The sequence below is a fragment of the Lissotriton helveticus genome, chromosome 1_2, assembly GCF_964261635.1.
Source record: "Lissotriton helveticus chromosome 1_2, aLisHel1.1, whole genome shotgun sequence".
NCBI lineage: Eukaryota > Metazoa > Chordata > Amphibia > Caudata > Salamandridae > Lissotriton > Lissotriton helveticus.
Genome location: NC_136058.1, coordinates 317,535,426 through 317,651,195, shown reverse-complemented (window position 1 = coordinate 317,651,195; position 115,770 = coordinate 317,535,426). Strand labels below are relative to the sequence as shown.

The 115,770-nt window shown below is 45.8% G+C and overlaps 1 protein-coding gene across 1 annotated transcript; it reads left to right on the top strand.

The window, feature by feature from the left end:
• Window positions 1-7,573: 7,573 nt before the first annotated feature.
• Window positions 7,574-103,285, top strand: LOC144802527 (uncharacterized). The gene is made up of 5 exons (XM_078671814.1): window positions 7,574-7,652; window positions 59,552-61,382; window positions 69,194-69,243; window positions 70,615-70,666; window positions 97,146-103,285. The coding sequence occupies exons 2-5, from the start codon at window positions 59,576-59,578 to the stop codon at window positions 97,952-97,954; spliced, it is 2,718 nt and encodes a 905-aa protein (XP_078527940.1). The 5' UTR covers window positions 7,574-7,652; window positions 59,552-59,575; the 3' UTR covers window positions 97,955-103,285.
• Window positions 103,286-115,770: the final 12,485 nt, after the last annotated feature.

The window sequence follows — 115,770 nt, the reverse complement described above, 5'->3', positions numbered from 1 at the left end:
GTCTCTCCTCTGTCGAGGAGGGAGCGGATGTCATCTGTCACGGCAAGAAGGGTGGTTTCAGTGCTGTCGTTTTTCCTGAAACCAAATTGGGAGGAGTTGAAGATGTTTTCTTCTATGAAGGAGGCAAGCAACCTGTTTACACTATTTGATGGCTTTCGCCGGGTAAGGGAGTAAAGAGAACGGTCTGACGTTTTTAAGGTTGGCGGGGCTCTGCTGAGGGTTGTTTCAGGAGAGGGTTGATCTTGGCGTGTTTCCAGTCATTGGGGAAGAAGGCGGTCTTGAAGGATACGTTGATGATTCATTGAAGCTCTGGGCGATGATGTTGGAAGCTCTGTGATAGATGTGGTACGGTCAAGGGTCTGTGGGAGCCCCGGAGTTGGCTGACTTCATAGCCTTCAGGGTGTCATTGATGGAGAGGGCAGTACAGCTGTTGAGTGATGGCTGCGTAGAGTAGGGAGTGGTGATTATAGGTTCCGTGTGTAGATGGTCTTGATCTTGTGGTGGAAAAAGGTGCTGAGTCTGCTGCAGAGGTACAGGTGAGGTGAGGGGGGGGGGGGGGGGGGTATTGGTCGTCTCTCTGTTGGGTTGGGCAAACTCTGTTGATGCCGGAGAGTTCCTTGCTGTTGTGTGCGTGGGTGCAGAGTGTGTCCTGGAGTGCTTTCTTCCTTGTGTATCTGATGAGCTTGTGGCGAACAGCAGTGGCTGCTTTGAAGTTGTCAAATTTTGCTGTGGTTTTGGAGTTCATCTCTTTTTGAGGCGTCTGCAAGTTACTCTCAATTCTAGGAGTTAGGCGGAGAACCAGCGAGCTCTCTTGGCTTGTGGGTTGATAGTTTTCTTGAAGGGGTTGGTGATGTTGGCGCAGTCGGTGAGCTAACTGTGCAGGGTTCAGGCAGCGTTGGCTGGGTCGTCATCCGTGTAGGTGGGAGTGGAACTTCTGAGGGAGGCAGTGAGCTGGTCACTGGTGTTCCAACTCCTGCGTTGGAGCTGGTGTGGACATTTGCGGTTGATGTTGGTTTTGAGTGTGTGGGTTCTGGTAGGATCTGTTGGAGTCCAATGTTAAGGGGGTAGGAGGAGTTGGGGTCTTGGAGGTTGTTGAGGTGGGAGTGGAGTTCTCCAAGCAAGGTGTAATACGTGGAGGTGATGGCTTGCGGGATGATGTTGGTGATTGAGTTGGAAAAAGGTGCGTGGGGTCTATAGATGAGGGCGCCTCGAAGGGTGATAATCTGGTTGGTCTGCATGTTGAAGTGAAGGTGTTCCATCAGGTCTGTGGGCCTGTCTGTGTGGGTGCTCTGTCGTATGTTGGATTTGTGAGCGATGGTGATGCCTCCTCTGGGGAGGTCCTTCTGAGTGATGTTGCAGCCTTTGGGGATGGCGATTGCAACACCAGTTCCAGGAGTCGTTTATCAAGGTTTCTGTGAGGATGGCGACATCGTAGGAGGTGCGGTCGAGGAGGTCCCAGATTTCCTCCATGTGTATGTGGAGGGAACGGACACTGAGGAGGATACATTGCAGGATTTGGGGTGCAGTGAAATTGTGGCAGTGAGTTGAGGTGGGTCCTGGGTCTAGGCGAAGGCGTGGCGACAGTGGCAGCAGATAAAAGGTCCGGGGGTGTGAATAGATTAAGAACCCTTGCAGTTGTCCTGGCCTGTGTTGAGTGCCTATAGGGCAGAGTAGATGCTGCACTGGCGGCCGGAGGTCCAGGGTCCCTGGTGATGGCCGTGGTTGGAACGCGCATATATGCCACAAATTATTATTATTAAATAGAGGGTAGCAGGGAGAGGGCGGGACCATGCTGGAGGAGGGCGGGACCATGCTGGAGGAGCCGCAGCGGAGAAAAACATGGGGAAGAGGCGAGAAATATGAAAGGAACAGAAAAACAAAAAACAAAAAAAACAAAACGGTAAAGGCAAGGAAATGGGAAGCAAAAAATGAAAACTTAAAGGGCAGAATTAGGAAAGAATAAGGCACAGAAGGGGAGACTAGCGGGAGGCACAGAAGCCTCAAACACATTTCTTGCAGCGTTGGGGGTAGGCAGTTAACGGTGGAGCTGCCTGAGGGGAATAGCAGTATTCTGACCAGAAGGTCAGAGGTCTAGGCGGATTAATTCAGCAGTCAGAGCCTAGGAGGATCAAGAGTGGCAATAACACATGGAGCAAGGTCAGGTTCTCTTCCACAAATGGGGATAACCTTCGCTCTGTTTGCCACCGTCAAGTACAAGCAACGTCAGCACTTCTGCAGAATGGTGTTTCAAAGGCATCTGTCACTCAGACATGCGTTCCGCCTTAGGTGGATTGTGGGACTCCTGTATGCCTTCTTGTGGATACCACTCCTGTCTCACGTTCTCAAGAATATTAGGACCAACTGGTTCAAATTTTCCAAGAGAACCCAAATTGAACACAGAAGGTAATGCTGGAGTATCTGTCCTCTGATGAGGCTACGTCAACGGGAGGACCTGCTATTGCAGTAGCAGAGCTGGGTTCTCAGGCCAGGCATTCGCAAAATCCATGTCCATGCATAGAGAATGAGCGGCGACAGCTGAACATGTTTGATCTTACTCCAGAGGTGATGGACATTCTCTTGGCTGCGAGGCATCCCTCAACAATAACTAAACTATATATGTAAGTTGCTGTGAACAAAGTGTTGACTGGTGCAGTACTTGGAACCCAAAAGTGTGGATCCTCGATACAGATTTGCCCCAAAGACCTCCAGGTGGGTGATCAGCTCTTTGTGGAGTTCACTGTAGTGAACAAGCATCAGCATAGCCAATAGGTCTCGCTTTTGGGACTTTACATGTTTTTTGCCATGAAGCACATTATCCTGGAAGCTGTGCCACCGGGGATTGAAGAGCTATACAATTATTACACACTGGATCATGCAGCCTGATTCAGGAATACATGCTTGCCTCAGGAAACAATAATGGACATATTCCAACGCTTTATAACGCACAGACAGAAAGACAAGTGCATTGATGCAATTCAACCGCTCAAAATATTCGGTGTGCAACTGAAATACTAGAGCAGTGAACAGCCTATGAAAAAAAAAAATGAAAAACATTCCAATGGCGGAAAAGTCATAGCCCTCCTCCCCCAGGTCTCTATTCACCAGGCGCCCTTCTCCAGAGTTTTCCACAATGCATGCACCATCTGTTTACCAGCAGGGCATGGTCCCGAACTGTGTCCCAACCCCCTGGGTACAGGAGCACTAAACATGGCAACAGCATCCAAATATCCCATTTGTCAGGCACGGAACAAATAATAAATAAACAAACAAGGGTGGCAATGGCTGGGAGTCCTAAACAATCTAAAGGAAAAGTGGAGAATTTAGAGCAATGACAAAGGTGGCTTAAAATGACGGACAATCTACAAACATTGCAAGTACCAAGAAATTAGTGAAGCAATTAATCATATCAGAACACCACATAACTACAAGGGGGAGGTCTATGTGATCAGTCCCACAGTAGTAGGACCAGTATCTGCAGTTTTACTGCAGCCAGTACACACCAGACTGTTGCAGGTGAGTGTTGCCTATAAAATCTGATTTCCTGGCCTACTTTTTCCAATGTCATCACAAGTAGCAAAGCCAACTACCTCTTTGGCAGTATCCACATTCCCGCTGAGTGCAAGTAATGTGAGATTAAACTAAAAAGTGTGCAGGCCAATAAGGCTTGGCCCAGATGCCTAGCTCTGGTGCCGCATGGGAGCCCCTTGAGAAAAAAAAGAATCCAAGCTTTCATGTGGCTCCTGGTTGTCGCCCACACTAAACTAAAGCACCACAAATTAAACACATTATTAACATTAACCTTTGATGTAAACTATGAGAGGGCACACGATGCTCATCCAGTGGCTGAATGAGCAATGTAAAATCAGAAAACCTATAATTTCTTCCAAGCTTCTCCGCTTAACCAATTAGTTAAGAATGCCAGTGTCTGAAACGTGAAGCTTGAAAATTTAGTTTGGTGTGTGTGCAAATCCTGCATTGCCAATCCCTGGCGAGTTGCCCTCCTACTGCTGAAACAATGACAATGGCGGTACCAATGGGTGGGGCGGACTGGCCTCAATGGTCCTGTGACCGCAGTGACAGTCAATGTTGCTCTAGGGAGTGCTGCTTCGTGAGATTACCCACAAGGCTGGAGATGAACTTCAGTATGGAATGTAGTGGACAGGCCTTCAAGCTTAACCCACACTTCCACTGCTAGGGTCCACCTGCTAGTGCTAGGAGAGCAGGGCTTCAAAGGTCCAGTGAAGCAATCTAAATTCTAGTATGGAAATGTGCTCCCTCCAGAGAATGGTCTGGTCATTAAGGCTTAACCATGGTTCCTCAGTTCCAAATTGAACAGCTCTGGCCGTAGTGCCACATCCTCTCTCTCTCTTACTGAACACCATAATGCCCCGCTGAGAGAAACATGCAGTTCTTTCAGCTACAACCCAATTGGGCCCCGCTATAAACACCTGGTTGCGACTCAATTCAAATTATGCACTAGAAAAAAGTAATATGCAGCCTGAAAAAAAGTAACATCCTAGAAAAAGCAAACACTCGTAGTGAAAGCAAGATTTTGTAAAGCGTGTCAAATATAAGCAGGAACAACATGGTAAACTTAACTTTTACATTTTTCAGAAATCAATAAGTATTTTTGCCTGATAAGTTAAGTACATGACAGCAGTATGGTTTATAAAGACCACATTCCTGAAAACAGAGCAACGGTATACATTTTATAAGCTAAAGTAAGCAAAAAAGTAGACATCATATTAAAAGTTTAACACTCCACGCATCACAGAGTATTGAGTACCTACATGAATAGTGCACTTACCCACCCGGGGAAAACAATACTTTTCAAACAAAAAGAGCAGAAAACAACAGTAGCGCGTAACTGGCAAACTCTGTAAAGTGGCCCTAATGTGTTGGGGTGTGAATAAAACCCAATCAGGCCACTTTGCGATCACTCTGGCTTGTTTCATTTAATTATTTATATTTCGAACCTTTTTTCCCCTCTCCATCTCGAGGCTGAACTTTGGAATTCAAAAACGTTATAAAGACATTTCCAGCAAAAATGTTGCTTTGTTTATCCATTTCACAGGGGGGAAAAATGAAGGAATGGAAAAAATAGAGGGTAAGAGTCGGTGTTCTCACTAAGTGAGGAGGGAGACAAAGAGGGAATAAGGGGGGGGGGTTGCAGCGGCAGCGCATAAGTGGAGAATGTGCTTGTCTGATTTGGGTAAGAAGGAAAAGACAGTCAAGTCCTTGTCCTGCTCTGCCCACCCGTCCTCGAACGGCCAGGGAGGGCTGAGTCTTATCTACAGGCCTTAGTTATTACTGACTTTCTAGGGCGCATTTTTAAAATAAAAATGAGGGGGTGAAAGAGTGATATATCCATTTGAAGGAGGATTAGCATTGGCGCGTTGTGGGCGTGATGGCTGGCTCTACTAAGGAGCACTAGGGGAGACATCAGTTTGACCTGTTCGCACCAGGCCGCGTTATGGCCAGAGCTACGTAAGATTTGTGAATAAAAAGACCCCGCAGCTGAGCATAGCAGGGATTAAACAGCACACCTGGGTACTGCTATCATTTGGTTCACCCACATGATCCTTTCAAAACTACAAAGGCGACATGCAGGCCTCGACGAGCCCCTCTCTCCTGCGCACTTAGACCTCACATGCCTTCCCCACAGCGGCAACCACGGAGAGCCCTGCGGCGGCCACGGAGAGCCCCGTGGGGGCCACGGAGGCCCTCGGAGACGCCTTCCATGAGGCTGCCATGTGTGCTCTCCGGGCCGAGGGGAGTGCCATCACACACTCTGACACCTTCGGGTAAAGTCCGCGCTTTATAAGAATGCATGAAATAAATAAACTCGGAGGGGCTTGACCGCTTCTGGGTTGCCTGCCTAGCCCCAGGGGCCTTCAGCTACGCGGCCCACTGACAAGAAAGTGGTGAGCACAGTTAGATGCGTTTATAACAAAGCCTCTTAATGACCGATAAATTACACAACGCGCAGTACCTGAAGCAGCCTCTCCTGTCCTCTAGCTGGGCTTCTCAAGGGATGAAAGTCCGGTCCTCGTCCAGCAACGCGCCGCGGTCACAAGCTGGTTAACTACCACTATCACTGCCCCGGGAGTTTCAAATGGAATAACAAGGACTTACTGCGCATGCGTGAAATGACACGCATGCGCACTAAAAAAGACTGCAGCTGGGGAGCACAACTGGCAATGGTGGTAACGCTGCCGCGGGAGCTTCAAACGGAATGAAAAATTACTTCGTGCGCAAGCGTGAAATGACACGCATGCGCACTAAAAAAGGCAGAACGGGGGGAGATCGAAAATACCTGTACTTACAAAAAGGGCTTCCTGCGCATGCGCCTACTGATACGCATGCGCACAAACGAGGGGGAAGATCAGCCCGATAGGAAGATTGAAACTACGGTACACCTGTATATAACAAAGGCAGTGAGTGCATATTGTTACAGCCAGAGAATTCGTCAAGTACTTAGGCTGTTATTTTATCTCGGTTGTAATTTTAATGGCATAAACACTTCAAGAGTTTTGAGCAACTATTAGAACTAGGTAATGAAGTGGGTTGTGATAGAGATCCAATTAGTAAAATTAATATTTGAATAAAGATATTATCACTGATTAGGCAATCAGCATGGGTGAATTATTCCATTGTTGATATTTGTTGTGTAGCAATGAGCAATTTGTTGAACATAAAATTAAGAAAAACATACAAAAATGAATGAATACGTATGTGTCCAGTTTAAACATTATTTAAAATTCACTGCTTATGCGAATTGGAAAAAGGTATATAGGCTGAGAGTGTAATGGAGTCCGTTTTCTATTTCAACTATACGTGTTGAAAAGTCTCTACTGCTGCAGTCTTAAGCACTAGTTTTTGTCAACTCTATTGCCACAAATTATATGCCACCCAATGCATCCATAACTCAGCCTAACCTGGACGTGTGTGGGTGAGGGGGGGTGGAGCAGGGAGAAGGTCTCATCTGTTGTGAAGTCCTGTAGTAGATTGAGATTGCTTCCCAGACCGTGAATTAAAGGCACATTTTTTAAAATGTATATGATGCATGCTGGGCAATTAGTTGTGTGGAGTGGAACATCAGTGGCATTAGTAGAAGACGAGTCGTGAGTGTGTTTAGGCCAGCTGCAGAGCAGTCAAATATGACATCATCCGGGGATCAGTTCTCATCCAGAGTAAGATTGGTATTATGGTGTCTGAAGTGAAGTGTGTGGCTGCGACTCGAGGGCAGGTGTGTCATGCGTGCGTGTAAGGAGGAAAGCAAGACAAACTGAGGCACATCATTTGGAGCTTTAATTACCGCAATTTTCACTCAATGCTTTTCATTAATGCCCCTGACTCCAGAGGGCTACTACTCTCTGGCACATATCTGAGGAGAGCTCATCTGCGCACATGCTGACTCTGCCCCCTGTGACCTGGACATTATTAGTCTCACAGGCCAGAGAGAAGCTCAGCAGTGTCTGCTGCTGGTGCTGTCGCTGCCGCTGCCGCTTACCCGGAAGTGGAAGCGTTTACAATTTGCTACAGTGAGTTTGGAGGGAGAGTCTGAGAAGGACCCAGAGGTAGGGTGACCAGGAGTCCCGGATTTGCCTGGACGGTCCCTGCTTTTCACTTGCTGTCCGGGCAAATTTCAGGTAATTTAGTTCCTGTCCCAGTTTTTAGAGAGGGGCGACTGAAAACTGTAGGAGGTGCTTTTTTAATGTTTTGCAGAGCAGGGATAGTTTGCACATGTTTCAAGAAAGCAATCTGATTAACAGGGAAGCTTTTGGGTTTAAAAATTGCATTTTATGTATGTTCTAGCTGCCTGTTCTGTAATTCTGGTCACCCTACCGAGAGGGCAGAGGAGGGAGGAGGACGAGGAAGGGGGGGGGCAGAGGAGGGGCCTGGGGGGGGCAGAGGAGGGGCCTGGGGGGGGGCAGAGGGGGGGCAGAGGAGGAGGCAGAGGAGGAGGGGGCAAAGGAGGAGGAGGCAGAGGAGGAAGGGGGCGAGGGGGGCAGAGAAGGAAGGGAGCGAGGGGGGCAGAGGAGGGGGAGGATGGGGCAGAGGATGGGGAGGGTGAGATTTAGGTGGGCCGGGCAGAGGTGGGGGAAGAGGAGGGAGGAGGGGCCGGGGCAGAGGGGGAGGAGGGGCCCAGGGCAGAGGGGGGATGGAGGGGCCCAGGGCAGAGGGGCAGAGGGGGGAGGAGGGGCCCAGGGCAGGGGGTGTGTAATAAAGAATGATGCGCACACACGTTGTGAAGTGAATCAAACTTCCTTTATTCCGGAGCGCCGGGAGAATACTGGTGCTTCTGACGGTCGGCGCCAAGTAACCAATATGGCCGCCTTCCGTTTCCTGTCCGCCCATTTCCTGCTCAGAGAGTGGAACACTAGAACGCTACCACATATCTCCCCCCTTTATGCTATAACCAAATAATGTACAAAAGTCTTACTTCCAGTCCATATCATAGTCCTTGAATCTCCCCGGTACCTTTACTCTTCTTCCAGCTCGGGTCTCCACTCCTTCTCTGATTCTCTCTCCTCCTGTCGACTTGTTCTCCGTCCGCTCACTCGCTTCTTCTTCTTCTCTGTCCACCGCTACCATTTCACTTCCTTCTTTGCTTCTACCTCTTTCCTCCATTCTCTCTCTCTCCTCTCTTTCTCCACTTGCTGTTTGGTTCCCTGCTCTATCGACGTTCTCTCCTTGCTTTCCTTCACCTTCACTTTCTCCTTCCTCGAATACATGCTCTGCTCCTTCTGCCATTTCTTCTTCCCACTTCAGTATCTTGCTGCACTTCGCCATCCTGTCCATAGACCATACTTTTCTGTCGCTCAGAAGGGCTGATCGGCCATAGGGCTCTACTACCTTGAGGGGTGGTGAAAATTTGCTTTCTCCCTTTCTCTTCATGATGGCCAGCTTTACTCTAACCCAATCACCTTTGTCTAGCTCTGCATATTGGGTGTTTCGTCTCTTGTTGTAATGGGCAGTGTAGACTTTTTGTGCTCTCTCCAGATTCCGCCTGACCACTGACGGTGACCACTTGCTCTGTACCACCAGCTTCCTCCACGCCGTGTTGTCTTTCGTGAAGGCTTCCCTACCTCTCAAAATTTTGAAGGGACTGTAGCCTGTGCTCCCAGGCGTGATTCGGTAGGCCCAAATCATCTTCTCCAACTCTTTCTCCCAGTCTAGGCCATCCTCAATGGCTGCCTGTATAGTGCCCATTATCACACGATTGAAACGCTCCACTTGGCCATTTCCCGCCGGGTGATAGATTGGCGTGTGCTTCACCTCGATGCCATTTCTGTTGGTAAAGGCAATCCACTTCGCCGAGGTGAATTGGGGGCCATTGTCGCATGTGATGACCTTCGGGATGCCTTCTCTGACAAACGCGGCACGCAAAAAACGGATCACTGCTTCAGTGTCTGCATGTTCCAAGATTTCTAATTCTGGCCATTTAGAATACTTGTCAATGATTACTATTGCGTACTTCTGAGTTCCCTCTTTATCCAGGACTGGACCCATTATGTCCACTGATATCATCTCCCAAGGTCCATCCGGAATAGGGAATTTCCCCAATGGAGGTCTCAACATGCTCTGAGACTTATCTGCTTTCGCACATGACTCGCACAAACGCACATGCCGCTCCACCTGTGCATCTATGGCTGGCCACCAGTACGCTTGTCTGGCCAGGGCTTTCGTTTTCGTAATCCCTTTGTGTCCTTCATGGAGTATGGACATCAGATGATCCAGGATGCTCTGTGGTGGGACCACTTTGTCTCCTCGGAGTAGGAACACAGGGTTCTCCGCCAATGACAGTTCATCTCTGACCTCCCAGTACCTCTTCAATTATTATTATTATTATTATTAACCGGATTTTGTAGAGCGCAAACAACCCGAAGGCCTCGTAGCGCTAAGTACCGTCATACTAAAAGAAAAGAAGGGATCAGATGAACAGGTGGGTTTTTAAATTCTTCCTTCAGGTGTTTCTTCTCCGGCCATCCATGGACGACATACCCTTTCACCGCCTCCAGATCCATGTCTTCCTCGTAGGTCTTTTTCCAGTCCTGGGCGCCTATCACACCTTCTGTGTCCTGGATGGTGGCTACGACGTAGCCTTCCCAGTCCTGCCTCCTTTCGCTCTCTGCTTCATCCATGGCCGCTGCCCTACTCAGGAAGTCCGCCACTTTGTTCTGCGGTCCTGGAATGTGCTCAACTTCATAGACGAAATCCAACGGCCTGAGCGTCATCTTGGCGATTCTGGGTGTCGCGTGATCATGACCGCTTGATGTCAGGACACGGACTAGGGGTTTGTGGTCTGTCTTCACAAGGAACTTGGCTCCCCACAAGTATTGTCTAAATTTCTCCATCGCCCAGACCACGGCCAGCATTTCTTTCTCCACCACGCTGAACTTCTCTTCATTAGGGGCCAACGAGCGGGAAGCGAAACTGATGGTTGACAACTCCCCTGATTCCGCCTTCTGCATCAGTACTGCCCCTAGACCGCGGTCACTGGCGTCAGTGGTGAGGATGGACTCAGCTTTCGGGTCGAATCCTTTGAGGGGAATGGCCATGCTCATCTCCTGTTTGAGCGCTTCGAATTCCATTTGTTCTTCCTTTCCCCACTGGAATCGGTTCCTTTCCTTGAGCAGTTGCCGAATAAAGTGTGTTTTCGTGGCAAAATGGGGAATGAATTTGCTGTAATACTCGGCCATTCCTAGGAATGACCGAACATCTTCCTTCTTTACTGGAGTGGGTGCCTCCAAGATGGCTTTCATGTTTGTCTTCTTGGGCGTAATTCCTTATCCGCTCACCTCATGACCAAGGTACGTGACAGATTGTACTCCCAAATTGCATTTGGACCACTCAGCGGTCAGCCCATTGTCTTGCAGCCTCTGTAATACCTTGTGGAGCTTCGCGTTGTGATCTTGCTTCGACTTCCCCATTATCAGGATATCGTCCTGAAAGAAAAGGACATCTTTCAAGTCTTTCAAGAGTTTGTGCATGATCTTTTGGAAAACTGCTGCGTCTGAAGCCAGGCCAAAGGGCATCCTCACGAACTCATAGCACCCAAATGGCGTGATAAATGACGTGAGGTGACTGCATGACGGATGAAGCTTCACTTGATGATAGGCCGACGACAAGTCGACCGTGGAGAACCATTTGACATCTTTCGTCTTTGCTAACATCTCATTGATGCGCGGCAGAGGGAATTTGTCTATGATGATGTTTTTGTTTAATTCTCTGAGGTCCACACAGAGGCGTACCTTGCCGTTGGGTTTTTTGGCTACGACCAGAGGCGATAGCCACTCCGCACTCTCAATCGCTTTGATGACGCCTTCCCTTTCCAGTCTGTCTAGTTCTGTTTGCACTGCTTCTCTACTGCGGAATGGGATATTTCTCACTTTGTGCACTACTGGCACCGCTCCCTCTTTCAGCTTAATGAGGTGTGTGTACTTGCCCAGTTCACCAATCTGGCCGTTGAATACCTTGGGATACGCCGCCCGCCACAATGCCTCATCTTCCTTGATCTCCATGTCCATGAGCAAGATTTTTTCGATACCACCCGGGTTGAGTTGGATTCCCAATGCTCCTTGGTCCTTCCAACTCAGGACGGAAGGGCCTCTCTCCGCGACATATAGTTTGCAATGTGCGTGGCGGCCTCTGAATTCGAACATGAGGGGACAGTACCCCAACATGGGAATCTTTTGCCCGGTGTATGTGACTGGCCTCACGTCCATGGGTAGGAGAGTCTCTTTGACACGTGACGCGAAATTGTCCTCCCAGACTTGTCTTTGAACAATGGAAATGGGTGCCCCACTGTCTGCGATCATCTCCAACGGTATTCCTCCAATGTGCATGTCTAACCGGGGTCTATCTCAGCTTGAACCATCCATTTCCAGTATTTGGACGTCGATGTACAGGAATTCCTCTTCTTCCGCCGTGTCTGCTTGGTCACTGGTATCTTCCCGCTGTTCTTGGTCTACTAAGCGTACCATGGCGTTCTTGGGTTTTCTGCGACACACCTTTTCGTAGTGTCCGAAGATGTTGCAGTAAGAGCATTTAGCCCTAAAGGCGGGGCATGCCTTGTCGTTCCCTAGATGGGCATTGCTACCACACCTGTAACATTGGGATTGTCCTCCTTTGTTGGGCCTGCTGTCCATCTGGCGTCTGGTGGTGTTGTCTGATCTACCACCTCCTTGGTTTCTCCGCGTCTCGTTCTGCCTCGAACGGTCATTCCTATTTGGTGCCATTACCTTGCATACAGTTTGCGACTCCTGGACCTCCTTCTTCGCTGCTTGAGCGCACCTTCGTGATAACTCCGCCTTCTTGACCATCGCCCATATTTCTTTGAGTGGGGCGTCACCATTCACCCACAACTTCTCCTGTATGTGAGAACTTGAGGTGTGCATGATAATCTGGTCCCTGATGAGTTCATCAAGCAGTCCCCCAAACTTGCACGTGAGGGCCAACTTCCTCAACGCTACGACGTACTCGTCCACAGTCTCGCCGCTTTTCTGCTTCCTTTGAAAAAAGTTGAATCTGTCGATGGCGACGCACACTACCGGCCGGTAGTGCGCATCTAGGTCCTCGATGGCGTGATCAAACACCTCTGCGTCACCAGCATCTCTCTCCCCTTTGACTATGGTGTCATACACCCTGAGCCCTTCTGGGCCTAAATTATGTAGTAATATCTTCTTTTTTCTTTTGCTGGAGAACTGTGTGTCACCTTCTTCTTCTAGTGCCTCCAGATAGTTAAGGAAGTACCTCTTCTAGTCTTCCCACTTTCTTTCCGGTTCGCCACTTCTCGTTAGGAATGGTACCAGTTGGGTGAGGGACGTGCTCTGGGCTGCCATCACTGGAGCGTTCCTTCTGTTCCTTGCTGTGATGACTATCCGCCTGGTCGGACTCCCCGGAGCGTCCTGCCCCCCTCCGTCTTCCTCCCTGCTCTCCTCGTCACTTTCTTCCCCTTGTCCTTTCTTTGAGGGTTTTGGTACTGCTTGTGGGCTGCTTCCTGTACCTGCGTGCGAGGAGCCTGCTTCTTCCGCCAGTGCCTGCTGATCTGCCAGGGTGCCTGTGGCTCTCTAGGGACCTCAGTGGTCTGCTGGTCAGGGTACCTTGTTGCTCCAAGTCTGGGCGCCCTCGGCTGCTGTGTAGTGCACTCTGTCCACTTTGGCAGGTGCTTGTTGAAGTGGTGACCACCCCCACTGCACTGGCTGTGGACTTGGGGGCTGTGGTGGCCTCAGGGTCTGCTGGCTGTTTTGCGCGCCAATTCCTGCTACAAAGCGGCTCCTCTGCCGCGCTCCGGGTGTAAGTGCCGATCTCACGCAAGATGCGTGCGCTAGCGGTGACGTCGCGTGTGTTATCGGGATTAAATCCCCCAACTCGTCGCCATTGTAATAAAGAATGATGCGCACACACGTTGTGAAGTGAATCAAACTTCCTTTATTCCGGAGCGCCGGGAGAATACTGGTGCTTCTGACGGTCGGCGCCAAGTAACCAATATGGCCGCCTTCCGTTTCCTGTCCGCCCACTTCCTGCTCAGAGAGTGGAACACTAGAACGCTACCACAGGGTGGAAGAGGGCCTGGGGAGGAGGGGCCCGGGTCAGAGGGGGAAAGAGGGCCCGGGGCAGAGGGGGGAGGAGTAGCCTGGGGCAGAGGGGGGAGAAGGGCCCGAGCCAGAGGGGGGAGGAGGGGCCCGGGCACAGGGAGGAGGACGTGCCCGGGCAGAGGGGGAAGGAGGAGCCTGGGCAGAGGAAGGGGCGGGGAAAGGAGGGGCCTGGGTAGAGGAGGGGGGCGGGGGCGAGGAGGGAGGAGGTGCCCGGGCAGAGGTGGGAGGAGGAGGTGCCCGGGCAGAGGGGGGAGGAGGGCCCGGGCAGAGCGATGAGGAGGGCCCGGGGCAGAGGTGGGGGAGGGTGCGGCCTGAGGCAGAGGAAGGAGGAGGGGGAGAGCCTAGTTGGCGTGAAATAAAACAAAAAAACAAAAAAACAGTGGGTGCAGAGAGTTCAGCAGCAATGCAGGGGGCAGCACCTGGCCTCCTGCAGTCCTTGTTTGCAGCAGCGGTAACACTGCATGGTGCAGCACATGGGCTCATACAGATGTGAAGTGCATATGACTTGAGGTCAGATGCAGGGGGCAGCACATAATGCTCACACAGTCGTAGGACACACAGCGGGGTAAGTTGGACGTTAGATGTAGTGTGCATGCCCTGAGCCTCTCACACTCATTGTGCAATCTATGAAGTGTGAATGCAGTACATGTTCTGCGAGCTCTCATAATATCCCTTTCTGAAGGGGTATTTACTGAGGGGTTATTGGTCCTTGGAGTATCTTGGGAGTCAAAGGCTCTCTGCCCCCTCCTGCTGCCCCTCCCTCCGTTCATTTGGGGCTCTCACCCAAGGCTCATTGGCAGAGGCAGAACATGCATCAGGGGGGCCACAGGTCTTATCCAGCCCAGCCCTGTGAACCGTCGCGTCGACCAGCTCTCTACAGTTTTCCCACATCAGGCAAGGGCTAGCCAGCTCAATACTCCAGGCACTTCCCTCCCACCTTCGCAGTCTTGTCTGCTCTTGTCATAGCTCATCAGCTCCACCCGCGTCTACCTCCACTGCTCCAGGATGTGGCTTGGAGGATCCATCTTGGTCCCAGTAGGTTCCCCCACCTCTGTTAGCGGAAGGCCTGCACTACCATGATACGGTTGGGGGCTGGCATGCTTCTCTTTCAGTTTCCCTGGGTGCTTCTCTTTCGGTTCCCCTTGGTGCTTCTATTTTGGTTCCCCTGGGTGCTTCTCTTTCGGTACCCCCGGTGACTTTTCTTATGGTTCCCCTGGGTGCTTCTGTTTCGGTTCGCCTGGGTGCTTCTCTTTTGGTTCACCCAGCTGCTTCTCTTTCCGTGCCCCCAGGTGCTTCTCTTTCTGTTCCCCCGGGTGCTTCTCTTTCTGTTCCCCCGGGTGCTTCTCTTTCGGTTCCCCGGGGTGCTTCTGTTTCGGTTCGCCTGGGTGCTTCTCTTTTGGTTCACCCAGATGCTTCTCTTTCCGTGCCCCCAGGTGCTTCTCTTTCTGTTCCCCCGGGTGCTTCTCTTTCTGTTCCCCCAGGTGCTTCTCTTTCGGTTCCCCGTGGTGCTTCTCTTTCAGTATCCCCTAAGTGCTTCTCTTTCAGTATCCCCTAAGTGCTTCTCTTTCTGTTCTCCCGGGTACTTCTCTTTCGGTTCCACTGGGTGCTTCTCTTTCGGTTCCCCCGGGTGGTTCTCTTTCGGTTCCCCCGGGTGGTTCTCTTTCGGTTCCCCCGGGTGCTTCTCTTCAGGTTCCCCTGGGTGCTTCTCTTTCGGTTCCCCTGGGTGCTTCTCTTTCGGTTCCCCTGGGTGCTTATCTTTCAGTTCCCCTGGGAGCTTACCTTTCTGTTCCCCTGGGTGCTTCTCTTTTGGTTCACCTGGGTGCTTCTCTTTCGGTTTCCCTGGGTGCTTATCTTTCGGTTCCCCTGGGTGCTTCTCTTTCAGTTCCCCCGGGGTGCTTCTCTTTCGGTTTCCCTGGGTGCTTATCTTTCGGTTCCCCCTGGGTGCTTATCTTTCGGTTCCCCTGGGAGCTTATCTTTCTGTTCCCCTGGGTGCTTCTCTTTTGGTTCACCTGGGTGTTTCTCTTTAGGTTCCCCAGGGTGCTTTTCTTAAGGTTCCCCGGGTGCTTCTCTTAAGGTTCCCTGGGGTGCTTCTCTTTCTGTTCCCCCGGGTGCTTCTCTTTTGGTTCCCCTGGGTGCTTCTCTCTCGGGTCCCCTTGTCTTGTAACTAGATGTACCTAAATGTACCTATCATGTATGTAGGTGTTAAGCCAAGAATCCCTGTAGGATAAAGTCAGTCTCATTACCTGAAGCGAGAGACTGTGGGACCCCTTCTTGATCTTGAGCTGTACACCCCGCAAAGGATGTTAGACCACTGCGAGTTGGAGTATCTGCATGCAGGAACCACAGCTTCAATCAATCAATCAATCAATCAATCAATCACAGCATTTATATAGCGCTCCAGGTGCTTCTCTTTCTGTTCCCCCGGGTGCTTCTCTTTCTGTTCCCCCAGGTGCTTCTCTTTCGGTTCCCCGTGGTGCTTCTCTTTCAGTATCCCCTAAGTGCTTCTCTTTCAGTATCCCCTAAGTGCTTCTCTTTCTGTTCTCCCGGGTACTTCTCTTTCGGTTCCACTGGGTGCTTCTCTTTCGGTTCCCCCGGGTGGTTCTCTTTCGGTTCCCCCGGGTGGTTCTCTTTCGGTTCCCCCGGGTGCTTCTCTTTCGGTTCCCCCGGGTGCTTCTCTTCAGGTTCCCCTGGGTGCTTCTCTTTCGGTTCCCCTGGGTGCTTATCTTTCAGTTCCCCTGGGAGCTTACCTTTCTGTTCCCCTGGGTGCTTCTCTTTTGGTTCACTTGGGTGCTTCTCTTTCGGTTTCCCTGGGTGCTTATCTTTCGGTTCCCCTGGGTGCTTCTCTTTCAGTTCCCCCGGGGTGCTTCTCTTTCGGTTTCCCTGGGTGCTTATCTTTCGGTTCCCCCTGGGTGCTTATCTTTCGGTTCCCCTGGGAGCTTATCTTTCTGTTCCCCTGGGTGCTTCTCTTTTGGTTCACCTGGGTGTTTCTCTTTAGGTTCCCCAGGGTGCTTTTCTTAAGGTTCCCGGGTGCTTCTCTTAAGGTTCCCTGGGGTGCTTCTCCTTCTGTTCCCCCGGGTGCTTCTCTTTTGGTTCCCCTGGGTGCTTCTCTCTCGGGTCCCCTTGTCTTGTAACTAGATGTACCTAAATGTACCTATCATGTATGTAGGTGTTAAGCCAAGAATCCCTGTAGGATAAAGTCAGTCTCATTACCTGAAGCGAGAGACTGTGGGACCCCTTCTTGATCTTGAGCTGTACACCCCGCAAAGGATGTTAGACCACTGCGAGTTGGAGTATCTGCATGCAGGAACCACAGCTTCAATCAATCAATCAATCAATCACAGCATTTATATAGCGCACTACTCACCCAAAGGGTCCCAAGGCGCTAGGGAGGGGGGGTCCGCTACTGCTCGAACAGCCAGGTCTTGAGTTGCTTCCTGAAGGCGAGGTGGTCCTGGGTCAGGCGGAGGTGAGTCGGGAGGGAGTTTCATGTCTTGGCGGCGAGGTAGGAGAAGGACCGTCCTCCTGTGGTGGCTCTTCGGATGCGGGGGACGGCGGCGAGGGCATGGCCGGTTGATCGAAGCTGGCGTTTGGGAGCGTAGAAGTTGAGGCGGCTGTTGAGGTATCCCGGGCCTTGGTTGTGTAGGGCTTTGTGTGCGTGGGTGAGGAGTCGGAAGGTGATTCTCTTGTTGACCGGGAGCCAGTGCAGGTCTCTCAGGTGTCCGGAGATGTGACTGCGACGGGGGATGTCCAGGATGAGACGTGCAGATGCGTTCTGGATCCGCTGAAGTCTCTTCTGGAGCTTGGCGGTGGCACCGGCGTAGAGGGAGTTGCCGTAGTCCAGACGGCTGGTGACGAGGGCCTGGGTGACCGTCTTCCTGGTCTCGGTGGGGATCCACCGGAAGATCTTGCGTAGCATGTGCAGGATGTTGAAGCACGACGCTTCTCGTGTCATTGTGTCGGCAGGGAAAGATGTTTATTTACCCAAAGCTCTTCCCGGGGGTTCTGCTTTGATGTGCCACTTGTCGGACTTAGGATGACGTCGGGAATGAACTTTATACATAGTTATTGTACAGGAGATGGTAGTCCTTCTGAGTTTCCAAGAATCCTCATGCATACTGTATGAGGCTTTTACCAGGGAAAATCCTGCTTTCTGTGTATAGTGTCGTATCTAGGTGAAAGGTCAGTCCCTAAGAAATGTTATGTGTGTAATGTAGGGAAGAATATAGGTGAACAGTTAGGATGTTACCTGAGCCTATATTGGGGTACCTATATGGAATATAACACCCTGGGTGCTTCTCTTTTGGTTCCCCTTGTTACTTCTCTTTCGGTTCCCCTTGTTGCTTCTCTTTCGGTTCACCTTGGTGCTTCTCTTTCGGTTCACCTTGGTGCTTCTCTTTCGGTTCACCTTGGTGCTTCTCTTTCGGTTCCCCTTTTGTGCTTCTCTTTTGGTTACCCTGGGTACTTCTATTTCGGTTCCCCGGGGTGCTTCTCTTTTGGTTCCCCGGGGTGCTTCTCTTTTGGTTCCCTTGGGTGCATATCTTTCGGTTCCCTGGGGGGCATCTCTTTCGGGTTCCCGGGGGGCATCTCTTTCGATTCCTCGGGGTGCTTCCCTTTAGGTTACCCAGGGTGCTTCTCTTTCAGTTCCCCCGGGTGCTTCTCTTTCGGTCCCCGTGGGTGCTTCCCTTTCGGTTCCCCTGGGTGCTTCTCTTTCTGTCCCCCTGGGTGTTTCTCTTTCGGTTTCCCCGGGGGGCTTCGCTTTCGGTTTCCCGGGGGGCTTCTCTTTTGGCTCCCCGGGTGATTCTCTTTCGGTTCCCCTGGGGGCTTCTTTTTCTATTCCCCCGTGCTTCTCTTTGAGTTGCCCCAGGTGCTTCTATTTTGGTTTCCCCGGTTGCTTCTCTTTCGGTTTCCAGAGAAGCTTCTCTTTCTGTTCCCCTGGGTACTTCCCTTTCGGTTCCCCCGTGTGCTTCTCTTTCTGTTCCCCGGGGTGCTTTTCTTTCTGTTCTCGTGGGTGCTTCTCTTTTGGTTCCCCTGGGTGCTCCAGTCCACACACACCAGTTAGTCTTTAAAAACCTCTCTCTTGCCGCTGTGCTAGGGGTCATCAAGAGGCAGGATCATAGAGGACTTGTGGGTGGGACACTGAGCCTTGCCACTGTCTGCCGATGTCTAATGCCATGGGTCATCTATCCTGCAGTCCTGGTTGGACGGACTTCTAACTCCAGACTATGCTTCACTCCTTAGGCTTTGCTCAGTACCGTGGACGTGGCTCCAAGGATCTGGGCCCCGGGCTGCCCAGCACTGCCTAGTATTTGGCGATTCTGGGGTGCTTACACCACCCCCTTCGTTAATGTTGGTCCAGATTTTACTAGGTTTCGCTGCACGTTCTGGTTCTGCTAATTGAAATATTCTCAGTAAATCATCACCGTTTCATCTGCTCTCTCATGCAGGATTGTTCACTCTTTAACCTTGCGCACACACACCCTCTGCATCTGTTTTGTTTGGGGCGGAAATGAAATGGGCAATCTGCAGCATTTTGGGCTTGATTAAATTAATTGCTGTCCTTACTCAGAGCCCAAGGGAGCAGCAGACAGAGCCCTATTGTGAGTGGAGGACTTTTGTTGTTTTGTGCCCAACTCACTTGGTTGTGTGATGTTTAATAATTGTTATATATGTTATATATGACTCCGATCAGTTAGCCATGGGTCATTAACAGCACATTGCATTATGATATTTTTGCACCCATACTAACAGTGCTTAAACCCAAATTACATGTCCAGAATGCTATGTATCCTTGCTAAAATTTAGGACTTTACGGTGCACTGTGCAATGGTGTTTCTTTGTACCTTTTTATAGTACATCAAAGATTCAATCTAGTCTCCGTGTGGTTTTAAACTGCTTTATGTTGGGAAAGGGTCCAGAATGGGCCCATTTGGGATTCTTACTCATTTTCACCAATACATCCTTGTTTTTTTATTTGGGGGAGATTATCACTCTAATGGATTAACAGTTGTGCTAGAAGGAAACTAAAGCGTATTTGTACTAAAAAATATTAGTTTCATCTTTTTAAATACATTTCTACGCGCTTTTGCCCACAGTTCTATACATTGAAATCTTTGATATCCAAACTTTGTTCCCTAGAGTATTTTGAGTGTTTTATCAAAGCAGATTTATAAAGCCCTGCTAATTACCCAGTAGGGTATCCAGGCACTGGTAGCCATGCTGCTCGGGTGAATCAGTTCAACAACCAGGTCTTGAGTCCCTCCCTGAATAGAGGTTGAGGCTGGAGGTGGAGGGGGAGGCTGTTCCAGGACTTCGCTGTGAGGTAGCAGAAGGAGCGCCCTCTACGGTTGATTCGGCAGATGCGGAGCGGTGTGAGACAGGGAGGTGGAGTGCAGATGTCTGAAGGGTTGATGGAACCTTAGGTGGTGGTTGATGTATGCTGGTCCTTGGTTTTGCAGGGCTTTGTAGTGGTGGGTCAGCGTCCTGGATTGACACCTTTTGTGGAAGGGGAGCCAGTGGAGTTTCTTGAGGTGTGGTAATCGTATCATCAGTATCTAGCAACAAATCTAGCCATACCCAGGCTCAAAACACTTCCCCCATCCCACCCTTCCAGCTCCCTGGTTATTCCCTCCAACCAGGAATAAGGAACTCACCAGCTTCATTCAAGGTCCCAATGAACTCCCAAACTGTCCTGTCTCCAAGACCACTTTCTCAACTGTACAATCCATGCTACATAATTGTCGATCTCCAGTAGCTTTCAAACACAGTTTTAGACCTCAATCTTGATATCCTAATCCTCACAGAAACTTGGCTGAATGACACTTCAAACAATGTCCTAGACTACTTTCTCCCTTCACATTATTCCATTCTCTGTTGTGACCGTGAAATCAGACAAGGTAGCGGTAGAGTAATTTATAGGAGCATGCTGAGCTGCAAATTACTTGCAAATGATAATTTACCTTTCTTCCAATGCCTATCTTTTTTTAAATCGGTGCCCACAAAGCCTCCAATCTCGGAATGAACATTATGTAATATAAAAAAATGAGTAAAGTATTTAAAAGTACCAAAAATGTTAAAAAGTCAAATATACAACACAATAAAAATACCACACTAATTTATAAAAGTAGAGACAAAGGTAATGAACAAATTGACACCAAAAAACTAAACTTTAAATAGTGCAACCGGAGATATGCATTTTTAAAGATTTAAATAAAAATAGCACCAAAAAGCATTATGCACCAACGAAGGCTAACTGGCTGTGGAGACCAGGACGTAGGTGTGATTTGAGACCCGTGATGGAGCACTGGTCGGATACTCCAGCGTGGTTTGACCCAGTCAGATGTTTTACTTTGGAACTCTGGGTCATCAAGGGGGACTGAATGAGGCTTGCTGCATCTGCCGACTGCTATGCTCCCTACCACTGATGAGGTTACTGACAAGCAGATAGCTGTGATAAATGACTCCTCATGTATGTGCATCCTATTCATTGACTGATCAAGGATGTCTTGGTTAGTTTAGGTCACAATAAAAATGGGTTAGCCTTTATGACAACTTGGACTCTTGTCCCCATAGCTGTCAAGGACTAGACCTTTGGACCACTTGTTCAGTCCCCTTATAGCTTGCCTGAAGTAAGGGCACCTCATTTGGCAAGTGAAGAAGGTAGTTCAAAGTTGACATCTTTCACCTAGCACTACATTCCATGATCTAGATAATGCCGTTCTCTGAGATATTTCAGACAGCTCAGGGAACACCCATCCAGGTGGCTACAAACGTAGGAGCTCTTAGACCAACGCGTAGCCTCCAACAAACTCTCAATTTTATTCTCAGCACAGATATAGCAATAGATCCCTGAAAATCAAAGAATTAGTGACTGATTCCTGTTCTGGGCTGACTTGTGGGTGTGTTGGCAAGCTGATTGTCGGAAAAACCTAGCTAATCTATTGCAGTCATCAAAGCATTACACTCTGAACCAAATGTGCATCTTATTTGGAATTCATTTCTGGAACACTTTTTATCTTCCCTCCAAGGAGCATTTTCAGGGTGGCTCAGAGATCACAGTCAGGTTGTGTTATACATCTTGAATTCAACCTGTGCTCCTGGGAATAATATTACAAGGGATTGGTGCTTGGAAGTGACATGTAGATCTGGTGAAAGTACAATTTTTGGCTCACGATTGCAAGAACATGAGACACAAAACATTTAATGGAAAAATACACTTTAAAACCTCCGCAGATCTAAGTTCATGTGCAGTTTGCTGCAGGTGGCACCATTACAGCTTGTTCATTAACACTGCACCTCTGATCCTGTCCATTGAATCCTTTTCATAGGAGCATTGCTAAACACTGCAGGAGGAAAGATGTCTTGAAATGGTGGTGTCAATGGAGAACGTGGTAATTCATTTCAGGCTTCTTTCCTCTCCTTGGTGGTGGTGAAGAGATCTGGGATCATACCGAGGTGGATCAGAGTGGGAGGAGAGAACCACAGACGGCGTACCGGAGCACCAGTGGCGCACCAGCACTGAAGCGGCTCGAGGCGCCATAGAGGAGCCCCAGGATCTTGTGGACACCGAGGAAGGAGACGGACGGCTTGAGCGGTGGCCTCTGACAGAGGGACGGTGAGAGGAGCGCCTGGGTTTGGGGCCCTTCCCTGGTGGTGGTGATTTGAGCGGTCAGCGCTGCCATTCCCCGCCCGGGTGACCCCCCTCCAAGGTGCCCTGTGACCCTGAAGAGTGTCCACTCAACCACTTGTCTCGCGCCTAGAGGGATTTTTGGCGCTACTCCACAGCCCACATACTCGTTAGGTAACACGTGGGGCAGCCCAAAACAAATACCCCTCCCGGGAAGGCGGAATAATTGCCACTCAAAAACAAGGAAATGGCTTTTAAGAAACTGAGGTCGCGAACCATTTTTATGAAATGAATGGGAACTGAAGAGGCAATAAGGAAGTCCACCAATAAAGCGGTGAAATGTGGACGGATAATAAGGACCCCAGCAATAACCAACTATTTTTCCACACTTACCATCAACGACCAAATAGAAAGTCAACCGCTAATCGAAGGAATCAAACCGGAGATAAATGAGGGTGGAGAAAACATATCGGGAGCCTCACAGGACCAAACAGGTGAACAAAAACTAATAAACCGAGAATTCGATCCTGAACAAAAAATCATTCCATCAATCATAGAGGAATCGCCCACGGAGTCTGACTTATTCGGCCTAATTACCTCTAGTCCACTAAACATTCAACGCAGTACTGACTGTAATTACTCATGTATAGAAATAATTGTCAAGGAGGACGATAAGAAGCTCGAACCGCAAATTAGGTCTGAGGAGATACTCACCAGTACATTACAAAAATCCCTGGCTGATCTCGATTATTCACCAGACCTTCACTTGTTTAAATCTTCCAGCTTAATTAATCACAATACACCAGTGTCTAAGTCACTACTCATCCTGCAAGAAATTTTAGAGTCAGTTCTTTCATTCTTAGGTCACATCCTGGAGAATTCAGACCAAACCCTTGATGTTCAAATAGGAATCTTAAAAGAAGAAAAAAGAAAAAAAGACTACACCGAGTCCATAAAAACACAAGAAACCCCAGTAACTATTCAAGAGGGAACAAGCAATAATAACATCAACAATATGCTACCAGACCAGGGAAAAAGCGACATCGGTACTCAAACGAAAGGAACATCAAAGAAGGGATCTCGGAATAACCACCAGGAGCCAATCACATATTCCCTAAAGAAACTTTTCAGTGAAGATACAATTAACGTTCACAACCTATATCCCATCTTTGCAAACACCAAATACAACCCAACAATATCCAATTCGGTATCTGATCTACAAAAGAAGGTTAACAGCACTTTCGACGGAAAACAAGCGAGGGACACACAAAAAAAACAAGAAGAATCAAGAAGGAGCTGGGAAAAAAAGAGGAAAACCGCAAAGAAGAATCAAAAAGAAAAACGCGCGCAGGCTCAAATTTCAAAAAGCGATAACTCCCCCCATATCCCAGCACGAGCATGAAGAAAGCACGAAAGCATTGACTCCCATCAAGGGAACAAATCAAAATGCGGCAGCAAACGAAGACAAAAAAATGCCTCAACATAATACTATTTTAAATCCAAGAGCTGAAAAATTCCACCCCAATCGAACAACCCCAGGGACAAGGAAACCCTTCAAAGGGCCAGATGATTATGACAAAAAAGCCCCATCTGGGGAAGAAACATTGACAAAATATCTACAAATAACTGAGCTTTTTCCCACAGATAGTGTCCCACTAAATCGTGGTAGAATGGTCAATTTATTCCAACGTATTACTCCGTTACACACTTTAACAAGTAAAGAAATTGACTTAGTAATATTCCCAGATAAAGAAAACACCAAAACCGCGATGGTAGTATTCTGGTCACCGGTGTACCAGGGATCATCCTAAGAGAACAGGAAATCTTACACAAATTTGGCTATGATCTGATCCCAACACAGGAAATCACATTCACAATCCGAAAAAATGGATTAAAGGAGCCATATGGGAAAACCCCCATACTTACACCAAAAGTATTAATAGTACTGATGACCCAATAACTAACTCAAATCCAAATCAGAAACTAAGGATTTCAGTGAAGAACGGGGAAAGAGAAGTTTGGAGCCAAGACGCTGAAGCAAATGAAGCTGCAAAAATATTCCAGTCATGGTCATGTATTTCTGAGTCACTGAACTGAGGGAAAAGTGCGAAGTATTCGACTCAATCCGTTTAGCAACGGCCTTTCGATAACATCTTGGAATATGGCAGGGAAAACCACAGATATGACGGAAGTCACAAAAAATCGACCGGACATACTAGCATTACAGGAAACGTGGGCTATACAAACTTTTAACCAGGATGGTTATTTTGTTTACGACACCCCTGCGTAGGAAGCAAAACGGGGACACGCAAAGGGTGGGATAGCTATCCTACTAAGGAATGAGTATCTCTGGGCCCAAGAGATCCTTGACACCGATTCCAAGCAATTTCAGTGTATAAAGATCAGGACGAAGACTCACTCCTCAGACCCTCAGAAAGGTCTACTACTTTTTAACGTATATGTCCCCCCCGGATCAAAGAACGATATCCAATTTGAGGAAACCCTTGATGCCATCCAGCAAATAATCGAAGATCAATCTTACCCGCCATACCTTATCATGGGTGATCTCAACGGAAAAATATCAAACATCGAAATTTCCAACTGGGCGAACTGGTATAAAGATGTAGCTCTAGAAATACTGGTGCCGACATTCCCGATCAGAAGCAGGTCCGATAAAAGGGGGAAAATGCTACTAGGGTCACTTCCAATACTAAATGGAATTATATTTAATGGGAACGTGGAAGGAGACATCCCTGCATCCCACACAAGACGGGGAAATGGCACCCTCTCAATCCTAGATTACATGATCAGTAGCATGGAGTTGTTTGAGACCGCTTCACATCTTCGCACCTACTTCTCTGAAGAGAGTGACCATGCAATCCTGTTATTACATACGCAATGGAAAATAAGTACCTGCTTACCTCGTCAAATCATGTTTAAACATAGCACAGTAGAGACAAAAATAAATCAAAGACGGATCTACTGGAACTCAACTATGTTAGACAAAATAACAGATTTAATTGATACAAACCATCTTCTATCCATGGAATACTCTGCTGACTTAATAACGAACTTTGAATCCCTTATCGAGAATCTAATGCAAGTCTTTCAAAACAAATTACAACAAGTAGCACCGGTAAAAAATAAAAACAGAAATAAAATCTTGAACTCTGCAACTGCAAAAAAACTAAACAAACTTATTAGAGCCCAATATGTGGACCCGTCAATTCCAAGGCAGGCAGAAATTAATAAATTGAAAAACCAACTCAAGCGGGAAAGGAATCGACTGAAAAGAATAACGCAGGACAAAAATTGGATCGATGTACAAATTGCGGCTAAAAAGCGCGACCAACGACCATACTGGTCACTAATCGCAAAGGAAACCGGGTCAAAAAAGGCCCTGCATTCCATCCCAGTCCCACCCCAAAACTGGGAAATCTACTTGACAGCTTGGTACAAAGAAAACACGAGTAACGAAGCGGCCGAATACGCAGGGAACAATAGTGGAGGAAACAACGTTCCGATCGGACACGTTTCTCCGTTCTCAATAGAAACGCATATTCGAAAGGCGAGATCTACAGGAGCCTCCGGCCCAGACCAAATACCAATCAAGGTCCTACAGACAGATCCCAAGGGTTGAAGTAAATTGCTTTCTCCCCTCTTCAACTATATCCTCAAAACTGGAATAGTGCCAAAATCTTGGAAGGGGAGTATTATAATACCGATCTTTAAAAAAGGATCAAGACTTCAGGCTGGCAACTATCGCCAAATAGCATTACAAGATGCTACGGGGAAAATCTTCGCCGCTGAAGTGTTGGACCAACTTAAAAACTGGGCTTTTTCACAGGATCTAATTCCCTTATATCAGGCCGGTTTCAGACCAAAGCACTCTGTTATTGATAACATCGCGATACTACAAACAATACTCGACAAATATGTTGTAGGAAAATCCCAACCGGTATAGGCAGCTTTTATCGATTTTTCTACCGCATTTGATCGAGTAGACAGACCATCTCTCTGGAAAAAACTGAGGAAGCTAAGAATACCTGAACAATTATTACAAATCATAATCACACTACATTCGCACACCTGGTGCAAAGTGCAAATGGGGTGTGATAAGGGTCTGACCAACACAATTCCAACAGCAAATGGACTAAAACAAGGGTGTCTCCTAGCCCCCTTGTTATTCTCACTATACCTTAGTGATTTGCCTCAGCATCTACAACAAGTGCCTAGTCTGCCACCAAAGATCGCTGCTCAAAACGTTCACGTCCTCTTATACGCAGACGATATTGTAGTGTTAGATCTTACGCCCTTTGGTCTGCAAAGACTTTTAGACACTTTGAATAAATACACTCAGGAAAACTTTTTAATTCCAAATCTTTCAAAAACAAAAATAGTTTCCTTATCAGGAAGAAAAAGAAGTACTACATTTTGCTGGAGACTCGGCGCCGGAACAATAGAAGAGACAGACGAATATACTTACTTGGGCAGGATTTTTACTAAGACATTAAAAAACAATTCACATGTTAACAACCTGACAAAGAAATCCGAGGTGCATGCTGGAGCCCTCCAAAGACTATACACGGCTTCAGGTAATAGACATTTCTCATCCCTTCTCAAAGTATATAGTACAAAGATACCTCCAGTTCTATCATTTGCTTTGGAATACATCCCAATAAAACAGTGGTCATTCCTGGACCAAAAAGAAGGGAAGATATTGAGGAAAATGCTGAAGGTATCACAATCCATTCCGGTGCAAGCTCTCCGCCTCGAATTCTCAATCACCAGTTCATTTTCAAGAGCCATTGCTAATGTCATCAGGTGGGCATATAATCTGCTACACGCAAAGGATGGAACCCTCCGTTCACTACTCAAAGCCGAAACCTTCGACCGTGATGCTTCGAAGCAAGTATTCTTCAGCAACATGTCCACCGCATTTAAACTAGCTGAGATCAACGTTAACCTGTTGTTTACGTGGACACCATCACAATTGAAACTTTTTTTAAAATGTCTAACACCCAGACTCAATTACGATCTTGATTTTTCACACTGCGCCAAATTGTCTCTGTATAAAAACTTTGCTGAAACAACTGCACCTAAGCAAGTGCAAAAATACATAGACTTTAATCTTTCGCACGGCGCTAGGAGAACAATCACCCTGTTACGACTAGGCATTCTACCAACACTAACTCTAACATCAAGATGGAACACAAATGGTTCACCATTATGTAACCTCTGCCACGGAGGGGGGCAGGACATAGAACATCTTTTATTCACATGCCCAAATCCAAAACTAGTGGCAGCGAGGACAAAACATCTGAAACCTATATACATTAACTGCCGTATCACTACTGTAAAGGACTTGATCAAAGTATGTAAATCTCCCCCTAACGAATTAGTTTGTTTTAACTTTTATAAATTTTTTATACCTTTTTTAGCTCTGTATTAATATGAACTCTAAAAGTATTTGTAATTGAATTTTATCGTATAAAATTTGTGGTCCTCAGTAGAGTACCAAAACAAATAAAATAAACTTGAGTAAACTTGAGTGGTGGTGAAGTGTGCTAAGCCTTGTGGCTCTCATTTCTTGCTCAAAATATGCAACGATTTCAGCTTGCACTGCACAGGCACCAAGAGATGGATACTCCAAGCCCAATGAGTGTCCGTTTTGGAAGAAGGGATAATAGGTAAGGAGTAATGGCAATCTCTAGAAAACGTGGTTAGTGTTCCCTTCCTTTCCAGAAACCTAGATTCATATTAGTATGTTTGAGGGCCATGATTCTCCATCTGCGTTTCTATGACACATCGCCTGCAGAAGACATGTCTCTGCATAGCATTATTCTGTAACTAAGTTTAGCTGCCTCCCTCCAAGTCAGCGGCGTAACATTAGCCCCCCCAGCTTCCACTGTGCGGGGGTCCCTGAACTCCTGGGGGCCCCTCGGAGCACAGTGCACAGACTGGGTCTGAGAGAGGGCCCCCCTCCATGTACTCTGCAGGGGGGCCCCCTCAAGTTTTGTTACGCCACTGAGAAGAATGTGAGGGTTGAGGCTGGGCCCACAAGCATGCACAAGAGAATGTGAGGGTTAAGACCTGACAGACCACGCATGCACAGGAGAATATTACGGTTGAGGCTGGGCAGACCAGCCATGCACAAGAGAATGTGAGGGTTGGGGCTGGGCAGACCACGCATGCACCCTACGGAGCAGATTTATTATTTTTTAGTACACCGCAGTGCAGCAGTTCGGTGCAGCGCTGTGATGTTCGAGAAAGCATCGCCGAGCCAGATTTATGAAATACAGCACGCTGCTGCCCACTGCCCCGGCACAAGTACGCAGTATACCTAGTGCCATGCAAAACCTTTACACCATAGGGCAGAGGAGTGTGTGCTGTCAAGCATAGGATTCATACTGGGAACACGCCCTTCCAGTCCAAAATCCTATACATCAAGTAATCCTTAAACAACCCAGAGGTTGTGTTTGTGCTGTAAAGTGCTGCACAGGTTGTGTTTGTGCTGTGGAGTGCAGCGCACTTGCAATGTTTGGAGTGTTTGAAGAAGTGACAACGTTTTTCCATGTTATCACCTGATTCAGTGGCTTTTTGAACAGAAAATTCACAGATCCCCCGTACTCTCACAATGCGGTATTGAAGCGCTGTACAATTTACCCTATTTTTGTGTCGCTAATATATGAAGTATCGCGTGTCCATGGTGGTGATAGAAAGGAGGAGTTTATTTCCCTACAGAATGCTCCACCCACAGATCTGCTTCCTCCTCAGATACTGACACCTTTTAACTCCCTGAACAGTATTCGACATTGGGATTTGCCTCAGAGACTCTGAGATGTCACAGCTCTGTTGAAGAGACTGCAAGACATTTGTGTGAAGAGTGAGCCATGATTATTTGGGGTGTTACATGTGATTGTGCAGATCTGTGCCCACCTTGTGCCTGCCCTTTGTGTAGGTCTCTGGGAGTAGGTGATGCCTGTGAATGGCTGAAACAAGCCCTGATCTTCCAAAACTAAATGTATGGAGGTGATATGTGTGTGAGAGACAGTGTGTATGTGCTTGTTTGTGATTGGGCCTCTTGAGTGAATTGAATCTATATGAGTGTGTATGCGACTGATTACTTATTTCCACTGCGTAGGTTTTTGTGCCTTGGGATGAATTGTTTTTCACCTGTGTGTATGCACGGCAGAGCACAATACCTGCGTAATTGCATGTCTGTGTGCAGCATTAAAGATTTTTGATGTGGTTGAGAGATATCTCGCTTATTACGTTAATCCATTTATAAATGAGGTGTGAGTCTATACAAGTGACAGTTGGAGTTTGTGTCATGTCTGTGATATAAAATTGTATGGAGTTTTTAAAGAGCAATGTGTTTTTTTGTGCAGATGTGTTGCAAACATTTTGCATGAGACAAGCCTGTCTGCTCCTAGGCACACCTGGCCACCTCCCCTGGGACCAGGAGTCGGGTAGTATACTCAGTATTTCTCATCTTCAGCACGCGATCTATTGTCTTTCAGGTACACAGATTTTAGTATGTCCCCCATGCTTACCTCGACTTTAGAAGGAAATTGTGTGTATGCTAGCCACATATATCGAGTAATCTGGTACTCAACAGCCCTCACTCCGGACCATCAAACAATAAACCTCATCTACATCCTCAGATTGAGGAGTCGTTAAAAGCGGCTTTACTAAACCCACCCTCCCTAGGCAAAGATAAGGTGGCCATACTCAAATTATTAGAACTCCTAAGCCGGATATACTGTTCTTAACTGAATCCTGGTTGTCAGAGTAATCTACTCCAGATCTCCAGAAGCCATACCCAAAGATAACCCAAAGAGGACGAGCTCAGAGAAAGGAGGTGGGATAGCAGCAATCATTCACTAGTGGATTCACACTTCTCTTTTACAAATTACTGAAACTGAAGGTGTAGATCTGCTTCCCTTTTCAGTTTTGGAATTCATGACCTGAACTCAGCCCCATAAAGATAATGAATTTGCTGAGTTAATGATGTTGAATTTACACCAGCACATTACCAACTCTGGTCACTTAAAATGAAATCCCTTAGATCTGATCTGGCTGTATAATTTGAATTGACTGAATATAATCATCCCTTCTTGCATATGGTCCAATCATTATTTGATCAATGTTTGTATTACGGTAGATTTTTCTAACTTGATCCACACGCAGAAAATTAAAACCATATGCAAATGGCGAAAAATTAATACAGAGCCAGTGTTATCAACTCTTTCAAACACCTCCCCCCTCTTTCCATAAATTGAAGACATTCTCTCCAAAGAAATATAATTCACTCTGTGGCTCAGACAGGCTAGTAACCCCCACCCCAGAGGATCCTGTGGTAAATAAATAATTAATTACCGGTACTATTTTTGACTAGATATATATATTAACAGATAGCTCAATAAATAAGAGTCAAGATTCGAGGTAGCTGGAGTTTGCAGGTTTTAATACAGGCATAAAGGACAGGAACAGGACAACCTGCACGGGAATGGGGTGGCAGCTGCCGGGGGCAGGATCTGGGAGCATAAGGGGTAACTTTTAATAACAGTGCACAATATTTATAGTTAAACAAAATACATTACATGCAATACAGTAGGCGTAGCAGTGGGCGGAGTTTGTAGCAGTCGCGAAAGATAAGGCATAAAGTGGGTGTAACAAGAGGCGTGTACATAGACATGTGATGCAAACGTAACAGAATATGTCATAAACGGGGCGGAAACATGGAGGGGGCTACCTGAGGAGCCGGGACCTCTGACCTAGTGGTGCGCGCAAACTGGCAATGACGTGTTACTAGGAGGAACTGGGGGCTATGACTTCTGCACTAGAAGAGGAGACTAAAGTCTGCGGAGTCAGAGCGACATGTACCTAAAGACTATCTAGTATCTGATGTTTAGAGAACATGTTGATAGAATCCAAAAGTTATCAGGGCAAAGGCTAACAGACTCTAAGACTGGTGCATGCATTATTCTACATGTAGTGCGTGTCGAGGAATATTAAATGAACATTAATACAGTATTTCTCTTACATGGAGACATAAAGGCTAGACTATGACTGAAACTATTGATGCGATTCAGTAGCTTAGGAATGCAGAGAAGGAGGGCTGGACTGATAACTAGAATCATAACATACTCTTGGCAGACTGGCAGGCAGAGCCAGGCCGAGCCGGGCACTGTGAGGCAGGAAGTAAGTGAAGGGTCAGGGATGCAGGTGGGGGCTGTATCGCTCCTCAGCGAGGGTTCAGGAGACAGGAGCTGAGTCTGAGTCCGGGCCCTTTTGAGGCCTAGAAACGGGGACTTTTCAATGAATTAACGTGCACACTGTGAAACGTGGCAACATAGCTTTACATAGGCCTAATACTCGTAGCTTTCACGAGAACTGGAAATTGGCATACTAGAGTTGGACACAACTGGAATTGCGTCTTTAATCGATCATAAGGGAATACATATGCATATTAATCATGCACATATAACATAAGATGGGGAACACGTAGGGACACAGAACATGGCAAAATTTACTTTTCCACATTCCCTCCTTGTCACTACGTTTCCATCAGGAAACATCAATATTCATGATACCATCTATCATTTCATACAGTATCATTTGCTCGTCTCGAATTGGCTTGGAACGGGACTTAGGACTAGGAATACAAGAGGTAGCACAAATGCCGCACATCGCAGGGCCACATTGTAAACAGAGGCAGCAACTGAAAATGATCATTACTGCTATACCTAGGAATGACAATACTTTCCATCCCCAGGCAGAAATTATACTCCAGAGCCAACCGGACCATGTCCAGGTGCCTGGATTCTGGTGTAACTGATGGGCAATTTTATGAAGTCTGGTTATAGCTGAATAAACAGACGGCGCGTTATTAGGAATGAAAATGCAGCAACTAGATCCGATGACTCTACATGCTCCTCCTCTATCGGCCAGTATGACGTCAAGAACGAGACGATTTTGGAGCACGACAAATCGCATAGCAGATTGCTCTTCGGTTAAGTTACCTAGAGCAGAAGTAGTCTCATTCACTACTGCTTCAAGGGTTCTTGTTAACCTACGGATTAACTTACTATTCTGGACAGGTCCTATAAAGAAGAAGAAGCCTTTATTAAAGTCTTGATACAGTTCTAGAGCAGTTTCAGTTTGATCGACAATTGGGGACTCGATCTCCCTTCTATGTCTAATGTGTACTAGATGTGTGTTTCTATGATAATCAGATGGAGCTAGGAAAACTGGTGGCAGTAGGAAGGCAATGTAACAGGTTCCATCCCAATCGAGGGGCAGACGAACATATGCGGTCTGACCACAAACAAAATAAGAATGACGTGAGGCTTTGAAAATAGATTTCCCACTGTCACTATACTTGACAATAGTAGTACAATCACTATGTCCTACATGTGTGGAACCATTCTTTCGGACACATAATTCGCCTTTGACTGGTAGTACTGAAATAGCAGGCAAATCTGGAGTAGTATCAGACTGAACATTCAGGACCATAAAATTCGATGAATAGTTACCTAAATCATAAACTTCATTTTCTAGATCTAACCCTGTTCTATGGGAGAGACCTTGCTTGTCTGGAAAACATGTACTGTTCAGAAGGGACATATCTGTTGAGGATGACGTTAACGTAGACCATGCTCCACACGAACCATTATGTGAAAACGGATAAGGAAAGAGTGGCAGAACTCCCTTCGGTGTCTGGAAAGGGGGGAGTCGACCACACACCCAACAATTAGTGGCATTGCTGGTCTGGTGTGAATAGTGTAGCATTCTAATAAACGTGTTATTTCTCATAGCAAGACGATAGGATAGCTCGTGAGGAGGCAGATCACTAAATGTGTGCTCTACTGTAGCATTAGAAAACTTATTTACAGGAGAAATTGGAAAACATAAATGCAATGCATAACTTGTGCAGGTAACCATCAAACTCAAAAACAGAAGAAAACATAGAATAATGATACATCTGATAGAGTTTTGACTAACTCTCTCACTATGGGGGTCTATCTCATACATGTCAGAAACCTGTCTAACCGCTTCACCCGAGGGGGACTTAGACAATTAAACTGGCTGACTTATTGTACTAGACCGGAGCTTACTTTTATACTCCTGCTGCGGAGTTTCCTCTAACAGGGGAAGTTTGGAATCAAAGTTTGTAGCGGGACAGTCCTTGAGAATAGGGCAGTCTTTAAAATTCTGGCAGTCCTTAAAAATGGAACAGTCCAATGTTTTTATGCGACATCCATGGAATTTCTTGACGTGGGACAGGTGCACCCAGCCCTTGCGGCCTTCCAGCTTCACGGCCGTGCGGGTGGTCAGAAGGACAAGTTGAGGTTGTTTCCAGCGGGGCTCCAGCGGACTTGAACGATCAAAGTTCCGGACAAGTACAAGACTTCCTGGAACGATTTCATGCGGTTTCACCTCGGTATTGTCTGGAAATGCAGCGGCAACCTGTGAACGACAAGAGTGTAGGGCAGACATCAAGGAAGCTAGGTAATCTGTCAGCATATTACTGGAAACATCTGTAATACTTCGGGGTCTAGGTGTACCCCACATGTTCGGGGGGCGGCCGAATACGACCTCATAAGGGGACAGACCTGATCTGGAATGTGCGACCATGCGCATATAAAATAAGGCGACTGGCAGAGCTACTAGCCAGTCTACACCTTTCTCTTTACAAACTTTGGCGATGCGGATTTTTAATGTCTGGTTATGTCTCTCTACGAGACCTGCTGCTTCAGGATGGCGTACACAATGAAACTTCCACTGGTACCCTAACAGAAGGGACACATGCTTCATGAGTTCGGATGAGAATGGCTGGCCGTTGTCTGAATACACGACCCTAGGGAGTCCATAACGGGGGAAAAATTCACGAACCAACTGCTTGGCAGTGGTCGCGGCTGTGTAATCTGGAACTGGATATGCCTCTGTCCACCTGGACAAAGCGCATACAACTACAAGGACATACTTGAAACCTCGACATCGCTCCATCTGAATATAATCCATTTGGAGGACTTCAAAAGGGTGGTCAGGAGGCTGGAATCCCCCTTGTTCCACCGGGACACTTTTACCTGGATTGAACTGACAACATATCATACAGGTACGGACTTTCTGCTTGGCTGCAGCTCGTAAATGCTTGTTGAACCAAATGTTCTGGATACTGTCTAACATAGCTTTTTCTCCTAAATGTGCAGGACTATGTGCGGTATTAATAATGACTTGAACCATTGAGTCGGGGAGAAACCATGTGGCTTTTCCCTTCGTCAACCATCCCTGATCTGTCTGGACCCCTCCTTGTTCGGACCATTTCTTGATTTCATCGGGAGTAGCATGTGACTGGATATCTATGACATCTTGTGTGGGGTCCTTAACTGTCATACATGTAGTCGGATCTGGAGTGGATGTCTGTGTCGTGTTAACTGGAATGTCTGGAGTCTGGGCTGTAAGCTTGGCTGTTCGATCTGCTAGATCGTTACCTTGGGAAATAATGTCAGTGACTTTCGTATGTGCTTTGCACTTCATGATAGCGATAGCTGTTGGTAAATGTATTGCATCTAACAGAGCTTGAATGAGGAGACCATGCTGAATCTTGGTTCCATGAGAAGTCATAAAACCTCTTTCTTGCCAGAGCACTCCAAAGTCGTGTACGACTCCGAATGCATAACGTGAGTCTGTGTAAATATTAACTTTCAGGTTCTTGGCACGTATGCAGGCTTGGGTCAGAGCGACTAGCTCTGCTGCTTGAGCGGACAGGGTGTCAATACGATGTGTTTCTAGAACTTAAGTGTCAGTAGTCACTGCATACGCGGCTACTAGTTCTCCTGTACTTGTTCTCATACATGAACCATCCACATAAAGTGTCAGGTCGGGATTAGGTAATGGAATATCTGTCAAGTCTTGTCTTGGCTTGGTCATGGTGTTAACAACTTCCACACAGTCGTGTGTGGCAGGATTTGAGGTAACTGACGGTAACAGTGTAGCGGGATTTAGAACGTTGCAGCGTCTGATTTCTATGTGTGGCTGGAACAGTGTCAATTCATAACCTGTTAAACGTGCAATAGTCAAGTGCTGAGTCTGTGTTCGGTTTAAAAGAACTTCCACAGAGTGTGGAACTTGTACTGTCAGGGGGTGTCCTAATACTATGGAATCACTTTGTCTGATAGCTAGAGCTGTGGCTGCAACTGACTTGAGGCACGCAGGCAGAGCCTGGGCTACTGGATCTAATGTGCTCGAAAAATAAGCACAGGGCTTGTATTGTCCTGCTTGATCTTGTGTGAGAACAGATAATGCTGTACCATTACGTTCTATGACAAAAAGTGTAAAAGGCTTACTGTAGTTCGGTGTAGCTAGAACAGGAGCTTGGCATAAAGCTTTCTTTAATTCATTAAAAGCAAGTGTATGTTCAGATGTCCAAGGGAGGACAGTCGATACGGCTGCCTCCTGTGTCGTTAACTGTATCAGTGGCTTGGCTAGAAATGCATACTGAGGAATCCATTGTCTGCAATAAGAAGTGAGGCCGATAAAAGCTCGTACCTCCTTCTGCGTCTTGGGCTGAGGGAGACTCGCTATTAACTGGATACGGTCAGGTGTCAACTGCCTACCCCTCTTGGACAGTAAGTGGCCTAAATAGATCACTTGCTGGACACAGAATTGAAGCTTCGAAGGGGACACCTTGTGCCCCATCTCGGCTAGGAAATACAGAACTGTAAGTGACGCACGCTCGCAGTCACGTTCAGAACGGGCTGTGATCAGTAGATCATCGACATACTGGAGCAGGGCAGTGTCAGTTGGCATGTGAATATTGTCTAGTTGTCTCTTAAGTGCTTGACTGTAAATACTAGGACTTTCTGTGAAACCTTGAGGAGCTCGTGTGAATTTATAGCTCCTTCCATTTAAACAGAATCCGAAAAGGAACTGGCTGTCTGGATGAATGGGGACACTGAAAAATGCGTTCTTGAGGTCTATGACAGTGAAAAACGTGGCCTCGGAATCAATGGCTGTCAATAGGGAAGAAATATCTGGAACAACTGGGTACTGGGGAATGATACATTTATTAAGTTCTCGAAGGTCAATCACTAATCGATATACTGGAGGTGCATTTGGATCAGTACGTTTCATGACTGGAATGATAGGAGAATTACATACATTGGAGTCAGTTTCTACAACCACTCCTTGAACAATGAGCTCGTCAATAATTTTGGATAAGGCCGCTACAGCCTCAGGTGGCAATCTGTACTGTCTGATTCGTGGTAACACTACACCTGGTTTCAGAGTCACACGATGGGGTGTGATTTGCATAAAACCAACATCAGTTGGACCTTGTGCCCATAGATGCTGCGGGACATTCAGTAATCTTGGATCAAAATCACGTAATACATAGTGACCCTTGAAGTCACGTAAAAACAAACGTATTCCTTCTGGAGAGCAGCAAATTACTGCACCTAATTCTTTCAATGTCTTAATGCCTAACAAATTTTCTGGACATGATTTCGTAAGTAACAAATCAGTAGTTCGGGACAATGGACCTACTTCTAGAGTAACTGGTTTGGAAATCTCGTTAACTATTGGCTTTCCTGAAAATCCAAGGGAAACATTTCTAGAGCCTGAGAGCGGAGCCCCTGGAACCTCGTCATGACTGATAGTAGTCCTACTTGCCCCTGTATCAATCAGAAACTTTCTGTCTTTCCCTAATACTTGACTGTGAACATAGGGACCCTCTTGATCTACAGGTATCTCGATGAGAGGCAAGCCTACCTCCCTCTCTAGGCTGTTTCATGAATACTGCTGATACTCTGGATACTCGGACTGTGCATACTGGTACATCTGCTGTGTAACATGCTGTGTTGCAGCAATAGGCTGCGGTGCTGTAACTGTCTGTGGTGCATTCTGTGGTGACTGAGAAGTCTGTGAAACTTGTTCTTGTCTAGGCGGACGTTGTCTTTCTTTAGTCTTACCGGTAGCTATGTTGTGTTTCAGAACTGCACACTCATTTATAAAATGACCTGGCTGTTTACAATAATTGCAGGTCCCTTTAACAGGAACTGCAGGATGACTGGCTTGATTCGGACCCCTCTTCTGACTGTCTTGTGGAACAGATTGTGCAACTAATACTTTCATTTTCGTGTCTTTCATACGTTTCCTTTCGTGTTCTTGCTCTTCTCTGATTCTATTCTGGTGATACTGAAGCATTTGAAGCATTTGGGACGGAGTATTAGCTTGCCAGGTACTTTCGACTTTCAAAACTCGGTTTTTAACTTGTGGACTTGAATTCTCGACTAGTTTAGTAACAAAAAGATGAGGGTATGACTCACTACTCGTCTTCAAACCACTGTTGATAATGAAACATTTCTCGAATCTAGAATAAAAATCGCTAGTATCTTCGTCTGGTTTCTGTTTACAGGCTGAGATTGCCTCCCAGTCTTCCTTTTTCGTGGCTAGTAATCTTGGCAAAACTTGTATCAATAGCTCAGGTAATTCTTTACATTTGTCTCCTAGACCGCTACCTGGTACACGTGTTTTATCTTCAGCTTCTAGAGCTGTCCAATCTATCTTTTTCTCTCCCACCTCCCATTCTTTTTCCTTGAGTTTTTCATATATGCCCGCAGGCAACAGGACCTTTAACATTTTAATGATATCTGGATATGTGTATTCTCCCATACGGAGCATGTCTTTTAATTCACGGTGGAACCCTGCTGGATCTTTATCATGACAGGGAATTAACTTTTTCATCTCTAAGAGTTCCATCTTTGTAATCGGGGTGTAAACAAATACTCGTTCTAGATCACCACCCGCTGTCCTAACTGGGTGCACTTCTCGTAACGGATGCTGTCTGTCTATGTAGAATGGTTTACTTTCTGGGGGTGAGACATGAACAAAATGTGGATTCAGGAACGTTCGGTATTTGTGGCGCTGTTCTAGAATGATACTAATTAAATCGGTACCTAGACCTTTCCATCTATACTGGAGTAACTCGTTTAGAACATCATGTAACGGACCTGGATCAGAATGCTGACCCTCATACAGTGTAATGAGGTGCTGAATCGTATACATACCCACCAGTCGCTGCTCGGCTGGGGGCAGTTTCAGAAACATTTGTGCCACTATTTCGTCTGGAAAAGTGGTAGAATCAGTAGCCCATCGGACTGCTGATCGGGCTAGTTCTTGTTCATGCATAGTACTAAGTTCACTATAACCGATTCGTGATTTCAGAATGTGATCGGTAGCTTGAAATACTTGCTCTAGAGAGCCTTGTTCTGGTACTGGAGGAGAGAAAACTTTCTTGTGTTCTAGACGTGAATGTCGGTCGGAAAGTCTAGTTTTACCTACATACGCTATTCTGGCGGTATTCTCATCGTCTACCTCTTCAGTAGAAGAGTCGTTTTCCTTCTCGCTTACTTGTGCTGCTTTGCGTTTCTCGTGTAACCTTATTATTTCCTTACGAATTTTCTTGTACATACTCTCTATACAACTGAGTGTCCTGTGTCTTCCCTCGGCTATATTATCACTCCACCTTGTCAGGACTTTCATTTCAGTCGGATCTTTATCTGGATAATCTTGTTCCCTTATTAAACAATTAATTAGAAACTTCAAAAGCATGAGCTGGGTCTCAGCTTTCCTTTGAGACATGGCTTCGCCAATACTTTCTTGGTCCTCTCCTGTACGGATGAAACGATATATTCTGTCTAGATCTTCTTTCATGTTCGGTAGGGTGTCCAAATACTCGGTCACCCGTCTTACACGCAATGAATATATAACCATATTATCATCACCTGGGACTGAATCATAACGGCATTCGGTGAGAGCTCGCCTGATATCTGCAACGGACTGATGTTTGGGCGTACGCTGTAACGCACGTTCATGTAACTCGACTGACGTTACACGTTTGTGTGGCGGCGGGGTACCAGGAGGACCTCCCCCCGCGGCCCCTAAACTGGAATCGTCGACTGATACTCTTCGTGCTGGCAGAGTGACCGATGTAGCGGGTACTTGTAATGTAGGCTGGACCGGGGGTCCCGCAACAGGTGCTGCAACGGGTGCCCCGGTGGCTGGAGGAGCAGGAATTACATTATTTACAGGAGCTGGCGAAGCAGGATTTGCATATTCTGGGACTGTGTCGTCCAAATAGGACGAGAGAAAAATATCAGCTGCGGTCGGTTTGTGACATAGCTTGGTCAGAACTAATGGTGGCGGAAAATTACTGGATGCCTCCGGGGTTGCTTTTGGCAAGCCCTCGGCAAGAAGGGGGTACATACCCTTAATAAGGGCATTCCTCCGTCTGTCTGACTGTTCGGCTTTAACTCGTTCACCTATTTCGATTAATTCCCTTTCTTGGGCTCTTTCTGCGGATTCTCTACTTAATTCTGCTTTTCTGATTTCTTTTTCGGTTCTTTTATGAGATTCTTTGCGCCATAACTCGATGGCATCTTTCTGGGACTGTCTGGATTTCTTTTTCCATAATGCTTCTTCTACTCGCATGATGCACTCGGCATCCCATGTGCCTGATACAGGCCATCTATGTTTCTCTTCTAGATCTTTAGTATACTCGACCCATAAGTCTAGATATAATATGGCACTTATGCCATGCTTATGATACATAAAATGACCTGGACTGTCCCTAGGCGGGACAGGGACTGCTTCCTCGAGCAGACCTTTTCTAGTTCTTAACTGACGTAACTTGGAGAACAGAGGCATGATTTAGACTAGAATACTGAACCCAATACAATATACGATGAACACAATAATGACTAAGAAAACAAATCATTCATACCACGACATTGAAAACACATTGAAATAACATTTAGAATAACAGTTCAGACAGAAACATTACCTGGAATACTTGAGAACAGAACACACGAATTTCTCGAGAACAGAACTTACTAGAATTACTAGATGCACTGCTGAAACAGTACGAAACATACCGGTCCCATAAAGAGACACGTCAGGACCCGCATCCACCTAGGTGGACACTTCGTGTTGGATTTGCGTACCCAAACCCACGGACCAGAGACAAATTAATTGACCCTGTCTAGATACTACCCCAGCAACGGTACTCACCGGGCAGCAAGAACGGAAGGCCTCGGACTGGACTGGACTGCTACGACGACGGACTACGAACTTCGGACTTCAGTTACGGGTGGGCCTCCGGATACCTCGGACCTTGGACTCTCGGCTTGGGCTCTGGTCGGGACTCGCCGCGTTCCTCCACCGCCTCTTCTGGACGCTGGACCGCAACCTCCGTCTCCTCCGTGGGCCTGAGGGATACTTGAAGCAGAAATATCTGCACGTGGCCGGTATGGTTCCGTCACGGCTGCAGAGGGTCAGGGGGCTTGCGTGGCTTCTCCGGCGCGTGGGGAAAGGGCAAGTCCCTATTCGGGCGCCATTATGTGGTAAATAAATAATTAATTACCGGTACTATTTTTGACTAGATATATATATTAACAGATAGCTCAATAAATAAGAGTCAAGATTCGAGGTAGCTGGAGTTTGCAGGTTTTAATACAGGCATAAAGGACAGGAACAGGACAACCTGCACGGGAATGGGGTGGCAGCTGCCGGGGGCAGGATCTGGGAGCATAAGGGGTAACTTTTAATAACAGTGCACAATATTTATAGTTAAACAAAATACATTACATGCAATACAGTAGGCGTAGCAGTGGGCGGAGTTTGTAGCAGTCGCGAAAGATAAGGCATAAAGTGGGTGTAACAAGAGGCGTGTACATAGACATGTGATGCAAACGTAACAGAATATGTCATAAACGGGGCGGAAACATGGAGGGGGCTACCTGAGGAGCCGGGACCTCTGACCTAGTGGTGCGCGCAAACTGGCAATGACGTGTTACTAGGAGGAACTGGGGGCTATGACTTCTGCACTAGAAGAGGAGACTAAAGTCTGCGGAGTCAGAGCGACATGTACCTAAAGACTATCTAGTATCTGATGTTTAGAGAACATGTTGATAGAATCCAAAAGTTATCAGGGCAAAGGCTAACAGACTCTAAGACTGGTGCATGCATTATTCTACATGTAGTGCGTGTCGAGGAATATTAAATGAACATTAATACAGTATTTCTCTTACATGGAGACATAAAGGCTAGACTATGACTGAAACTATTGATGCGATTCAGTAGCTTAGGAATGCAGAGAAGGAGGGCTGGACTGATAACTAGAATCATAACATACTCTTGGCAGACTGGCAGGCAGAGCCAGGCCGAGCCGGGCACTGTGAGGCAGGAAGTAAGTGAAGGGTCAGGGATGCAGGTGGGGGCTGTATCGCTCCTCAGCGAGGGTTCAGGAGACAGGAGCTGAGTCTGAGTCCGGGCCCTTTTGAGGCCTAGAAACGGGGACTTTTCAATGAATTAACGTGCACACTGTGAAACGTGGCAACATAGCTTTACATAGGCCTAATACTCGTAGCTTTCACGAGAACTGGAAATTGGCATACTAGAGTTGGACACAACTGGAATTGCGTCTTTAATCGATCATAAGGGAATACATATGCATATTAATCATGCACATATAACATAAGATGGGGAACACGTAGGGACACAGAACATGGCAAAATTTACTTTTCCACAATCCAATGGCGTGTTATAACCCGCACCAGACCAGTGCCCTGGTACAAGCCAGAGTTAAAGCAGGTGAAATCTGCATTACGTCGACACTGGCGGGAAAGGGATGATGAAGAGAGCAAAATCAAATTTAAAACGGAATTCGCAGAATATAAAGGCAAAACCGCTCGTGCAAAGCCATTTTGCTAGATGAATAAATCTTAGGAGCACATAATAAACAGAGTTGTTTTGATATCCTGAATCATTTGTCATCACCAAATATAATCAGAACTACCCTGTTTCCTACCGAGGAATTGTCTTAAAATCTAAATACTTTTTTATTAGCGAAAAAGTTGATTAAAGATATAAACAATTACAGCAGCAGTAATTCTGAAGTTGAGTCTGAAAATAACTCTACTCTCCTTATCCTTGTTTGAAGAAATAAAGAACCTCCAAGAATTTGTGATCAAGGTCAAATCTGGGTCCCCAACTGACCCTTGCCCTCCAGCAGTCATGGAATCTCGGACCTCATCAATCAATCAATCAGCATTTATAAAGCGTACTCCAAAGGTATCTGGGCGCTGAGGGTGCTGTGTCTGCGTCGAAAAGCCAGCTCTTGAGCAATTCCCTGCAGACCGTTATCATCAATTCAGTAGCTCGAGCGATCGTTCCAACTGCATTTTAAAATGCTGTAATGCTTCTATTACTGAAAGAGTAGGGAGATTACCCTAATATACTCAAGAACTATAGGCCAATATTTCAACTCCTTTGACCTGCAAAAATCATACAATCTCACGTTGCTTTAGAGGACCATGATCACTTTCAGTCACAAACTTTCTCCACCCCCTCCGAGTCAGTCATCCTATCTGTGGTGGATACCTAAAAATGGGATGATAATCTAGGACAGATCTCTGCTCTGGTGCTTTTAGATTTTGTGGTCACCTTTTGAGAAGGGCGACCATCACATGTTGGTCGACCATCTAGAAGAAGCTGGCTCTCGGGACTCTGCCCTGGAATGGATTAGATCCTTCCTACCGATTGTTGTTGGGGTACACCAGAGATTATCATTCTTCCCACTCCTCTGTCATTTGAGTTGAGCTATTGGTGAAAGAACTGTCCTCAAGATGTTACAGGTTTTTTAACTACACTGACTCTCAGTTGTTAATTTGTGTGGGCAAAATATCCGTCTCACCACTCCAGTTTCAAAATATGATGCAATTTGATAATTACTTGACGAGGTTGAATCAACGGAAACTGAATATTAGCAAGAACCAACAGACTGGAGCAGTAGGATCTAAATGCAGATTTATGCTGAAACTGCTTCAGAAACTAGACCCCCTTCTCCCACTTTATGCAAGAAAAGCAATAGCGGTGTCCGCAGTCCTATCTAGATCGCATTATGCCAACCAAGTATATGTAAGAATACCCAATAACACCATTCATAGATTGCAAGTAATTCACAGCAACGCAGCTTGTTTACTACATCATCTTCTGAGGTGGACACAGGCCACATCTATATTGAAATAACAAATCCCCTCTAAGACCCTCTGCCTCAGCCCTAAAGGGTTGAGAGGTCTAGCCAATCACTTCATTGCAAACCAGGTGGAAATGCATACACCCGTACAAAACCAGAGATCACCTCACTTGAATTTACTTTCTATTCCGAAATTACAGAATATCAGATCAGGTGGACCCAGCTTTGTGGTACAAGCACCTTCCATACGGATCTCTCTCTCGGCTAAATCCATTTTGAATCTAACTTCAAGTGTTTTCCCAGATATCTGACAACCTACAAGCCTACTCATACTACATCCTTCCTGGTCCGATTTGTTGTCTCCTCTTTGGTGTATTTCTGATTTAGTGCCAAGAAACCTCAGAATGAACATGCTCTATACATATGCAATGACATAACAACCATTTTGTGGATCCTGTAGAGGTTTGGTATGTTGGGGCGGGCTTCAGTCACTGAACCGAATATTGCAAAAGAGGGGTGTACAGTGCAAGTGAGGATGATAGCACAGTCTTGTCTGCTAGGGCATTATAAACCTTTAATTGCTGCAATTCTGCTTTTTTTGTTAACACAGTGTGCAGTTTGAGCAGAGCAAGGACCAGACACATGGCCTGATTTCGATCTTGGCGGTACTCCCGCTGTCCCTCTGTGGCGTTGGTTTTAATTACTCCATCAAGTTGTCGGTGTCCCGCCCGCTGCATTTAGATGTGTGCAGTTTGAACCGCCGTCTACATCAACAGACTGTTTTCCGTCACGTAAGTGGTAAGGGAAGAGTTGTGGTGCAGCAGCCAGGGTGGCCGACTCCGGAACACGAGGGCTCACGGTTCGATCCCCGGCTCCGGCGGCAGGTTAGCCCAGCACCTTGTAACTCTTGGCAATAGCTTACTTAATCTTCCCAACGGCCCCCAGCACCGGGACACCTCTCCGGAGGTTGCTGTGCGCTTTACAAATGCTGGTATTTTTATTTCAATTCACCTCCTCCGACGCGGAGGTCTCGTCTGCTGGCTGACAGTACTCTGTCGCAGTCAGGTCTGCGGTATTGCGGCAAGCCTATTTAGATGTCCCTGTTGTGCTGGTGTTGTCCTAGCGGTGGTTTGCTGCTGGAGTGAGTTCCTGGTGGATTGTTGACTTGTAAGTACTACTTATTAATGTGTCAATACACATTTGTGTTGTGTGCTTCTAAATACATATGTAGGTAATGTGTCATGTCCCTTTTTAGGTTTTGCCTGCCGAAAGCTGCGCAACGCGCAGCTTTTCGGCGCAGGCGAAATCTTATGTTTTACAGTATGTGCACTTTGTCCCGCCTTCTCTTCCATTGGCTAGCTCCATAAATGGAGGCTAGCCATTGGAAGAGCGATCTGTCCGTCATTGCCGGAGCAGATTCGTGGGCGTTACCGTGATTTTTACTCATCCCGCCCCTTTGCGATCGTCATGCGGCGGTGGGCGGTGTTTTTTTTTTTTTTTTAAAGCTTTGTTTTCGCCATTTTTGAAGTGTCGTTTTCAGGGCTGGGTTGCGCGATGTCCCGCTCTCTGTCCCGTCCGTGTGCCCGTTCCTGCCCCCCCTTCCACTGTTCGTGTGCCTGTTCCCGCCCCCCCTCCCGCTGTCCGTTCCCGCCCCCCCCCGTCGCTGTCCGTGTGCCCGTAGGTGCTTGTTGCAGTTCGTTGTCTGCTCTTGATGTGTCAGGGCAAAATGCTATGTAGCGCTGCTGATGTTTGGGTGCCATCTGGGAATTCTGTCAGGGTTGTCTGATGTCGTTTTATTTGAAAAGTATTAGTTCATAGAAAAATAGAAGGCGTCCCTTTCTGACCGAGACCTCTCTACTAATAGACAGGTAAGCTGAAGGACTTTGCTATGTATCTGGTTTAACAGGGGTCTGTGGTTGCTCGTTGCCCAAGAAGAATAGGCTGTTGTGTTGAGAGTCGTTATTTAGCTTACCGTAAAGGTGATTACGGTAATCTCTTTGTGGTATATAAATAAATAATACCGGGACTATTTTTGACTATATTAACAATAACAGATAGCTCAATAAATAAGAGGCAGGATCCGATGTATCCGAGTCAAAAGGATTTATTCAGGCAAAAGGGAGGGGACTGGAACGGGACAGCCTGAAATAAAATAGGAAGGAAGGCAGCTGCAGCGCGCCTCATTACAGTTTAACATACATATATATAGTAAGACATTTCAATTACATTACATACAGTAGGCGTAACTAGTGACAAGCGTAAGATAAGAAGACATGGGCGTGAAAAGAAGGCGTGCACGTAGACATGTGATGAGAACGTCACAGAAGTGTCATGAATGGGCGGAAACATGGAGGGGGCTACCTGAGCAGCTGGGACCTTTAACCTAGTGGTGCGCGCAAACGGGCAATGACGTGTTACCGGGGAGAACTGGGGGCTATGACTTCTACACTAGAAGAGGAGACTAAAGTCTGCGGTGTCAGGACGACATGTACCTATAGCATATCTGGTATCTGGTGTTTGGAGTACATGTTGATAGAATCTAAAAGTTATCAGGGCAAAGGCTACTTGACACTAAGGCTGGTGCATGCATATATTCTACATGTATTGCGTGTGCTAGGAATATTCTATGAATATTAATACAGTATTTCTCTTACATGGAGACAGAAAGACTAGACCATAGCTGAAACTGTTGATGCGGTTCAGTAGCTTAGGAATGCAAAGGAGGAGAGCTGGACTGATAACTAGAAGCATAACATATTCTTGGCAGACAGGCAGGCAGAGCCAGGCCGGGCACCGCGCTGCGCGAAGTAATTGAAGGGTCAGGGATGCAGGTGGGGGCTGCATCGCTCCTTGGAGAGGGTTCAGGAGACTGGAGCTTGAATCTGGTGTCCGGGCCCTTTTGAGGCCTAGGAACGGGGACAATTCAATGAATTAACGTGCACACTGTAAAAACGTGGCATCATAGGCCTAATACTCGTTGCTTTCACGAGAACTGGAAACTGACATACTAGAGTTGGACACAACTATAATTGCGTCTTTAATCGATCATAGGGGGATACATGCATATCGATCATGCACATATAACATAGGATGGGGAACACGTAGGAACATATAACATGGCAAAATGCACTTTTCCACATTCCCTCCTTGTGCCCCACGTTTCCATCAGGAAACATCAATATTCATGATACCATCTATCTGTTCATATAGCATCATTTGCTCGTCTCGAATTGTCTTGGAACGGGACTTAGGACTAGGAATACAAGAGGTAGCACACATGCCGCAAATCGCAGGGCCACATTGTAAACAGAGGCAGCAACTGAATATGATCATTACTGCTATACCTAGAAATGACAATACTTTCCATCCCCAGGCAGATATGATACTCCAGAGCCAACCGGACCATGTCCAGGTGCCTGGATTCTGGTGTAACTGATGGGCAATTTTATGAAGTCTGGTTATAGCTGAATAAACAGACGGCGCGTTATTAGGAATGAAAATGCAGCAACTAGATCCGATCACTCTACAGGCTCCTCCTCTATCGGCCAGTATGACGTCAAGAACGAGACGATTTTGGAGCACGACAAATCTCATAGCAGATTGCTCTTCAGTTAAGTTACCTAGAGCGGAAGTAGTCTCATTCACTACTGCTTCAAGGGTTCTGGTTAACCTACGTATTAACTTACTATTCTGGACAGGACCTATAAAGAAAAAGAAACCTTTATTGAAGTCTTGATACTGTTCTAGAGCAGTTTCAGTTTGATCGACAATTGGGGACTCAGTCTCCCTTCTATGTCTAACGTGTACTAGATGTGTGTTTCTGTGATAATCGGATGGGGCTAGAAAAACTGGTGGCAGTAGAAAGGCAATGTAACATGTTCCATCCCAATCTAGGGGCAGACGAACATATGCGGTCTGACCACAAACAAAATAAGAATGACGTGAGGCTTTGAAAATAGATTTCCCACTGTCACTATACTCGACCACAGTAGTACAATCACTATGTCCTACATGTGCGGAACCATTCTTTCTGACACATAATTCGCCTTTGACTGGTAGAACTGAAATAGCAGGCAAATCTGGAGTAGTATCGGACTGAACATTCAGAACCATAAAATTCGAGGAATAGTTACCTAAATCATATACTTCATTTTCTAGATCTAATCCTGTTCTATGGGAAAGACCTTGCTTGTCTGGGAAACATGTTCTATTCAGAAGAGACATATCAGTTGAGGATGACGCTAACGTGGACCATGCTCCACACGAACCATTATGTGAAAACGGATAAGGAAAGAGTGGCAGAACTCCCTTCGGTGTCTGGAAAGGGGGGAGTCGACCACACACCCAACAATTAGTGGCATTGCTGGTCTGGTGTGAATAATGCAGCATTCGGATAAAAGTATTATTACGCATAGCAAGACGATAGGATAACTCGTGAGGAGGCAGATCACTAAATGTGTGCTCTACTGTAACATTAGAAAACATATGTACATGTGAAATAGGAAAACATAAATGTAAAGCATAACTTATGCATGTAATCATAAGACTCAAGAACAATAAAAAGAACAGAATGATGATACATCTCTTAGAGTTTTGACTAACTCTCTCACTGTGTGGGTCTATCTCATACATGTCAGGAACCTGTCTAACCGTTTCACCCGAGAGGGACTTAGACAATTAAACTGGCTGACTTACTAGACCTCAACTTGGATTTATACTCCTGTTGCGGAGTTTTCTCTAACAGGGGAATTTTAGATTCGTTGTCTGGACAGTCCTTGAGAACGGGGCAGTCCTTGAGAAAAGTTTTAGTTTTAAGTCCATAGAATTTCTTGACGTGGCTGCCGTGTAGCCAGCCTTTTCGGTTTTCAATCTTCACTGCTGTCCGGGTGGTGAGAAGAACTAGACGGGGTTCCTTCCAGCGAGGCTCCAGCGGACTTGAACGATCAAAATTTCTTATAAGAACATAATCACCCGGAACGACTTCATGCGGTTTCACCTCGGTGTTGTCTGGAAAGGCGGCGGCAACCTGTGAACGACAAGATTGTAGTGCAGACATCAAGGAGGCAAGGTAATCTGTCAGCATATTACTGTCAACATCAGTTATTGTACGGGGTCTAGGTGTACCCCACATATTGGGGGGACGACCAAACACTATCTCATAGGGAGATAGACCTGAACGGGAGTGAGCGACAATTCTCATATAAAAAAGGGCAACTGGCAGTGCTACTACCCAATCTACACCTTTCTCTGCACACACTTTTGCAATGCGGATTTTCAGGGTCTGGTTATGTCTCTCTACGAGACCGGCTGCTTCAGGATGGCGTACACAATGGAACTTCCACTGGTACCCTAACAGAAGGGATACTTGTTTCATGAGCTCGGATGAGAATGGCTGGCCGTTATCTGAATACACGACCCTAGGTAATCCATAGCGGGGAAAGAACTCACGAACCAACTGCCTGGCAGTGGTCGCAGCTGTGTAATCTGGAACTGGATATGCTTCTGTCCATCTGGACAAAGCGCATACAACTACGAGGACATACTTGAAACCTCGACATCGCTCCATCTGAATATAATCCATCTGGAGGACTTCAAAAGGGTGGTCAGGAGGATGAAATCCACCTTGTTCCACCGGAACACTTTTACCTGGATTGAACTGACAACATATCATACAGGTACGTACTTTCTGCTTGGCTGCTGCTCGTAAATGCTTGTTGAACCAGAGGTTCTGGATACTGTCTAACATGGCTTTGTCTCCTAAATGTGCTGGACTATGTGCGGTGTTAATAATGACTTGAACCATAGAGTCGGGGAGAAACCATGTGGCTTTTCCCTTCGTCAACCATCCTTGATCTGTCTGGACCTCTCCTTGTTCGGACCATTTCTTTATTTCATCGGGAGTAGCATGTAACTGTATATCTATGACATCTTGTGTAGGGTCCTTAACTGTCATACAAGTAGTCTGATCTGGAATGTTTGTCTGTGTCGTGTTAACTGGAATGTCTGGAGTCTGAGCTGTGAGCTTGGCTGTTCGATCTGCTAGATCGTTACCTTGGGAAATGATATCAGTGACTTTCGTATGTGCCTTGCACTTCATGATAGCGATAGCTGTCGGTAAATGTATTGCATCTAATAGAGCTTGAATGAGGAGACCATGCTGAATCTTGGTTCCATGAGAAGTCATGAAACCTCTTTCCTGCCAGAGCACTCCAAAGTCGTGTACGACTCCGAATGCATAACGTGAATCTGTGTATATGTTTACTTTCAGGTTCTTAGCTCATATGCAGGCTTGAGTCAGAGCGACAAGCTCTGCTGCTTGAGCAGACAGGGTATCAATACGATGTGTTTCTATAACTTCGGTTTCAGTAGTCACTGCATACGCAGCTACTAGTTCTCCTGTACTTGTTCTCATACATGAACCATCCACATAAAGTGTCAGGTCGGGATCAGGTAATGCAATGTCTGTCAAGTCTTGTCTTGGCTTTGTCATGGTGTTGACAACTTCCACACAGTCATGTGTGGCAGGATTTGAAGTAACTGACGGTAACAGTGTAGCTGGATTTAAAATGTTGCAGCGTCTGATTTCTATGTGTGGCTGAAACAGTGTCAGTTCATAACCTGTTAAACGTGCAATAGTCAAGTGCTGAGTCTGTGTTCGGTTTAAAAGAACTTCCACGGAGTGTGGAACTTGTACTGTCAGGGAGTGTCCTAACACTATGGAATCACTTTGTCTGATAGCTAGAGCTGTGGCTGCAACTGACTTGAGGCACGCAGGCAGAGCCTGGGCCACTGGATCTAATGTGCTAGAAAAATAAGCACATGGCTTGTATTGTCCTGCTTGGTCTTGTGTGAGAACAGATAATGCAGTACCATCACGTTCTGTAACAAAAAGTGTGAAAGGCTTACTGTAGTTCGGTGTTGCTAGAACAGGTGCATTACATAAGGCTTTCTTTAACTCATTAAAAACAAGTGTATGTTCCTGGGTCCAAGGGAGGACAGTCGATACGGCTGCCTCCTGTGTCGTTAACTGTATCAGTGGTTTGGCTAGAAATGCATACTGAGGAATCCATTGTCTGCAGTAAGAAGTGAGGCCGATAAAAGCTCGTACCTCCTTCTGTGTCTTGGGCTGTGGAAGATGTGCTATTAACTGGATACGGTCAGGTGTCAACTGCCTACCCCTCTTGGACAGTATGTGTCCTAAGTAGACCACTTGCTGGACACAGAATTGCAATTTGGAAGGGGACACCTTGTGCCCCATCTCGGCCAGAAAATACAGAACTGTAAGTGACGCACGTTCGCAGTCACGTTCAGAACGGGCTGTGATCAGTAGATCATCGACATACTGGAGCAGGGCAGTGTCAGCTGGCATGTGAATATTGTCTAGTTGTCTCTTAAGTGCTTGACTGTAAATGCTAGGACTTTCTGTGAAACCTTGAGGTGCTCGTGTGAATTTATAGCTTCTTCCATTTAAACAGAATCCGAAAAGGAACTGGCTGTCTGGATGGATGGGAACACTGAAAAATGCGTTCTTGAGATCGATAACTGTAAAGAATGTGGCTTCAGAATCAATGGCTGTCAATAGGGAAGAAATACCTGGGACCACTGGGTACTGTGGTATAATACATTTATTAAGTTCTCGAAGGTCAATCACTAATCGATAAACTGGAGGTGCATTTGGATCAGTACGTTTCAGAATCGGAATGATAGGAGAATTACATACATTGGAGTCAGTTTCTACAACCACTCCTTGAACAATAAGCTCGTCAATAATTTTGGATAAGGCTGCTACAGCCTCAGGTGGCAATTTGTACTGTCGGATTCGTGGTAATACAACACCTTGCTTTAGAGTCACACGATGGGGTGTGATATGCATACAACCTACATCAGTTGGACCTTGCGCCCATAAATGCTGTGGTACATTCAATAATCTTGGATCAAAATCACGTAATACATAATGACCTTTGAAATCACGCAGGAACAGACGGACCCCTTCTGGGGAGCAGCATATGACTGCTCCTAATTCTTTCAGTGTTTTAATGCCTAACAAATTTTCTGGGCAAGATTTCGTGAGTAACAGGTCTGTAGTTCGGGACAATGGACCAACTTCTAGAGTAACTGGTTTCGATATTTCATTAACAATGGGCTTTCCTGAAAAACCAAGGGAAACATTTCTAGAGCCTGAGAGTGGAGCCCCTGGAACCTCGTCATGACTGATGGTAGTCCTACTTGCCCCTGTATCAATCAGAAACTTTCTGTCTTTCCCTAATACTTGACTGTGTACATAGGGACCCTCTTGATCTACAGGTATCTCGATGAGAGGCAAGCCTACCTCCCTCTCTAGGCTATTTCATGAATATGGCTGATAATCTGGATACTCTGACTGCGCGTACTGGTACATTTGCTGTGTAACATGCTGTGTTGCAGCTATAGGCTGCGGTACTGTAACTGTCTGTTGTGCATTCTGTGGTGGCTGGGAAGTCTGTGAAACTTGTTCTTGTCTAGGCGGACGTGGTCTCTCTTTAGTTTTACCAGTAGCTATGTTGTGTTTCAGAACTGCACATTCGTTTATAAAATGACCTGGCTGTTTACAGTAATTGCATGTCCCTTTAACGGGAACTGCAGGATGACTGGCTTGATTCGGACCCCTCTTCTGACTGTCTTGTGGAACAGATTGTGCAACTAATACTTTCATTTTCGTGCCTTTCATACGTCTCCTTTCGTGTTCTTGCTCTTCCCTGATTCTGTTCTGGTGGTACTGGAGCATCTGGAGCATCTGTGACGGAGTATTAGCTTGCCAGGTACTTTCGACTTTCAGGACTCGATTTTTAACTTGTGGACTTGAATTCTCGACTAGTTTGGTAACAAAAAGATGAGGGTACGATTCACTACTTGTTTTTAGACCACTATTAATAATAAAACATTTCTCAAATCTAGAATAAAAATCACTAGTGTCTTCGTCTTGTTTCTGTTTACAGGCTGAGATGGCATCCCAATCTTCCTTTTTCGTGGCTAGTAATCTTGGCAAGACTTGTATCAATAACTCGGGCAATTCTTTAGCTTTATCCCCAAGACCGGTACCTGGTACTCGTGAATTATCTTCAGCTTCTAGAGCTGTCCAATCTATCTTTTTCTCTCCCACCTCCCATTCTTTTTCTTTTAATTTTTCATATATGCCCGCAGGCAACAGGACCTTTAACATTTTAATGATATCAGGATACGTGTATCTCCCATACGGAGCATGTCCTTTAATTCACGGTGGAACCCTGCTGGATCTTTATCATGACAGGGAATTAACTTTTTCATTTCTAAGAGTTCCATCTTTGTGATAGGGGTGTAAACAAATACTCGTTCTAGACCACCCCCCTCTTTCTTGACTGGATGTACTTCTCGTAACGGATTCTGTCTGTCTATGTAGAATGATTTACTTTCTGGGGGTGGGACGTGAACAAAATGTGGATTCAGAAACGTTCGGTATTTGTGGCGCTGTTCTAGAATGACACTAATTAAATCGGTACCTAGACCTTTCCATCTGTATTGGAGTAACTCGTTTAATATATCATGTAGAGGACCTGGATCAGAATGCTGTTCCTCATACAGTGTAATGAGGTGCTGGATCATATATGTGCCCACCAGTCGTTGCTCGGCTGGAGGCAGTTTCAGAAACGTTTGGGCCACTATTTCGTCTGGAAAAGTGGTAGAATCAGTAGTCCACCGGACTGCTGATCGGGCTAGTTCTTGTTCATGCATGGTACCAAGCTCGCTATAACCTATTCGTGATTTCAGAATGTGATCGGTAGCTTGGAATACTTGCTCAAGAGAACACTGTTCTGGTACTGGAAGAGGAACAGCTTTCTTGTAATCTAGGCGTGAATGTCGGTCGGAAAGTCTAGTTCTACCTACATACGCTATTCTGGAGGGATTCTCGTTGTCTACCTCTTCAGTAGAAGAGTCATACTCTTTCTCGGTTGCTTGTTTTGCTTCTCGTTTCTCGTGTATAGTTATAATTTCCCTACGAATTTTCTTGTACATACTCTCTATACAACCTTGTGTCTTGTGTTTTCCATCGGCTATATTGTCACTCCACCTAGTCAGGACTTTCAATTCTTCTTGATCTTTTTCTGGATAATCTTGCTCTCTTATTAAACAGTTTATCAAAAACTTTAAAATCATGAGCTGAGTCTCGACTTTTCTTTGAACCATGGCTTCGTGAATACTTCCTGGATTCACTCCTGTACGGATAAAACGGTATATTCTGTCTAGATGTTCTTTCATGTCAGGCAGGGTGATCAAAAAGCTGGAAACCCGTCTTAAACGTACTGAATATAAGATCATGTGATTTTTCACCTGGGACTGGATCATATATACAGTCAGTAAGAAGTTGCTTGAGATCTGCGTATGTAGACACCTTTGGCGTACGCTGTAACGCTAGGTCATGTAGCGTCAGACGTCTGGGTTGAGGCGGGGTACGAGGAGAACCTCCCCCCGCGGCTCCTAAACTAGAATCGTCGGTGAATACTGTACGTGCTGGTAGAGTGACTTGCAAAGCGGGTACATGTACTGTGGGCTGGGCCGGGGGTGCTGTAACAGGTACTGTAACATTAACTGGACCCACGGGACCAACGGCTGGCGGGGCAGGAATTACATTATTAACGGGAACAGGCGGGACAGGATTTGCATAGGCTGGTACTGTGTCGTCCAAATAGGACGAAAGAAAAATATCAGCTGCGGTCGGTTTATGGCGTAGCTTAGTCGGGACCAATGGCGGCGAAAAATTACAGGGTGCTTCCGGGATTGCTTTTGGCAAGCCCTCGGCAAGAAGAGGATACATGCCTTTAATAAGGGCCTTTCTCTGTCGGTCTGACTGTTCTGCTCTAACTCGTTCACCTTCTTCGATTAATTCCCTTTCTTGGGCTCTTTCTGAGGATTCCCTACTTAATTCTGTTTTTCTGAATTCTTTTTCGGTTCTTTTATGAGATTCTTTGCGCCATAACTCGATGGCATCTTTCTGGGACTGTCTGGCTTTCTTTTTCCATAATGCTTCTTCTACTCGCATGATGCACTCGGCATCCCATGTACCTGATACGGGCCATCTATATTTCTCTTCTAGTTCCTTAGTATAGTCCGCCCATAAGTCTAGATATATTATGGCATCTAAGCCATGCTTGTGATACATAAAATGTCCTGGACTGTCCCTAGGAGGGAACTGCTTCTTCGAGTAACCCTTTTCTGGTCTTTAACTGACGTAATTTCGAGAACAGAGGCATTTTGGTAGTACACTTGAAACACAATATACAATAATCACAATAATAAAATAGCGAACAAAGCACTCATACCACGACATAAAAATACATTAATAACAGTTCGAACAGAAATACTACCTGATACACTGAAAACAGAACACATGAACTTCTCGAGAACGAAACTTACTAGAATTACTGGATACACTGCTAAAACAGTACAGAACATACCGGTCCCATAAAGAGACACGTCGGACCCGTATCCACCTAGGTGAATACTTCGTAATGGATTTGCGTACCCAAACCCAACGGACCAGGAACAAACTAATGATCCTGTCTAAATACTTCCCCCGCGACGGTACTCACCGGGAAGCAGAAACTGGAAGGCCTCGGACTGGACTGGACTGCTACGACGTCGGACTACGAACTTCGGAAACTTCGGTTACAGGTGGGCCTCCGGATACTTCGGACCTTGCACTCTCGGCTTGGGCTCTGGTCGGGACGAACCGCATTCCACACCGCTTCGTCTGGATGTCGGACCGCAGTCTCCGTTTCCTCCGTGGGCCTGAGGGAGACTTGAAGCAGAAATATCTGCACGTGCACGGTATTGTTCCGTCACGGCTGCAGAGGGTCAGGGGACCGGCGTTGCATCGCCAGCGCATGAGGAAGGGGCTCGTCCCTATTCGGGCGCCATTATGTGGTATATAAATAAATAATACCGGGACTATTTTTGACTATATTAACAATAACAGATAGCTCAATAAATAAGAGGCAGGATCCGATGTATCCGAGTCAAAAGGATTTATTCAGGCAAAAGGGAGGGGACTGGAACGGGACAGCCTGAAATAAAATAGGAAGGAAGGCAGCTGCAGCGCGCCTCATTACAGTTTAACATACATATATATAGTAAGACATTTCAATTACATTACATACAGTAGGCGTAACTAGTGACAAGCGTAAGATAAGAAGACATGGGCGTGAAAAGAAGGCGTGCACGTAGACATGTGATGAGAACGTCACAGAAGTGTCATGAATGGGCGGAAACATGGAGGGGGCTACCTGAGCAGCTGGGACCTTTAACCTAGTGGTGCGCGCAAATGGGCAATGACGTGTTACCGGGGAGAACTGGGGGCTATGACTTCTACACTAGAAGAGGAGACTAAAGTCTGCGGTGTCAGGACGACATGTACCTATAGCATATCTGGTATCTGGTGTTTGGAGTACATGTTGATAGAATCTAAAAGTTATCAGGGCAAAGGCTACTTGACACTAAGGCTGGTGCATGCATATATTCTACATGTATTGCGTGTGCTAGGAATATTCTATGAATATTAATACAGTATTTCTCTTACATGGAGACAGACAGACTAGACCATAGCTGAAACTGTTGATGCGGTTCAGTAGCTTAGGAATGCAAAGGAGGAGAGCTGGACTGATAACTAGAAGCATAACATATTCTTGGCAGACAGGCAGGCAGAGCCAGGCCGGCACCGCGCTGCGCGAAGTAAGTGAAGGGTCAGGGATGCAGGTGGGGGCTGCATCGCTCCTTGGAGAGGGTTCAGGAGACTGGAGCTTGAATCTGGTGTCCGGGCCCTTTTGAGGCCTAGGAACGGGGACAATTCAATGAATTAACGTGCACACTGTAAAAACGTGGCATCATAGGCCTAATACTCGTTGCTTTCACGAGAACTGGAACTGACATACTAGAGTTGGACACAACTATAATTGCGTCTTTAATCGATCATAGGGGGATACATGCATATCGATCATGCACATATAACATAGGATGGGGAACACGTAGGCACATATAACATGGCAAAATTCACTTTTCCACATCTTACAGAGTGACTTTCGTGTGTAAATTTGCGCGAGCAGAGGGATACCCTGCTGAGATGGCTACGTTTCTCCAATGCTAAGTCTGTGGTACCGTGTTGTGCCCATGAGGGGGATCGTGGTGCCTCTTTACGTGCCCTGTTGGCAGAGACTAAATGATATATCTATATGAAAAGCAGGGAATTCGGTGTGTTATGTTAGAAACTGCTGGAAGACCAAGACAGCCAGTGCCCGACCTATCCTAGGCCTGCCCAGCCTGTTGCTCCAGGACCACCCGGTGGAAAGAAACAAAAACTCATAGGAGCCGGGGGGCGCAGAGGTGGGGATGCGGGGAGATGGACTGATGTCAAATATGGCTGCTCTCTTGAGGTAAGGCTCCTGGTAATAACCCTCAGTGTCTGGCGCAGGCCTAGATGGATTCATGCTAGGTGTGGTTTTTATCAGAAGGTTCAAGCTATTAACCCCTAATTTCCTAGGGTGACTGAGGGGAGTGATGCACATGTGACCTGCATGTCTACTTAATCTGTACTATGTTAACAGAGGGGGTTGCTATTCATAGAGCGACACGTGCAGTGGCACCGGGTCACAGAGCAATGAGGGGCTTTCATCCCAAATTGTCGGTTGCTTTTAGCTACAGATCCAAGGGATTGGAAGCAGGGGTGGCTGTTTCCTTGCTTGTATTAGGGCCAATAGAGCCCTTGCCATGCCACTGCCTGTTAACCCCAGTGCCTGGCGCGAGTAGTAATGTTCTCGCTCGTGTGATGGGTCCCAGAAGGGTGTAACTACTATATAAAATACTGCTATTAAAATAAATATCGAGGAATATTTTTCTAAGTGGTTGAAACTAGGGTGGTTGATGCGAGATTATTTTCTCTTGACATTAGCCTCCCAGGGTCTGGGGTGAGTGTGAGGGGGTGTGGTGTGGGCGGCTAGATTCGCAGTCACTCCATGATTACCTTTGTGGGATTAAGTATTGGGTGGGTGGACGGTGGAGATGAAATCCCGAGAGCTGCTCCCGCCTCCGCGATGACAGTCACAACGGATGATGCTATTCCTGTCAGGCTTATGGCAGTAACCCGTCTTTGTGTGTGGGGGGAGGGGCGCGCACAGGAGCTTTGGTGCTGCAGCTAGTGTTAGCCCGACTGGCCTGTGGAAGAAAGAGGGAGCCCTGCCCCTCTGCATTATTTATTTATTTTTTTTATATTTTTTTTAAAGAACCTTTATTGTTATAGTACGGAGATACAAACATGGGCCTACAACCAATCCGGCCGGCCGCTATTCAAATCGATTAAAAAGTAATGTAGTATAAAAACATACACCGGTCCGGAGTTCAAAAACTGAGTAGCATCCAGGATATATCATATAATTAAAGTACCATGCGATAATAAGGATCTGAGACGGTTCATTTTGTAATAACGAAAAATAAAGTAAAAATCAATGTCGCATAATCACACACACCCCTAATACAGCGAACTAAAAGCAAAAGATTTTACGCCAGTGATGTACATAGATTGAAAGAGACGGGGGAAGGGGTATATGAGTCAGGATAGATGCAATAAACACAAAGCATTCATGGCGAACTAGCCCCACCCCTCAAGGCGAAACACAATATGGGAGACATGGAAGACGACGACATCGAAAAAGGAAAAGGGCAAAGGGCCATAGAAACAAAGAGAGAACAAAATAACAAACCCATCCCCCAACCCTGCACCCCTGCAAAAGGCTACGGCCTACCCCCCCAGCAGCGTGCCTGTCGCCCTAAATAAGAGACCCGAAATACAGAGAAGAAAAAGAGAAAAAGAAAGAGAAAAAATACAGGAGAAGGGCCCTGATCTGGTTATCCGGCCCCTCCCACCTCCGCGTGCAAAAATCGTATAAACAGTAATGGTAGAAAAAGTACAAGTAGCAGCAATCACGTATAACGCAATCAATGACATCCCCGCTAAGCGCCCCTCAAATCACCATCAACCAACCATGAGTCCCTTCATGTCCCAAGCGAATTCACCCCTGGCCTCGTCTGTCAATAGTACCAACGTTGAACCATCCCTCAGACGGGATACAAAGTAGCACAAAGGGTCCGATTGCACCGGGAGGGTCAGGCAGTGTCGCCGCTCCATAGGATCCCAGCCACCGAAATTTCACCGATGATGCATGGCGGAAGTCTATGGTGTGCTAGGGACTGCAGAGTGACTGCAGAGATTAAGCTAATGGCAATGTAAATGACAATGCCATTTATTTATCTGTTTTCAAAACCAACACATAAATACAAATGTTGTCATTTACAATGCTAATAGCTCTAACTTGTCCAAAGGCGAAACCATTGCATTGTAAATGCTTGTTGTTACTTGTTACATGCCACACAAACAACATTCCCACATTATATAATCCACACCCACGGGCACCGCAAGCGCAACACCTACAACCACCACAACAATATTTTGTTTTTAAGTGCAAAAAGACCTTTTTAAGTTGTAAAATAAACACTGCTGCATTACACATTAGAACAAATTGCATGTAAGTGCGAGGCAACAATACATGAGGCTACAGCAATTGTTGACACACTATTCATAGTAAGACAATTGTGAAAGTAGCTTGCCTCAGATCCTGGCGACCATGGAGTTGTTTGGCGTTCTTGCACAGTCGAAGCAGCAAAGGGGGACATGGACGAAGGGGTTAAAGACAGAAGTAGAAACCAGTAAACAAAAAGGTACATGTATACCTCATTTCCTTCGATTCCGCCAACTCATAGTAGGATGGATTCCCGCCACAGTTTTCTTGACGGAAAGCCACATCTTAATAGTCCCGTCAACAGCCGCTTCTGCCTATGACGCTGTAGACGCAGTTGAAAATTCCTTACTGAGTCGGCTTGACTCTGGCCTTTTTTCATCTATAGGCCTGCCAACATCTAAATAGAGCTGGTGAACAGCCAAGTAGGCAGGCAGTGAATACGTCTAAAAAGTGGCTGCGAGACCTTTACCGCCAAGATTTTTATCAGGCCCATAGTGTTGGAAATGCATTTCAAATCAGTGCCTTTTTTAATACATGAACTATGTTATGGATATTGTTAAATTTTAATGATTTAATTCTTTTCTGGTTTTAGAATTCCGCAATTTTCTCTGATGACACCGGGCTTGATGAGACAGGAAGGAGTATTTTGACCTAACTGTCCTGTGATAACGTGTTGTCTTTTCTGTTTTCCTCCCCTCTGCAGACACTTGAAAATCAAAATACTGTAATGGGGAGAAGACGGGCTCCAGGAAAGAAAGTGACAGCGCAGTGTTCACGTGAATCTGTAAGAGCCACATTCCCATCTTTACCTCTTCATGACGTCTCAGCTTCAAGATCTCTAAATGATGCTCAGAGAAACCAGGACCTGGAACCGCTTTCCGCGAACCTGCCGCACATTATCCTTCTATCCCTGCTGGAGGAGTTGGAAGCCAAACTGGATAACTTGCTGAACACTCTGGAGGACGTACCTTCTAGAGTCGCTGGCCTTATTAAGAAAATCTGGATAGAAAAGGATCAAGGTTCCCTACATAATGGTGGAGTGTCTTTGGAGATGGTCTGTCCGGCGAGCATTAGAGATTGTGCTGTTAGGTGGTCTCCTGCGACACCTCAACCGGACAGGCCTGGTGGACCAAGCTTGTTTCTTCAGTCGGATTTCTCTGATGGGCATGCACCAAAGCAGGACTGTATGCTCTCTTCTCTGACCGATGTTCAAGTGCATCTAGAGGAACCAAGCCTTTTTTTACAGCCAATGTTTCCAGATCGACGTCACCCACAGCAGGACCAGTGCATGCAACCTGGATTTCCAGATAATAATGTACTACAGCAGGATTGCACTGTATCCAGGTGCCCTCAGACAGATCCTCCAGGCAGATCACTGGGGGCAAAGCTGTATATTCAGCCGAAATTTGTTGATTGCCAGACACCACAGCAAGACCACAGCATGCAATCAGTGTTCCAAGAAGAGAGGGAACCAGATGTGCACCTGAAGCAAGAACCATCCCCATTGTCTGCTAATAGCTGGGACCAGCAATGGAACCTCTGCCCACGCCCGCTACTTCCTGAAAGACACAAACCACAGAAAAACCACTGTATACAACCCACGTCACCAGGTGGGAAGGAACCTGATGATCCCTTAGAGGAAGAATTGATGTGTTTTGATTGCCAAGATTCCCAGGAGAACCACAGTCTACAACCTGTGTCACCTGATGGGATGTCATCAGACGAACACATAGAGTTTGTGCTGTTGTCCTTTGATAGGTTGGGGTCACAACACACCCAGTGCCTCCAGCAACACCTATGCTTGCAGCAGGAACTTTCTTATGCACAGGATCCAAAAGTGAATTACGAGCTAGAATCTATGCGCCCTGAAGCACAGGAACCAGATCAAAATGACAATCCAGAACCGGCCTGTACTGATGCACACGGTTTAGATCAGAAGTACAAGCTAGAACCACTGCACACTGCGGCACAGAATCGAGAGGTAGAGTCAGTGCTTCCTGAAGCACATGAACCAGATCAGAACAACACAGTGGAACCACTGCACCCCGAGGAGCAGGATTCGAATCAGAACTACAAGCTAGAAACTCCCTGTACTGATGCACAGGGCTCAGATAAGAACAACAAGCTAGAACTACTGCACACTGCGGCACAGGATCAAGAGCTGAAATCAAAGCGTACTGAAGCACAGGAACCAGATGAGAGCTACACGGTGAAACCACTGCACCCTGAGGAGCAGGATTCAAATCTGAACTACAAGCTAGAAACTCCCTGTACTGATGCACAGGGTTTAGAACTAAACAACAAGCTAGAAGTACTGCACCATGAGGAGCAGGATTCAAATCAGAACTACAAGCTACTGCACCCTGAATCACAGCATCAACATCGGAACTGCAAGCCAGACCTGCTCTGTCCTGATGAGCGGGGTCAGTCTGTGCCCCCATCATGCCTAGAACTGGATACAAATACTGCAGATGAAGACTCAATGAAGAGAGGAAATACAAAATCACATTTATTGCTATTCAAAGCCACCCCAGGTATGTGTTTCGCTATACATGGACACGCACACTGCATACTAACACATAAAACCTCTTCAAAATGCATAGATTTTAGAAAGTCTTGGAGGGGAGGATTATGGTTTGGGTGTAACCTCTTGAGAGATAGTGAGTATGCTGGGTGCAGATGTTACCCTGCACTCTTCACTGTTTCCACACAGGACTGCATCCTTCCTGTGCAGAAACAGGCCTGGTCATGGGACTCTGCATGAGACAAGTAGGCCAGTAGCTCTCATCCTTCCTTGTCCGTCCCTATTCCATGCGGAGGAACTGGAAATAGCGCTGTTCATGGGAGGAATTACTGGGCGCAATCACACTTAATAGTCGGATGCAAGTGATGTGGTGTTCATTGGGAATAGCAGACATGCGCAGTCTAGAGAGGGAACTGTTTCCTGTTGCACATTTACAGTGGGTAAGACGCAGACAACTCCAGTTCCTGATATAAAAATCCTAGTATGTATTCAGCCTCAACAGCAGGGACGACCAGGGATGTTCTTGCCACTGCAGGGTTCTCCAGGAGTGCACACCTCCTCATGATAGACAGATACACAAAGTGATTGGTTATGTGTCACTTGTGAGTTCACCCTACCGACTTCTAGCTCAGTCCCAAGTGTGCTGTGAAGGTTTTTAAGGAAGATAAAAATAGCCATGATCTCCCTACAGCAGCATCCTGCCTTTAGCAAACTCTTTAACTACGAAAATGTCATCGTATCATCACGCGTAACATGCTGAGTTATGGTTTGCACACCCGTGGTGTGGGTTACGGATTGTGGTTCTAACCATAACTTGCAAATTTCAGGAGTTTGTTTGGTTTTCAGTCGTAACCCAAAATAATTTTTTTCCTTGTTTTTAAGGGAATTTCTGAGGTGTTTTTTAAAGACACATTAAGGTGTTACAACAAAGCAACTATAACTTCATAGTAACTTTTTTCAGTGAAAATATATTAGAGATAAAGTACCCCTGCCATACATTATAAGGATATTGCAAGTTGACGAGGAGTTCCATAACCGTATAGAGGAACGATGCCGAAGGCAGACTTCCTTTATAAGGTTATAGGGCTCCGAGGTGACTGGCAATACTCTCATAATGTGAGCCAGGTGGTACTTTATCCCATATAATACATGTTCACATCATCACCTTTCCCACAAACCACTTAAAACCTTGGTGTGTAGCTGTTTCATATGAAAGGGCAAACATGTTTGCAACATGAAGATTAAAAATAAAACCTCCAGTGCAAAATTAAACACATCATAAACCTGTTAAATATTAGAAACAGTTCAATACAAGTCATTAAAAAAAAAACTGCAGTAGCTCGGAATGTGTAGAAACATGGAGGAAGAGTCTAGCTTTCCTCTAAGAAGTTAATAAATAAATATATTGTCTCTGCTTGTCACAGTAAGCTCTTAACATAGAGCAGAAGAAACAAAAGCGACGTTACGTTTGTTCCTTTAAACAGCTGCTCCAAATATGCTCCGTGACCTGACCTGCCTATCACATTAGCTGCTGGCTCTGGCAGAGGGTATTGTGACCTCAGAACTTGACTGTAATAACTTATAATAGTCGAGTCCTAACATCTTTTCTTTATAATCTGCGACTTGGTGCATCACAAGTCTCCGTTTATAAAGAAATTAGAGACTTCCGTTTATACAGGGATTACAGAATCCGATGAAATATAAATATATGATCATATAATAACTTTGGCACAGTTTATTGACTCTGCACAAAGCTATTTGGGTGTGGCTTGGCTAGTTTCATGCATGTCTTTAAAGTGAGTTGTCAAAAAAGTACAGAAAAAAGGTTAAATGAAATTACAACTGTTACTCATGAAAGTGCCTTTGATTCATTTATTATAAATCCATTCAGTTGTTTTTTGTGAAATGCAGCGTTTTTAAAGTGTTTTTTGTGAACTTCAAACTAAGCCACTAGTCTATTAAGATAGAGAAAGCTGGATCTTTAGCCCATGAAAGGTCAGTGAATCTGGACTTGCGGACCCAAATGTAAAAATATATTGGATCCGAATGGATGAGGGAGCTTTTTCTTCTGTCGCCCATTTCGGATACATAAACCCAACGTTGGGTCTGTAGACCTGAAGCTCCCTGATTGGCTGGCTACAACTCAAATCATTACATGTTGAAGGAACTTGTTTCCCCGCATCCTGACAAAAAGAATAAAGAAGCCACAAGGAGCTGAGGTACCATCCTGTCACTCCCTGGCACGGGGGCATCCCGATGGTGAAGTTTAAAAACAAGTTGACTGATTTTGACACAGGGCTGGGTTCCACTTCTTGGCCCCTGAGGTCTGCAAACCGCGGGCTACAGACTGAAAACTACAGCAATTGGTCTTGTCCTCTGGTGGACATTTCTGATGTTTGGAGACCTGTTGCTCGGTCTGAAACCCTATCAATGTCCAATAAGGATGCACAAGTTTGCAAGGGTCCACTAACCCCAAGAGAGTGTCCACAAACCCTTAAAAATGTTAAAAAAGTAAAATTAAGGCCAACCCTGCAAACACCCACTGATAACAAGCATTGCTAAGCCAATTGGTCTCTCCAATCACAGAACTATTTTCTTGGGCTATAAATGTTAGCTATTATGTACACCAGTGTGGCTGCTACTTGGCAAGGCTGAAATTTAGTTGAGTGGGGTGGGGTAGGTTGGGGATGAGTGGAGTGGAGTGGATTGAGGTAGATTGGGGTCGAGTGGGGTAGACTGGAGTAGAGTAGATTGGAGTGGGGTATATTGGGGTAGAGTATATTGGGATAGATTGGAGTGGAGTGGGGTAGACTGGGGTATATTAGAGCAAAGTTGGGTGGATTTAAGTGGAGTGTAGTAGATTGGGGTGGAATGGGGTAGATTCGGTGGAGTGGGGTTGATTGGGTTAGATTGAGTGGAGTGGGGTAGAGTGGAGTAGATTGGAGTGCGGTGGGTAGATTTGAGTGGGTTGGGGTAGATTGGGGTACATTAGAGTAGAGGGGATAGAGTGGACTGGGGTATGTGGTGTGGAGTGTAAGGGCGTGGAGTGTTGTGTCATGGAGTGAGTCACGCAGATTGGAGCAGTGTGGAGTCGAGTGACATGCTGTAGACTGTCTTAAAGGGGAGTGGTGTAGATTGGAGTGGCATGGCATAGATTGGAGTGGAGTGGTGTGGAGTTGAGTGGCGTAGTGTTGAGTATACATGGTGTGGTAACGCACTGCCATTATAGACAACACATTTTCAGTTGCAATGACCATTACATTTGCACTGAAATACAGTTGTACTGCACATAAACGATAATGTGTGTTAATGTCATCGCCAAGTGTATTGATGTGTTTTTATGCTGCTCAAATTTTTCTCCATACTTCAGAATTACAAAACAATATGCTTCATTAGTACTAATTCTGATATATTCTGAAACATCACCTCAGTTAATTTTTTAGGTCTCGCCTGACCTTAGTAGTGCGCATGCGCTGCTCTCGCAATGACGAGGACCTTTTGGAATCGATACGGATTCCAAAACGTGCACGCGGAGAGACATAGACAGTAGACGTGCACGCAGGGATTGGATGCTTAACTGGCAGCGTGACACTCAAGGGCCTTTTTTTTCACCGCCAGTAAAGCATCCAGTCCCGCTGTTATAAACATTTTGCTTGTTTATTTTTTCTGTGACGTGGTTGCTGCTAAGACAGTCCTCAGCTAAAACTGTATTACTACCAACAATCTTAGCTGGTAATGGACTGCCCGCTCTGAACTGCTATATTCTCCTTTTGAAAGAAAATACTTGCAAACATATTTGTTGGCAGTAGGCTAAAATATTACTATTTTATTAACCTGTTTTAAGGGAGCATTAATCCTGTTCAGGTGAGAAATAGAAGCAAGCAACCTATGTTCTTATTACGTGTTGTGTGCTGATTAATAGTTACAATCTTTTTTTTATCTAGCGGTCGTTGCCTCTGACTGTTTCCCAATATCTCAGAATATGAAATCCTTCACTGATGTTATTGACGACTCCATGTTGCTGATTTGACATACTTTCAGAAAATATACATGCTTTCCTGTATTGTATATGATGTCCTTACATTCTAAGAAGTGTAATGCGCTCCAATACCTTCGGGTCGAGTTCACGCTATATGAAATCTGCAAAAAGAAGGCGTGACTTCTGGCAGTGAGTGCAGCCTATACTACTTTTGGAGAGGGTCTGATGAATTGGAAGGTGACAACTCACATTGAAGCCTGAGTTGGCCAAGTCAACTTTTAAGTCACTTTACAGCATTCACATCCACAGTTCTGTTCGCCTTCCAGTAACTGCAAAGTGAAGTCAGCACCTTTCAATATCAGCACAGCAGAAACTGAGTCATAATAACGCTCGCTTCAAGGAAGTCTGAATACATTTCCCTTTCCGGGGACTCTGTGAGGAAAGAGAAGTGCCAGTCTTTCTTCAGTACTCCTAGTAAGAGTGCTACCCCAGGTTCAGCCCATCCTCTAATGTGGCACCTCTGCTGTAAAGACTCATCCGGAATGTAAACAAGCATCCGCCATTTTGGTTTTCCATCTCTGTGGCCCAAGCGGTCTCTTCCTGCATCATCGTCTTTACTGCCATGCATAACTGTGAGCAATGTGTGGTGCAGGCAGCAGTGACCTTCCGAGAAGGGCCCTGGCACTTAGTGGTTTGCAAATTAAGCACTGGTTGCACTTGAGTGTTTGTGTTGACGACAAACACCTCTCACCTTTTGTGTGTATTCCAGATATGCTGCTGTCACCAATTGCTGTAGATGGTGGAAAGCGTGTATACATGCTGTATCTCCTAGCATTGCTTATTTATGTGCTGCCACTATAGGGCTGACTCTTTACACTACACACAACTCCAGGTTGTGTGAGGTTCATGGAATATAAGTGAATAAATGTCTCCGATTTGAACCTCCGGCGTGGTAGACTCTAACCCTGATGGTTTCTCTGGTCTCAAACATGTGCATGCGCAGCCCGTTCCTTGCCACTGCATTCATTTTGCTCCACTGTGGACTTGTTGAACAGGTGTAACCCCTACTTCCACGTCTTTACCTACTTGACGTTCAAGTCGTTGTAAGGAGGCTAGTACTCTCAGATGCAGTTCAATAATCCACCCCGTGCCTACGGCCAGGCGGACGTTGACTCCACGGACACGACTTCTGTTTTCAGCAGGTGCACCAGAGAAATGAAGAATGCATGCTTTCTTTTCCGTGAAAGCTTTGGAAGGCAGGATACAGAACCTGCAATTGTTATCACTTGCTGCTCCCCTTGTTCTCACTTTGGCTGTACCCAACTATTGAGCTAGGTGGAGGATCTGTGCTTAGTTTCACATTGCATTGAGCTCTGCAGGGGCCCAGCCCTGGAATGGGGGTGGGAGTGGCACTGCGTCTGCCTGCATCAGTGGACTGGGGGGTCCCAGATACCGCCTTTTGTTGGTGACAACTGACAACTGCTGATAACGCCCCCCCTACACCTCTGACGCGCTCTCACCTAGCTCTTTAGAAAGCAGTCTTCTTCACAGCTAGTCAGCTGATCAATAGTGCAGCTTGAGGTTATAATCGATTCTATTGATGGGGGTGATGTTTGTAAAATTATTTATTACATGCAGTCTTCTGGTGGTCCATGTGTTCGGGATGTGGCCGGCTTGTCCAAGGGTGCTTTTTGCATCCTGTGTGTGCACCTGTCAGCACGTTGTGTGTGCCGCCTCCACACCCTCATCTGTATGCTTGCACAACATGGCATTGTTAGGTTTAGCACACATTCATCTTATTACTGGTATTTGACAGCCGACGTTCATGGATGTCCAACTCAATGGTCATCATTATATCATCTACAAAGGATAACAAGCATTGAAAATGCAATAGGTCTTGCCTTTTATTAAGTTAAAGCCATTTGCTTTGCTATACAATACCATTAGCAAAGCAAATGGCTTTAACTTACACAAAGTCATTTTCAATGCTTGTTAGGTCTTGTCGAGAGAGCGCTGTCTCTTCGAGACATGTTGTATATACATTGCTATTCATTTGTTTCTTTGGCTGTCCTTTAAAAACCCTTCCTTCCAAGTGGGTAATCTTCCCTATTCGTCCCTACTTTTCTTGGGTTGTTCCCTTCCACAGACTACCGCCCCATTATGTGTAGTCTTACATTTGTCCCAGCAACTGCTTTAGGAACTTCTTTTTCTTTGTCTAATAGCAATTCCCATGACTTCTCATGTTTCACTCGCTCCAAGCTTGACTGTAAACAGGGCTGTCATTCTTGTTCTTATCTCATCACATTTGCTGTTCATTCAATGACCGGGATTAAGTGTCAGACACTGGTTTCCTGAAGGCTTCTGTCCTATCGCTGTCTTCAAAGTGAGAGAATATTTTCCCCCACCCCCTCACTCATTGCTGCTTGCCTGCTTGCTATTTATAGAAGCAAATCGCTTCTTTTTCTTGCTTTTCACTATGTCCCCATTGCATAATGGTAGCAGCCATTTCAACGAAAGTGCTCATGTGTGGGGCTGCCAACCAGAAGCTTCACTGTTGGATGCAAAGTGAGGCATTTGGACCTAAGGACATGGAAGGACATCTAGGGGGGGAGGGGACATTAGAGGGCGGTATCATTGAAGCCTTTTCCGGCAGTGCTCACTAGCAGCATCATGATCCGACCCTGCTGCCTTAGCACAACTTTACCAGCTCTTCCCAGCGCTAAGGCCCGGGAGTAGTGTAAGATAATATCGTGCCTGAGTGAGAGTGTTGGGACACCCCCTGCATCTGGTGCCTGCTATGCAGCAGGCATTTGATGTCTTTAAAGTTACCTTCACGCCCTACAAGACCAACGCACTCCATGCTACCTGCACGGCGGACATATTGAAGCACAAAACTATCAGGACATCACAGGCATTTATCCCCATTAACAGGAAAGGTGGCAAGTCTAGAAGCTGATTTGAAAATTATTTCTAATAGGGTGCAGGATATTCTCTTTTCAACTGATGCTGTGGAGCTCTGCTAAAAATCATTGGCAAAGGTAGTAGGTTCCTAAGTTGAGACCTATTGGCTTTGCCAATGCTTATTGTTTGTTATATGATTGGAAAAAAAATCTTACACCCTGTCCTTTTACATGGTTCCTCATCAGGATTGTTACATAAATCCTCACACTTTGAAATCATAGAAAGAAAAGGAAACACCAAGAGCTTGACATTTGACCTCTGTCTTTGAATGCACAGCAAATGTGGCAAGAACAAGATTTAAAGTCCTGTTTACAGAAAACGAGTTTGTGAAAGAATACAGTGAACAAGGTTTGGGTAGTGGGCGGGACGAATGTGAGTTCGACCCCAAAGCCAATCGTAAGTAATGGGTGGAATGCATCCCATGGAAGTTTTCTGAACGCCCCCAAGATGTCTTTAGCGCTGTCTGGTAGTCTTCGATCTAAAAAACAAACGTTACAGTGAAGTTATGAAACCCACTTAATAAACCATAGTGTCTCTCTCCCTCTCCCCCTCTCTCCTTCTCCCCCATCTCCCCTCTTTCTCTCTCTCTATGGTTGGGTCAGAGTTTCTATTGAAAAGCAATTATTTATTTTCCTAATAACTTTAGAATCTTTGACTAATCTGCATAAACTTTTCAAAAAGATGTTTTTCTGGTTTCTCTTTAGTATACTGTAGGAGGGATGGGCAGATATATGGACACAGAGGCTGGGTTGATTTACTAATTGTGAGACTTTAGGTTATCAGCATGAAAGCAATATATGACTGCTGTGTCACTTTGTTCTTCCTGTGTGGTCAATGGGTATCGTCCTTCCTGATGCACTGTGTCTGTTTCTCCGTTTTAGGTTCTTCCAAGAGGTGGTCGACACCGGTACCCTCGGCGAAAGAAAGTGTGGTAAGTATTCACTAACTGTACTAAATTTGTTCACTCTTCACCAACACCCATGAGAAAGAACCTTACGAGGTGAGGTTGTTTTCTTAGTAATGAAGGTAGGAAGAAGGTACACGTGGGCTCTCCCCCACTATAGCCAAAGGACTCCCCTGCTTGGGGTAAATGGCCCAAGGGAGGTCTTCCCTTTGTGGAAAACATTCCTTATATATAGGCTTTCGCTTTGAAAGATAGGGGAACTACTATTCGAATACCTAGGGAAAGCTGGCACTACCATTGTCCACCCATGTGTTGTGTAGTTCCGATAAATCTATAGAGGATCTGCGTGTTTAGACAACATCGACTGTGCTATTGGTGTCCAGACTGATTCCAGACACCCCCACTGGGTGTGTTCGCATGTATAACAGCTAGCTCACAGTGCCACTGTAAACTCCTCTTTCCAAAGAGAGAATATTTCTTGGCAACTATCGAACATGACAACTTGTGGAAACAGTACAGTACTTTTCGCTCAGTCACTCGTGCTCACTTTTTCCCAGAGAAATACACAGAATAAACATTGGGGTTGTTTTTCAATAAGCCTTTATTGAACCAACATCATTCTAGTGTAAAATAGGTGTGCTGAAACAATCATAAGACAGAAACAGATATAAATGATTATAAGCACCAACAGAGTAAAAGGATGGTAGATTCCTACCATCGTGCTAAAGCAAGGAATACAAGTAGGTATACAAACACATGACAGTAATAATGCATACTCCTACGATGTAACCCTGACCAGATGTACCTAAGTGTACCTAGCATGCATGTAGGTGTAGAGCCACTGTCCACCTGTGTGATTTAAACCAAAAAGAAAGGTGCACACACTATGTCCTTAAATGCAAAAACAGTGATGCTGGATGAAAGCAAATGTATTTCAGGCGCAAACACAGGTACCCTCACTGTCTGTTAAACAGTGCAATAAACAAGAATATAGTGCTGTAAACATTAAAAGGCCTCCTCCTTAAATGCCCGCAATGCCAAAACTCTTTCTGAATTGTGGAAAGCAAATCCACGCTCTCCAGCAGCGTCCACCACTCCTTGCACCACCTCTCTGGAGTCTCTTCAGGGCTGTCGGCGTGGCTTGTCTGGGCTCCCGATTCGCCCTCTCTGGTCTATTGTGATTCATGCTCCACTCTCCTCTGGTCCTCCTGGCTCTCCTCTCCTTGTGCAGTTTTTGCTTCTGCGTTTTCCTGCTGCTCCTTAGTCTCGTCCTTTACTCTACCTTTTTACCTTGGTGACCCCACCCTCCTGAGAAGGAGAGAAGTCCTTCTCCAACACCAGTGGTTTGTGGTGCCGCCTCCACCCTTCCTGATAGTCTTTCTTTTGTTTTTCCTACAGGTCGTTCTGCTACCCGGGAAACTGAAGGATCGGCCTCCAAGACACTCCGACGGTTGGTCGAGGGTGGGAGGGGGCGGGAGGGGAGCGATTCTCCACATCTACCAAATGTGTTTATTTATTTTGCTGGATTCATATAGTACAGTCTTGGCCCAAGGGCAATGAAGCACTTTTGTTGGTATCATAAAATTACAGAAAATCAACAAAGAAAAGAGATGAACCCACGGATCACATTTGCGGGGACAGTTCATATCTAGATAAATTGGAAAAATGGATGCAGAACAGTGATCATAGCTTTATCTATAGTGTCTCTCAAATAGGAGGATTTTGAGTTCCTTTTTAATTGTGGCAAGACTTGCGGTTGTTCAAGGAGGTTGTGGGAGGGAGTTCTAGATCCTTGTAGCGCTGGCAGAGAAGGCGAGCTTTATAAAGCGTTCTTTCCTGAATGTCGCTTGTTCCAGCAGGAGGACTTTACAGTTTCTCGATCCTTGTTCAGATCCAGAGATTTTTAGTTTTTAAACCAAGGAGGAGGGTGTGAAGTTGTGGAGGGCTTTGTGGGTGATGCAATAAGTGTTACATTTGTCTGTTGCTTCAATTGGAAGCCATTGTAGGATGTGAAGTATAGAAGAAATGTGATAAAAAATCTTGTGGCCTGTCACAACGTGGAAAACTGTATGAAGCATTTCTCTCTGTGTAGCTAATTTGCTCCGGGATACCAATCAGGAGGGAGTTCCTATAGTCGAGTGTGGAAAGTACCAACGCATGGACTACTAAGTTGGCGGCAGGCACTCTTGAGCGTTGATGAGACTTGCTTCGGAAGGTAAATGTGGATGAAACCCAGCGATTTAGCATTCTCTGCAATGGCCAGTTTGAAGTTCAGTCAAGATAAGGAATCAAGACACCCTTGGGCATGGAGGTTGGATTTTGTTTTGGTGAGATTACAAATAAAATCAGCTTTCTGGATTTGTTTAGGTGGTGCTTGGAGATTCGCTCTTAAATCCTTTCAGTGGTGTTGGAGAGTAGGAGGATGTCACTCGGGCAAGATATTTACTAGTAGATCTGGGTATCATCTGGATAGGTGTGATACAGAATTCCAGAGTTACTCGGAGTCTCTCCACGTGGTTTGAGATATAGATGGAACAAGATTGGGCGTAGGATTGAAGCCCATGTAACCCCTTGTTTTAGGTCTGTATTTTTGCTAGAATCAGCGCTTCCCATTTTAACTATTTGCTGTTGGTTAAACAAATACAAATCGAATCATTTTAGAACTGTTCCATCAGTTCCCATCCCTTCCTTCAGGATGTTTATCAGAGCACGGTGGTTGATTGTATCGAAGGCCGCTGGGTGGTCCAGAAGCACAAGTAGGCTGCAAATACTCGAGTCTATGAAGCCGAGAGTGTCAGCCACAATTTGCAGCGTGGCTGTGCCTATGCTATAGCCTTGTCTGAAGCCAGATTTAACTGAATCAAGAAGGATTGTCTGCATGCGGAGGTATAGCTGTAAAGCCACAGAAAATACTAACATCTTTCCTAAGAAGTGTTGAGATTGGGTGGCAGTGGTTTGCATCATGGTCATCAGTGAGCTTCTTAAGGATGGGGGAGACCTTGCTAATTTACAAACATTTGGGAAAAATAACTTGCTCCAGTGAGTGATTCTCCAGGGAGGTCCAGTGCAGTAGCAGCCGCCGGGGCATTTCCTTGTCCATGGTCTCAGCAGATGCATGAGAGAGGTGGTTGGAAGGATTGATCTTAGTTAGGTTTTCAAGTAGCTCCACCTCGGAGACTGTGGCCAAAGGCAACCAGCTCCATTGGGGTTTGTGGTTCAGTACTCCGTAATCAGTGTTGTCAGATCTTGGAGGACGGGAAAGGTCCATAGAGTCCACTTTCTCCCAGTAGAAGTGTGGACAATCTTCACATGGGTGTGTTATGGCTGTGCTATTTAGGACTGGCTGTTAGATTGTTTAATGATTGAAAAGATGTTTAGGATAATTTTTGAAAGCATTAAGCAGAGATCTGGTGTAGTTTGATTTTGTTTTGAAGATGTTCGATTTGTAGTTTCTGGCAGGCCTGAGACTAACTAGATGAGAAAGAGAGTGTGCTTGTAGTTTTTCCCAAGATGTCTCAAGCACTTTCTTTAGGCAAAATAGATCCATTTGCTCCTCAGTGGAGCATATTCTTTAATCAGACTTGACACGCACTTCTTGTCTTTGTTGGTTGTGGCATTATTGACGCCTGGGAGTGAGGCGCTATAAGGTTACTGTTAGCTTTGTTTTAGCAAGGGAGCTGTAAGAAATTGGGGTACTGGTTGAGGGGAGTGAACGCCTACTCAAGCAGCAACTACAGTCCTTGTCTGGGTTAACTCACAAGCAAACCGCAAATTAAACTGTGCTCACCCTCTGATAGGTTTGCACAAGCAGTCAGGCTCAAATTAGAGGCACTGTGTAAAGTAGTTATGCAGCACTTGCAACGGTAATAAAGTGAAACACAGCTCAAGACAAATCCCACACCAAAAAGAACATACAATTAAATAAATACTTTAAGAGCAAACTGACAAAAATCCAATCAGTAGAACTGGAGATATTAAATGTTAAAAATGTATGTGAAAATAGTGCTACAAAGCACAAAGTGCCGACTATGGTTCTGGTTACGCTGGTCCGGGACAAAGTTACAAATGCAGGCTAACTGTGATGGAGCGCGGGGCGAATGCAGGGACCAGGTTAGGCCCGCTGAACAAGAGTACCATAAATCCTGGCTGCGAAGCATTGCGAGAGCCCGCATTGAAGATGCGTCATGCAGCCGAGGTGATGCGAGGTCCTGGTGGGGAGATGTCTTGCAGCTGTTGTTTTGAGAGGCTGTGAGACTGGAATGGAGGTCCAGTGTTTCGTTCTGACTGCCGTCAACGTGGAGCCTGCGATGCGAAGTCATGCTTTGAGGGTGCATCACATACTGGCTGGGCCCGAAGAAGTTGCGGCCTGATGTCAAATATTTATACCTGCTGCCCACTTTGTAGGAGAGTGTGACGGGGCAAGGGAGCCGGAACATCAGACTAATGCAGAATGGTGGACAGCCACACCCCTTTCACCGTGCTCCTTGTCCCCACAGCATTCACCGGCAACATGGACCGAAGAGGACGACTCTGTCTGGTTTCCGGGAAATACGGGCACCGGTCCCTTTAAGATGATCGAGCCAGGTAACGAGACTCCTCCCCCTGAGGACGCACGGGCGTCAAAAGCCGGCACACCTGGGAAGGAGATGGAAGGCGTTTCCAGTGGAGCGGAGACCCTCGAGAACGTCGACGGGAGGTACCCGGACGCTGAAAAGACGGAGGACGACAAGCCAGGAGGCCAACGATTTCACGCTACGCCCTGCCACGTTCCCACGGGAGGAGCGTGGCTCCAAGAGGTACGGGGCCGGGTAGCGGGCTGGGTCGGGCGGAGGAAACATCAGTAACCGTTTTCCTACTCCAGCCTATCCTTTCCCCCCCCTCTCCCTGCACGAGCACTTCTTGTTACCCACTGGCCCGGGGTAGTTTAAGTGTGCACGGACTGTTAATGCCTCACTCCCGACCCCATTATCGTATCACCGACGTATTGTGTCCTGACCCTCGTTTCCTTTCCTTTGCCGGTACCTGAGCGGAACCCGGAGCGGAACCAGGAGACAACGCCCGGAGCAGCCACCGGCCCCGTTGACGTCAGCACACCCCGAAGACCATCCCAGAGGACTTCTTTCTTTATCCTGTTCAGTAATCCTGAGTTTCATGAAAAAAACTTATATCCCAATAAAGCCTTCGTTAAAACCGTTACTGAAGGCGCCTGTATTCCTCTTTACAACTCCTGTCCCTGTAGAACCCTCTGTACCCGGTGTCAACCCCCACGTCCCAGCCTCGGCGGGACAACTGGTGTCAGAAGTGGGATCAACATCCGTCTGTAAAGAAAAGATGGAGGCCCTAATCGATCACATAATCAAAGGACAGGATAAATTGGAAAAAGCTATGGAAAACCAAATGACGTCCGCCCAGGCAGACAGGGATATGTTCACGAACACGATAACGGCTCAACTGGAAAGTCTTAAGAACATAACCCCTGCACCCCAAGTAGTCCAAGGCGAGGTGAGAGTACATACGCCCCATCCGCCAGGGGTGGCTCTCCAGAAATACATGTCTGGAGAAGACCCAGACGCCTTCCTGATAAACTTTGAAAGAGCGGCACGTGCTCTGAGTTGGCCCGAGGAGAAATGGCCCTTTTTCTTAGCCCCTCTTCTCACCGGCGAAGCCCAGTCTGCCTATCAGGCGGCTAACCCCCTTGGAACAACCCCGTATGCTACCATTAAAATGGTGATACTAGACCACTTGGGTTTGGATCAGGAAGCCTATCGGGTGAGGTTCCGGAAAGAAAGGGGCATCCCCGGGGAAAACCCAAAGACTCTCTTTTTCAGGCTAAAAATGTCAGCTGACAAATGGCTGCGCCCAGACCTATGTAACAAAGAAGACATTCTAAAGAAAATATACTTGGAACAGTTCATGGAAGCCCTGCCGTACGCTACCCAGCGTTGGTTGCGGCAACACGTGGGGCTCACTGTAGAACACGCAATCGAAATGGCTTCCCAGTATGCGAGAGCACAACCAAAGCCCCTCACTTGGGAGCCGGACAAAACGCCGAAAACTCTCCCGCCACCCAAAATGGAAAAAAAACACAAGGGAGGAATAGAACTGCCTCGACTACTGCGCCCCCCGAGCATGATCCTTCCACCCAACAAAGGGCCCCAGTGCTTCGAATGCGGTGAGTGGGGCCATATCGCAAGAATGTGCCCCAAACGGAAACCACCAGAGGAGCCCATGGAAGTCGGATACGTCCTGAGGACAGTGATGTACTCAGCCGAAATGGGTAGCACCTTCTATGTGAGTATGAGGATGAATGGTTATACCGTAAGGGCCTTGCTAGATTCTGGGTGTAGGCAGTCAGTGATTCAAACCCGATTCGTTAAACCAGAACAGTTGAATCCAAAGGGGCCTGTTTATATAAGATGTGTCCACGGGGATGTCAAACCGTACCCTGTAGCTTCTATCACGATACTCCTTCCTAGTAGGGAACCCTGCAAAGTGTGGGTAGGGGTGGTGGACTCCCTTCCTGAAGACATGATCTTGGGAACCGACAACCCGGAGTTCTTGTCTCTCTTCAAAGAAACCCTTTCCCGAACCCAACAAAACAGCAGCCTTCCTGCCTACCTGTCCCCCGAACCTTGGGTTATAGATCGTAGTTTCCGTTTTGCTCAGAGTGAGGACAGAACCTTAGCGAATGCATGGGAAGTCGCCCATGCTGCGGGTGATCAAGCCTCTTCTTCCTATCCGCGCTTTTTGATAAAAAACCACCTACTGTACAGACAAAACAGAGCGGAAGGAGACGTACAACTACTAGTACCCAGGTCATTTCGCGAGCAGGTCCTTTTCTTTGCACATGCACACCTGACGGCAGGTCACGCCGGAAAAGAAAAGACTACGGATAGCATAACCCGACATTTCTTTTGGCCAGGGATACATAAAGACGTGCAGGACTATTGTGCAAAGTGTGAGGTGTGTCAACGACAAAACACACGTCGACCTCCCATGGCTCCGTTACAAAAGATGCCCATTATCGGAGTTCCGTTCGAACGGGTCAGCATGGACATCATAGGACCATTGCCAAAATCGAGTAGAGGAAACCTGTATGCCCTAGTCATAGTTGACTACGCCACCAGGTTTGTTGAGGCCCCTGAGAACCACCACCACCGCAGTTATAGCTGAAAAGTTTGTAGAATTGTTTTCGAGAGTGGGGTATCCTAGGGAAGTACTGACTGATCAGGGAACACCGTTCACTTCCAAATTAATGAAAGAGGTCTGCGCGTCCCTTGACATAAAACACCTAAAGACCTCGGTGTACCATCCACAGACAGACGGTCTGGTGGAAAGGTACAACCAAACCCTGAAAACGACCCTGAAGAAAATGTTGTCTGCTGAGGGACCCTCCTGGGACCGGCTCTTACCCATCGCCCTTTACGTTATTAGGGCCCAAAAACAAAGTAGTCTGGGGTGTTCCTCCTTCGAACTCCTGTACGGAAGGGTGCCTCGTTCCTTGTTAGAAATAACTAAGGACATGTGGGAGAACGAAGAAGCAGAAGAAGAGAAGTCCATGTTGGAATACACCAGTCACTTGCGTTCCAAGCTAGGAAAGCTACAAGAATTGGCTTATTCGAACCTGGAAGTCCAGCAGAACAAATATAAGAAAACCTACGACAAAGGAAAGAAGTTGAGAACCCTGACAACCGGCAGCTGGGCCTTGGTGCTCTTTCCCTCTGGCATGACCAAACAGAAACAGGAATGGCAAGGCCCGTATCAAATAATCGATACCATCGGCCTTACAACCTACCGGTTACGCCTGTCCCCATCTAAAACCCAAACGTTTCACATTAACATGCTCAAGGAATGGCTAGGACCAGCACCACGTGATAGCCCTTTGGTTGCCCAGACAGATCTGGCCCAGACGTCAACTCTGGAGCAACTAGTGGTAAACCCAGAGCTGGCCAAACAGGAAAAGGAGGAGTTAGCAGAGACTCTGAAACCCTTTGCTAACATCTTCTCCGACTTGCCCGGAAGGACTAACATAGCGGAACATCGCATAGAAACCCTACCGGGTAAAGTGGTGAAGCAAAGACCTTACAGAATCCCCGCTGCCCGAAAGGAGACGGTCCGCAAGGAAGTCCAAGATATGCTAAAACTCGGGGTCATACGGCCATCCCAGAGCCCTTGGTCGTCACCCATTGTAATGATCCCCGAACCAGATGGGTCCAAACGATTTTGTATGGACTTCCGGGCGCTAAATGCGGTGTCCCAATTCGATACCTACCCCATCCCCAGGGTGGATGACTTGATAGAAAAGATCGGGGATGCCCGTTACATAACTACTATCGACCTCACCAAGGGGTATTGGCAAGTGCCCCTTCGGGAAGAAGACAGGAAAAAAACGGCCTTCGTAACTGACGAGGGGGCCTACGAATTCACAGTTCTACCCTTTGGGTTACATGGGGCTCCTGCAACTTTCCAACGTTTGATGAACCTAGTGCTACAACCCTTCACTTCCTTCAGCTCGGCCTATTTGGATGATATTGTTATTTATAGCCGAGACTGGAATGACCATCTTGTGCACCTGTCTACCATCCTGTCAGCATTGGAAAGAGCAGGATTGCATATTAATGCAAAGAAATCCCGAGCGGCCTTTAATACTGTTAACTACCTGGGGTATGTCTTGGGTGAAGGGTCCATAGCCCCCCAAAGTGAGAAAGTACGAGCAATAGCGGCTGTTCCTTTTCCTTCAAACAAAAGAGATGTACGCGCCTTCCTAGGACTGGTGGGGTACTACCGTAGGTTTATACCTCAATTTGCTGAGAGAGCAGCCCCATTAACCGACCTCCTGAGGAAAGACGTAAGACCTAGCGAGTTCAGGCAGCCCTCTCCTGAGGCCCTACATGCCTTCCAGTTTCTGAAATCCATCATGACTACGGCCCCTATACTGACCTCTCCTGATCATGCGAAACCCTTTATCTTAGCTACGGATGCCTCAAATGTGGGTATTGGTGCAGTTCTGTCCCAAGAGGGAGGGGATGGGATTGAACATCCGGTTTTGTACGTAAGTAGGAAGTTGTTTCCTAGGGAGTGCAGGTATTCCACTATCGAGAGGGAGGCTCTGGCTATAAAGTGGGCTGTAGAGAAGCTGAGATATTATCTCGAGGGAAAACCATTCATCCTTCATACTGACCATGCGCCCCTGAGATGGATACATCAAAACAGGAGCACTAATCCCAGAGTATTGAGGTGGTTCCTGTCTCTCCAACCGTACGCCTTTACCGTTCAACACCGTAAAGGAAAAGACAATGGTAACGCGGACTTTCTTTCTAGGGTGTTCCCTCTCCCCGAACGGGAGGAGCCAGGGGGGGGAGGTATGTGACGGGGCAAGGGAGCCGGAACATCAGACTAATGCAGAATGGTGGACAGCCACACCCCTTTCCCCGTGCTCCTTGTCCCCACAGCATTCACCGGCAACATGGACCGAAGAGGACGACTCTGTCTGGTTTCCGGGAAATACGGGCACCGGTCCCTTTAAGATGATCGAGCCAGGTAACGAGACTCCTCCCCCTGAGGACGCACGGGCGTCAAAAGCCGGCACACCTGGGAAGGAGATGGAAGGCGTTTCCAGTGGAGCGGAGACCCTCGAGAAAGTCGACGGGAGGTACCCGGACGCTGAAAAGACGGAGGACGACAAGCCAGGAGGCCAACGATTTCACGCTGCGCCCTGCCACGTTCCCACGGGAGTAGCGTGGCTCCAAGAGGTACGGGGCCGGGTAGTGGGCTGGGTCGGGCGGAGGAAACATCAGTAACCGTTTTCCTACTCCAGCCTATCCTTTCCCCCCCCTCTCCCTGCACGAGCACTTCTTGTTCCCCACTGGCCCGGGGTAGTTTAAGTGTGCACGGACTGTTAATCCCTCACTCCCGACCCCTTTATCGTATCACCGACGTATTGTGTCCTGACCCTCGTTTCCTTTCCTTTGCCGGTACCTGAGCGGAACCCGGAGCGGAACCAGGAGACAACGCCCGGAGCAGCCACCGGCCCCGTTGACGTCAGCACACCCCGAAGACCATCCCAGAGGACTTCTTTCTTTATCCTGTTCAGTAATCCTGAGTTTCATGAAAAAAACTTATATCCCAATAAAGCCTTCGTTAAAACCGTTACTGAAGGCGCCTGTATTCCTCTTTACAACTCCTGTCCCTGTAGAACCCTCTGTACCCGGTGTCAACCCCCACGTCCCAGCCTCGGCGGGACAGAGAGGTTTCTAGAGGCTTCCACCTTCCTTAGGTGTCAGGAATCCCTTTCCTTCCTGTCCTAAACCCAGCTTATCTGGGTCCACAAAGGACCCGTGACAACCCCTTTTTGACAGTGCTCAGGCAGAGATTTGTGACGTGCAACTATGGTAAGTGACAGCTCCTCCCTCTCATTAAGTCAGAGTGGCCCTTCCTGCCAGTACCCAGCTTCCCTTTGTTTCAGTGTCTGGAGGCAATACCCAAAGACCAACTGACAGTTACACTTAGTCATGGGACCCAGGATCAGGCTGCAAGCAAATGATTAGGACAAGAAAATTACCACTTTCTAAAAGTAGTATTTTCAGAATTGTGACAAAAAATCTGACTTTACTGTTAAAGAGGGCTTTTAATTACAATCCTTTAGAGAACAAAGTCGACCTGTTTACCCACTCCCAACTGAAAATTATCACATTAAATGTACTAGGGCAATTTCAATGTCTGACTGCTACCTTGTCTGGGGTATGTCTTTACTTGAACATGTAGCCTGACACGTGTGCTGTAGCTGATGACCCTAGTGGCATGATGGGAGTCAGCCTTTGATTTTGGCTTAGGCCTGGCATTGCAAACTCTGCCTCTCTAATGAAACTGGTAGAGAAACGGGAGGATTATAACATGTTGCCAAATGTGTTACCCTCTATCCGATTCCATAAAAGTCTCTGCAAAGGTACACTGAAAGAAGGCTGTAGATAGTGAGGTGTGCGCTTTAAACTGAAAGCGTGCTCTGTTAAGTTTGAATGTCTGACTGCTACCATATCTCGGGTATTTTTCTACTTGTACATGTAGCCTAAAACATGTGCTGCAGCTGATGACCCTAATTCGAAAACTATGCAGTCTATCATACCCCTACACAAATCTTGTCAGAGCCCCTTCAGCCTTCACTCCCAGAAACACAGATCTCTTGGAAGCACTTAAACACACAGCTTCATACCCGGCTGCCCTGTATAATGAGTAGAAATTGACCCATGCAGTTTCTTCTACACACATTTACAGAGCAAGTGGTGTGAATCAAAGGTAGTCTAGTACCTATACCCTACTTTACATATCTCATCTTACCCATCAAACAAACACAAGGAGATGATGGACGGATCTCCAACACTTTTCAGACACTCACCCCAGTCACAGATCTGGGTTCAAAGCATCATCGTTCTTTAGCTCACTTCGCCACCCCAGACCCAGCTATATGCAAATGATTGCTGACCCTGTGTCTCATGGGACCAGTCTAGCCCGAACTACCAAGCCAGGTCTTCCCAGTACCAGAAACAAGCATCCTGGGACCGGTTTCGGGGTAACACCCCTCTTCAGAAAGGCTAGCGTGAATCCAGTGGCAAAGTGAGCATGGGAGCCACATCTAGGCATACCCTGCCAACTTAGGGCGAACAAAGCAAACACAAGGAGATGATGGACGGAATGCTGAAACGTTTCAGACACTCACCCCCAGTCACAGATCTGGGTTGAATCCATCATCATTCTTTAGCTAACTTCACCACCTCGGTTCAGACCCAGCAGTATGCAAATCAGTCTTGACCCTTTGCCTCATGGGAACAGTCCAGCCTGAACTGCCAGGCCACGTCTTCCCTGGACTGGAAACAAGCATCCTCGGACCGGTTTCCAGGAAAGAATACCATTCTCCACATGAATAATCACTAATGGCAATTTGCTGTTTCTTTGAAGACTGCAAAAGGCAGCACACATAGAAACAGCAAAAACAAGAAGAAATTAATAATTTCTCGTTAATGCACCTATTTAACACCAAATGTCTCATTTATGAGATTTTTTTTTTCAAAACAATTTTTATTCATTTATGAGATTTTGACATAGGGCAGCACCACAAGGAATCTTGCTGGGCTGCCGTAGGTTAAAACAAAAGAGCAGGAATACACTATATCTATGAGATACGGTGCATTCCTGGTCGACATAGGGCTGCGAAGCAGGGAATCTTGCTGGGCTGCTCCGCGTCAACGACAAAGGGCTGCACTGCAGGGAATCTTGCTGGGCTGCCCTGCGTCAAAACAAAAGAACAAGAATACACTATATCTATGAGATATTGTGCATTCCTGGTTGACATAGCCCTGCGCCGCAGGGAATCTTGAAGGCTGCCTTGCGCTAAAACAAAAGAGCAGGAATAGACTATATCTATGAGATACGTTGCATTCCTGGTGACATAGGGTTGCGACTCAAGGAATCGTAATGGGCTGATTCAAAACAAAAGAACAGTAATACACTACGCCTATGAAATACAGTGCATTCCTGGTCGACATAGGGTTGCGCTGCAGGGAATCTTGCTGGGCTGCTCCGCGTCAACGACAAAGGGCTGCGCTGCAGGGAATCTTGCTGGGCTGCCATGCGTCAAAACAAAAGAACAAGAATACACTATATCTATGAGATATTGTGCATTCCTGGTTGACATAGTGCTGCGCCGCAGGGAATCTTGCTGGGCTGCCATGCGTCAAAACGAAAGAACAAGAATACACTATATCTATGATATACGGTGCACCACCTAAACCCGTCTTCCCCTCTCCTCTCGTTAGCTTTCTTTCTGTTGCCCCTTTAACTCCACCTTCACATGACTTTTATCTTTCCATAGCCCTCTCGCCACTCAGTGCTTCCTATCAGCCATCTTGTCACATCGCTCCCTCTCCCTGTTGTTTTAAGTCTAATTTTGGCCACATATCCTACTCTCCCGAGTCTTCCACCTACTTCTTCCTGCTATATCCTGACTCTTTTCTCACCATTCTGTCTTCTGAGCTGTCCCTGCCACCCTCATACCACAGCCTTTCTTACTGCCTTTGCCACTTCCCTACTGTACATCTGGCTTCAAATTCTCATTCCTGTTTTTAATTATATGTCCAGCTGTTTTGAGGTGTAAACACAATGATATTGAGAGGGCATTGCTTAAGTAGTGTATTTTTTTAGCTACAATCCCAGATGTTTCAGCAAGAGAAGAAACTTAGGGGCATTGGAGAAGGGTATCACTGCTGGAGCTTCTTGCAGCATATTTAATGTGAGAAACGATTTGCAGAAACAGATTTTTTTGCAAAACCTCCAAAGAAGTTTACCTGTACTTGGTGCATTCTCTTGAAACACTGCAGCAAAATGTTAATGTAGGAGACCCAATTGAACATTTTGGAAGCAGTCAGATTGTATTATTGTTTTTTTTCTTTCAGTCTAGCCACCCCATCATTGTCTACTTTTGTACACCTATCCATTGAGCCATCTGCTCAGTTACACATTCCTGCATCCATCTGTATTTATGCCTGTGTGCATGTTGTCTGTGTGTTTGTATGTGTGAGATCTATTTCTGTGCTCAGCATATATCTGTACCAGAAATCTATAATAATGTGCGACACCCTGCCTTGACCTTCCGGGCTCTACCTTTTTGTTGATAGATAATTTGTTTCTAAACATAGATGTTAGATTGAAGATAGTGAGGGTACAGACATATGGGTAAGGTGATATATTTGTTTCTGTAAGAACAGTAAAGGCTGGAGTCCAATAATGGGTATTTTTCTAGAGAAAAAAGGGCGCAGGAAGGATAGTGTACTAAGTACAAGTTAATATTGCAAACATGCAAGTTAGCTGTAAGGATCAATTTGGGATGAAGTTGATTGCCAACTTATTTTGTCAAAAACCATTGTATGTATTGCGACTTATATAGCGCACGTATCACCCGAAGGCATCAAGGCGCTTGCTTAGGGAACCCGTCCTGGTATTCCCCTGTAAGATACCCCGGCAGGGTATCCACAAGGTGAAAGCCAGGCATCCCGCCGCGAGGGGCCGTAGGGGAGATTAAGCAAGCTATTGCCCAGAGTCGCAGAGTGTGACCCCGTGAGTCGAGTAGGCACCGGAGCGAGAATTGTCGAGTCCGTGGAATTTTTGAGCCCGAGTCCCGCCGAGGCGGGGAATCGAACCCTGGTCCACGGCCGATCTCAGCTTCCGGGTCTGCAGCCTCTAACCACTGAGCCACACTTCTCCATTGGTGCTTTAGTACAGGGTCTAATGCAGTGTGTTTGCAGTGTGGCATACAGTTCTCTGGTTTATACAGAATGAGCAGCTACCTACGTAATTATCATATGAAATCACTTTATTGATGTCATAACTACAGTTGCTTTATTAACCTTGCTTTCTTGAAAATGCACTATTTGCCCACTCTTTTCAAACTCTTTACTGTTTGAAACACAGGTATTCAAGTATTTCTATGTTTATTTTTATGTAACATGTCACTTGGTAAAAGCAGAGACACACATGCATACCGTCACAAAGTTGGTCAGACTTACAACAGTGATATGCTTCGGATTGCTGTTTTATATTTGGTAGGTAGGCCTAACATTCTGAGCAGTCGATTAATAGTGAACCTTCAAGAGAAAAGTGAGGTTTAAGTCCTCTTTGGAGAAGGATTAGTGATTAGGCTACTTTGTAGGAGTCTGTTATAAGGTACAGTGAAAGTAGGCCTCTTTCTGCACTTCTGTTGCTTCTTTCTGCACCGTTCTTCCTCTTTCTGGACTTCTGTTGCCTCTTTCTGCACTTCTCTTGCTTTTTTCTGCGTCTTTCTTCGTCTTTCTGCACATGTCATATGTAGGCATATTTAGAAATTAGCATTAAAAAACCTTTGAAATTCACTGAATAAAACATAGGTTTCAGGAACGTTATAGTTAGAAATTAGCAGTTAAAAAACCTTTGAAATTCACTGAAAAAAAGGTTTCAGGGGCCCTAGCAAGGCACTGTTTATGTCCTCCGATATAACATTACTCATGACCTGGCCAATGACATCATCCAATGACTGTGAGTGTTTTCAAAAGTGTATGAGTCAGGGGTCGAAAAATCATAAAAAATGCACTAGACCTTCAGGTCTAGTAACCTACAAAATCTCCTCGACCTAACTGAAATGCACTTGACTTCTGACTCTGAAAGCTGAGCAAATGTGACAAGTTAACAAGATTTAAAAGCATTTTTATTTCTCAATTACTTAGTGAGCAATAAAGATGCCTTTAAATCTTGCTATCTTGTCACATTTCCTCTGCTTTCAGTGGGAGAGGTCAAGTGTCAGTTTGTCTTCCTACTCGCTAGAAAGGGCGAATAGGACCTAAAAATAGCTTGTCCTGTAATAATCTGACTCGCAAACGCAAGCTGTCGAGTGAATTTTACGACCCTTGTGAGTGTTAAATATATATATACCAAGGCGTATTGGTGAATTAGTGAATGTATGAGTGTCTGATTGGATGATTCAGTGGATGCGTGACTAACTGTATAAGTGAGTGATGAGGTGTCTCAATGAATGCATGGACGAATGTCTGGTTGTGTGAATGTTACTATCTGTCTGTCAGTTGGTGTCTAAGTGACTGCGGGTGTGTGAGTGGGTACGTGGGATTCTGCATGGGTGAGTGGTTGGTTGTCTGAGTACCTCTTTGGGTTGAGTGTCTCTGTGGGTGGGTGAGGGTGTGTGACTGCTTATATGCATGAGTGACTGGGTGAGTCAGTGGCTGTAGGGGTTAGTGAGTGTGTGTGTGTGGAGGGCTGTATGAGTGAGTGAGTGTATATGGCTGTTGGTGAGCAAGTGCATGTGTCAGTGGTATATGGGTGAGTAACTGGGTATGTGAAAGGCAGTGTAGTTGAGTGATGGGGTATGTGAGTGACTGTATTGATGAGTGAATATGAAAGTGGCTGGATGGGTGAGTGTGTGCTTGTGTCAGGTGAGTGAATGCATGTTAGTATCTGTATGAGTAAGTGAGCGAGTATGTGTGTAACTGCATGGATGAGTAAGCAGCTGTGTTCTTGACTGTATGCGTGAGTGTGTGAGTAGCTCTATGGGTGACTGACTCAGAGGCTGAACTAGTGTATGAGTAAATATGTCAATGGCTGTATTAGTGAGTGAGTGGGTATATGAGTGACTTAATGGGTGAGTGAGTAGATATGGGTGAGTGAGTAGATGTGTGTGTTGATCTATGAATCATGGAGCTGGTGTGTAAGTACTTGTGTGAGAGTGTCAATGGGTATGAGAATGCTTGTGTGGAAGTTGAAGTGGGTGTATGAAAGGTTAATTGGGGTGTGAGTGGGTGTGTCAGAGATTCTGTGGAGGATGTCATCAGTGATGTCACTGACCATTTCATGAGTTATGTAGTATGTGAGTTCATAAGCAGTGCATTGCAGGGGTGCAAGTTATAGTTAGCTCACTAACTATAACTGCTGAATTTCTCTGGTTTTGTATGAGTAAAACGTCAGCCTAACTATAAGTGAGTGGGTGTTAGTGGGTGTGTGAGTGGCTGTATGGGTCTGTGAGTGGTTGTGGTTAGGTTTGTGAGTGCGTGAGTGGCTGTATGGGTCTGTGACTGGGTGTGTGAGTGACTGTATGAGTTTGTACATAGCTGTGTCGGTGTGTGCAATTCTGACCCATATTTTGCCTCTTGCTGCTCATTTCACCTTTATTCTGCTTCTTTCTGCTTGTTTCTGACCTTTATTCTGCTTCTTTCTGCTAGTTTCTGACCTTTATTCTGCCTCTTTATGCCAGTTTCTGGCATTTTTTCTGCCTCTTTCTGCTTTTTTCTGACCTTTATTTTACCTCTTTCTGCCCGTTTCTGAGCTTTATGCTGCTTTTTTCTGCTCTTTTCTGACCTTTATTCTGCCTCTTTCTGCCCTTTATTTTGTCATTCTCGTTTTTGATCTTCATTTAGCCTCTTTCTGCTAGTTTCTGACCTCTATTTTGTCTTTCTGCTCTTTGCCTTTATTTAGGCTCTTTTTATTCTTTTTGCTGACCTTTATTTTGCTTCTCTTTTGCTCGCTGCTGACTCTCTCTCTATTATGCCTCTTTCTGCTTGTTGCTGACCTTTATTCTGCCTGTTTTTCCTAGTTTCTAACTTTTATTGTGCCTCTTTCTGCTCATTTCTAACTTTTATTCTGCTTCTTTCTGCTCATTTCTGTCCGTTATTCTGCCTCTTTCAACTCATTTCTGCCCCGTATTCTGCTTCTTTCTGCTCAATGCTGACCTTTATTTTTTAGTTCAAGCCTAAACAACGTTTGCGCTGTAGGCGATTTGTTATATCTACTTTGTGGGGTATGACTCCTCCTTTGCTTACCAATGGCTTATCTGCGTGTCCTTTAAAAATGGGAGTGTGTTACTGGCTGATGGGTGCTGCATGTCCCACCTTTCCATTACTGTCTGATGGGTGCTGCATGTCCCACCTTTCCATATAAGTTAAATCCCATGGAGTATTGCTGCGGGAGCGAGCAGCAGCGCGCACGTAGTCATGTGCAGCTGTGCACACGTAGTCCCAAGCCGGGGCATGCACTCATTTCCGAGCAGCAGCGCACACGCTGTCAAAAGCTGCTGTGGGCACGTAGTACTGAGCATGGCCATGGCCACGCGCCGAACAGCAGTGCACACGCAGTCCCGAGCAGCTGTGCGCATGGAGTCCCGAGCAAGGGCACCCACACAGTCTCGAGCAGCGGCGCGCACACAGACCCTACCTGCATTGCAGCTGATAAGTGCTTGTTAGGCTTTGTGGTGGCTGCCTGTTATTAGAAATTGCTGGGAAATCCACCTGAAAATATTCCATTGCTTGAGAAGAAAACAGCTGCAATGCTGAACCTGAAGTGACTTCGAGCTGGACCGGAAAACGTGGACCAGCAGCACAAGAACAAACAAGCATTTACAATGCAATGATCTCGACATTATTAAAGGTAGAGCTATTGGCATTGCTCATGACATTTGTTTTCTTTTTTTTTTAAAACATAAATAAATGGTATTGTCATTTACAATGGCAATAGGTGAGCATTAGAGAGTAGTAGAGAGTATTAGCGGACACAGAGCCACACACACACACAGACAGAGCCGCGCACACACACACAGACAGAGCCACGCACACACACACACACACACACACAGACAGAGCCACGCACACACACACACAGACAGAGCCACTCACACACACGGACAGAGCAACGCACACACACAGACAGAGCTACGCACACACACAGACAGAGCCACACACACACAGACAGAGCCACGCACACACACAGACAGAGCCACGCACACAGAAGCACAGAAAAAACGGGATGACAAGCAGGGAACAGAGGCCCAGAAAAACCGGGGGAACAGAGGCACAGAAAAACCGGGGGAACAGAGGCACAGAAAAACCGGGATGGCTCAGGGGGAAGACATCGAATGTTCTCAGTCTGCCAATGGAGTGGAGTGGCATATGCCACTACAATGCAAGCTTTAGACACTATACACAACAAAAACTGCTCTAGCTTTTGACCAATGTTGCCTGCCTGGTAATCTGTGATGCCATCTTCAGTTCCCGGCTTGCACCACAAGCTCTGCGAAGCCCATTTTACCAAAAGTGATTTCATCTTATAAATAGGGAGTGCAACTTTCCTCTGTGGACAAAGTTGCAAAGTTGGACCTCAGGCTGCTACAGCACCTCCACAGAGTCAAAACTCGGCAGGGCTGAGATTTCCCTGACAATCTGCGGATTACTTTATTAAATCCCAACCGCTCCCCCAACGTCCACAATCCAACTGGCCCCCTCAACCACTATTTATTTATTTTTATATTCATCTATTTATTTATTTGTTTGTTTATGTAAATATATTTAGTTGCTTACTAAGCGCAATACCCACCGAGGCCTATTGGTTCTTGGAACGTTTAAAAAGAAAAAATGGAAATAGACAGAAGCAATGACTTCATGGTGCCAGAATTAAACCAAAGCACATAAGAAATTTTTTCTAGAGTCCTTAAAAGCTCAAAAAATAAAAATAGGAATTGACTGGATCCCCTGAGTTAGAGCATTCCAAAGTTTGGGTAGCACGTTTTAACAAGCTGGATCTCTGCATCGCTTGCGAATAAAACATTGAGCGTGTAGGTAGTACTCCATCGCAGTTGGAGGCGGGCTGCTAAGGAACCACAAAACACTAAAGAATAGTGCCCATATCGGCCCTTACACCAGCCCCCCCATAAGTAGAACATGTAATAAACAGACCAGACAAATTTTTGATGGGAAAACGGTGTGCAGGTTTATTAGCATACAATGCCAACAAGGTGGGTTATCTTACAGATGATCCAAAGGCAAGCTGCCCCTCGCAGCTTACCACCTGATGGGCCTTCTAGCACCGCAGCCTTGGCCGGACGGCGCTTCGCGGTTGTGGTGAGAGGACTAGCCCCTCCCAAATCCGGTGAACTCTTTGTCCACCATCTTGCTCACACCCCCCCATTATGAGGGGCGGAGCGTTAAGCGACCCCCGGTTGTCCAGGTTACCAACCGCCCGTAGGATAACGGGGCGCCATCGCACCCCAGTGTCCACGTCACAGATCTCCCGGGGATATTAGTCCACAGCACCCTTTGTGCTCCAGAATAGGGACTCCTCCCTTCATATCTGGTGTAGAAGTCAGCATCCTTTGGAGTACCCCGGGACAAATATACCCTTTCCTATTCGACATCTATTTGTCCCCATCAGCCCACACTTTTGAAATCTATGGGTTCGTGCTTTCACATGTGGCGCAAGGCTGAGTGAAGAGGGCCCGCGGCAAAGTGCGCGAGACATGCCACGGGTGCACATCAAACATAATACGGATACTTCATCAGCACCGAGGCAAAGCGCCACCCTACCTGTGCCAAGACATCGCCGGGTCTGCGGAGCACCCGCGAGGCGCCGATCAGGGAGGTCCTGGACTGCTGCAGGCTCTTGTCCCCGTGTTGGACGCTCACTAGGGCCGCAGAAAGCGTCTTGTAGGGTCACACTGGGCGCTCTCCGGTGGCGCTGGGATACGATGGTCAGTCTTTCCTAGAAGCGCCTCGACGCCCGGATGAGGCGCTGACCGATCCGCACGTGCTGTCTGCATGCGGAAAATGCACATTTTCCCACCCCCCCCCCACTTCCCCTCCCCACCCCCTGAGGAGCAGAGGGGCGGGGGCGCATGTTTAAGATGCTCCTCATGCAGGGAAGGATTGACGTCACCTGCTCGAGGCCTGGCCGAGTGACCTTCAGTGGGGAGGAAGGTATGAGGGGAGGGGAGGGGGGGAGAGAGCAAAAGAGGGTGTGGAGGAAGGGACGGGAGAGGGGTCGCAAAGCAAAAGGAGGAAGAGAGAAAAGAGTGAGGGTGTTGAGAGGGGAAAGGGAGAAACACAAGAGGAGGGGGGACCACGAAGGAAAATGGCCCTTCTCAGGGGCCACAGAGGCAGCTCCCAGCGATCCTTGGGAGGCATGTCACGGGGTGAATTTAGGGCCTGCTGCCCGGCTTTCTCTTCTGTGTGCCACCCTCTCTCGCACTTTCTCACTGTTTGCAGGAACATGAATTGTAAATCTCAGATCAAATTTTATCTCCATCACCACACTTCTGAATGACAATATCGTAAAATAACGAACACTCCATCAGTCTTTCACCGGATGGTACCCCAAAATCGGGAATACACTTCCAGTAGCACCCAAAAAGTCACTCACGCCCAGAACTGCGGTCAAGACACTAAGCTGATCAAAGTATATCAGAGGGGCCAGCTCTGAAAGGCCGAGCGCCAGAACTTCTGTACAGCTCCCAGAAGCATTCGTCGCATCGATTTAAACAAATCTACAAATAGAAAATAACATTCCTTATGCACTGTCCTCAGTGGGTTAGTGTGTGTACCAGTGCGCTGTGTGTGACCCTCGGTCACAGGTTCGAGGCGTGGCAGCCCCTGTGCAGCCATTGATACGTCTATGCTTTCTAAAATGAGCACCCTTTAAAAGAGGGATAACGCCTGGTATTTAAGCACGACGAGATAAATACAGTTTGGGGTGTGTTGGCGCTACATAAACGAGTATAGGTCCTTGAATGAGAAGAGCCCAGCCCTGCCCTGAGATGGGGCCTCTCGCGCGTCCGACGGGTCAGCGCCGCGAGGGGATGCGGGTGCGTTTCCAATCCCGGCGCTTTTGAATATTCATCGGGACTTTGCTGTTTGCCCTTCGTCACCTTTGATGTCGGTCAGCATTAAAAATGGCCACATCTGTGGTCAGGTGATTCTGGGGAGGAGGTGGCCATTGTTCCTGGCCAGAAAAGAGCACGGGCCCCGGTGATGGATGTGCTTTTAGCGCCACGAGACGCGCAGCGAAGGCTGGGGGTCACCGGCGGCCCCCGGAGCAGGACAGGCCTACCCGAGGGATAACAGAGATGAACAGATGAAATCTGAGGGAAGGAGAGGAGGCAGGAGCGAGGCATGAACACGCCCGGCTACAAAGGATTCAGTATGGCAGGCATGCCAATAGGGCTGTGTCAGAGTCACTTGCATACCTGATCAAGACAATGCTGGATAGGTGCGGTTGGGCTATCACCCTTCAGCCAACTTCCTTTTGATTGCTGGGAAATAAACTTGAAAAAACAAGAGAGGAGCCTCCACACGACCAGGTTTCTCCGAGGCCAAGCAGAAATGCCTCGGAGAAACGCAGCGTCATTTTGGGATTCGGGGGTGTGTTTTTCGTTCTCTTCTCTTCCCATTGGCTGGAAGGTAAAATTCCAGCCAATGGGAAGAGGAGAGAAAGAAAACAATAAAGAAGCTTCAAAAAACGCCCCCAAATCTGAAAAAGACGGGGCTTGAACCGAGTGACACCCCTCTCCTCCAATGGCTGGCCAGCATTTACTAGGCCAGCCAATGGAGAAGAGGGGCGGGTTCCAAACCCCCTCTAAGACACATTAAATCTTCGGGCACCGCCCACACTGCTTACAGCAGAGCGACGGAGTCCTCGACCTAAAAAACACGGGTCCGTTTGGGCTCCGGAGCCAGCAGTGCAGCAGGATAGGCACCGCCTGGTTTAATTTGTTTCTAGTACAAAGCAGGGCAGAAATATTTTATTGGGGGTTCAGTGGAGGGGCAAATCAAGCTTGTATCTCACTGTTTCTTTATTTGAAGGAAACGTAACAGGTAAAGTAATCATTCTATTGTAAAATTGGTAGTAACAACTGGTATAGGATACTTGCAGGAACGTAATGATGAAAAAATACTTAGGAAAATTACATTTTACCGTGATTGGAATAACTTCCAATTTAGAGAGAGGGAAAGTTAATTGATGGGAGGAATGTGCGCAAGTTTAGAGTGTAGCAGCGGCCAGAGCTGCCCTCTTTGGAGTTGGGGAACCAGGTTTGAGTCTCTGCGTCAGCTCAGCTTCCTGTGATTATAGGGCGAATCATTTACTCTCCCAGTGCCTAAAACAATTAAAATTGAATGTTTAATGGAGCTGGTGCTTGTGCATTCTAGTTGAGTTTGCGCTATATAAATCTGCAAAAAGTCAACAACAAAATAAGCATGGCTAGTTCCCCACGCCTATCCTGTCTGACCATGTTCATGTCTCAAACGGAGGCCTATCCCTGCCAGGGGCCGCCATGCAAATATGTATCCATCCTCAGAGGATTATTATATTAAGGATATATATTGGTGTGGTGGCCCCTGGGGTTTGGTGGCCTTGTGCAGGTGCACAGCTTGCACATGCCTAAGGACGCCCCTGAGCATTGACCGGTAAGGCTCCATGACGCCCCTTGTTTCAGACAGGAGTGAATTGTTCATGAGATGGCACATGAACCAGAAAACCACAGCTTAGTCTGTTTTCAGATGACAATAGACTCCCAACTCTCAACTTTAATAATAATTCAACTGCCAGAAAGCCAGCACGGCCACTGCATGTGGGAGTTTGCATGTGGGAGCGTACAAATCAACCTTTACCAGTTAAAGGCTTCCATTTACCCAGGAGTGACAGGGCAGCAGCCAGCAGTCATCCAAACACAGGAGAGAAATAATAACAGTTTTTATATCACAATACACTGTCATGCAATTCGCCTTCATTCACTCTGGAATCTCCACAATGGTGATTTAGGCATACGTGGAAAAGCCTTCCTGTGCATTGTGTAAATGGAGTGGATCAGTAGTTGATTGATGGTATTACATCAAAAGCAATATTGCATTTAGAGAAAGGAAATGAAAATGACATTTGGGACAGAAGACTGTGGCACAGTGATGTCATATGAAACAGTTTTAAAAAATGTATTTATTTTAAAAGGATACTTCTGACAGCACAAGTTAAAGAAAACAATTCCCCTTTAAATCAGTCTAGAACTTGTATGTATCATGGAGCTGCACTTTTATTAATAAGTTATAATTGACTGTATGGTTTGCAGTCAATTTTAACTCATTCTTTTAAACCATGTGAAGAGGGAGGAGAGGAAAGTCATTTTTAGGTCTCACCAGCGACCGCGAATCCGCTGTTGCTTGCAAGACAGTGGGCTTAGAGCCCGCCCATTGCTTACCATTGGTTGGCTTCATTGCCACTGTTTGCTTCTGATTTGTGAAGAGTTCGTGCTCTTCTTGTATTTGACACTGAAACTGGAGCATGGCCAAAGTACTTGAATCTTTCCACTGCTACCATTGTCGGAGGTTCTTTTTTCATTTTATCCGTGTTGATCCTCCAAACGCTCTCCCTCCATCTTGCCCCGTGGCTGCCCTCCCTTCCTGTCTGCAATATAAAATAAAAAGAAAGTATCATGCGGCTTGTCCAAGCCACAGCACTTTTTTGAAAAACTTTTTGTATCTGTTGCCCCCTCTCTCCCACAGGTCCTCACTCCACCTTACCTCTGGATCTGCACTCACTCCCAGCCAGCGAATAAAGAAAAACATTAAGTGACGCCCAGCACTGTCTGCGTCATAGTACTTTTATTTGTTTTTCCCTTCAGGCAATATGCACTGCAGCTGTGTTCCTGTACAACTTGACTAAACAAGCATTTGCAATGCAATAGGTCTCGTATGTAGGCGAGTTTGAGCTTTTGACATTGCAACTGACAATACCTTTTATTTTAGTTTTTGAAAGATAAATATAAGGCATTGTCATTTACAATGCCAATAGCTTAAACTCGCGTAAATGCGAGACCTCTTGCATTTCAAATGCTTGTCTTCTTTCCCCTCTTCCCCTTGGACTCTGGGTGATCCTCAAGGTCCCCACAGTCCCAGCCGACTCCAGACTCCCGACTCCTCCGGGAGCTGACATTGCTACCGCAAACAGGGAGCTGCTTCAATTAGCAGCTCTCTGCATGGGGTAGCAATATTTTCATCTCTTTCATCTGCGTGCAGGGAAACAGATGAAAATTCCACTTTCTGCACGCCAGAGCTGTTTTACAAAAATGGAGTAGGGGCAGGGTATTTATTTATCTATTTATTTATTTTAAGAGTTTTATATAGCGCTGGCTGGACCCAGGGGTATCAGAGCGCTTTACAGCATCTACAGTTATGTGCAAATATACGGTACAGGAAATTGGGAGAGAAAGAGGGATCGCGTCTGGAAGGGTACATATACCTGAGTGAAGGGGCAGAGGGGAGTAGGGAGCGAGATAACCTGACGATCGTCAGAGCGTAGACATTGTTCAATTAGTTTGTACCCATAAAGTTTTCTTAATCTGAATCAGTGTAGTTGGTCCCAGATAAACGTCTGGAGGGGCTTTGGCTAGGAACTTCCTTGGCTCTTTCAGTTCGTTCGAGATCGGTCGAGGCAGAGGGCTTTGAGTAATGCCTTGAATTTGGGAAACAAAGGGGTTGTTCTGATGTGGGGGGGTGGAGTTCCAGATTTTTGTTGCGTTTCCAGCAAATGATTTGGTTGCGGTTTTCTGTTTGCAAATTTTTAGCAGGATGAGTAGAAGAGAGTTGGAGTTAATGGACTGGCCAGCCCATTTGAGTTTGGCGGCCAGGTATTCCGGTTTGCCTGTGTGCAGGGCTTTGTGAGTGAGGCAGGCTTTTCTAAAGCTGGCTCGCATCTCGACTGGGAGCCATTTAAGTTCCCTAAGAGCGGGAGAGATGTGTTTGAATTTCTTAGTTCCCGTAACCATTCTGGCAGCTGCATTGAAGGTTGTCTTCAGGGGAGCGAGGTGAGATTTTGCTGTCCCTGTCAGGGCAGCAATCCCATAGTCTATTCTGGAGAGTACCAGTGCTTGGGTGGCTTGTTGAAGGTCCTTGAGTGGAAGGAAGGGTTTTATTTTGTATAATAGTTTTAGATTGAGAAAGGCATTTTTGGCGGATCTTGTAATATGTTTCTTCATGTCCAGTTTCGGGTCAAGGGTGATACCTAGAGATTTTACCGACTCCGCTAATGTAAGGTTGCCATTGAGGGCGTCAATGGCTTTGAGCCATTCTTCGATTTGGGGGTTTTCCTCTTTGTTGGAGATTGGAGTATTTCCGTTTTCTCTTGGTTAAGTTTCAGGTGATTACTTGTGAGCCAGTGTTGAACCTCCTTAAGCGTGTTATTCAGTCTCTGGAAGTCGTCCATTGAAGTGGTTTCCAGATAAAGCTGCGTGTCGTCAACATATAAGTGAAAGGGGATGTTGGATTTCCTGAGTAGAGAGGGAAGGGGTTCGATGTAGATTTTGAAAAGCTGAGGGGAGAGCACTGACCCTGTGGAACACCTTATTAGTTGGAGGATGAAGTCCCCTTGAATGCTGAGGGTCCTTGGAGGCCAACAAGCCCTCCTGTTACCTCCATGAAGTCTCACAGAGCGAGATTGATGAGAGGTCTTCGGAGGCCATGCCCCTTTCTCCACCATTCTTCAAACGCACCTTCTTGCGTACTGCTAGTTGGGAGATTAAGTCCCCTTGAATGCTGGGAGTTCTTGGGGGCCAAAAAGCCCTCCTGTTACTTCCGGTAAGTCCCAATAAGCTGGATTGCTGAGACTACTTACAAGGCCATACACCCTTTCTCCACCACTCTCTAAATGCACCTCCTGGTGCACTGTTGCTTGGAGGATGAAGTACTTTGGCTGCTGAGGGTCCTTGGGGGCCACCTACCCCTCCTGTTACCTCTAGAGAGTCCCACAGAGCGGGATTGCTGAGAGGTTGTCAGAGCCAACACCCCCTTTCTCCATAACTCTGCAAACGCGCCTCCCGGTGCCCTGCTGGTTGGGATATGAAGTCCTCTTGGATGCTGAGGGTCCTTCGAAGCCAGGAACCCCATCTGTTACCTCCAGTAAGTCCCAGACAGTGGGATTAATGAGAACTGGTTGAAGGTCCCACCCCCTTTCCCCAACATGATTGCTAGTTAAAAAAAAAAAAACATTCACTGAAAAAAACAAACGTTACAGGCACCATATAGTTGGGAATTAGCACTTAAAACCCCTAAGACATTCACTGGGGAAAAAAACAAGGACGTTATAGTTAGGAGATGAAATTTAAAAAACTGAAAAATTTACTGAGAAAAACAAAAGTTACAGGAATGTTATAGTAAGGTTCAGGTTTCACTCGTACGAAACCAGTGACATTGAGCAGTTATAGTTATAGCTGAGATAACTATAACTTCTCAATTTACTTCACTGATGACATAACTGAAGAGATCATCCACAGAATCACTGACGCACCCACTCACACCCCTATCTAACGTTTCATACACTTAATCCCACACAGCCATTCACAGACCTATTCCAGTACTTACACCCACACCCACACTCACACTCACTGATTCATAGATCTACAGGCACATCTACTCACTGACCCATACAGCCACTCATACACCCACCCTCTCACACACTAATACAGCCATTAACATATCTACTCATACACCCTTACAGCCACTTTCCCACTGAGTCAGTCACCCATAGAGCTACTCACACACATAGTCACTCACACATGTGGTCAGTCACACAGCCGCTTACCCATACAGATACACATACTTACTCATACAGGTACTAAAACGCGCTCATTATCCGAAACGGTCACTGACACAAGCCTGTATTTCAAGCTCCTTGATATTAATTGTTATAACATAGGGAGCTAATTAAAATGTCTTTACATAAGGCCAAGAGAATAACATGGTTTTCCCCTCCAGATATTAAGTTTGAGAGTGCATCTGGGTGAGCTTAAGATGCAAACACAGTTTATATGAACCACTGTCCAGCCCGCAATGTACATTTTTGTTTAGAGGATCAATTTCTCATGAGTGACATCCAAGTTATATCATGGATAAGGGCATGGATGTCAGTGTGAACCTTGAAAACTCAATGTTGTTCTCACAGCTGTAGTATATAGTGTATTGTGGGTCAATCCTGTAATTTCTATAAAACACTCCTCTTAATGCCATTTTGCTTTTCGTTGGTATCTAATTGTGCTGTGATGTTCATTAATCCTTATCTCTACCGATCTTGTGGTCACACCTACATAGAACCTTTTACACAGACATTGAATAACGTATACGCAGTTGTTTGTATTAAAATTCATATGGCCCCATAATTTCCTAAGTCATCCGCTTTGGTCGTTTCTGTCAGGTGGCAAACGTTACTATCATCACAGGGGTAAGGTCCCCTTATTTTGGGAAAGCCCAATAACAGTGTACATGACTGAGTCGGATTAGACTTCCGCCTGGTTTTAGAATGTTCAGCTTCTTACTGATGATGTTTTTATGTCATTGGATCTTAGAGATTGTACTTATTGGTTAACTTAAACCTAAGGTGAGTGGTTCTTGCGAATCACTTGATTTTCCAGCTCCTCCTGCAGGACTAAATCACCGTACTCTGTTAGGGAGGACTAGCCACCATTTGTGTCTCAATGGAAAGTGTGACAATTCTTCTTAGAATGTAAAAAACTGTCCACCTTTCTATATTTTAACAATGCCGTTTTTTCAAGAAATATTTTCCACGTGTAAATTATCTGTTTTCTTTCTATTCTGCAGCAAAACAATCACATCTAGAAAGTCTGAATGGCACAGAGAGCCATAGAGAGTCCGGAGGCAAGATGAATTTTACTGAAAAGATCTACTTCGGAAAATGCTGCAGAATGCAAAAGAGGGAAAGACACTTTGCTTGCAATGTGTGTGAAAAAAGATTTAACAATAAGGCACTTCTTGTGAGTCACAAAAAAGTACACGAATTACATGCCAGCCTCAGGCCATATCCCTGCAAAAAGTGTAAAAAGTGTTTTACTCAAAAGGCAATTTTTTTACAGCATCTAAGAACACACATTGGAGAGAGGCCTTATCAGTGCACTGTGTGTGAAAAGAGCTTCAATCAAAAGAGATTTCTTCACCAGCATCAACGTATACACACAGGAGAAAAGCCCTATAGCTGCACTGTGTGTTCCAAGCGCTTTACTCATAAGGGAACCCTTGTACGGCATCAAATCGTACACACAGGAGAGAGGCCTTATCATTGCATTCTGTGTGAGAAGAGCTTCAATCAAAAGTCAAGTCTCCTACAGCACCAAATAATACACACCGGAGAGAAGCCTTATAGCTGCGCTGTGTGTTCAAGGTGCTTTGCACATAAGGGATCCCTTGCGCGGCATCAAAGCGTACACACAGGAGAGCGACCTCATCACTGCACTGTGTGTTCCAAGGGCTTTTCTGATAAGGGAACCCTCGTACGACATAAAAGTGTACACTCAGAAGAGAAGCCTTACTGCTGCACTGAGTGTGAAAAGAGCTTTCCTCGAAAGTCAGCTCTTTTACAGCATCAAAGAACACATACACAAGAGCGGCTTTAACATTGGGCGAAATGTAAGTAGAGATTTACTCAAAGGCTCTTTTTTATCACCAAAGATTACACACAGGAGAGAGGCCGTATCACTGCACTGGCTGCGAGAAGAGCTTTATTCGAAAGGCACATCTTCAATGGCAGCAAAAGAGTGCCTTATCACTGCACAGGCTATGCCAAGAACTTCACTGAAAAGGAAATTTTCTACAACACCAATTAATACAAAGAAGATAGATCTATTTTCACTATAACAATCTTTTTTCCTGTTCACCTCAATCACTGCAACTCAGTATTCTGTCCTGTTAACCTGATAATTCACTGTTAATCTATATTTTTACCTGATTGCCCCATATACCAAAAATAACTCTAGGTTTTATACTGTAGATCCTGAAATGTACAGTTTTGCTGGAATGTTGTAACTTAGCGGGTGCTCATAGTGAAAAATGCATAATAGCTTGTTCAGTTGTTGGATAAATATTCATAGTCACACACTTTTTTCTATGTACCACAGCAGGTTGGAGGCTCCATTCATCTTCCACTGTTCTACAAGCAGGTATTTAAGGCAATTCTTTAAATATCAGAAATGGCTGTATAGTCCAGAAAAATCTTTCACACTCTTAGGAGATTCCTTTCTTTTCCTGCAGAACTTACTCCCTGCTGTTCCTTTCCTAACCCTCCCCGCCCCTTTCCTGGCTCTGCCGCTACTCTACCGCTGCAGTCGGAGGTGCCTGGAGGTGGCCTCTGTTGGGCATCTCCTACTCCTGAGGACAGCGACTACTCCTGATCAATAACAACCCTACGTATTGAACCCTCATGAGTGGCACTATCTCTTGAGAGGAAGTGGTGAAGGTCTTACCATAGTTTAACAAGACCTTGCTGTCGCTTGGTTAGCGGCAGCAGCTTTTGCTAAGAGGGTCACTCAAATGCAACACAGGAACCCAGTCCGATCATGAATCTATCATTTCTCAGGTACAGAGATGCAGGTTTTTCCAAGTCCACCTGTACAACCTCCATTTGTGGCTCCTGATAAATCTGTATTAATGCCTAAGGAAGTCCACCTGTCTGCTCTGAAGAGATTTATTGGACACACAAAAGCCCAAATCTACTTAACCCAGGTGCAGTTGCAACCTGTGAGTTTTCCAGTCTGGGGTAGCAGGTTTAATCTCTTGTTTGGGAGGAGACACTGCTTTATGGACAGTGCTGTTAGTGAGAGAGGATAAACCCCTCTTGTGAACTGGAATGACTCTTGATCTGAATTTGAGAAGATTGTGGATTGATGATCAACCATGTTGTCAGCCGACACCGTACTGCTGGGCCTACAACAAGGAAATCAAGACTGTACAGCATATCTCACCTAATTCAGTTGGCTGGAGGCAGAGACCTTGTGACTGGAAGAATAGAGGGCAGCGGTTTTATTTTATCAGGGTCTTGATGGTTAGGCCATAGGCTTCATAAGAGAAAAGGTGACTGAAGAAAGTTTTAGAGGAATTCAGGGTACAGAGAAAGAGATCTCGCTTGTAAGAGAGAGCAGCTCTGAACCCATCGAAATCTAAAGCTTTCAAGTTGCTTTTTCTAAAGAAGAAAAATATGCAAATAGTTGAAATACTCAGTGCCTATATTGTGGTAGGAAATAATAGTTTGTAAAAGAGTGTCTGTTAACCCAAAAGGTGAAATCATTGGAAGTTACAGAAAGACATTTGTCATAGGAAAACTAAGAACCTTGATGCAGGCTGAAGGGGCCCCCTCTGGGAAGTCCCTTCTCTTTGTCCAGGTAGAGCACAGGACATTGAGACACACTCGTTTATCCCTCGATGCTTCAGTCCGCTGTTCTGATTTGTAGTATGACAGATTCAGGGGCTACTGGTCATTTCTTTGATTTACAGACATTGAAGCATCCGTCCATACCAGCACTGACCGAAGAAACCTCTGAACCAATAAATGCTGTTGATGGTATGGAATTACCTTCAGGATCTGAGGCTGCACATACTGTCACAGAGACCCTTTAGTACAAGGCTTAAGATGAAAAACACAATCTGTGCACCCGCTTCAATGTCACTGCTTCCCCTCAGTGTGGAGTTATTTTAGAAATTCTACTGGTATTCACTCACAACCCTAGTTTAGATTGGCAGTCCAGAACAACAACCCATTGTAAATTGCCAATCTAGAACAACAATCCTAGTATAGATTGACAGTCCAGAACACCAACCCATCGTAGATTGGCAGTCCAGAACTACAATCGTAGCATAGATTGGCAGTCTAGAACAATAATCCTAGCATAGATTGGCAGTCTAGAACAACAACCTTAGTATAGATTGGCAGTCTAGAACAACAACCCATTGTAGATTGGCAGTCTAGAACAACAGCCCTGGTATAGATTGGCAGTCTAGAACAGTTTATTTTCATCTAGACTTTTCTGTAAACCCTTGTTTTTATAAAGAGAGTCCACCTCTGTTGTATGCTTTGGTGCAGTTATACTCTGTCCACTCAAAGACACGTACCTTGTATCTATGCATAGCTTTCAGATATATTTGATGAGGAAATGGAGGAGCTGTTTCCGGCCCACCAACAGCCTGACTGTCAGGTAGACCTGGTTCCTGGAAGTGGTATTCCAAATGATTGGGTCTATGCATTGACTGACACTGGCCATGAAACCTCCAGCCTACTTAAATCAATACTTGGTCACTGGGTTCATTAAACCCACTGGATCTCCTTCACCTTTGTGCTGTGGACTTTGTTTACAAGTGGATTGCAGGACGCAGTTGTCCTGCAAGGGACAACAGCTGCCACGTGTTGAGCGAGAGAGAGCCCTGAACAAGGCAGGAAGGCCCCGTATATCTGATAAGCGAACCTTCCTCTCTATGTGCTTACCTTCCCTTCTTTCTTTTAACACTCACATACATCTCAAGCCACTACAGGACGAGGATATTGTGTTCTAAGCAGAACTGATCCATGGTCCTTGCGACGCCTTTTGTGTCCAATATTTTTCTTTGAACAGCCTGCTGTGCTACCAGTTATGTATATAAGAAGCGGATCTTCTTTGTTATGAGGGTCTCTTGGTTCCTTGTAACAAGAGCTACTCCTAGCATCGTATGTGTTGTAATAAAAACTCTTCGTCACTTGGAGATTCAAATTGCGCAATGGAACTTTCCATCCATACATAGAATAATGTGCATTAAACTCCTGACTTTGATTCGTTGTATGCGAGATCAGATTAACAACACTAATATTTGTACTAAACATGATATAAGTGGGATATATTCACTGGTCAGGAGAGATGGGAGACCAATGTAATGCAGAGTTTAAATGTGTTATGTTTGAATACCGCATATTGCTGTTTTCGTTATGTAATGCCCTGGAGGTTTTCGATTATTGTTTTAATTATGTTATTACTTGACTTCCGTGGACACTTTAACATTGTCTAAATTGATTATAATATAATGTATTCATCTGATGCACGAAATTGCATTAACACCTATCAGCAGTTTTGTCTGCCTTACAAAAAACATGTGTTTTACAAGCTCATAAAGTGTGGTTTCCATGTGACCGAAGTAGAGTTCCTTGAGGGAATTCTGACACCATCTGGCATTAAAATGATGCTGGAATGGTGCACATTGGCCAGCCCTAATAACTGTTTTTTGAGATTCACTGACATCTACAGATGATTTATTGACCATGTCTTACGTCATTGCACCAATTACAAGCATTCTTAGAGCACCTTTATTTTGGTCTGCAGAAGCAGAAAAGGTATTTTGCCATTTAAGGCCAGCATGACTTGATCTTGTGTCAACCCTTCCTAACCCAGCTCTCTCTTTCATAGCTGACGCTTCAGATATAGCTGTAAAAGTGATAATGAGACACATGGTCAGTTGCACCCTGTTGCTTATATATCTTGAACACTAAATTCTGTTGAAGTAAGTTATACCATGGCTGATAAAGAATCATTGGGCATCAGGCAGGCTTTTTATCGAAGGTGACATTATCTTCTTGGCACAAACACACATGACTGTCTTTACTGGTCATCATAATTTGCAGGTCATTCACTCTGCCCGAATAGTTTTCCAGGGCACTTGTGATGGTTAGTATTTTCTTGCTAAATTCCATTCTGTTGTCATGACACAAAGAACAGAATGTGGGACTCTTTGATAGAGGAGGAAGATCCATGTCTCTTGTCTTTGCTGAATCCGCCACCTCCTCAGCTCCATCAGCCATGAAAAATAGGGTTCTGTACAATCAACAGAGACTTAAGAAAACATGTACTGAACCCCAAAGAAAAATACAAGTTACAAGCACAAGAAACAACAAGTTGGACTCTTGCACAAATACAGGTTTCATCCTCAATGTAAAGGACCGTATTTAGTGGAGAAACAAGTGGCCCCACTACCTTACAAATGAGGCTCACACCTCAAAGAGCATGCATCCGGTGTTTGACGCGGCACTACCGAAACACACTCAGTTTAGTCATTGGAATTGACGAGTGCCCAGAATAATTCAAGGACAACTGGAGTGTGAAGTGAAAACAGGTTTTGGAGTGTCAGAAAGAATATGAACCAAAGAGAAAACAGCATCAGCTGTGTTTGCTTCAAGATTGGCAAGAAGGTTTTATAGCCAACTCCCGAGCAAACCTAATACAAGAAAGATGTAGAGGCGGGAGTAGCGTCAAGATGTCCTATCAGAGGACTCCTGACATAGGGACCAAAGGACAACATCACACAGTCACTCATCAAGTGTCTGTGATCTCCACCGTCAGATGCAATCTGCTGAAAAATATCAGGAACACAGTTACACACTGCAATGCGCTATTAGAGCGTCAAGTCCCAGAATCCTTAGTGCATTGACCATTGTGGGCAGCTCTCTGAGTAAAAGACACACCCGGTTTGTCATGCTTGTTATTGTGAATCTGCAAAAAGAAGGCAGGGTCTTCCGTGCGACCTCTGCTTCCAACAAGAAATGAAGAGAATGAGTAATGATGATTTCCAGCGCGGCTTGAGGGTTTGAGTACACTTTGGGTTTTGATCCTGCTGTTGGTGGCTGCTTCACCAGAGTGTCAATTGTTGCCAAGTTGTTTTCTATGTATATATGTTAACATTAAGTTGCAGCTGGGCTGTATTCTGACAACTGTTTTTGGAAAAATATATGAAAAGACAAGAAATGTTCAATAATGTTGTGCTTATGGACGAGTAAGTGTTGATCCATATGTGAAATGACCTGCCTAATGAAAGTCTTTATTGTTGTGAAAAAAATGGTTGTTCTCAGAGAATTCATCTGACTTTCACCCAGCAGCTGTGAAATTTTCACCAAATAAAAACTGAGGCAGAATGTGTCATGGTATTTAGATGTGTTAGAGTATCTGCAGGATGAAGTTGACAGCTGCCTAATGTTGTGCCTTTCAAGGAGTTTGTGGAAAGCAGTTTCACTACAGTTTTCCTGGTACGTTGAGTTAGTGGGGTCACCCGGTGAACCCTACTTAATAACTTGTCCAATTGCTACAATTGTTGTACAATATTTCTGTTTCGTAACACAAGCGTTCCTGCAAAGGTGTTGCCCACGTGCAATACAATACATGCATCAAATTGATTATGATCAGTTTATAATAAACAGCACTCTACATGAGAGTGGCAGTGACATACTTCTTCCATTTTCTAAATATTAGTACCTCTCCTGTCAATCAGCCGCGTCTTTCATCTGAGTCCACCTCGAGCTGTCTGGCCTCGGGTTCCAGAACACAAGTTCCTTTGCTGAAACTCCACCTCCCTGACCGTATATTCCAGGTCTGCTGACCAGGCCCCTCTGCTCCCTCTGCTCCCAGCACCATTGGTCCAAGGTCTTTCAGAATCCCTGTCCTGTAGCTGGTTACAGCTCCCATGTCACCCTTCCTTCCTCAGCTCAGTCCATGCCTGTGCAAAGGCTGCTCTCCAGTCTCACTGCAAACCGTATCAGTTATCCCTGCACAGAGCGCTATCATGTCCAACATTTGTGTAGCAAAATAATAATTTCCTAAGAGAAAGAATACAAAAGCAATAGAGAATTTAAAACCATTATAAATTTGACTTGCACAACTCTATTAATGATGACACATTTTTATCCCTTAGCAGATTAAACCGATAAATGGCCGTCACTCTGTCAGTTGTCCATTTAATCTCATAAATCAGTGTAACTCTGATCTTTAGGTCTTTTGACTCCATTTGTCACTGTAACAATCTGTTTAAGGCATATGTGCTGTAGAGACGCATATTTTGCATACTCCTGCCATCTAGTGTTGGGTCCGGATGTTTGCAATTTGTTTTTCTTCGAAGAAGTCTTTTCCAGTCATGAGGTAAGGTGACGCCTCCTTTCGGTGATAGCTCTTGGGCATCCACTCCATTGTTAGATTGTTTCCTTTCCGCTATCGGTTTCGGACGTGGTTTGCGGTGCTCCGGTTCGAAACCGTTCTTCGGGATTCCCATGTTGCGCAACACACTGTACCCTCGTTGGAATTGTTTAGTATGCGTTTCACCATTCTCTGCGTGTCGAAAAATAGGAAACTCTCTGTTTTCGGCTGGTAACAATTTCAAAGGCAGAGGTAAATGCACACCTTCATGTACCTCTCCATTTCCCAATAAACAGTGACTTGCCTACAATTCCCCCAGATCATTTTCCACCTGTCAGGGGAAGACTATAACAATTCTTTCCCATTTGGCAATCAATTTCATCAGACAAATGGGTATTCAACATTATCCAACATGATTATTGCCTGGAGCTTACCAGCAATCCTCCCAATATTCTACCTCACACTCACAAACTGTTGTTACAATACCAAAAACTTCTCAATCAAGAAGTGCAAGCTCTTATAACAAAAGGATCTATAAAACCAGTCCATTACAACACCACAGGCCAGCAGTTTACTCACTGTACTTCCTAATACTCAAAAAGGATGTGTCCATACAACCAATATTAGATTTCAGAACGTTAAGTCTATACATACTGTGCGGCGAACTCTGTAACTTCTTAGCCGCGACAGGCCCTGTGACGCACTTATTCGGTGATGCGATGGCAACCTCTGTGGCGGCGAAATGCTTCTCCGGTGATACGACATGCTTCGCCGGTGATGCGACAGCAAACAGCTGCAGTGGCGGCACGCTTCTTCAGCGATGCTACAGCAACTGCTGCAGCAGCGACATGCTTCTCCTCGTTGCGTCGCGCTTCCAGCTCCCAGTGACACCCGGTCTTCTCAGAGGGCCTAAACAACAGTAGGCATCTCTCTGCAAGTAGAATTCCCAGCAAGGAAATTCATGGGGAGCTGGTGGTGAAGTCTTGTATCCCTGAGACTTCTGGCAGGAGGCAAGTACAGTTCAAGCCCCTGGAGATTCTTCTTCAAGATTTTGAAAAGTTCACAAAAGTCCTTTTCCCCTTTCCTTGGCAAATAAAGTAACCTCTGCAAGCCAACCCAGAAATAGCAAAGCATCACAGGGGCAGTCTCCTCCTTCGGCTTCCTTGGTTCTTCTCCTTGGCAAAGGTTCACCTTGATTCCCAGAAGTGATCTAAAGTTCTGGGGTCTGGGCCCCAATATTTATACCAGTAAATCCTTTGAAATCTGTGTTGTAATCTTGTGATACAATAATTCAAATAATCCAAGTATAGTTGGTACTGGTTTAATGTTGATAGCACAGTACTCTCTTCTTCCAGTCCCAGCAGAATAAATGCTAGTACAATCTATTCACAGATAAACAATTCCAAAAGGGAATCTTTCAATACATGCATGTGCATAGAACAAATGAATATTGTCTTAAAAGGGAAATACAATATAATAATCTTAAAAGCGAAACAATACAGAAAAGAATGAATTGAATATGTTACACATTTCCTCTCTTAAGATTTTGAATAGCATAAAGGCATACATTTAGAAACTCGTCTAACATTCCAGACTTTACCATCTTGGGTAACAACACTGTTACGATTTACTTTCACAATTTTAATTGGTTTTCCAAATTTAATATCACCTTTAGAGATAAAACCAGGTTTGCGAATCCTCACCCAATCATCACACTTAAACATTGGTACTCTAACCTTCATCCGAACATCATAGTCATTTTTGATTTTGTTTTGCTTCATTTCAACTTTATGAGCTACATCAGCAACATCAACTATAACTTCATGAGGAATAGTATTCTTCTTAAACCACCATGTACACAATTTAGACGTGGGATCCCTACCTCTTAACAATCGAAAAGGAGAAATCTCAGTAGTCGAATGAGGCGTTATCCGATATAACCATAGTCTCTCTCTTAACTTTTCTCTCCACAAATTACCAAAAGTGCGAGCCCAAAGAATATCTTGTTTGAGAACTCTGTTGTATCTCTCAACTTGTCCGTTCCCTTGTGGTTCATACAATGCAGTAGTGACATGTTTAATACCATAATCTTTAAAGAAATCTAACATTTCTGACGATTTAAACTGTACACCATTGTCAGAAATCATCTTCTCTGGCAAAGAGTTCTTTCAAAAATAATATCACATTATGTGAATTTGGATGGGAAATGAGCTTGACCTCTGGCCATTTAGAGTGGTAGTCAACAACCACAATGGCAAACCTACACTCCACAGGTAAAAAATTGAAAGGTCCAGAAATGTCAATACCCAATTTTTGCCATGGATACTCTGGCCACTTTACAGGTATTAAAGGAGCTGGACTACATTTGCAAGCCTTGTCACTTTCTATAAAATCTGAACATTCTCTCACAAACGTATCAACAAACCTATCTACCCCTGGCCACCAGAAATTTGATCCAATCAACCTCTTCATAGATGACATAGCCATGTAACACTCATGACTAAGTTTTAAAATTGAATCACGAATTCCAAAAGGTGGAACACACTTTCCTGCTTTAAAAATCAAATCACCTTCAACAGCTAACTCCTCATTAACATTCAAATATGGTATGAGATCTGCAGACACTTCACACTTAGGGGGCCAACCCTTCTTGATATAGCCTCTTACTAGGCACAGTGAAGTGTCCTCATCCATATTTTTCCTCCACACCTCTTCAGATATCAACCTAAAGTTCTTAGAAACAGACTCGGTAATACTAACCACAACTTCATCATCACTGTGTTCATCAATACCGTGACATGGCAGTCTGGACAAACAGTCCGCAGTTACATTCAATTTTCCTGGAACATACTCAATGTCAAAATTGTACTCTTGGAGGCGTGACATAAGTCTGGCTATACGAGCAGTAGCTTTAGTCCCACCACCAGGTGACAAAATACCGACCAAAGGTTTATGGTCAGTTCTTAACACGAACCTTGCACCCCAAATATAATTCCGAAAATGTTCCACCGCCCATACACATCCCAAAAGTTCCTTCTCAATAACAGCATATCCTCTCTCTGTGATAGTGAGCGTACGAGATTCAAATGCCACATTCCACTCTTCCTTTCCAGATCGTTGTGACAACACACAACCTAAACCATAAAGGCTAGCATCTACTGTCAACAAACATAACTTATTAAGACAGAAAGGTCTAAGAGTAGGAGCCGCAACCATGTCAGCTTTTATACTATCAAACGCACTTTGCTGCCTACTACCCCAAACAAATTCCACATTTTTCCTAGCAAGTTCTCTAATGGGTTCCATTTTAGTGGCAAAATCTTTGATGAATTTGCTGTAATACTCGCAGAGACCTTAAAATGACAGCAACTTGTATTTACTATCAGGTGCAGGAGCTGTACTAATTGTGGAACCTCCTGAGGCTTGAGCCGGGAGTAGCGCGAACTGCGTTTTTAAAACTGCTAATTGCTTTGTGTGTGTTTTTTAACCATTTGCACTCACCGCCCTTGAGCACCACGCTCTTGCCACGAACCCCCCTCTGACAGCTGAGCATAACGCTGCCACCGGCGAGTGTTTGTTTCCCTGCCGCCATTGACCAGGACACAGGCCACGCCCACCTGGGTAGGCCACGCCCACCTTCCTCTACACATAAGGCAAGCTCGTCCGCGCCGAGTCCGGGCCAGGGGCCACGTCCCCTACATCTCATGCCAAACCGACCATAGCCTACAGCGCGGACGCTCTTCATGGCATGAGGTCCTCGGGACCGGTCTGTGAAATGTATCGCTATGAGGCAACGTCTCTTCCAGCCATTTGCCCAAAATGCAATGTCCCTCTTAACCTGTGGCAGACCAAAACCCCGAAGCAGGAATACTGTATGTTTCTACTAAACTGCAGATCCCTGCCAAAACATAAGGTGGAAATTTCTTTCCTATTGGAAGAGCGTATACCGGACGCAGTGTTTCTCTCTGAAACATGGCTGATGTTCGATTCCGACCCTGCCGTTGTAACCTCCCTCCCCTCGGGTTTTCAAATCATTCGACATGATCGTCCGGAGGGTAGAGGTGGAGGGCTAGCAATTATATTTAAAGAACAATATCACTGCAGACTCATCCCGGAAACCATCCCAGATTGTGAGAGCCTAGCTTTCTCGCTGGAGTTTTCTCCCAACCACTGTTTCTCGGGCACATTGATATATCGCCCACCTGGCCCACCTAAACAATTTCATAATCTCCTACCAGTAATTGTGGCGCCACGCATTAGCGCTGCCGCCAACTATACTGTGTTAGGCGACTTCAACTTTCATTTTGACTCACTGCTGGATCCCACGGCTACTACACTAGCCGATGACCTGGCCGCGCTGCAACTTATCCAACGAGTAAAAACATCGACCCATGTGAAGGGACACCTGTTAGATCCAGTGTTCAGTAACTGTGAGGACTTTGTGGTCGGGCTTCCGCTCCCCCTCCCATGGACTGACCACTCTCTGGAACCCTTTACTTGGCTTACCCAGAAACCCATTCCGGTAAAACCGACGATAAGACATGCCAGATCTTGGGCACGGATACCAACAGATGACTGGAAAAATAAACTTATGAAAGAACTTCCCCCTAATAATGAGGATCCATGTCTGGCAAACCAGGCCTACGAAAACTGGATCCTGCACTCTCTCGAAACCATCCTCCCCCTTAAGAAATTAACGGTAAAACGTCTCTATAAAACAGCACCTTGGTACTCGGAGGCCCTCAGGAATAAAAAGCGCCAATGCCAGAAAACTGAAAGAAAATGGCGTATAGACTACTCCATGGAGGAAAAGACTCGATATCGAGAGGAAATAAAAGCCTACAAAAAGGAAGTAAAAGCTGCTCAAGCGGCATACTTCTCTGACAAGATCCTAGCTGCAAAATCTAAACCTAGGGAAATCTTTCAAACTCTGCAAAAACTTACAAAACCCCCTCCCCCAAGTGCTTTGGAGGAAAAGTCTGTTTCCCAATGCAATGACTTGGCTGAATTTTTCTCAGCCAAAGTAAATAAAATATATGCTTCCTTCCCCTGCACTACCACTCCTCTGTTAATTCAGGATAAAACCAGGGCGACAGACTCCGTTCCAGTCTCTCCACCCATGCTTGACCACTTTCCTTGCATGGATCTCGAAGTTTTAGAGTCCATGGCCCGGAAAGTAAAATCTGGATCTCCAACTGACCCGGCACCCCCTGAAGTCATGCTGCTAGCATCTCAGACTGTCTTACCAATCATCAAGAACCTTCTAAACGCCTCTATCGCCTCTGGCATTGTCCCTCCTGCCTGGAAACGGGCGATGGTCTGAGCGCTGATAAAGAAGCCCAACTTGGACCCATCAAACTTTGGCAACTATCGTCCTATTTCCCTGCTCCCCTGGGTGAGTAAAATCGTGGAGAGGTACGTCAATCTCCAGCTGGTCAGCTTTCTTGAAGATAACCAGCTGTTAGACACCACCCAGACAGGGTTCAGACCTAAGCACGGAACAGAGTCCGCCCTCCTAATGGTCATCGAGGAGTCCAGGAAAATTCTTGATCAGGGAGGATCAGTGGCAGTGATCCTCCTTGATCTCAGCGCGGCGTTCAACACGGTCAGTCATATCACCTTACTGAACCGTCTTTCGAATGTCGGCATTGTGGACAAGGCCTGGCTCTAGTTAAAATCTTTTCTGAGCAACAGGTCATTCCAAGTGTTTGATGGACAGACAGTGTCTTCTAGCATTCCCCTGAAGTGTGGAGTCCCCCAGGGCTCCTCTTTAAGCCCCGCGCTTTTTAATATCTATATGAGGCCACTGGCTGAGGTAGTTCGTCCGTATGGAGTCAAGATCATATCCTATGCGGACGACACCCAGTTGGTGGTCTCATTAGCGCAGGAGGCTCTCCAGCCACTTTCAGGTGGACTAACGGAATGCCTGGAGGAGGTGAGGTCTTGGATGACTCTGTCATCGTTAAAACTTAATGGTGACAAAACGGAGCTTATGCTCCTGGGCCCTGCCGACCCCACCTTCTTCAACTCACTGTGGCCCACCTGTCTAGGTCCCCCCCCGGCTCCGAAGGATAACATCAAAAGCCTAGGGGTATGGCTGGACAGGAGTCTCTCACTCAACACCCAGGTCACAAAGCTCTCAGCCACCTGCTTTGGATTGCTTAGGACACTGAAGAAAGTTCTTCCTTTGCTCCCAATGGAGGCAAAGCAAATAGCCATACAGGGCCTGATACAGTCACGATTGGACTCCAACAACGTCCTCTATCTGGGTGCACCAGAGTACACCCTAAAGAGACTACAGCTGGTACAAAACTGCGCTGCCCGCACTCTGCTGCAGATCCCTCGCAGACTGTCAGTTAAAGTGGCACTGACCAGCCTTCTTTGGCTCCCAGTGCGTAAGAGAGTCACTTTTAAGGCAATGTGTATTGCTCACCAGGCCTTCTGGGATTCGGGGCCTCTAATTACTCGCAGTCTAGTAAGCCAGTATCGTCCAGGTAGAGACCTGCGCTCTAGCCAGGCTTTTATGGCAACAGTCTCAAGAGTCAAAAGGACTAGATCGGGTGGAAGGACGTTTGCCTTCAACGCCGCCAAGATCTGGAACTCCCTCCCGTCTCATTTAAGATCCAACCCTGACCTCGTCTCCTTCCGCAAACAACTAAAAACACACCTGTTCAATTCTCTTCAATACAACTCAGTTCTCCTTCCCTTTTTCCTGGTATGCAACCTCACTCACCCCACCAACTGGTTCCTCTAGCGCTTGGACGCCTCAGGGCAGCAATGCGCGCTGTTATAAATCCACTTTCGTTCCTTCCTTTTAAAATAGCATCAACCAACGATTTCTGTGGAGATACACCATCCATCGAAACTGTGTGTCCCAAATATTCTATCGTCTTCTGAAACAATTTGCACTTTTTACTCTTAATCGTCAAACCAGACTCGCTCAAAACTCTACATACATTTTTTAAATGCTCACAATGAATTTCATCATCCTTGGAAAAAATGAGAATGTCATCTTGAAAACACTTTACATAATTTCTCATATCCTTAAACAAATGATACATTGATCTTTGAAAAACGGACGCCGCCGAAGCTAACCCAAACGGCATCCGCTTAAATTGGTACAATCCTTGGGGTGTAATGAAAGCCGTTAAATGTCTAGACTCTTTTGTCAATTCAATTTGATGATATGCCGATCTAAGATCGAGAGTAGAAAAGACTGTTGCACCTCCAAGCATGCTTACAACCTCATTTATGTTGGGGAGAGGATGACAATCAGTAACAATATTTGCATTCAGAGCTCTCAAATCAATGCAAAGTCTCAAACTTTTATCAGGCTTACGGGCAAGTACAACTGGAGAAACCCATTCAGACGATACAACCTCTTCTATCACTCCATTATTTAACATCTCCTTGAGAGCATCATTTAATTCCTCCCTGACATTAAGTGGCACTCCTCTAAGTTTTTGCACTACAGGGACAGCTCCTTGTTTGAGCTTAATAGCATGTGCAAAACCCTTCAATCTCCCTAAATTTTCAGAAAATACTTTAGGGAATTCCTTGGCTAACATCTTCCACCGATTGTCACCTTCTATTGTGACAACAGACTCTTCATTAGAAAATGTTTCGTTTGACACTGTGACAGGTTCTTTTCCCCGTGGATTTAACATAATCCCCAATTTCCATTGATCCCTCCAACCAAGTACATCAACACCCTTCTTAGCTACATACAGTTTAATAACAGCAGATCTCCCTTTGAAATAAATAGTGGACTGCAAATAACCAATAAAGTCGATGTTTGAACCATTAAAACACAGAGCATTGATATCTGGAGAAGAGAGATCTTTTTCAGGTAACTTTGAACCATACTTTTCAGAGAAATAATCTCTTGTTATAATGGTTCAGGGAGAACCAGAGTCTGCCATCAATTCAAGGTCTACTTCCATAAAATGTACTAAACATTTTGGTGAATTGAGTACTTCACCATCAACCACTCCAATATTAATCAAAGACACTACCATGCCACCTTCACTCATCATTTCTCCAGCCTTAGAATGTTCACATTGAATACAAGAGATTTCATAAGAAGGATTAGATCTCACACAAGAAACCTCATTTTTCTTGAAATTGCGATCACTATCCTTCTTTTTCTCATCTCTACATGCTTTAGAGAAATGACCAATTCTCCCACATTTGCTGCATTCCTTACCAATTGCAGGACAGAACTTGAAAGATGCGACATGACTATTACTACCACATCTGTAACACACAATTTGATTCCTCCCAACATTCTTATTATTTGGAAAATGACTCTTGGCATTGCTTATGGCACACACATCATCACCAGATTTGTCATTCTTCCCACCTTTAGTGTTCTCTTCAATAGTTTTCATCCATTTATTAGATTGCTCAAAAGCCTTAGCTGTAGATATACTTTCTTTTAACGTAGGATTCCCCAAAATCCATAACTGCTCTTGCGTTTTTTTACACTTTACATTCACTATAATCTGGTCCCTTATCATTTCATCTGTAATCTCCCCGAAATTACATAAAACAACTAATGTCCTCAAAGCAGTTAAAAAATCATCAAAAGTTTCGGAATCTTTTTGTGCCCTGGTGTAAAATGTATAACGGTTAAGTGCAATACTAGTAGTGGGTTTGAATTTTGATTCAACACGTAACATGGCTTCATCAACATTTCCTAAATCCCCAGGTACAGGAGGAAGAGTCCTAAAAATGGCCTGTCCTTCCGACCCTAAGCAATGAAGACAAATATTTTTCTTTCTTTCATTACCCATCCTTTCCCCATCTATAGCCTTAAGGTAAGTTAAAAACTCCTCCTTCCACCTATTCCAAGGTATGGGAGGATCCCCCTTGCTCTGGAGAAATTTCGATGGAGGATCGAACTGCATGGTAATGAATATGTAGAATGACAAATATATGTATAATGTTTATAACTATAGGAACCAATGTAAGTAATATAGATGGTCACACCACTTATTAAAAATATGGTATTTTTTTGGAAAAACAACAAACCAAAATACACTCGCCAGCTAAATGAAGGAAAACAACATTAGTAGACTTAAAATGATGGAATCAAGTCAAGTCAAGTCAAAGGCTTTATTTCGATAAAAAATTATCATAAAAGCTTCACATAAAATTCATAGGTACAATAAAAGAAGCCAAGAATAAAAACAAGTTGCAGAAAAAAAAGCTATACATAGCAATTAATTACACGTAGGTTAAAAGAGAAATTAAACAATTGATTTAAGCCTTTTGGCTCGGATTAACCAAGCCCAAGATAGAAATTTGGCGAGAGCACAAGCATAGGTAGTACGGCTGTCAGACATCAATATACGAATTGCGTCTGAGTGGCACCTAGTGCCCAATTGGCGACAGAGAGGTTTAAGCCATACTTTCCTAGGTAAAATGTACTCTCCACATTCAAACATAAAATGTGCCAGTGTTTCTGGTTTAGCTAGACATACTGGACAAAGCTCAAGAGTTTGTGCAGGCGGTTTCCAGCATGAGGAAAAAGTATACAATGGTAAAATTCCTGCTCTAAATTTAAAATAAAGAGCCCTATCAAAAGGTTTGCCAATAGCATCCAAATAAGGTTCACACGCAACTCCTCTTCACATGCGGGAAAGACCAGGAGTTTGACGGAGGGAGAATTCGGGACTGTCTTGCTCTGGTCTTTGACTGGTTCCAACGGAACAGTCTAAGGGCCAATTCAAGCAAGTACGAGGTTCTATTCTTTGGTTGCGTAGCCGATCCGGAGTGGCAGCATTGGTGGCCGTCTGATATGAGCCCTCCTGCACAGTCTTCCTTGGTAGCAAAAAATCTGGGTGTCAAGCTAGACAACCAGCTGTCGCTGAGAACTCACATTCTGGGTCTGGCTGGCACCTGCTATGGAATTTTGAAAATGCTCCGCAAATTCCTGCCCCTGTTGTCTGAGGAGCACAGGCGGATTACTGTGCAGGCTCTCGTTGGCTCAAGGCTAGACTACGCCAATGCCCTTTTCCTTGGCCTCCCTGATTACCTAGTCCAGCGCCTACAGGTGGTACAGAATTCGGCCGCCCGGGCTATTTTTGGCCTGCGTAGACGAGCCCGAGCCTCCGGGCTGCTACAGGCGTTACACTGGCTGCCCATCCGGAAGCGGATCCAGTTCAAATCCCTGACCCTGATGCACAAAGCCCTGCATGGATCAGGGGCCGGATACCTGCGGCGGAGACTCGCCTTCTATCGACCAGTCCGCTCATTGCGTTCAGAATCCCTTTATAAAGCGGTGGTCCCGCGGGTGAGGAAGGCTCGCGCGGGAGGGCGCTCTTTCAGCTGCAAAGCTCTCCAGCTGTGGAATTCGCTCCCTCTCACGCTTCGCAGCACTGCCAATTTGTTCCAGTTCAGGAAGAGCCTGAAGACCTGGCTTTTTAATCTTTAGGCTGTTCTCACCGTTTTCTGTTTAGATCTTTTCTTGTATTTGCTGTGTTGTGTTATTTTTATCCTGAGCTGCTGGTGGAAAGCGCCGGGACAGTCTTTTCGAGTAGCCGTGCGCTATACAAAAACTTTATAACATAACATAACATAACATTTTGGAGAGTCCTTGAATTTTATGAACTCTTCAGTAAGTCTGCCCATGGAAGCATTAGTATTTCGTTGTAACTTAATCCAGTTCCAATAGAGTTTCTTAAGAACTGCCTTTGGAGGAGAAGATCTATTAGTCCATGAATCATTTAGACCCAAATTGAGTAGCAAGTTTTTGATGTCACTCAGCCATTTAATTTTGTGCCACCCTGCACATGATGGAATCACCAAAGTAATTCTGCGAATATTAGAGCAGTTCCCATCCAAAAGCTCCACAATATCGTTTTCGTGAGCGATTGCCGCGTTGCTATGGCAATTCAAAATGGCCGTCAATGACGTGGTGGATCGTCGCGTAGTGGCACCGCTATGACCAATCACGCTGCACGCTGTCTCTCAATGACGTGGTGCGTCGTCGCGTAGTGACTCCTCTATGACCAATTATGATGCACGCTGTCTCCGTCTTCGTCTCCGTCGTTGCGTGTAGTTCTCGTAGGATAGCAACAGTGGGAATTCCAGAAATAACAACTCTGGACGTCACGCGAAGGTGCGGCCAATACCGAGGGTTTGAAAAATGCCGAAAATCGTAATGTTTTAACAATTATGTGTGGAAAATCCTCGTTTTCAGTCTAATAATCCTTCGGCGTGAATATATGATGTAGAACAGCTTAAAACGATGCAGGAAATAAACTTCCACACGCAGATTGAAATAAAAGTTCAAAAATGCGAGAATTCACTTCAGAAATTACTGCTAATATTAAGAGATATTTCCAATGCAGTCCAAAGTGAATTTTCATATCCAGTGAGCACTCCAAAAGTTCAAATGTTCGTTAAATATCCAAAATTGTACCACTCCTGTGCTGAAATAGAGTAGAAAGGTACTGGTCACCTTCGTCGCCAAATTTGTTGCAATCTTGTGATAAAATAATTCAAATAATCCA

Excerpts from the sequence above, each read along its gene's own strand:
- LOC144802527 (XM_078671814.1), top strand. The coding sequence starts at position 59,576 with ATGGGGAGAAGACGGGCTCCAGGAAAGAAAGTGACAGCGCAGTGTTCA. Across the intron at positions 61,383-69,193 it reads GCTATTCAAAGCCACCCCAG|GTTCTTCCAAGAGGTGGTCG; the intron begins GTATGTGTTTCG and ends TCTCCGTTTTAG. Across the intron at positions 69,244-70,614 it reads CCTCGGCGAAAGAAAGTGTG|GTCGTTCTGCTACCCGGGAA; the intron begins GTAAGTATTCAC and ends TTTTTCCTACAG.